The sequence below is a fragment of the Manacus candei genome, unplaced genomic scaffold (genome assembly GCF_025592945.1).
Source record: "Manacus candei isolate 608988 ecotype Guabito, Panama unplaced genomic scaffold, ASM2559294v1 h1tg000019l, whole genome shotgun sequence".
NCBI lineage: Eukaryota > Metazoa > Chordata > Aves > Passeriformes > Pipridae > Manacus > Manacus candei.
Genome location: NW_026138067.1, coordinates 207,055 through 351,233, shown reverse-complemented (window position 1 = coordinate 351,233; position 144,179 = coordinate 207,055). Strand labels below are relative to the sequence as shown.

General features: G+C 38.0%; 4 protein-coding genes across 10 annotated transcripts; 2 read left to right on the top strand and 2 right to left on the bottom strand.

The window, feature by feature from the left end:
- The first annotated feature begins 28,250 nt into the window (after positions 1 to 28,250).
- CALB1 (calbindin 1) lies at positions 28,251 to 45,951 on the top strand. The gene is made up of 11 exons (XM_051785405.1): positions 28,251 to 28,456; positions 28,725 to 28,801; positions 33,336 to 33,410; positions 37,488 to 37,571; positions 37,660 to 37,716; positions 40,615 to 40,692; positions 43,022 to 43,077; positions 43,173 to 43,212; positions 43,300 to 43,353; positions 43,486 to 43,557; positions 43,968 to 45,951. Exons 1-11 carry the CDS (start codon positions 28,375 to 28,377, stop codon positions 44,079 to 44,081), a joined length of 789 nt encoding a protein of 262 aa, XP_051641365.1. The 5' UTR covers positions 28,251 to 28,374; the 3' UTR covers positions 44,082 to 45,951.
- Positions 45,952 to 51,198: 5,247 nt separating this feature from the next.
- On the bottom strand, positions 51,199 to 66,199 carry DECR1 (2,4-dienoyl-CoA reductase 1). The gene is made up of 10 exons (XM_051785404.1): positions 66,044 to 66,199; positions 63,154 to 63,356; positions 62,196 to 62,253; positions 61,969 to 62,055; positions 59,389 to 59,536; positions 56,171 to 56,270; positions 54,459 to 54,531; positions 52,170 to 52,316; positions 51,792 to 51,854; positions 51,199 to 51,697 (listed from the first exon to the last, which is right to left on the bottom strand). The coding sequence occupies exons 1-10, from the start codon at positions 66,113 to 66,115 to the stop codon at positions 51,638 to 51,640; spliced, it is 1,011 nt and encodes a 336-aa protein (XP_051641364.1). The 5' UTR covers positions 66,116 to 66,199; the 3' UTR covers positions 51,199 to 51,637.
- Positions 66,200 to 70,502: 4,303 nt separating this feature from the next.
- NBN (nibrin) lies at positions 70,503 to 93,429 on the top strand. 3 transcript variants are annotated; one of them, XM_051785396.1, is made up of 16 exons: positions 70,503 to 70,642; positions 72,087 to 72,196; positions 73,497 to 73,642; positions 74,949 to 75,108; positions 75,506 to 75,609; positions 80,087 to 80,204; positions 80,597 to 80,787; positions 81,865 to 81,968; positions 83,529 to 83,664; positions 84,101 to 84,364; positions 84,629 to 85,103; positions 86,914 to 86,985; positions 88,407 to 88,562; positions 89,121 to 89,234; positions 90,007 to 90,056; positions 93,231 to 93,429. In XM_051785396.1, exons 1-16 carry the CDS (start codon positions 70,612 to 70,614, stop codon positions 93,259 to 93,261), a joined length of 2,262 nt encoding a protein of 753 aa, XP_051641356.1. In that variant the 5' UTR covers positions 70,503 to 70,611; the 3' UTR covers positions 93,262 to 93,429. The 3 variants fall into 3 exon arrangements, with proteins under 3 accessions (XP_051641356.1, XP_051641355.1, XP_051641357.1); XM_051785395.1 differs by having other exon boundaries at positions 72,087 to 72,220; XM_051785397.1 differs by lacking the exon at positions 84,101 to 84,364 and having other exon boundaries at positions 72,087 to 72,220.
- A 2,463-nt stretch (positions 93,430 to 95,892) lies between these two features.
- OSGIN2 (oxidative stress induced growth inhibitor family member 2) lies at positions 95,893 to 115,919 on the bottom strand. Of its 5 annotated transcripts, none has more exons than XM_051785403.1 (7): positions 115,733 to 115,855; positions 115,159 to 115,240; positions 112,737 to 112,891; positions 108,713 to 108,849; positions 106,550 to 106,741; positions 105,781 to 105,872; positions 95,893 to 103,814 (listed from the first exon to the last, which is right to left on the bottom strand). In XM_051785403.1, the coding sequence occupies exons 3-7, from the start codon at positions 112,801 to 112,803 to the stop codon at positions 102,767 to 102,769; spliced, it is 1,536 nt and encodes a 511-aa protein (XP_051641363.1). In that variant the 5' UTR covers positions 112,804 to 112,891; positions 115,159 to 115,240; positions 115,733 to 115,855; the 3' UTR covers positions 95,893 to 102,766. The 5 variants fall into 5 exon arrangements, with proteins under 5 accessions (XP_051641363.1, XP_051641362.1, XP_051641358.1 ...); XM_051785402.1 differs by having other exon boundaries at positions 115,163 to 115,240; XM_051785398.1 differs by lacking the exon at positions 115,159 to 115,240 and having other exon boundaries at positions 115,733 to 115,919.
- Positions 115,920 to 144,179: the final 28,260 nt, after the last annotated feature.

The window sequence follows — 144,179 nt, the reverse complement described above, 5'->3', positions numbered from 1 at the left end:
CATGTACCCTCTGGACAGCTGAGTTTAACACCCATAAAGTGCTCCACAAAACTGTTCCTAGCAACAAACTCAGCAGTTCAACCACTCTTCCCAAAAACCAAACCACTGTTTCTACAGGAACAGGAACATAATTTATTACACCAGGAGCAGAGCGCATGTTATTTAAAGCTTTACCACCCATCTTCTAACAGACTGAGGGATGCATTGCTCTCCAGCCAGCTAGGTTTACACTAGAGTTATACAATTTCTCCATCACCAAACAGCCTGTGGCCGTGATGTTAAACTTCCTTAAGCTCCAAGACAAATTGTGTATGGGCAATAGGTCCTAGTTTGAATTAACCCTCAGATTTCTTGGAAATTGTATGGAAGAGTGATAGCTAGGCTGGGCTGAGCTAGGGACAGCTTAAGAGTCTAGTATAGTATATACCAAAATTCTACTCTGCAGTGACATTTCCTGACAGTTTGACAGCGCAGACACTCCAGTGAGCTCTGTTAGCTGCTGACCAATGGAAGAACAATTCTTTAGAGGTCCATGGGGAGGATGTGTGGCTGCAGTGTGTCTCTTTTCCCGCTGTAAAACTGCAAATTCTTCCTTTCATGTGAAATTCTTCCTATTTTCCTATCTCTGTCCTCCCAAGAGACTGTTTGTGTGGAGAGACAATCCGGATTTAAGCAGCTAGATTTAAAATTTGTTCAACCATATATGTCCATCAGAACAGGAGGAATAATTGTCTTCTCCATTCACCCCTGATGTTGAGGAATCCACCTCCATGGTGTCATGAGGTGTTCATGAATGTATGAATGAAGAAAGAAAGATGACGCTTGCAAGGAAGCCAGCTGCACATTTACCCAGTGAAAATGTGTGTTTCCCTGCTAATGTTCCCATAGAAATGGGCTGTGTCAGATTTACACAATGAATATGAAAAGGTGTGTATTTAAGATCACGAGCTCACTGCCTTGACAGAAGTTTGATAAAACCCCATGAGCTGCTCCCTCCCACCATACACTTGTGGGGAGTCTCATGCCTGTAAAAGTCTGTTTCTATTAACCTGTCATATGGCAGTTCATCACACCATCCCACAACCTGGGAGCAGAAAATTCTGCAGAGCTGAAGATGCAAGACACTCGATCCTCCAAGACACTGTTCATAATTCCAAGTGAATTTAATAATCATAAGTAAATGGTGGAAACAACCGTCATCTTGCACCTATGCTCTGAGAATTCACATCAGGGTCAGCACCCTGTATAGGCAGATCTACCAGTTCTCATCAGCCCTGATGCAGGAAGAGCCACCTCTGAGCTAAGAGATTGGTTACAACTCCGGACTCCAGCTGTCAGATTTGGGGCCAGCTATGGCTGTGGAGTTTGTAATATCAGTCTCCATCCACATGGAAAGGAACACCTCACAGAAGTTAAAATCCAAGCATCATCTTGTGTCAGTTTTAAGTATTTCTAGAAAGAACTGGGTGTGAACCAGTTATTAAGGGACAAAAGTTTGTTATATACACACATATGTGTTTAAACGGCAAGAAACACATAGGTTAATTCTGCTTATCTGATCTCCACCTGTCTCCCTTGAATTTTTCACATGGTGGTGTTGAAGCAGATATTTGCTGTCAGTCCTCATTAGGGGGCTGCACCAGCTAGTACATGGCAGCCATATAGTTGTCTGGAGAAGTACACTTGCTCCTGCTCCTTCTCTGCAACCAAATTGCTCATGAACTCACTCCTTATCCAGTTACAGAGCTCCACACAGAAAGCTGGGAGGTGTTTATGGCTCCAAAGGCTTATAAACGAGAATGGTAAAATTGTTCCTGCTGACTGTGCAGCAGGGAACTGAGGATACGACTAGCTCTAATACTACTGTCCAAACACCTCATGCTTCCAAGTTAAAGAGCAAACCGTGTAATTGCAGCAATACACATGGCCAAGATAAAGCATAATATCCCTTAAAAGGATTTTCCAGTACCTTGTGTACTCAGCAAGAAGCAATTTACATGCACTCATAATTTTACTGTATTGCTTTTATTTTTTAAGAAGATTGCTGCTGTTTCAACAGCTTTTGTTCTGCTTGAAGGCGTCATCTTTACTGTCTCAATTCTCCTTTTTGGGAGGGATGTGTGGAGATCTTTTGCTTTTTAACTTTCTAACTTTTCTGAAATGGGATGCACAATAAATCAAGTTTGAGACATGAATTTCTGAATGCCACTTCTCAGACTGAGGGTTTTGCAGATCCACAGGGATAACTATAGCTTTACTTTAAAATTCAGGGGCCCAGTTCTCATATTGAGCAATGTTTCTTACTTAGACTGTCTAGGATTTCTTAAAGGAAGACAAATACAATAGTAGAGCACAAATGAAAACCACTCCCATTGTACATTTGTAGAGACTGGACACCATTTATTAAAAATCATGCAGAACTGATTAATGTTTCACACCGGTGCAGCTGCTGCAATGTGAAAACAAATTACCATATTTTTCAAGCCTTTCTGGAGCTAAGCAACATCAATTACATCATGAAGCAGCAAAATGTATTTTAAGCTCTGAAGTGCCTTAAACTTATTTGTAACATCTCAAGGTTGGCACTAAACAGAGCAAAACAGGATTAAGTTGGTTGCCCAGAAGTCTTTGAATCATAGAATACTTTGGGTATGACAGGGCTGACCAACTTGATCTTGAATGATTCCAGTGACTGGGCATCTACCACCTGTTTGGGCAACTTCTTTCAGTGGTTCACCATCCTCATCATAAATAATTTCTTCTTTATCCAGCCTAAATATACCCCATTTTAGTTTAGAACCATTACCTCTCATCCTATATCAACAGACCCTACTAAAATTTGTCCCCGTCTTTCTTATAGGCCCCCTTTTAAGTACTTAAAGGTCACAATAAAGTTTCCCCAGAGCCTACCCTTCTCCAGGCTGAACAGTCTGAACTCTCAGCTTTTCCTTACAGGAAAGGTGCTCCATCCTTCTGATCACCTTATGATAACCAGATCTCCTCTGGTCCCACTCCATCAGGTTTAAGTCTTTCCTATGCTGAGGACCCCAGAGCTGGACACAGTAACCCAGGTGGGCACAAGGGCAGAGTAAACAGGCAGTATCATCTCCCTCGACCTGCCACCCACACTTTTTTTGATGCAGCCCAGAACACGGTTGGCTTTCTGGGCTGTGAGTGCACTTTGCTGGCTCGTGTCCAGCATTTAATCCACCAGTATCCCCCAGTCCTCCACAGGTCTGCTTGCAATCCCTTCATCCCCTAGCCGATATTATACCGAGTCGCCCTGACCCAGACGGAGGACCCGGAACCTGAGTTTCCCATGGATCCACTTCTTGAGCTTGTCCAGGTCTCTATGGATGGCATCCCTTCCCTCAGGTGTGTCAACTGCACCACTCAGCTTGGTGTCATCTGCAAACTTGCTAAAGGTGTGTGTGACCTCACTGTCTATGTCATTGTTAAAGATAATAAACAGTATTGGTCCCAATACGGACCCCGAAGGGATGCCACTTGTCACCAACATCCATCTGGACATTGAGCCGTTGACCACTACCCTCTGGTGACCATCTAACCAGTTCCTAATCCACCAAACTGTCCACCTATCAAATCTATATGTCTTCAATTTAGAGAAAAGACTGTTATGGGAACCATGTCAAAGGCCTTACAGAAGTCCAGATGATATCTGTAGTTCTTCCCTTGTCCACTGATATAATCACTCATGATGTAAAACAGTTGAAGGCCTCGATGAAGCCTTGCTTTGACTAGCATTTTGTTCATAATCAGTTCTTTGTAATTAAGAAGACATACTATTGCTATGAAGAAGGAAAAAAAAAATTCTGTCCATCTGTTAGTTGTCTTCAAACTTTGGTCCTTTAAACTGTTTCTCATGGAAGAGGTGACCCTGTACACCATTTTCCCTTCTTTAGTCTACTAATAAACCAGATGGCTGCTAGAAGCATAGAGTACGTCTGCTGGGGAGGGAGTGAACAGAGCTGCTTATCATGTTCATTAAATCCTTTATATCTATCTATCTATCCCCATATACATACCTCCATATATTTATCTCCATATATATATCTCCAGTAATTTATCTCCAGACCCAGTCCACACTGAGGTCTTCCACTTTGATGTTGCATTAATGTTGACAAGGTCATACTGACACTGAGTTTAGTGGCTGCAGAGGATATATATTTGCATGACTACTTCCATTGAAGGAAACTAATTGCAGTGTGACTAATAAACTGTAATGTATTGCACATATATGCATTGTATAGGGTATTGCAGATGTCCCATCTTTGGAAGTATTCAAGGCTAGGTTGGATAAGGCTTTGAGCAACCTGATCTAGCGGGTGGCATCCTTGTCCATGATGGGGAGATTGGAACTAGATGATCTTTAAAGTCTCTTTCAACCAAGCCTTTCTATGATTCTATGTATATATATCTAATAATTTTAAAAGTCACTTCTGCTGTACGTGGCATCTGGAATAGAGCTCAGGGTCTTCATATTCAAAACTCAGCCAGCTGAAGCAATATGTCTTCAACCAGAATAAGGAAGTTACATACATGAAACCTCCCGAAAAGATACATTTACACAGCGTTAGCAATCAAACGAGGAAATTTGAATAAAGGACTTTTGCATTTCTTAGAGTCTTTTTAAGAGCGTTAGAAATTCTGGGTTCAGTTTTCCCAAATAACTTGGACAAAACCTCCAAATCTTACATTCCAATTCATACCACAGCATCTCAAGGACTTCCCTCATTGTGTTTTTTTCTTGTATCAAAGTGTCCCGTTCTTCAGCAATATGCTTCAAAGTTATTGCTTTAGGACATGTATTTTAATGACTTCAGGATGTGTAAAAGATTTGGGTTTTTCTTACATCACAGAAGGATGTTTTAATATGGTAAATTAACTTCTGTCTCTAGTCCTCTGTTGCCCCTCTGTTGGGGTTAAAATATATGATGCACACTGATGGTGCTTGACTGTTGTCACTGATCATTCAATTCTTTTCCTTCTTCACTTCCAGTTACTCGTAAAGGCTGCACCAAACCCAGTGGTTACTGAACTACTTGCAATTATAATAAAATATTGTGAGAGAATGACTGACATAATAGCTGACATATAGGCTGTGATATGTCCTGAAACCTTCTTACCTGTCATTTGTCTGTCATCCTCTGAGATGATCCTCCAAATCCAGCAAAGAATAAGGTAAAAATAACAGGACTGGAAAAGATCTCCTGGTCACTGAGTCCTTCCCTTTTCCATTTAAGGTACAGTGCCACATGAACTCTTTACTGCCCTACTGAGACCTGCACCTGCTCTGTTGCACCACTGTTAGACATCAGGCACTGTCTCACAGAGCCACCATCTCTCCCTTGCAATAAGTAAATGCCAAGTTTAAAGTTCATAGGGACAGAAAGATAATTTCCCAGTGGACTAAGAAATTACAAAGGCATCATGTTGCTTTTGCTACTCAAAAGCCAGAATTTGTCAGACTAATAAAGAAACCTAGTGCATTTATTTCTCCTCAAAATAAAAGTATCAAATACTAGGTCAAACTGCAGGAAGAAATAAGTATATTAATGAGGCCAGCAATAGCTTGATACTCAGAGTAGGAAAAATCCAAGGGAGGCAGTAGTACTGTGGAAGAGGAAATTACATTTCCTCATCTGAATAAGATGGTGAATTCAGTGGGGGTCTGCTTGTTGAAGAACTGCAGAGGACCTCTGTGCTGGATCTGCTGCAACCTGGGATCGCCTTGGGCAGTGAGGACCTAACAGAGCTCTCCCATCTGACTTCTGCCAAATGTCCCACACCAGGAGTGCAATCAAAACACATGGGCTCCAACCACTGCAGGTAGATGATGAAAAATTACTATCCATTCAAATTTGTTTGCAGATCCGCTCAACCAGATGTGCTAAAAGTCTTCTGAGGTTTCTGATAATTAATATTATGCACTGAAAAGTACATGGAAAAATTTGCAGACACACAGTCAAACTGTTTCCAGCAGGTCAGGGTCTGCTCAGGGCTGGAGGATTTGGGGGCTCCCCACAGTGGTGGCAGAATAGGGCCAGGCAGCCCGCACTCACCCCAGTGCCCTATCAGGGAGTAGGGCATCTGGGGCAGCCCCAGATCCAGGCATCAGGTACCTCTCTGGCAAGGGGCATAGGCTGACATGTCCTCCAGCAACATTTGGAAAGTTATCATAAGAACAAAGAGATTTGTGGACTCCACCTTCACCTTCCCCTATCCCTCATTCCTTTCTAAATGGCCAGGTCAAACCCTGACTGCTCCTCCCCAGGATGGGAAATGCTGTGTGTTAGGAAACACTGCAGGAAATCCTTCAGATGAGAGAAGGTGGGGTGGAAAGCATCACTCAGTGGACTCTACTATCAAGTCCTGCTTTCTCAGCCTCTTCATGCAGCTGAATCACTAAAGGATCAGCAACTCACAGCTGGATTGAAAAAGCTTCCTGAGGACCCAAGACAGGCAAAGAGACCTTCACAGAGCTGCTCTTTACCGATCTAAGCTGAGGAGAGGGTGGGGTGGATGTCTGAAGTGGAGTGATAAGAGATACTCTGGTGAAGAGGAAGGATGCTAAATGGCTTATTTACAACATCATTTCCTCTTGATTTGCAGATGCTATCAATATTTGTGCATGTGTGATATGCTTCTCTATTTCCCTCAAATTATGTCCATTTTCTGTGCCTTAATAAACAGATTTCCTACAGTTAGAGAGAGCAGGGGAATGATCTCCTTGCACAGGGCATTGCTATGTGATTTGGGGCCGAACCTTGCTCAGTCACGTGTGAAAAGCAGTCCTAGATACACCGACACTGGCCCTTTTTGCTGCTCTTAATTACCTGGCAGAGAGTTTATAATTGTCCTGGTATGTTTGCTCTGATGAAGTTTGATTCTGGACACACCTATGAACTCTGGTAACTGAGTATTCAAAAGAGCATCAAGGACAATAACTGATTCTGATGTGGAGCTGCCCCAATGTTTTTCTCTGCTCTTAGACCAACAGTAGTAAAACTAAGATTTCTTACAGATATTATAGGAATTTTAACAGGCAATCTTACTGAATCCTTTAAGGAAAGACAAAGTGGCAGAACACGATAATATCATCAATTGGCAATGTAAAAAGCAAATGCTAGAAGTTCCTCATCTAAGATCATTCAATTCTCTACCATGAATACTCACACTTTAGAGATGACCCGAGCTGTGATGTAAATGCCTCTTTTATCATCCCTGCAGTTTAGAAATTAGTTCATTGAGCTTTTTTTTCTAGCAAAATAACAGTGGCAAAAATAATGCAACTTGAAACTAGCCCTTGGTCTAGGAGAACTTCAACTTTTGGATATAAATAGCAGCAACACCTGCCTAACCTAAATGCTCATTTTACTTTAAACTAGTTTAATTTAAGCAAGAGAAGTTACACTTACTTTTAATGGGCAGCAGCTGTTCATTAAATTTATAATGACATTTGGGTACCCTGGTGATAGACATTCAGAAATATCATATACATGGAGACAGAAATTCATTAATAACACTACCAAGATGACTACTTGAAATGAAATTAACTTGAAAAGAGACACTTGTTTCTCCATCTGCGGTTTTAAAACCTAGACTGTTTTCTAAGGCATGTAAGTACATCTGAGAATGGTATTAGCCCAGCCCATAGAAAGTTTGAAGAATTTTCCTTGTGAAGACATACACACGTTTAGGATTTTTCTAATAAATTATCCTGGTACTACTACCACGGAAATCTAGATTGGCTTTGCTTTCAATGATATACTGAGACGTAAATCTAGTATGGAGATGCACATTATTTCCACCAAGGAAGTGGTAAGTGCAGTAGAGTTTATGCACATTAGAGAATATGCCTGTCAGGGAAGTGCTTATTCCTAATGAGCCCCTGCTCTGTCCTTCTGATGCCAGGTGAAATTTTTTTAACAACTTCAGCAGACAAAAGGTTTGACCCACACATTATGGACTAACATAGAAAATAATTACTGAACTCTAGTAAACAAATAGTTTTAGTCTTTTGTCATTATGAATGCAGTCTCATTACACATTAAAAACCATCTCCAGCTTCTTATCTTGGGCCTCTTCTGCCTGTCAACTCCATTTCTACTCTCTAAAAGTAGCATTGCCAGGATCCACCTGTACCATGTTACCTATACAAATAAGGTACATGCTTTACAGTCTGGAGAACTCTGAAGGGGATCAGGACTAAAAATGTTATTCCCACTTGCATGTCATCAGCATTAATAAGGTAATCAAGGTCAAATAAGGTTGCATGTAAGGACCCCAATGCATTTCAAGTAGTCTGCAGTGGCAGTGACACTTTTGCAACCTTTTTACTTCAGAGGGATTACCAAATGTTATCCTTTGTATTTCATTAAGCAAATCTGTTGATTAAACATAGGAATGGACTAGAATATGACTGGATTAGAAGAAAACATGAAGTGGCACACAAAACTAAACAGCACCTTTGCTAGCTTGGTTCAGCAAGGATGGAAGTAACACATTGTCACTCCCTTCTGTAGATATAGCCCTGATGATACAGCTTACATCTCTATTGTCTAATTGTGTGGATCAGTAGGAGCAGATTTATAAAGGGAAAGAGTTTAAGAACCCAACATCCACACAGCACCTGACACAGGGTTTTGTTTTGCCTTTTTCTTCAGAGCAGCTCTAGTCCAATCCCACAGACTAAAGACCTGTTTGTAGCTTCAATGCATTAGCTACACTACTAGAGAGCATTTTCCCCTCTGGTTTCATGCAAAAATAATCCTGCTCATGTCTTCAAAAACTGTTTCACGATAGGAACCAAAGCATGGTAATTGTGAGCAGAGACATTTGTTTAAAAACACGCTTCTGAACAAAAATAGTGCATTAAAGTAAATGAAAAACATATAAAGTAGACTTTTTATGTATAGAAGAGACAGCTCATACCAGAGGTGCTCTGAGAAGGACTGCATTTGAATAGCTCTGGTGAATTAGAAGCATTAAACCCTCATAACAGTTCTCTCTGTGCATTTCTCATTTTTTCTGTTGAATAAGTCCTAGTGTGGCAGGAAACTCATTAGCAAATTCTTTGCTAAAAGTAATGCTTATGTAAGTAGAAGACAAGCACATTAACAGAAGAATGCTTTGATTAATTTACTGTTCATTAATGGTACATCTCTGTGATTGTATAGTAAGTTCTCTTTTGAAGACAACTACAAAAATTATACACAGCTGCATTTTTTGAGAATCTAGTGTTCTGAGAACATTTAATCACCTCATCAAACGTGTGGTATTGTTTACATCAGGTCCCCATTTAAACTCTGTAGCATACACTTGCAGGAGGACTGGCAATCTGAGGTCCCAGAGGGTTTCTTCCAAGAAAACTATAATTGCAGAGCCATAAAAAGTCTTCCTGGTGTTAAAAGGTGACCAGGTTTGTATGTCCTGTCACCCATGAATCAGAGGTAGAGAACATATATCAGCTTTTCCACAGAAAACTTACAGGAATGAATTTTTCCAGCAGGTCAACTGGGACACTTACTGTGATGAACCTTAATCTGGATCATGCTTCCTTAGCATTCAATGTCATTGCAAATCCAAAACTTTGACTCTGTTTCCTTTAATAATATGCATCTTTTGATGACCTTTGTCAGAACACCTAGCTAGAGTGACTGCTGAACTGGAGACATCTTTCTTCCTATCAGAATAACAGATGGGGTTTATTGTAAGGAAAAAAAAACCACAATTGAGTAGCTTTGCAATTTTTTTTCCAAGGAAAGAAAGAGTTTAAATGAGGGATTTATTTTTGTACTGCATCTGTGCACTTCTCCATTTTAAGGGGTATCGTGGTGATGAAGACATCATCAGTGTTTTGACAACATATACTATCTACAGGTGCTATATCACTCTCAGTAAAAATAGCTGCACTAGTAACAACACTGTGCCAAGTTGGTACTAGGTAGTTATATGTGGCCAACATATTCTGCTACTATATGAGGTATTCTTCACTGCAGTGCTACCATGTGCTGTAATAGAAAGGCCTCTTTCATTCACTTATTGTTTCTGGGAGTAAAATAAAAGAGTCCCCATGCACTGCATGCATTTCTAGGTTTCTAAAGAGCTTTATGATACTTAGGACAAGAGCATTTCTATAAATATAAGTAAGTATATTCTCATTTTCTCCACAGTTTGTCATCTGCTTATTTTTTTCGATAGGTTTGCTCAGAATATGATTTTCCTTTCACTCAGTTTTGGCTAAGCCTGGTCTGCTCAAAAAACTGCTCCGAAGTTTCACTCAACTGCTGAGCGAAGATTGGCTGGAGTAACTTACCAGTTCATAATTGACTAAAAGAAAATGGCTCTTCCTCCCAGACATCCTCTCACTTTGCCAGTCTCTAACACCAGGTAAGTGGGAGTTGCAGTGGTCTTCTGTCACTGCTTCTATTCCTGCTTGTGCTGGAACAAAGGGGGCAGAGAGTACTGACCAGCAAAAAGACACCAGAAACACAGCATGGTATTAACAGTTCTTGCTTATTAAGGAGAACAAAGAGCCATATTTCAGTGTAACAGCAAATCTGCCAAAAATCTGCACAGCACAGTTACAAACACAAATGGGTACTTTGTGATCACGCTCAAGTAATGGCAAACTTCAACCAAACAACTTGAGTGAGTAGGTAGCTTTCCAAACACCTTCCTGGTTTTCATCCCAAGGCACAATAATATGCACAAATCAAGCAGCTCAATAGCATTAGCCTACAGAATGTGTCCCCAGAGTCCAATGTTCCCTCTTCCTTCTCTAGTACCCCCAAAATTACTCCTGTTAAAACCACAACTTGTTACAGAGATAAAAACAGCTTGAGGAGTTTCGTCCTTAAATTTTCACCAAAAAAAGAGGGAAGAAATTTAAAGGTGTGGCACATGGAGAAAGTTAATAGCAACATCATGGAGCTCTGTGAAACATTCCTTCCTGCCCTGCTGTTAAATTAAATTAAGTATTTGTTTCATTTCTTTCTCAATAGACAGAAAAGATCTGGATGCCTTCAGGTTTCAACTATTGTTACAACTAACAGAAGGTTAAACACAGAGGGGATCTTAGACTGCTGCCCTCTAGGCCTCTGATCTGGGGAGGAAGACTGCCTGGCTTACACAGGCTGGAAATAGTGCAGCATTTCTAAAAAGATAGGTCAAAACCAGTAATCCAGAGGAAAGGCATCTAAGTCAGCAAAGCAGAAAAACCCAAAAAAGGTGTCTTAAAATCCTCCCTATTTGAAACTTTTAGCTCAAAATCTTTCCCCATACAGGTAAGCACTGACATAGGGAAATGGAGGTGGCCTTTCAGGCATCAGTGTTGTAGCAGGCAATTTTCTTCTGATGTAGGTGTTACACTGGGTGTCATTAATGATGAGCTGGTGCCACAGTACCCCTGAATGTTGCTCTGAGTTCACTTCTTTTCTGAACTGATCATGACGCAGCCCTTTCATTCAGAGTTTTGAGGGAGATCTGCTTCCTCTGTTGGTGTCAGCAGATATCTGAGATGCAGAGATCCACATTTAGCTTCCGCTTTTGTCCTAAGAGGGTTGAACTCTGATCATGAGAGGGCCCTGTCTGTGCATCCTTTGTGGGCTGCAAAAAAGTCATCTCTTCCCTGCTGTAAAAGCTATTCATTTCTGCATGGAAGATGGGAACAAACATTTTCTCTATTGTGGTTGAGGATGCTTATATGAGAGACAAGACACCTGATTGCTACTATGGGGTTTATATCAAGTAATTTTCAATAAAAGATTACCATAGATAACCTGAGGATATCATTTTTATAACTGTTCAGGAACTAAAACAGGTTGCAGAAAGGGTTTCACATTTAGTAGTTACTGCAAATGAAACCATTTTGTCTCAATGGGGGCATGTCAGTGGAGTACTACACCCTGGCTTCTGTAGCTTACCCATCTTTTTTGGTCCTAGCTGGAGTCACAGAAACAGTTCAGGTTTCTCTGTATAGCATTGGACTGTACAGCACTAACGTGTCCATGGCTTCTGCATAAAGGGGGCTTGCTCAGAAGAGTTTTGTTTCCCACCTGAGCCATCTCACTGACACTAATAAAGTCCTGCCAGCTGACATCCCATGCCTTTGCAATGAAAAACAGGTATGCTTCAGCAGGAGTGGGACCTAAAGTCAGGGTATTTTTTCCTCTGAGCAAATGTTACAGGAATATTCATGAGTCTTTTGACTCTGCAGCCTGCAGTCAGACAAGTTCATTACCTTAAAAACATGTAATAATTTCCAGAAGAATACAGGGCAATTTTCTGGAGGACTCAATAATTATTAGGCACTGCCCAGTTCTGAAATCAGACTGTGCTTTCAAATAAGTTTTCTTGTAGCCTTCCATATTACAGACTGACCTAGCTTAGCATGTCATGGAAAAACAAGGTGGACTTTAACAAAAAAAAGCCTTGTCAGCCCTTCCAGTTTTCCCACTAAATTTCTTTATTCTATTTGAAAGAGACTGACCTTTTTTCTTTTGTATTGGTCTTTTATTCTTACCATATTGCACAACTGAAAGATCTGACATCCTTAGGTTCTCAGGTATTCATTTTCACCAAACTGCTCTAAGAAAGAAAATTCATGAGTGGGAAACAGAAGCACCAGAGATCCAAAGAGCTCCCAGAGACATTCAGGGAGACAGTTCAGGGAGCACTGAGCCCAGATCTCCTCAATCTAACAGCAGGACCTCAGCTATTCAATCACCCTTCCTTTCAATAGCACCATTTACCTGCATGGAGATCACTTTCACACGATAAATCTTTTTAATTTAGAAAATACTTATATTTTCAGTGTGTGTTAATTCATAACAAGAAAACCAGAATATTTTTACTGAATTATTTTCATCCTCCATCAGTTATTTATGAATACCAGAGCTGTCACTTGTTATTTAATAAAACAGGTATGTATTAATTTGAACTAATGCAAATAAGGACCATTGATTCCTCTGACCCCTTTAATTCATTAACCAGGCTGATTAGTTTTTTAGATAAAGTTGAAGAGAAAAAATATACCCAAGGTGAATTTTGAAACAACTGTGTCAAACTGAAACTGATCCTGGAGTGATCCTTATCAGCAAACTACAGGATATTTGTTCCATTGAACGTCAGAAGGATAAAATCAGTCTAAAGTCTCATGTTAGCAATGGACAGCCACTTAAGAGCACTGCACTTGAGAACAGGCTTTACTTTATTGACCATAAAAGTAAACAATGTGTCTTATCATGCTCCTACTTAGGCAGCAAAATACTTTGAGGTGGTAATTTTCTAAGTTTTCCACACTGTAAGTATACATTTCTTAATGGGCCAGTACTTTACTGAAAAAGAGTCCTCAGCATAGACCTTGTAAACTCCAGCCATTGCATCAGTAAATATTCTGGCCATGTATTCTGATCTTTGCTTCCAGAATTGGAAGATGGACAAAGGAAAGAACATGAGACTCTTACAACCCAAGTGGAAATTTTCAAGGTGCTCAGTCTGGTGTGGACCACTCTGGCCCCAAGGGCTTTACTCACAGTCCCCAGATACTGACTGTATTATATGATGATGGGGCACTTTAAAACATTTCTCCTCAGAATATATATGTCTCCTCTTACAATATAAAGAACACTTAAGAACAAGGCAGTCACAGAATTGAGTTTTTCAAATAAACTCAAAAAGTTTGTCGAGGATTGTGGTAACACAAGGCAAGCCAGGCACATGATTTGAGAAAAAAAGGAAACTTCCACACCCTGATCTTGACCTATCAAGCTTGTGCAAAGTGTTCACCGAGTCTGGGAGCTGGGATTACACCCTCCTGCTCTGCCCACGAGGACTCGAAACCATGGTGCCTGACACTTTTCAGGGGAGGAAAGCTATCTCTTTTAGGTTACCACAGGTTGCTGGGGGTGAGGGAAGGAAGAAATCCCATTTTTCCTGTTGGAGCTGCTCATTTTATATAGGATGATTAAATATTAATTGGTCAGAAGATAAGCATCACTCTCTAGACGCTCCCTTAGGCAAGGGGACAACTGTGTTTGTATCCTGCCTCCTGTTAATGCCTGCACAGGGACAGGAATGCAGATGTCTCTTCTGTTCTCTCCTCTAGCTCAGGAGAGTGCCCAGTGGCTGGGACAATAGCCTTTCCCTTCAGCTAAAGGAACATGCAGCTACACAATGCAGTGCCAAACAGCTGCAAGAGGAGGGTGGGGGAGTCCCAGCCTGAGGTACCCCACAGCCTGCTGCTAGGGCACTCACCCCTGCAACTGAGCACACAGGCAGAAGGAAGAGTGCAAACCTGCTCTTCTTACTTTTGGAGATGCAGAGAACCTGTGTGCCCCAGCTTGATAGTTGCCTTTTGGTCCACTCCATACATCAATAAAAGCATTGCTTTTTGTCCTTGGTTATTTAGCTCTGAGTCAGCCATGAAAAAGGGAAAATATTCCTTGAAAAATTTGCCTATGTTCTTTATAATCTTATTTTCAAATGTGAGTCATAGGCCACAGTGCCTTCTAGATTCTTAGGCTATGTGAAAGAAATGAAAGATGAGACATTCCTGTGGATAAAGAGAATTTGTCACATCTATACCATACTTGGCTGTCACCCTGCAAATCCTGGTAACAGGGTTATGAGCAGGCAGAACCAGCATGGCAAGAGGTCTATGTCCTTCCTCAGATGCAGATCACCAGCAAGAACTTCACTTATACAATAAGAATTTAATTCAACCCTGTATTAAGCAAATCTATTGGAACTATTTATATCTACCATGTAAATAATGAACTTTATGTCATGTATCATAGAAGACTGATTAATCCTTTCTTGCATTTCATATTACTCAAGTGTATTAGGTATGAAATAGTGTCTTAGATGGCTTTAAGAGATACCTTTGGAAATGCTGGGACAAATCTGCACACCACTTTTCTTCATACAAATGCATTTCAGGCTTTATTCAAAACCGCCTGGAGGAAACAGTGTTCTTTCCTTCCAGGTCAGACTCTTGCTCTGCAGGCAACATTTGTGCTGACACACTAAAACAAAGTATTTCTAAGCTTTGCCTAGATACAAATGAGGAAACATGGGGTTTGTGGGAAACAGGGTACACACATCAATTTTGGAGACACGTTTACGACAGGTGCCAAAATCTTGTATACTGACCCGACAGGTCTTGAGTCTGTAAATGCCAACAAACTGTAAATAATAGCAACTAACATAAAAGTGATCCCCACTTATCTCTATTTCTGAATTCCCTTCCTTTAGTAGACTATTATCTCTGTTCTGCAGGAATAGTTTTTCCCTCTCAGAACCAATTCTTTTTAGTATAAGTGGGAACAAGAAACTGGCCAAATCATTAACAAGCAGATTAGTCACTAATCCAACAGCAAATGTGGACTAACATGCAATAAACAAATCAGAGTTTCAACCCATTAACACAACTATATATACACAACTTATACCTAACTTATATAGATATGAGTTAGAGACTTCAGGCACTGCTCATCACTTTTTTGAGGGGGAACTTAGGCGCCTATTGTGCACTCTGACCTGGGGATTCACCCTTTTCCTAGCCTCCCCTGCAGCTCTTAGCCTGGTCATAAGAGCTGCTGAAGTATTTCTCTAATTACTCACAGTTCTTTGCTCACCTACTCCAGCCACCTTGGTCCACAGAGGTGCCATGGCAGTTGTCAAAATGATTTTTCCCAGCGCCATGGATCTCCCCAAGCTGGGGATCATCTGGATGCCATTTAAGTGGCATTAGGGCTGCTTTGTGTGGATAATGCAGAACCAAGCTGCAGCAGTGTTAGGGCAACAGTATTTGGGACTCCTTCCAGTGGTGTGAAATTTCCTGGGCATGGTGACCTGGTGCTGGAAATGAGGTGCCTTACTGAGCCAAGGCTGCAGGACCTGATAAAACAAGGGTATTTCCTGCTAAAAGCTTAAAGGACCTCTCTCCTTACCTCCTCCAAATTAAAGCCCTGAGAAGGAAAGAAAAAAAAAAAAAAAGGAGTAATTAATTTTCATGTTTTCCAATGCTACAGAAACTGACGCATCTTAAGGGTTTTGTGGGTTTTGTTGGCTTTTTTTCACAAAATAATAAATAAAATAAAATAAAATAAAATACTCCAAAACATTCTGAATTATACACCAATGCACAAATGTTTGCTTAGAAAAGGACCCAGGTCCAAAGGGAGATATAAACAAACAAACAAACAAAAAAACCAGAAAAGCTGATAATCAAGATTGAAGCCAATGTACATCTCCCAGACAGCTGCCTGAGAGCTAACAGCATTTGCATGAGCAGTGATTTAACTCATATTTTTATGCCTCATGCTTAAAGGCCTTAGAAAGACTTCAGCATCATCAAGGAGAGCTACTAAAACAGTTGCATCAAGTTCTTTTTGATGGCTCCAAATACTTTAATTTGCCGATGTAAAATACTTACAAATGACCACTCTATAACTGCTTTGCCTCTACTTTAAAGCAATTGACTGTATAAAAAGCATATATGTTACCAAGAGAAGGAATGAGAAATTTTACCTAGAAAGGATAACACCTTCTAACAAAAATAGAAACCTATATTTAGGTTCTGTTACTTCATGTCTGGTTCATCTAGAGAGCATGTCCGGGAGAGCAACTGGTGTTAACCAGTCTGATAGTGTGATGCCCACAGCAATACGAACTTGTTAATCTTAAGTTTAAAATAGATCTTCACAAGCAATTCAAGTTAACTATATCTGACCTGACTAGTTTTATCTTAGACTATTCACTTCCATTTCATCTCCTCTCTTTTGGTGCTAGGAAAATTTGATCTCAATTTGATATAATGTCATGATCATTATGTAGCCTGCATTGAATTGTAGAGACAGGAAAATTGTAAACTTTCCAAACTAATAGTTTGAGCTCAGTGGAGTTAAATGAAACAGACACTTAGATATGAAGACCATTCAGGCACAGTTATGCATGTTTCAGTGGCCCTTGCAGCTGAAATCATAAATTAGCTATGGTCCCAATCAAAAAAAAATGTTTTATTCCACTTTGGAGGTTTAGGAAGAAGTTCACCTTCTTCCAGTTTGAGCTACAGTACACCCCACAAAAGGTCCTGAAACTGATGAGGATGATAATCTTTTCTGCCTGCAGGAAAAACCTTCATGAAGTGATGGTGAATATCTGCAGCTTCCACTGCTTTAATAGGATTTTTGTGCATTTGAGTTTTGGAAAGTCATACAGTGTGTCCACAGGTGCCTAGATATAGACTTTGGAGTCAGATAAAAAGCTCTAAACTGTTTTGCCTCTATCAGGCAATCTGACTAAACAATACGTATTATTCTTTTGCCAGCCTTTCTTCTCTTAGGAGAAAGAAAGATCCATTTGAAAAACTGAGCTGCAAAGTGTTACATTTTTACTTGTTTTCTAGCATTTGTTAACAACTTTGATTCAAAGAACAGAAAATCACATTGGGCATTCATTTAGCTTACATTATTAATAAATGTATCCAGCCTCAAGAGATCTTCAAATATTTCTGTATCACAACATCAGGAATCAGAAGCCCAGAACTTTTCCTCCCTAAGAAGTTTCAAACACTGAAGAAATGAGGTTTTTAGTTTGCTGCAATTCAGGTAGAAAATGTTGTTTATCCAGAAGCAATCTTAAGATTTTTTTTTTTTTATTGACTAAAAAAACTTGTCTCCTTTCTTCTTTTAATAAACTTTTAAAAATTAAGCTTCACACTCTAGTTTTTCTCATGATATCAGATATACTTTCAGCAGCAACCTTCCCCACTGGGATGGGAGGAAGTGAACATTACTTGGTCCTTTCAGTCCCTGTACCAGTGGCCCAGTCAGCTCCTCAACAGGACACAAATATGTATAGATTCATGCATACACCAGTGCTGTGGGTTGATTGTGCATAAAACCAGAAAGCAGACCAGTTTGAACAAATAAATCCAACATTCTTCCTCCCAAAAGCATGTTTGTATTTTTTCTGATCATTGTGACAGGGGAGTAATAAAGCCCCAGGAGCTATAGGTCTGGGTATATTACAACCATACTAGTTAATGAAAAAGAGCTTTTCTCAAGGCTTAAAGACTTTCTTATGGCGTTCAAGACTGTCTTCAGACCCCTTCCAGATTGAAGTAGTGCTTTCCTATGGTCTTCACTGAGGATAAGTGCAAAAATCCTGCTTGAACTCAGGCTGCTTTGTGCGGGTCACCTCTGGTGGGAGTTCCTGGATCGTGTCTTCCACATGCAAGTTCCAGATACTTTCTGGTTTCCAACATTTTTAGGAGTACACTGTTGCTGTTTGCTTGTGCCTTACTGTCTTTTGATTATGTGGAGAGGAGATCATGAATCGCAATTACCGGTGATCTCCACATGAAGAAGTCACCACGAAGAAAGCTTCCGCCAACTTTACTGCCTAAAGAATCCAGACTGCCCACTATGCCATCCTGTGAAATTAAAGCCTCCTCCCACTTTCTTGAATTGTATCTGCTTTGTTACATTAGTTTTAGGAACAGATGACCTTGAAGATTTATGTGTAGCAAAAGGGAACAACATGAGTCCTGTGTAAGAAACAGGAGAAGTACTGCGGCTTTTATATCAACGTGCAAAGCATCAAGAAGCCAGACAGACACATGTTCATTGTGGTTGTGAGTTAAAAAAAGTCCCACCCCGGCATCCAGAGAAGAGATGTGGTTTGCATTATTTAATAATACATCTTTAGGTTACTTGAAACATAAATTATAAAAATTAAAGATTAATCCCACTCTATGAACTTGGTTTGTCAATGGAAAGTGTATGATGAAAAAGATTGTTCTAAGTCTCTAGAAACGGTGCTGAAAAGGCTCACCGAAGTTAGCAAACTTTCCTCAAAGACAAAGGCTCTAAGTGTACCAGAAAGTGAAGAGCAGCCATGCAAAACAGTCCTTATTCTTCCACTTATCTGTACCCTAGATAATATCAGAGAAGAGAAGTATCCGCCCAAAAGCCATGTAGGATATTCATGAAATAAAGAGAACAATGCAAATTTGAATGGAAAAACAGAATGAGCCTGCTGTAAAGTATATGAGCTACCCACAGTGCAAGCTTTTGGTCAGTGAAGCATAAGCTCCATAGGGTAAAAGCAGGACTTGAATGGAGCTCAGCACCAGCACAGATATTTACTTTCTGGTATGTCTGTCCTTTAGCATGCAGAATGACTTCAAGAGAAGTTACTAGAGCTCTGTCTGCACCAGAGCAAGAGTAATTTGTCTTCATACATAGGGCTGGAGAAAGTCACCCTCATATGGGTGGAGGGACAAGGATAATCCCTTACTGGGGCCTCCTTCAGGTCTAACACAGGTCTGTCAGGCTGCAGTGATGCTGGTATTAAAGTTCACAAGTTTTACTATTTCTCAGTTGATTTATTCAGTTCTTTGTGGCTTTTCTCTGCCCATTCTGGTCACAGATTCACATATTGTTTCAGGCTGCAGAGTATCTCATTTTGAAGGCACAGCTTTTATCTGCCAGTTTTGCCCTCCATGCTTTTCCATGGACTATTCTTCCTTACCCTCCTCCAGGCTGTGGGAAGAGCATGGATGTGATGAAAAGCAGAGGGACAGACATTTCAGAACAGTCATTTTGAAACAGAGTAACTGATACAGCCAGTGAGACATTGCTGAAAAGTTGTGGGAAATCTCTGGATATTATTCTCATTACCAACAAGTTTGGAATATGTTCACTGCAGACAAACTGGCATCTGGGAGCCAGCCCAGGCACCTGAATTTGTGGGATTCCTATGTTTCAGGTGAAGAGCCCCGCTACAGTTAACGGTGGATCACAAAGAAAATCGGCATAAAAATCTTGCTGACGGGACTGGGGAAGACAGGAGGCTTTCTGAGAGTGTTCTTATGTTTCTTTCACAAGCAGATATGGGACTAGAAACCTGGAGCTGAGGTCAGTCTTGTGTTGCAATTGGTGAGACCAAGAGAAAAACACCTGGGCAAGTAAGTTTGTGCCCTAAAAGGACAGAAGTAATTTCAAGTATTCATGAAACAATTTTCCTGCATGGTTGAGTGCAAAACCTGATCAGTTGGTATGTCCACAACATGTACTTTTGTCATGTAATTTCTTTAGTTTGGAGCCATTTAAATATAGGGTTAACTTTTTCTAATTTACATTGTTTCCACCTGGTCAAACCAGCAGTCCCGCTGATGGCCATGGCTAGTCCTCAGTTGAGAACAGAAAGCAAGCTCCTCAAAATCTTTTCATGACAGACAGTAAATACTCTCATTCACTGATGAAGAATAATGCAGCAGGTTGGTCTGCATAGCCCTGACATTCCTACTTGTTCCCACACCACCGGTATCACATGAGGCACAGTGGGAATTACCTTGCAGTCCAAGTCGACCTCAGTCAGAAGTAACAAAGAACTTTGTGAGTCTGGAAAAGGGCTGTGAGGCTAAAGTTGTAAACTGATAACAGGTTGGACACACTGCACTGTTGTGTTGTGAAAGCCTAACGTTTAGCTTCTGTTTGCTTTAACTTGCTAACATTTTCCATTCTCTGGCTGTTGTAAATGTCATTTCTTTCCATGATCATAAAGCGAGGCCCTGATCTTTGCTCAGAAAAGGGTCCAGCTTTTATATCAAACCTTCTAATCATAATTTTACTGTAAACCTTGGACAATTTTGATAAGTGGTTATGTTATGAATTGTTAGAAGAAAAGCTTCTAATCTTGAACTTGAGTGCAGGCAGGTAGAATGGATCAAATTTTGCAATAAAACAAAATTAATGCTTTTTAATGTATCATTCACAAGCTTACAAGAAACCACTGTGCTTATCAGGTGCTGTAATCATTTCCAGGAGTTACTTAGAAGTAGCTGTCAATCCTCTTCAGAAGTTATATGCCTCAGAGAATTAATAAAGAGATTCCTTACCAAATTTCTCTTTTCTGATCTTGAACTCATCTACAAAGTAAATTATTTAAATTTCTAAAGAACATTAAACTTTTCTTTTAAATAGATCAGAGGGATGGAAAACACTGTTAGCAAGTCTGCTTTCCCAGTGTAACATTCTATATTCTTGATAAAATCACACATATATTTTAATCTGTGGATAAGAAAGGAGATAAGATGGTGAAAATATTAAAAGTAAAAAGAAAAAATATAAATTAATAAAAGAATCCATAAGTCTATGCAAAAAGAGTTCATATAATTTGGGGGAGAAATAGTATATAGCAGACTTATTATCCCTTTTATATGCAAGATTACCAGCCACGGATCTTCAATGAGAGCCATGCATAAGAATGGACCTTACAGCTGAACTACAGTTATGGTAATTGTATGGAAAAAGTAAACAGAGTTACATGCCTGCCTCAATAGATCTCCAGTTGCAGTAATCATTGATCACACAGATTTCTGTCCATACCAAGAACCCACACTGTTGTGCAGCAGCATGCAGTGACCGAGATTTTTATTACAATGGCACTTACGTCATTTTTGCTGAGCTAGTTTTGAGTTCAGCACAGTTAGAAGATGAACCTGTTCACCTTATAATATTGTTTGCTTTATTTATTGTTTTTCCATATTACCCTTTGAGACTCTCACCATGTAATTTTACGGCTTTGAAGTTGTGTGGGTTGACCTATAACTGTAATAAAAGAATTTGGAATGAGATAACACAAGTTTTTCCATTACTTACAAAAGGTTGAGGCTACTTATTAAACACCTTCATATTCTGTAACTTTGTTAAAATGAATACTTTTTCAAGCTACTGTTATGTTGTGGTAGACCCTTGCAGCACACGGATTGGATAGGATAGGTCTGTGCTGTGAACTCAAACAAGAAAAAAACTGAGTTTAAGTTTTTAATTCAACCTTTATGAAGAACACTGCATTTCCTAGTTACAGATTAACAGTAAGTGATCATCCCGCATAGCTACTCTGGGACACAGGTTGTGTTTCTCATGGTTCATGGTCTTCTTAAAGATCATTGAGTTCAGTTAAGAACATGGACAGAGAGCAGAGAGGACGATATTTCTCCCATTCTGTCCACATGAAATTGACCCATAAAACCATTTAATATGGACCCCATCACATCTAATGTACTCCTAAACTGCACCGCCAAGTTTCAATCACACAATCAGCTTCTCCTCCAAGTACAATAACGCCTCATGGATGTGCCTGGACTGCAGAGCAGGTGTGCCCCAGGGTGCACCCCCATAGCCCTGGTCCCTCGCTCACCAGGACTGCAGGACCTGTGGGTGTACTATTTTTCCTTTCAGCTGTCAGCTCAAGTTTCTCTGAAAAAAAAAAAAGTCACATCTCAGGAAGTGAAGACTCTGGGAACAGGGACCACTGACACACATCCAGCTCTCCTCTCATTGTGGAGCTAATGCTTAGCCAAAGCATGCATACTGCCTAGTAAACCAGACACACTCTGAGTTCTCCAGGATGTAAAGTGAAAGTGTCCTAAATACTAAAAAAAGGCACTCTAAAACCCTCCAAACAGACAAGCAAAGCTCCTAAATTAGGATCCTAAATTTCCAGCTGTCTCTCAGTAAGATGTCTCACAAGGTGGGTCTCTGAAATCTTCAGTAACTGCCACGTCTATTAGCACCACTAACATCCCAGATAACAACTTGCTGGACAACTAAACTGTGCTGAATCCACTTGCAATTATATGCAAATATACATGATCCAAATAGTGGAACAGAAAGAAAATCTAATAAAAAATAAAACAAAAATGTGGTCTGTCATACAGCAACATAAGCCACTAAAAATCCCATGGCAACTCATTGAAAATCAAGGATGAACACTGATTTTAACAAACATTGGGTCAGCTCACACAAAGCACTGGGTCCAGTGACCTGCAGCCCATCCCCAGTCAGTCTGTGCCATGCAGAGGCAACAGCTGAAGGTCTCCTCGTGCCAGGAGTATCTTTGGTTGTAGCAGTAACATCACAGCACCTCACATGCCACCAGTGTAAAGGTATTGTGTTATTGTAGCAGGTAAGCAAGAGGAGCTGCTTTTTCTGGCATGAGTGAGGTCATTCCCAAGCTGCTTTCTACTGGTATTGGTTAAGTCATCCCTGGGACTCTTCTATATCTCATAGTAAGGGAGGCATTTACCAGCAAAATACAAGAAAATACAGTTAGGTATTATCTTGGAAAAGGTGGAGCCAAGTACGAGAATGCTGCATGGTTTCACTTGTTTTCTTCTTGGCTTCACAGTTGGTCTGTAGTAATGTACATCATCAAACAGATTCCACCCACCTCAGGTTCTTTTCCTGGTGGCACTGATGCATTGATAACCCAGTACAGCCCTTCATGCATATCTAGCACGAACATGGTAGTGTATTCCTTCAAGATAAATGCTGTTTCCCCATTCCTGTAGCCACGGGTTGTCATGCTCCCAGCCCTTGGGAATGGCTGGGCTAGAGAAAGTTGCCAGGCCAGTGCCACCCATGAGGGCTGTGCTGGGCATCCATGTAGTTCTTGAAGGAAGGAGCTGCAATGTAAAGAATGAAATATTCTGATGGCTCTGAGGATCTTATGGGGTGGAAAGACTTGGTAAAACATGTTGACATGGACTTCGGACGTTCCTAATGTTAAGAAAACTGCTGTTGAGCATTGCCTTGTCATTATGTTGCTCCTTGGAAAGCTACAGTTGAGACTGTAAGGGTATAAAGTAGTTTAAAAAGGGATGAATTAGGCCCTAGTTTCACCTGTCAAGGCCACAGCTGGAATTCACAAGTGACTCACCAATTTGCAGTTTCTATTAAAATACATTTCAAGTCCTCAAAATTATTTCTGACAATTCTGTCTTGTGCATGAAAAATATGTTTGTATATAATGCAGTCTGTGAAAAACAGTGAAGGCTCGTGTACATCACTATTTCCATAATATATTTCCTGTACCAATAGTGGTTTACTGTAAGGACTGTATAAGCCAATGGAAGCATAAAGCAGAGTGTGAATTTCAATGCTGTATTTTCCTTTTCATTTTTAAAGAATAAAAATACTAATTGAAATGTAGATAAAGAAAAAGTAACCAATAACTTGTTCTGTAGTATTAGCCAAATATTCTGAAAAGACACATTCCTCCACCCACGGGCACCCATACTTGATGGTAGTTGCACATATCTTCTAGGGCACAACACTACTACTGCAAGTCCTACCACAGCCCAAACCAGGTACCAATACTGTTACAGCTTCTCTGCCTGGTTTATGTGTCAGGAGTAAGTTTGGGGATCTTATTTTAGTACCTGGATCAAAGATATACCCAGAAAAAAAAAGTCTTCTGCAGGTTTTGGGTTCCTAGGATCACTTTATAAAACACCAGCCCATACCTATCATCTGGTCTGTGCATTAGAACTTGCAATAGCAGAATGTACTGTACTACACTCTGTACAGGTACAGGTGTTTGCCCTTGTTCAGAATTAACATAATCTACACACTTTTTTTTTCTTATGGAAGACTTCCAGTTATGATGTTTTTCAGATACGTATTTTTATGTAGGAGCATAGAAGAGTAAGAGAGACCCTCTCTGTATCTGACAATCATGAAAAGGTTATAGTTACAATCTAGGAATTCAATTGCTTCAAAATGCTTCTTACTCCTATGGTTCTCTATAGAAAGGCAGAACTGTAGTGAGTAACTACAGCCAAGGACCAGAATTTCCTTCCACATCTTTCAAGACTGACTGTGGTGCTAATAGTCACTAAGCATCAAGTGGGAAACAAGATATTGATTAGGTAAATCCAGCCACAACTCAGGATCACACAAGAATTTGGCTTTTCAGAAGAGAGGTGACACAATGGTCTCTGTCTTTGACATATCTTCTGATGGTGGACCAAGAATAGCTGAATAAACAACTTCTGTGGAGCTTTTGTGTCCTTCATGTAGAATGTGTTCATTTGAAAGTTCTTGCATTTGGGTCTCTTTTGATTTCTGTTCCACAAAATCAAGTTTGTGATGCTTGACATGATGCTGAAATGTTGGTGTTTTCTGACTGAAAATTACTTGCCCCGTTATTTCTTGTTTTTATTTGGGGGATATTTTAGGTTGGATTGCTATTATAATTGGCATATTTGATTTCCACATGCCTTGAGAAACCCTTGGGGTCTTACTAGGCACTGCAAGGTGCCTTTCTGAGAGTGAAGACAGAAGTCTGGTAGTCAGAGTAAGTCATCTCAGAAAAGCCACATATAAAAAAAAGAAATATTAATGAAAAGCTTTTGAAGAACAGCTATGAACAACAAATGTTTTCAAAGATAGTAATTTTCACTTCAATTCCGGGTCAAATTCCTACCTGGCTTCAGTGTAGCATTTCTGATTTCTGCCAGATATGGATCTGGTTCATGTAGCTTTAGCTAAAATGAATGGCAAGGCTTAGGCTTCTGTATATATGCTTATCACAATACACATAATTTCTGAAAATATGAAGAATTTTGTCCTTGCATAAAGCCCTCTAGAATCACTGGAAAAATTTGCATGGACTTCGTTGGGTTATGGATCACATCCTGTATATATCTACATTTTTAAATCTTTTACAGTGCTTCCTCTTTCAATGGAAATTAATAGCCTCTTGGAATTGAAATGACCAGTTTCTGATTTAGTTTTGCATAAGAAGCAGAGTCCAGTGGGATTAAATATGAATGCTGGCTTGGTAATTTATTAATCATGAAAATATGGTGTGCAGTTAGTTATATAAGTGATTATTTTTGCACGGAAATGTCTGCTACTTTTATGCCTGTGCAGAGGGATCATGTCAAGTGCAGCAGTGAGAACTTACGAACACATTCACCTTGATATACTGTTTTGTAAAGAACACAAAAAAAATATATAAATGCTCTGTAGTCAATACTGATTTTGTAGATGTTAGCATAATGAGAGGTCAACATGTCCAAGCACCTGCACTCAGTTATACAATTACGGAGAGAAGCACCATATTTGCAGAGTTCTGGTGAGACTTCTTTCAAATCCTCCTGGCCACATATGACCTATGTAAAATATTTTATTCTGAGAACTTCTGAAAATGTAAACATTGCAGCTCCTGTTTATTTAAAAGTCTGAACAGTCAGATGAACAAGGCTGAGCTGGCCCCAAACCATTTAAATTTTTTGCCCCCATTCAGCTGCAGTCTTCTGGATCAGAGAAAAGGAACAAGCACAAGATTTGTTGTGCCATTGGAAAATGGTATGCAGCAAGAAGCAAATCAACATAAGATGCAAGTCAGAGGTCTGTTGAAACAGGTTCAGTACTCGGTTTCCTTTCCTGCAGGCTTGCTGGAAGCTGAAATTCTGCACTGGATGGGGTAATTCAATATGTTTGGCGTATAAGAAGTTGCCTCATTGGCACAGACCTCTTCTATCTAAAAATGATGGAAATGCTAGTTCTACCTTTGTCTCCTTCCAGTGTCCTTGCGTCACTGGCACCCCACTGTCTTTTCCAAGCACAATGGATAATGCCAAGCTCAATTCACTATGCTTACAATTCTCAAGGCCAGATCTGTACCTGTAAAAAAAAGCCTCATGAATTCTCTCTTTTTTGATCATCATTGCTACTTTATGGAAATGCGTTGGTTTCAGACTTTTATTTTCAAGGCAAGATGTAGGCAGATTACAGAAGTTTCAGGGTGGGGTTCCCACTGAAGTCTGCTTCTCTGAGAAAGCCATGCCTGAAAAACGGTTCCTAGATCGGAAACTGGACCGGTCATGATTTTTTATTTCTTTTTTTTTTCTACATGGTGAAACAGAGCAGGATTGTAAGGAAATATTTAAAATGTCTTCATTCCTTTTGCAAGTATAAAGGTATTTGTGACTACAAAACTAATCTGAACACTTTTCACTAATACAAGCATTTTGAACTGAAGAGATTAGTGCTCATATTCTTGTATCTTTCCTCTTAGCTGCTGCTTTGTTCATCAGCTAACAAAACACAGGCCAACCCAGGGTATCTCTTGAAGAACTCACAGCCAAACAGCAGCAACAGAAGGAGAGAAAGCTGCATAAAACAGGTGGAGAAATAGGAGAATGGAAAGATGGAGGGAATCAAGTATAAGGTCTCATGATTACTTAATCGCTATGCCCACATCTTGTTCCATAATGCATACAAGATTTCAGCCACCCAATCTACTGAAATCCCTCTCAGGACATGTCAGCCTTTACTAAGCATCCACTTCTCATACTGCTGGGTTATCCACCCCCACTGGCATTTTTCTGTCTTCTGCATTATCCTATTTATTTTTATGTTCACCTTGTACATGAGTCTTAACATACTGTTATCCTACTGTTGCTCATGTTCCTCTCTTAACACATGGAGATTCCTGGTTTTCCCAGCTGTTCTCATCCCTCATCCTTACTATACTGTCTACTGTATTGGCAGTGTCCTGTAAGTTTTGGTCATTTTGACCATCACACGTAACTCAATGTAGCATCTGAGAGATAGTGCTGGAAGGAGAAAGTCAGGTTCAGTGTTTCAGAGCACCCAGTGACGCTAATGGCTAAAATGAGTCATCCCAAAAGGGACTTCATCATCATTACTAGAACAGCAACAGGTTACCCCATTGCAGAAGGAAGACTTTTGTGAGCTGCGCTGTCTCTTCCCACCAACCCACTCCTATAGAAGGACAAGTCTACCAAAAAAAAAGTTCTTACCCACTCAGAGCAGACTGGTAGTGTCCCTCACACCTATGCACTGTATGTATACTCTCTCAATATGAATATCTCAATGCCCCATTATATCTCAGAGGGAGTATCAGGTTTCAGCTCTTCAAAGACCAAGTCTATGCAAAGCTGTCTGCAGGTCTGGGTTGGGGATGGAGCAGTGAAAATCAGGCTCCTTGAACCCTACATGATGTCCCAAGTGGCTTTTTTTTTGTACTGTGACGTCCTGAGGTGCTACCAGCCACATTCTGACATTCAAGGACCCTCTTCCAGCTGGAAACCTCGTGGTTAATCTGGGAGGTTGTCCTCACGTCTCATGGTCACACTTTCTACAGCAAGGGATCCTCAGCAACTCCCTCTGCCCGGGGCTCCCCGCTCGGCACACGCACACCCCTCCTTGCCTCCCTCCCTCCCCGAGGGCTCAGCTCCGGGCCGGCCCCAGCCGCGGTGCCGCCGTCGGGAGACCCGGCCCCCCCCGCGCAGGGCGGGGAGGGCGCGCCGGGGCTCGCGGAGAGGAAGGGAGGGCAGCGCCGGGGGGAGTGGCCCGGCCGGGGCGGCCTCATAAATAGCCCTCGGCGGGGCGGCGGCGGGAGGAGCCGTCGGGTCTGTCGGAGCCGTCGGAGCCGCCGGAGCCGCCGCGCCGGCCGCGGTCACAGCCAAGTCAGGACCGCGGACAGCGCCCCCCCCCCCCGCGCCGCCGCCCCGCGCCCACCATGACGGCGGAGACCCACCTGCAGGGCGTGGAGATCTCGGCCGCCCAGTTCTTCGAGATCTGGCACCACTACGACTCCGACGGTGACTCCTTTCCCCCCGGGGCGGCGGGGGAGCGGGGGGCGAGGGGGGCAGGCCCGCGGGAGGCTGGGGGGACCCCTCCGCTCCCCGCCTGGCGGCCGCCGCCGCAGCCTCGGGGCGCAGCCCCGCAGCCGTGAAGGGGTCCGGGCGAGGGGCGCGGGCGCCGCTCCGCCGGGAGCGAGAGACGGGTCGGAGACGTCCCTGTGCCGGCGCTGGAGAGCGGAGAGTTTGGAGGGAGCGGTGACGGCAACCGTAACTCTTTGTGTTGTAGGCAATGGGTTCATGGATGGGAAGGAGCTACAAAACTTCATCCAGGAGCTGCAGCAGGCACGGAAGAAGGCAGGCTTGGTAGGTTAATGTTTGGCCCCACTTTTCCGTCTTCTCGGGAAAGAAGAGTTTTCTTGAGCAAACTCCAGCGCCCCAGTTCCTTTTGTTCTCTCTTGCCATGACACGGGTCATGCACCTGCCTCACCAGGCAAAGGGAAGTAGCTCGGTTAGAAATGAGCAGGCTGCAAATGAAATAAATCGTCTACTTTGGAAAGGTGAGACCAGGGTCCACCCCCGTGGAGAGCGGGTCCCGCTCATGCCTTGCCAGGCTACAAGCTGATACTTCTGACAGTGCTAAAAAAGAAAAGTCAAGAAATACATGGATGTTGTCTTTTTGTCTTGGATGGGACCTTATCCCATTGCAATTAATATTATCTGATCTAGATACGTACTCTTACTAAAATGGGAAAGAAAAAATAAAAAAGAAAAGATAAAGGGGGTGGGGGAAGAAAAAAGAAAAAGAAAAAAACACTTCAAGGTAGTTGGACTCTGTTTTATTTTCATACCTAACGGGCAGTACAGGCTGAAATGCATTCCTGCCCCTTGGTGGTCACTAAATAGATCTGCAGATGACTCCTAATCACTTCTTGTTCTTCACTAGGAGTATGAGTATGAGTACCAAATCCTGGCTGTTTAAACTGTTCAGAGAGACAACGAAGCTTTTGGCAGTGTTGTCAAAACTCTTCTGGGTATGAGTTATCGAAACATTAATTATTCATTTCCTCCAAACTATGCCCATATGAGAAAAACAACAATAAAAAAAGAGACAAAGAAAGAAATTAAAGATTCCATGTAAAGATTTGAATTAAAAGAGAAGGAAACATTTTTAACAAAGAAATTGCCCTTAAAATAATCAGTTTCTAAATCAGGCCACTTTTAGCACCAAAGTCCAATATATAACCTAAGGGAATTGGTTTAAATTAATCTATGCTGAAAGACTTCTGAAGAAACAGAAAATAAAATTATAATTTAACTGGATGACATGTATGCATGGATAAAATAGATTAATACTTCATAGTAAGAATGCCTCCAAATTGAGCAATAGAATTTCAATAATTAACTTTGCTTTGAAAGTTGCTGTATATTTTAGCAGTAAATGCAAAAAGAAAAAATAATCTTCATTGATTTTGTGGTAAATTGTATCTTCCTATTAATTGTATGAGTGTAAACTTTACATATATGAAAATCTGTCTCCCAGCAGAGCCTCTAATGTTACTGCAGTTTAGGTACTAGTTAATTCTTCTTAGAGCTATTGGTGTAGGCTCTCGGTTTTGTGAATGCAAGTAAGTTTAAACTAAAATTAAAAATAAAATAAAACAAATCTAAAGTAAAAAAAAAACCAAACCAAACAAAACAGCCAATTGGGAGAGGAATGTGGGGGTTTTTTAGAGGGAAGAAGTATATTTTTTTCACTGAAAAGATTAAACTCAACTTCAATACATTTAAAGTATCGCAACAGAACAAGTCTCTCTTCTATACTGAAGTGCAGGAAACTTAAGTATACTCGGTAGAAAGAAGATATTAAAGCCTCTGTATATTTAGTATGAATGGCATTGTTAGTAGAAATGCTAATATATTATTCAGTAGTTAAAAAAATAATTAGAAGCTCAAGGACAAAAGTATTTGTCATTTAAAAATCAGATTCATTTCTCTCTCAAATTAAGCATGCATCTCTTAAAAACAGATCCTATTCAAAGCAACACAGAAAGCTTCATAGGATTATTCTTATCTGCTACAAATGTTATAATTTCTGTGGGTTTTTTAAAATAACTCCTGCCTGTATCTCACGCTATATTTTAAAAATGCTCAGGTGTCTAAGTTTTCCTTTCCCATTTCTCTGATTCAAACCTAACTTTGGAGTGTTCTGCTAAGAGCAATCTACAGTAGCAACACCAAATTCAGCACTTGGTCTGTGGGCTCTGAAGTACAGCTATATATCATCTATGTTTCAGATCTAATCTGATTCTTGGGTTTGAAGGCTCATTTGCCAAACCAGCATCTCATTAGTTCATTTTTTTGTCTCATGGGACACTAATTCAGTAGCATTGAATTTCTATTTTTTTGCCAGAAGGGACACATTGAAAAACTAGTGTAGGTTATATGTAATTTCCTTGTCTGTCCTTCTTTTAACACCCCAAAGCTTCTTTGTCATCATTAACTTCTGCATTTCAGGTCATTCTCCTTCTCACTATTTTTGAAATATTCAATTATGCATTCTTCATAGCTGGATTTTGCATCAGTCATGCCATATGCTTTAAAGAATCACATTGATTCTGTCATCAAATAGGACGGTTTAATATTTCCCAATATTCTTCCCAACCATGGAACTATTCTAATTATGTTCTAATGCTAATCCCTGTATTAATCCACTCAGTAAGCCTGTACTTTCACAGCTGTTTTTTCTCAGATAGAGCATGCAGCTTGATTCAGGCTAGTCCCAATGGGGGGAATGTGTACTCACAAGTTTTAGGGCTTGGGCTTTGGTAACATTAGGCATTATGGTAGACAGTGATTTGATCTGATCTAATTTCAATCATGTTAAAAGAACTGCCTCTTTTTTAAAGATAAAAGCTATATAAGTATATAAGCTTCCATTTATTGTGCTCCACATTTATGTAATACATTCCCTATTTCCCAAAAGAAACTTTGAGATATAAGTGATTAATACAGAAGCTGATAAAGTGTCAATAGGTGGATGTTGGCCGAACTATTCCACATTCATTTCTCACTTTCCCTGCATATATAGATAGTGACAATATTTCTCCACAGAAATACGATTTATAAATACAGTCATGTAAGTGTTTTTATAGTGCCATCTATCCTTATATTTTCAAATTATATAAAAAAAACCTATTTTTTTTTCTACAGTTCCACTTGTTGGACAAATTTCTCTTCTGAGGTGTCTGACTGAGGTGTGAAGGGCTAGTTTCTTAATTTCAAAAATTGAATACTGCATCTGTATCAAGTTTAGAAGTAGACTTGGTTAAATTTAGGCAAGTTTTTTTGACCAAAAATATTTATTTGAATAATACAACTCAAAAAACTCATCAAACAGCTGAAGAGAGGGTGAAGTGAACACAAAAAAAACTACAATAATTTCTGAATAATGAATTAGAGGACAAGCATCCTGTTTTGTTTAACCTGTAATTTACTCTGCCTCCTTCCATGGCTGGACACTGTCTGGCACTGCAGAGCTGCTATTAGAAAGATTAGTAAAATGTTTAACCAAGACTAATTAAAATCCAAGTGTCTAAATTCTCCATTCTACGTGCTAAGCAAACTTGTCCCCACTTTGGGATCATTAGATGAAAGGTGACTTTGAAGTGCATTGTATTAATAACCACATCTCTAATTAAAGCCATGGTAAATTACTAACCTGCCATGGATGACTTTGACCGAAATAGGATACTAGGCCGTGACTGTATCAGCTACAAGGAACTGACATTTTAGTTAGCTTTGGTAGTGAAATTTGGGACAAACTACAATGGCTTTGTACAGCTGAGATTCCCCATGTCTCCAGTCAGAGAATCACTTAGGTCCTATACAGTCAGATTTATTATAGCAACTAAACCTTTAATTTTCAAAGTTTGCTGTATCTTCATCTATAACCATAGAACTGTCCATTGTATTATTATAACTGTAACCCTGATTCATGCTGCATGGCTTCAATAGCTCACACCTATAAGAAATACAATGAAAATTAAAAGTTTGATCAGTATTGAAGGTTGATGGTAGCTCATATCAAAGCAAGACAAGTCAATTGAAGTGTGAAATCAAATATTTAGATATTCATCCCAAGGCTGGCATCTTTTTCACAGCCTAGAATGAGGACAGCCTTAAGAGAGTAGATGTATAGCAGGGACCATAATTTACATGAAGAACAATGATGGTTTTATTCTGTCAGATTTAAGATTTTGCTCGAAGTTTTCTTCCCCCTAAATCTGCCTCTCTACAGTTCAGCAGTGACATTTTGACTCTGTTTCCATGATAACCAAATACTAAACAGTGAAAAATATGATACTGTGATGAGTTCTTTTAGGACTAAAATAGCATCCATTGTTCGGGAAAAATCCACTCAAAGATGTGGAAAGGCTATTTTGGTGTTCAGATGTCTTATACTGAATTTTTTCTTATTTTGAAAGATTTCACACTGCCTTTAAGTTACTAATTTAAGAATGAAAACTGAGGAAACGGACTAATAATTGCCTATGAACTACACTGTCATGCTCCTAAAGAAAGGATCTGTTATACGCATCTTCCAACACACTTGTCTTTATAATTTTTTCATTCTGTAAACTAAAATAGAGTTCTAGGTATTTAAATGACAATCATTCACACTGACTATAATATAATTCCTTAAGAAGTAAAATTTATCACAATGACATTATTCATGATTAAAAAATACTAATTTTCATTTAAACTTGAGGAGTCTAGCCGTGATGAGTGTATTTCATTAAATGTAGCATATTATTTTGCAACTAATAGAATATTCAAGTAAGTTTACATATGTTTCTCTGTATCTTGAAGTAATGATTCTATCATTGTAACTTTGTAGGATTTGACACCTGAAATGAAAGCTTTTGTGGACCAATATGGGAAGACTACTGATGGAAAAATAGGAATAGTGGAGGTAAGACTGTTACTTTGTAACAAAAGACTGACGTTTACTTGAATACATTTAGCACAGAACAACATGAACATAACATGAGATAACCAATCTCTTATCCTTGTGTAGCTGCTCAACAATTGTACCTTTTAGGTAACTTGCTAGGAAAGAGTTTTCTTTCACTTTCACTCTTCAGTGCTGCAAGACAAAAAGGAGAATTCGTGGGGTTACAGTTTAAGAAGTCACTTTTTTGAGCTTAAATTGACAACTCGTTTATGTCACTCTGAGTGCAATGAGACTGCAGTTTTATTATTAAATGATATTATATTTTTTCCCGATAATAAGAAATCTGACCTAGAGAGCTAATTAGGGAACAGCTGGAAACAAGCCAGGCCTGAAAAATTCTACAGTGACCAACTTTGGGTCAGCAGCTAATTTTAAAATAGAGGACTGAATAGAATCTGTAAAAGTCAATAGGAAGTATCACTGCTGATATAATAGATAATGTAAAGATATCTTTTCTGTCATATGTCTCAATTTCATAAACTTGTTTAAATGCATATGTTATTATGACTAAACTACCATAGAAATATGATCAGTTTGTTTCACTTGCAGCTGTAATTGATTTTTAAAAATGCATCTTTTGACGATACTTAGTATTGATCAAATAGCTCTGCATCTAGAAAGAACTACTGTTTATTTGGTCTAACAAAATGTTTGGGTTTGGACTAACAAACACATATTTATTTCGTATCGAGAAATCCTATTTAAATAGTCGTTTTGCATATGTGTAACATCAAGCATTGGACGCAAGAAGAATTTGTGAACAGTGCCTGAAAAAGACTATGCTTCTTCACTTAGGAAAGATAACTGAAACATTTACCTTACAAATTATTTTTCTGATTCTGATATTGACTTAATGGGTAAAGATGAGCAAAGCCAGTAGGGTCTGATATGGCTCACCACCCCCAGTGAAGCACCAAGCATGCTCAGCATCCACGGAAGCCACTGAATAGTGACAGTATTGAGTCCCGTGACTGAAGGGACTTTCTCCCTTAATATAGCAGTTTCAAACCCAATAGCTATATTTTATTTCACTTACATCAGCATGAAGATTGATTTGGAAAGTGCTGATGGAACTCATGAAAAATCTTGTACATGCAGAGCAGTATGAAATTAAAGTTGGTATTTGGATTTGATTCTCCTTCCTTACAAAAAAAAAAATCCAGTTATTCCAGATTGCTCCCATTTACATAGTATATCAAATAGTTTTTCTACAAAATGTGTATGAGTGCTGTTTAAAAAAAAAAGATGTAAAGCATTCAGACTCCCAACCTTCATAATGAATATCCCAGTATGTGAAAAAAAATGTGCGAGCAAATAATGAGTTTTCAGGAAAGGTCTGTTGACTGAGATAAAGAGGAGGCCTGGGTGGCTTCACAAAGGAAGGAGTGGATTTTCAGATCAGATTAAGTGTCAATTCTGTCTTTGAAAGCACAATGCAGTTAGTTCACTGGCTTTAATCCAGTGCTCTCCAGCTAAAGGCAAAGTCTGACCTGTTCACTTTCTTGTCATTGTGTAAGAGACCTTTAATTCACCTTTTGTACTCATTCAGACCAATGCTTTCACTAAAATGTGCTTGTGAAACCCAGGGTTTCAAAACTCGGAACTGCGGCAATTCTACATTCAAATTATTTGAAGATTACTGCTGCCATAAAAATAACTACACATTAGCCTAAAATATTCTTTGTCCTCCCATGTTCTATTATAGGATTTTAAAAAAGAAAATTCACTGTATCAGGTGAAAGGAATTTTAAATAGCATTAAATATAATGGAATTTACTTAGAGAACGATTTCCAGAAAAGAGTTATGATTTAGGCTATGAGAGTATTTTTTCTGCTAGTAACTTATAAAGACACATCTCAGCCTGCAGCTGAGGAGAGAGGAGTCAAACCAGTGTCAGGCTTTGTGGTTGTCCTCTATTATTTGTGATACAGAAATAACCAATGCTCTCCATAAAAGCAGCAAAGTTCACTAAACTACTATTGCTGCCATACACGGACTCGCAGTGGTCTGCACTCTTACTCACACATTCTCATGAAGTCCCCCTATGCTTATCCTCACAAAGAAGTAATGACTTGAAATAGGTTTCCATCTTTCTTCTCAGTAGCGGTATAAAACTGGGAAGTTGAGCCTGTTTCCACATGACCTCTTCATCCCTTAATACTGCAAAGTTTTCCACGAAAAACAATTTAATGCTTTCCCCTGAGACACAGAAAGAGTGAGAGGTATAGCTTAAAATAAGGTCATATATTCTGTACCTCAAATACAGTTTGGTACTGCTAATAAGCTGTTAATGATTCTTTGGACAGTTACTATTTTACATTCACCCTTGCACCTTGTACTATTTTACAGTGTCCTTGCAAAACTCACAGGAGTTACCTATGTCACTGAACGACATCTTATTTATAATTTCCACACATGCAAACCCTTTCCCACTGTCCTAATCAGTCCCTTCCCCCAAACTCAGCTTTTTGTTCTAAGCAGTTCTTCCATTCCATTTGCTATTAAATAGGAATGTACTCTAAAAATCAAGCTTGTCTGTCATAGGAGAAATAAAAACATTTTTCCATAAATCAAGACACATTTAGCTACTGTGTCTGTATGAATATGTACTTACCCACATGTGTATATGCTATTTATAATGGAGTAGATTTTGAAAGCTGCTGACAAAAATGCATTGTTCAAGTTGCTTTTGGTTTGGTGTTCAGCCATTTAGCAAAAGTACTCAGAAGGCTCTGATGGGTCTGACAGCCTGTCATCAGCTGCGCCATTTCTGTAAGGAGAGTGCTCTGATGTGTCTTTTCAGTTGTACCAACAATCAAAGAATATAACTGATTCCTTGCATAGATAATTGTAGAGAAACAAGAGATATGTCTCCATAGCCTCCTTGTGCCTGTGGGGGGAGAGCTGAACTCACTTATGGCTCTGCTGGATCCCAATAAAAAAGCCTCAGCAATTAGGTAATAGCACTGAAATAGGCAGAACAAGGGATTTGAGGATGTGAAAGAAAGGCAGAAAAACAAAAATTTGATTAGAAATTTTAAGATAGGACTCCAGGAATTCTGCAGATGTCATTTTTCATTAAAGAATTCAGCTAAGAAATCTTTCTCCATTTTCTCTTCCTAGTAAGCACAGCTGCTCTATTCTCCAAGTAAAAAGTTTTCTTTAATCAAAACACATTTCATACATTTTGAGGACAGAAAAAAAATATTGTGTTTTTGTTAAAAACAAATCGTGATTTTACATTAAATTATACAGCAATGCTTTCCATCTTCTACATTTGTCACTTGCCAAAATTGAGTTATAGTAAATGAACATTTGCAATAATCAGTACAATAATGTGTCTGATTTTAAAAAAGCCTTTTGTAGAGGAGAGGCATTGGAAGAACCACCCCTGGTTTTGCAGGGCTAAAAACCCTTTTGATTTCTTTCTGGTATTTATAGCTCTTCTTGAACGCATCTCCAAGTCCGACAATTGAGCACTGGTTGCCAACCCTCACCCTCCCTGTTTTCTTTTTTTTCTCCTGGCTTTTCCTTATATTTAACCATTTGCCTTACACGTGTGTTCTTCATGTCAGCGTTCATCTCTCTTCTTGCTCTTCCTTGCCATTGTGAGTAGTCTGTTTTCCTCACTTTCTTCATTCATAGTCCTTCACACCTGTCATCGATGCATTCTCTCATTATGCTTTCCCTTCATGCCAATTCAATGGTTTTCAGTACAGATCCTAGCTCTACATGGGTGAATTAATTTTTTCCCCTTTCCCCAGCTACCCTTTTTGTAAAGTGCCGCCTCACTCCCTCCTCTCAGACCTCAGTTAAGTTTGACCTTGAGGAATATGGCAAAGCTGCAAGCCAGAAGCCTTTCAGAGCCTTCTTCCAAACATTTCAGCTAGCAGGATGAAGCTTCCTATGGGGCCACTATAGGGCAGTATGAGCACAAAGAATTTCATATGCTTTTAAAAAGCTTCATGCTCTATTACAGGCTCAGCTGGCCTAGTGAAGAATCAAAATTTAATCTTGCATAAATTGTGTTACAGCTTGCTCAGATATTGCCAACGGAAGAGAATTTCCTGTTGTTCTTCAGATGCCAGCAGCTAAAGTCAAGCGAAGACTTCATGCAGGTACAGTATGAAAAGTTGCCTGTTGTAAAACCATCCAAGACTTGCTTGCCATAAATATATCATTAAAGCATCCATATTCTGATTGCAGACATGGAGGAAATATGACAGCGACCACAGTGGCTTCATTGATTCTGAGGAACTTAAGGTAAATCAATATCTCTGAGTATGTATGACATGAGAACAGGTGTTGGATTACAGCCCTGTTGCTATCTCTTTCTTCAGATGCATGTTTTTGCATTTCAAACACAACAAAAAAGGAATATAATTAGCTGATGTTTTTATCACCAGTAAATTATTTAAAGCGAAACCCTAATCTTATCGATGTGGTTTAAAACGTTTTAATTCAGATCAAGTTTGTCTCGAGTGACTCAGGACAGCAGGTAGCTTAGAAGTAAGAAAGATTAAGAAAGTAAGATGGGCCTCTGGAAGCTATGTTGCTTATTTTTTTGGGTATATTAGGGAGGAGGTCTCTTTTGTTGGGTTTTTCCTAAGGGCATTTCTACCATTAATCACTATGCTGCTGGACAGATCATGCTCTCTCAAGTACCATGTAACCCTACAGTTTCCTCTGTCATACTGTTAGACTAATACAAATGGAATTGGACTGCCCTTGCTTGGTTAGCCTAGTAGGATTTTGGTATCAGCTTTAATATGCACAAAAAAGAGCAGAATTGAGATTATTCCATTGGTCAACTCAGACTTGCAGAAGCATTAAAACTAAAGTGATTTTACTTCTCTAGTCATACAACCAACAGTAATTTGTAGATGCTGTGATTCTCTGTCACAGAATCACAGAGTGGTTGTTAGGGACCTCTGGATGTCACCTGGTCCAACCCCCCTATTCAAGTAGAGCCACTTAAACCCAGTTGCTCAGTCACCTTCATAGTGAAAACATGTTTCCTGATGCTCCTCTTGTGTTTCACTTTGTGACCATTGCCTCTGGTCCTGTCACTAGCCTGGCTCCATACTCTTTGCACCCTCCCTTGAAGTATTTATATACTTTCACAATGTCACCCTGAAACTCCTCCAAGCTGAAGATCCCAGTTCTCTCAGCCTTTCCTCATAGGACAGATGGTCATATTCAATAGCATCTGAGTAGAAAGGTGCCATTTTCCACAGTTAATTGTACTTGATTCATTACTGTAGCTTTACATTCAAAGGAATCAAAGCAATTCATAGCAAGAGAAAGGCCTAGCAGTGCTTATCCATCTAATTTGGACTATTCTCCCCATATGTCATATAAAACAGAGTTATGTAAATTTTATTAACTAAAGGACCAGGAGATCAAACTTTCCAAAATCATTACAGATCTTCTGTTCAGAAAAGGAATCCACATCAGAAAATTCACATCTTTTTTCGTTTTTCCTTCCTCTTTTGAGTTTGGTATCTGTGTGATATTTGCTGAGGATTTAACCTTAAGGTAACCCTCAGGCAGATGAGCCCATTCTCCTGATGACTGGTTGCAGGAGGTTGGTATGTCTAAAGTTGGTAGGATCAGGAGGAGGTAGCCCTTGAGAACTCTCCAGCTGTTAGATAATGCCTTAAGGACTGCTGCTGACTGCTATAATTTAAAATAGACTTTAAAAGGCAGGGCTGATTGAGGACCGGCTGAAGAATGAACACTTTAACTGAATCCCTAATGGTCCCATCTCTCTTGTGTTGTGAGATTTTGTCTGCCTCAGAGAAAAAGGTCATTTTAACATGTTGAAAATGAGACATAAATACACAGTTTTATTTTTAGATCAGCATTTCTTGACAAGCACAAGCATTTTAAGTATTTGCTATGTGAGGAGTACACCCACGGACGACTTTGTAAGTGAAATTCAAGCTGGAAATCAGGAAAACTTTCTAACAATAGTAATGGCAGTAGAATATGTTGTCTAAGATGGAGGCAAACTCATCATCACTGTGTTTTGGAAAGGTTTGGCAATAGCTCAGATCAGACAGTAATTTAGGAAGTTTAGATAAATAGAATCCTTTCTTGAACATGGAGATGGACTAGATAGCCTTTCAATGTCCTTTCCAGTTCTATTTTCCATCATAGCACACAAGATTAAACGTGTCTCCACAACATCCATTTACTGCATTTCAATCATGTTCTTCCTATACAAACTACCAGGAAGGGCCTCCAGCACGGAGGGGGCCAAACTCAAACAACTACAGCGGGTATTAGGTGTATGACTATCGACATGGTTGCATTCCAGTTGAGGACAACAAGTATGTTTTCTTATATGCTTCAAGTATGTTTTCTTATATGCTTTCCCATTTTCTATCTCGAAATGTGGCCCAAAATTCCACAAAGATAATGACACTCCAATTGACGAAAGGAATTAGGTGCTTCATTGAGCACTGACAGGCATACAGACATAACAGGTCTTGTAATGCCCTTGCTAAACAATTTGGTATCTTTCTTTTTTTAATGTCACAGATCTAGTGCAGAAATTTAAAACACTGAATAGGTGAAAAGCATCTTATTTTTTAAAGTAAAAATGGTTGGTGTTTCAAGTAATGTGACATCAAATTCTCATTCTAAAATGCAACGAAATTGGCTGCACACATTTAAAGTACAAGGTAGGAAGGAGCAATGTTCATATCTAGCAGTGGGTACTGCCATAGGCAAGGACAAAACTTGATTAATCATTGATCCTTTCTGGAAAATTGTTCCTATGTTGCAAGAAGTGAATAGGCATCCAAGTTTAAAAGGAGACCCAAGGTTAATTAGCTTAGTTTACTGATAGAGCTGATTAGGAAGTAGTATTCTTGAAAGACAAACTTTTTTCCAAATTCACAATACAACAAATGGCATACAATGCAGAAAGTTTTAGGAGTCACTTTTTCCAAATAAAATGCAGTGTCCTTGAACTTATCAAAAGAAACTTATATTCTTAGCTGTAACTATTTTTTTTCATACTTATTTGGAACTTCAACAGTAAATACTACAGTGGAAGTAAAATAGCATTTTCCATTACCTTAATCCAAAGTTAGCAAGTCAAATATTTTATACTGTAGATAACAATTCACCTATTATTCTTCTATTTAACAGAGCTTCTTGAAAGATTTATTACAGAAAGCAAATAAGCAGATTGAAGACTCAAAGCTAACGGAATACACAGAAATAATGGTAAGATTATTCAAAGGAATAATGGGTTAATCTAAACTCCGTTTAGCCACTAGAAGGCTCCAAATGACTTGGGGACCAACTAAGTCCCAATCAGGCTAGCTATGTCATTGCAACAGAGAGACAACTGTGGCACTGCAAGTACTTCTGCAGCTACGGAGTTTCGATGGGCAGTTTTCAGTGCTGCTTAAAAAACAAAAGCCCAGGAATTTCTAAGCTTCTTGGTATATATATCTGGCACATCGTGCTATTTTCCTGTTTTGTTTCCTTGTGCCATTAGTTGTAAAACTGAAATCTTCGCAGTTAGGAGAAAAACTGTTGCTACTGTCATAATTACATTATTATGTTTAGATCAAATTAATTTGGAGTTTCTGTCTATATTTTGCCTTCTTACAGTGCTGTGATGTCTGTCTCTTGTCTTAGAAGCCATTACTGCATGGTGGTTTCTTACCAGACTTACAAACATCTCATACTTTCCTTCTCCACCTGCTTCAAGGAGAAATTGATGTTTTAGAGAGACGCTATAACAAAACTGTTGCTTCCCTGACCTTAAATCAGCCCATCCTGGGAACACTCCTTCCATCCCACTGCTATGGTATTCCACAGTGAGGACTAGTACTGGCTTCTGTGTGGGCTTTTCAAGAAAAAAAAAAGACAGAATTCCGGTCTTCAGGAAATGTATATCACTACATTTATTGTTTTATCAGCTTGTTTTCATCCTAAAATATTTTTAGCAATTTAAAACATGCTAGGTAAACACTCTAACCCTCACACTGGCTTAAGAATGGTTGAACAAAACTTGTGTTTCTCCTGGAAGAAGTCTGCTGATTCGTTGTACCAGTATGAACCATTTATTTAGAATTGTCACTGTTTATTTGCTGGTGAAGATAAAATGTATCCTGTTCATTCAGGGAGCTTTTTAACCATCATCATAAAGTGTTTTATAAGTTCTGGCCTCTGCAGAGATACACAATCACAAATAATTTTGTTATAAGAAAAAAAATATAAGCCCAGCTCTCCCATAATCTCCACAGAAAACAAAAGACTAATAGAAAACGTACAGTCCTGAGCAGCTGCTGGCAGGTACAGCCAGCCACTAAAAACCCATCAAAATACAAAATACATTGACTTCACAGCTGCCACTGCTTACCTTGCCCAAATACAAATCTGCTTTCATGGGAAACACATGCAAGGCAGATGCTTTTATACAAAAGGAAGAAAGTATTAAAAGGAACCAGGGCGTTACGTAGAAATAAATGCTTGTAGAATTAGTAACTTTTTCTGGTATATTTTGCCATTTATTGTCTAAAGTAAAATTAGGTCTTTTTCCATTGCATTACATTAATTTTCTCTTTTAAAGGATATACACTTAGGTAGATATGTCAGTACAGAATGTTGCTTCTCCTCTTATGTATAAATTACATCTAAAATTACTGCGATTGCAAGTGATGGGATGGAGTGTTGGTGGAGGTGCTTTCAGCGTTTTGTAGTCTACTGCTTTTGAGACTCTTTTATACAGCAAATGCAATATAGTGTTTGAAAGTAGAAAAATGGAACCATACAGACATAAATACTGAGAGAGGAAGTCCCACGCAGGAGCAATATCTCCATCTAGTTCTAATAGCTAATATAAGCTGCTAGTGCCTCTCAAGCAGCAGGAGATCATACTTTCAAGGCCTCAAAGTAAAATACTTTAATACAAGAGAGTTATTAAAAATTATTATTCACTTATTTGGTCAAATTACATTAATATATTTATTCCTGTAATTTAATTATGTATAGTTGGAGAAATTTATTTTCCCATTTTAATACCATCAACAAAATCTCATCATCTGATCACCCTTTTTTTTTTTTTAATATATCACAGTAACAGAACATTATCATTACTTAAATATTTAGACCTAGCAGTCAATTAGATGAAATGTCTATTATTTTCTGTCTAAGTAGAGCTGAATGCCTGGGATTCTATTGAACTTTATCTGATGTTTTTTTCATCTTTATGAATAGAGAATAATAATTCTATTATCAAATCATGACATGAAGTTAAAAGTAAAGTGTTATCACATCAACACTCCCCTCATTTATAAACAATTACACGTGCGTTTCTCATACAGGACATTCATCACTGTCTTAAGACTTACCTTACAGTAGGTTAATCAGAATTACTATAAATTACTTAGGCAGTACTTAAAATAAATGTATTACACAGCAAATGTGACAGATTAAAACCCAGGGCCATCATTTCAGGATAAAGATAATTGATTTTAAGTTTTCTAAGTAAGAGTTTTCTTCATTATGTTGATTAGCAATGTAAAATTATATATTTTTTCAGCTCAGGATGTTTGATGCAAACAATGATGGAAAGCTGGAGCTTACTGAACTGGCCAGGTATGTCTTCTGTTTCTTTTCATAACAAATACCATGTACCAAATGCTGTAATGGAAACAATTAAATATTTTGACCTTTGTTCTTTCTCTCCAAAGACTACTCCCTGTACAGGAAAATTTTCTTATTAAATTTCAGGTATGAATATTGACATTCTTCAGTTAACTTGTCACCATCACATATAACTGGTATCATTAATGGATTTGTTTTCCTTTCGGCATTTAGGGTGTCAAAATGTGTGCAAAAGAATTCAACAAAGCCTTTGAGATGTATGATCAAGTAAGTCTTCAAAACACCTTTTTAATAATAGTGTAGTTTAATGGCACTTATTTTCTGAATCTGTGGAAAACTAGCCATAACCTCAGAAATGAAAAATAAATTTTTAAAATTATCTTTAATGGTATTTTTCAGGATGGCAATGGCTATATAGATGAAAATGAACTTGATGCCCTACTGAAGGATCTCTGTGAAAAGAACAAAAAGGTAATCCTAGAGGACTTTTTCCCCTTAGAGATTAGATTTAATTTGGATTTTAAGGACACTTTAATCCATCCTAATAAGATAAATATAGAGCTTCTAAGTCATAATTCCTGAAGTCAAAGTACAACTAAAAATTGTGGTGGAAATAATAGCAGTGTAAATCCTGAACTAGGGAAGTTGTGATTACACAATGACACTGTCAAAATCTTGCTTGCTTCTGAGACACCAGCTATCAGCAAGCTAACATATGGCAATAACATGGATAACGTACAAATAAATAACATTTCCAATGTGTTACGTTTGGACAGGCTGAGAATACCCTTTTTTTTCTTCTCATTTCCTGCCATTGGAAGTAAACTTGTTCATGCTGATAACTAAACAGGATTATAAAGTATTATCTGTTCTTTAAATAGGAATTAGACATTACCAACCTTGCAACATACAAGAAAAGCATCATGGCCTTGTCGGATGGAGGAAAGCTTTACCGAGCAGAATTGGCTCTTATTCTTTGTGCTGAGGAAAACTAGAGCTCTTCTATCATGTCCACTTAACTAGTGATGTACTCTACACAATAACTGTGCACTGTAAGGGAGTAGGCTGTATTTTTAAACTGCATATAGAAAATTAGCCAGGATGTGTGGCACATTCCTTTCAGTTTGTTTCTATACTGTTTGTAATGTACAGTTTTTGTAACAATAAGACTGATAAAGAGAATGTCTATGTTTGGGCCAGTCTGTATATTCAAAAAGAAACTAAAATACGCCAGGGTTGGTTTCGGTTGGGTTTTTTGCTTTCATAAACATGGCTGGATAAAAAATAAACCTGCTGACATTGCTGTGGTCATCATATCCTTTGACACTTGCAACACTTCTTGTTGAACTACATAACAAAAAGATCTACAGGCATCTTTCCCATTTCAACTAAAGGTAAGGTTTTTAAACTTAACACGAATTCAGATTAAACATGATCTAGGTCTGAAAGAGGAAAGAGACATTGACATGTCTAATTTCCAAAACTTAATAAGGCACTAAGAAATATTTTCAGTTGTCAAGGCGCCCACTTTCAGGTCTGTGCTCTCTGCAGTTTTACAATTACTCTTCTCATTATGAATTCATAGCATATAGACAAAGCATTTATCTGGAATAGATTTCCATGCAGTAGTTGATAAAAATATAGTGTTTCCAATCTAGTTGTTTTACTGAATTTAAACATAGGCACTTCATAAATAAATGCCTTTAATCCATCTTGGAATCCTGGCTAAATGACAGGTAGTATAGTTAATACACAGATTAACATATGATATTATAAGTGTACCTTTCATGACTATTGCTGTGTCAGAGAATATGACAATCCATTTTCTAAACTATTTTCACATTTTGCAGGTTATAATTATTCTAGTCAATTGCTGTTTTTACATCATATTCTGTGTAATCTATAATTAAATTTAATATCCTAAGATTGTTGGTGTCTAGTTTGTGTATCTCCTGAATTCTTCCTTCTGTACCATGTAAAGGACAAATTGACTATTCTAAAAAAATGTGCCTCCTTGGATCTTACACTGAATCACTAGTCTACAATAGTAGTATTAAAATTTGACACTAAATGAAAAAAATAGTAAAGATTTTGTAACAATATGGTAATTTAGTTTACATGGTGGGCTCTGCTTTTTATTATGTTAGAGATGTATTTTCTAATGGGAACTATACTACGAAGCATCCCTCTCTTCTTGCATCTTTTTTTTTTTTGGCCTGGCTCCCTTTTTACTTTACACCAATTTTATGCCAGACAGCTTCATGAATGTCCAGGCCATTGCTCTCAGTAAGTACTGGAGAAGGAAGGAAATTGGGCTGTCTTAAGGCCAAGAAACCTGTGCTGCCTCCACGTACAACTGTTTTGGAAGCAATTCCAGGTTAGCAGATTAGCTATGTGCAACTTCTCAGATGCCTCTCTGCATCTTACTTAACAAATGGAAGCAAATGCATTTTATTTGAAATGTGTCTCAAACAATGAGACTCAGATCCTTTGGTATTACAGTCAATGAACTCCCACTGAAATGAATCCTTGAATTCCTCAGGTGAACTCAGGCAACTAAATACCATTTCAGGAAAGGCTTAATAGCCTTAGGCTCTCTCCAGGCTGAGCCTTGGAAAGTTAAGGAGTAGGTGGTGCTGGATGGGGTCTTGCTGGCAAAAAAACACACAAAACATTAAAATAAGGTAAAGCTAGCTCATACTCACTGCTTTACTCCCACTCCACGCACAGTGATTTAACTTCTCATCTGCTTGTCTCTTTTCTCTATGCAATGTGAAATACAACCGTGTACGTTAAGTGAAGGAACAGTGAATTTGCCTATCAGTACAATAAATGATTGATCTTGTTCATATTGTGCACTTGAAACCCTGGATTTTGCTTTATTTTAAGAGCGTAAAGAAAAAACCCTAAACCTTGTGTGTCAAAATATGATGTTTGCTAAGTGGAAGATAAAGCATTTAAAGTGTTTTGACAAAGAGTTACCACAGAAACTGAAATCTGTCTTCCTGAACATGAGTAAAGTTAAGTGTCACATATCTGTTCTGAAGACACCCTTCTGCTACTGCTGCTGCCCACGAGCTGGTTCTGCTGTGGAGCACAGCACCAAAACCAGGTCTCAGTCACCCACAGACACTGTTTCCTGCAGTTATTTCTCATAAATAAAACTTGGACTAGAAGGCAGCAATTAAAAACCCCAGTTCTAGCAAAGGTGCCTACTATGTCAGTGCAAAGTAAAGCCTGACTAGTATGGCTAAGTCAAAACTGCTGTAAAAACTCCAGGTTTTAAATTCTCTAAATCACTCCTGGGCAGAGCTTTTAAAAATGTCATGGCTGGGGCAGAATGAGGCTTAGAATAAAAAGAAGGGTGGTGAAAGGGAAGACTGCAAGCTTTTTAATTCTGGTAGATATCTGGTGACCAAAGAAAAGTAAAATTGTAGCATGCAAAAAGATGTGCAAATATTCCATATTCCAGCTAAACAGAGAATCTGACTAACACAAAGCTACCTGGGTTCCACTTTATTGAAGCTATTAACCATTTCTGCTGTCTAAAAATACGTATTTTATTAAAATAAACATTCAAATAAGCATTCAAGCTAACAAATGCTCAAACTGTCCTACAAATTACACATATGCTGTAAAAAATTTTAGCCCATTCTAGTTTAAATGTGTACAGATTAAAATTTAACACAGTGCTAGGTATTCAAATCAAAGAAGGTGATTTTCAAATAATTTTAAAGCACAAGCCAGCAAATTTTCAGTAATACTGAAAGAAAAAACAAGAACAGTAACTATTAGGACCTTCATAAACCTTTGGCATTATAAATGCAGTGTTTGCTGACAGAAGTAAACCTTAACAGTACCAGGTCAGGCAAAGTGAGTGCCTGCTTCTAGCTGTGCCCACACCACTGTCCATCAGCCCACCTCAGGGGTCACTAACACTGCCCAGCTGACCATTATGGAGAATATCATGTGAATGTTCACCAATGACTTAAATGGGATTGAACACAGACCTCGAAGTAATTTGGTTTTTGTTCGTTCACTGCTGCACTGTTCTATCCTCAACAGTTCATGTACAGTACACAGCACTGATCTAATCCTCCCTGTTTACAATTTAGTTATGCATCTTTAAAAAGATTACCCACACAAGCTTACAAAATTCTGGAACAGGACATTCCATGGTAAAATGTCAAATACAGATCAGGCTACTGACAGTCAGCAGCGCTTTTACACAAAATGAACCTTGCCAATGAACAAGATACATACATGCTGCTGCTGAACTCCACTTAAACTTGGATTAAGTCTTTTTTTCGTTACACAAGGTTTGCTTTTTCTGATTTATACTAAGCCCTCATCGTAATCATGGTTATAATCCCTGGTTATGGAGGCAAGCTGAAATCCACATCGACTTGCAGTGTCTATGAGGAAGCACAGAATCCCTATTCAGGCACCCAAATATGCCTGGCCTGAATTTCTGAAATGTCGAGCACATCCAAATCCCTCTGAAATCAACTGAAGTTGTTCTGCACCATGTGTGCACCAGTGCACTGAAATCCCAAAGACTATTTTACTGCATATTAAACAATCACATAAAAGACTGTGGGGTTACCCTGGTTGAAGTGGGATTACACGCTTAGCAGTTACAACACAAGACGCTCCATGGAGTCAGATAAAGGCACAAACTTCCTTACAATTCAGTGTCTTTACTTACATGTTATCAATATGTGAAAAAAAGTAAATATAAATGAGCAGTTCATGTGACAATGAACATGGAAGCCAGTATGGACAGGTAGGAACACCACTCAAATAGTCATCTTCTGCTTATAAAGCAAATTCTTGAATTGGAAACCATTAGCAATATTCTCAACAGTAACTGAAATATTTAAGAGGAGAGAATTGCCAGAAACAGGAGAACCAAAGACTGACGGCAGTTCTAGTATCACAGGGAAGAGGTAATACAACTGGTCTCTTTCATTTGCAATCTTAAATGATTTTTATAACCTGTTTATAAGCCTCTACTGCCCTTACAGCATTGAATTAATCTAAGAAATTGTAACAGACAGGTTCAAAGACAGTAAATCATCAGCAGAAATAAAAAGGGTAATTTCAGGATTTAATCAAGCAGACAAGATGTACTTTTCAGTTGAAAACAGACAATGAATCTCCTTTGTGGGCATCACCAAGTTTAATTCATGGAAGTGATAACACCTTTGACTGATGGGTCATGCAAAAATCATTTTAAAAAAAGGTATTTGGAATCCAGGAAAGTTTTCCTTAAGATTCATGAAAATTAAACTGCTTCTGCAACCCTACTGACTCCTGTTGCAATCTCCAACGCATACCATCACCTTTTCTGACTCATTCCTCCACCTTCCTGCCCCTCCAACCTCATCTCCATAGAACGATTATGCCACAAATAAATACTTTTCTTCACACTTCCCTTTACATTGTAGCTCACTGGCAATCTCAGATAGGATGAGGAATGTAACAATCTCAGGCAAATATGCCAGTCTAAGACAGCATGTTTAATGTGGACACTATCTCCTGCCAGCTTTGCTACCTTTGGAATAAAGCAGCTGTGATGACTGTGAGTTATGTCAGTCACTGCGCAATACCCAGCTGTGGAGGATGCTTATGGATTGGGCACCTCTTGGGTTTTTGGGATATTTTATGCCTTTTCAGGACAGTCTAATTCTCATTAGCATTAGGAACAGATTCTTATGGAATTTTCAAGCCAAACCAGTTGCTATAAAGGCACTTGCTTTTGTTCTTTTCCTGAGCTCAGATGTCATGTTGCTCCTTTATTTATACATTAAATTGTATTTAGGTAAAACAAAAACTTGAGATGTTTAAGAGATGTTTAAGATTCATGTCATCATTGTAATGTTCCTTTCCTGTCTCTACCAAGTCTTAATGAAAGAAATGCATCCCAGTCAGACTATTCCATTGTCCTGCAGACGTGGATGACAAGACCAGAGTTAAGTCTTTTCACTTAACCAGGTCTATGTATTAGGCAATATTTTGTAAACTATCCAGTAACATATAACTCTTAAAATATTATATGCCAATTCTAAAATCAGCATCAAAACATTGTATATATCTTGACAGAATGTTCAGAAACTAAAAGCAACTAACTTGTGCAGTTTGAAATGGATGTCACTGGTATAGGCAAGATAAAAGAAAGTCTATTCTTATTACAGATGCTCATTAAAATTTAAAATGTGCTTTCTGGTTCCATCACTGAATAACACATGCTTTAAAAATGTTTTGTTGTCACATTACAATTAATAATTCATTTAGCTATGAACAGTAAACAGGTAGAAGATGATACTTCAGAAGAAATTCCCATTTCTGCAAATGACAAATGTTCTGTTATTGAATAAATCTCCAGTATCTATTTACAAGACAAGCTTTAAGAGGTCTCCTTCAATATTTTGACCTTATCAGATAAAGCAACTCCTGCCATCTTTTAGGGATATGTTGCAGTAACTCTGATGGTTTGCTGAGGAGCTTCACTCCCTTAAAGGTTCACTATAAATTGAGTTTCTTCCAGATGCAAAGCTGGTCTTAATCTCTCGGATGAGTAAAAAATGAAAGAAAAGATATTTTCATTTTTTAATTTTTAGATCAAAAAGCAGTCTTCATTTTAAACTGCAAAAGCCCTTGACATTCTTTAAGTACTTTCGCATAGGAACCCACTGCTTTTGCTGCGGAAGAGAAACATTTCCAAAATGAGTTCTGCCAAGTTTGATTTCTAAACAAAGGACAGACCATGCACAGCCCAACTCCAGAGGATAACCTACTAAATACTGCAGAGAAATACTTGATGTTACCACAGCTCACAAACATATATTTGAATTTTTTTTCTGAAACACTTGTTTTTCAAGTGTCAAAGTCTTACCATGCAACTGTGCCAAACAAAGAGAAAATATAAGTATATGCAAAGCATGATGAGCAAAAAACAGTATATAAGGGCCTAACTTCTGAATTAAATCACTTTTCTGGGGAAAAGACACGGATATCATGTCAGAACTCAATCTTGACAGTAGGCCTAACAAACCCAAGATACTACAAAAAAGCTTGGCATTATGCTCAATAGACACCTTGAAGGCTACTATGATGAACACGCTTGCTTGTTTTTATTATCAGTGCCAGAGACGCGATTCAATCCCCCACAGGACCATCACTCGTGGGAGAAAGCTGGCACATGGAAGCCTGCACTAGTGTAGCCAACACTTCAGGCAGAACACATAGTACCTTGCTTCAGATTTGTAATAAGGCAATCAAGTGACTTCAAAGTCAGATGTTGGTATATGTAAGTATGTCCTGAATTGTGAGGAAAAATACACGACCACTGCCAGCACCTGGAGAAAGACATCCTTGAATTGCTTCTATGGTCTGGACTCTTAAATCACTGTGTCAGTCTCAAAGCACACAAAGCTAAGTTCACACCTGTGTGTGTAGACAGGCTGGAGCTCTGGTTAAACACAAAAAAAGAAAAAAGGCATTGATTTCAGGCTGTAAAGGCCAGAGCCTGACAATTTCTTTGAAGAATTCCAACCACTGTCTGAAGCAGGAGGGAAAACAACTGGCAACTCTCTAATCTGGAAAACGTAACACTAAAAGAGGGACAGCAACTTTTTTATCACCTGCTTATTTGGGATGGACAAACTGACTAGATTCAGAGGTAATGTCATCTTAAAATTTCTTTAGTACCAGCCTGTGAATGCAAATGAAACCTAGGGATTTTTTCTAAATCTCAACAAACGAGTAGCAACACTTTCAGTCCCAATTTACCAATGTCCATTACTACTCTTATACAAACCACTTTTTATGGACAGACTCCCCTAGTCACACATATGTTAATAGCAAATGATTTTTAGTTTCTCATTTTCAAGAACACTGTTAATCATGACAAAGAATGAGCTCCTCAGAAAGGCATTTCAGGTCCTTAAATGCCATTTTTAAAGTTCAGCATAAGCTAATTAACAGACTGAAAATGTCACAAAAGATGAGACCAAGACAGTTAGACATTTCAAGATTTTGTAAGGAACCACAGGAGTTACATCCTGTCTCAGTGTATTTAGTCCCGCTAATAACTTGAAACTTTACTGGTAAGTTTACGACTTTTTATTGAAGTGTGAAGATTAAGACTTAATTCTGGGTTTTTTTTTTTCTTCAGATTAATAATCACATTCTGTTATGACAGTGCTGAAACACTATTAAAATTACAATATTAAGAGACACTTGCATATATCTGAGGAAAAAATCCTCTGAAAGATAAAAAAAAAGCTAACTGTAGACCATGGCTGTGTAAGACAATCTAAAGAACAGTAAAATTTCAGGTACCAACTATTGTTCACTATTGGCAACAGATTAGATTTTAGATGGGGAAAAACACATAAGCTATATTCAAAATACAACAATTTCAAAAAATTTTATTAAAATTAGCATACAAAAGATTTTGAAGGCTATTTCTCAAGTGGTTATTTATAAATATTAATGAAAAAGCAGTGGTTCATTTCCAAGAATCTCCACCATACAGTTATGTACTTTAAGAGCCTTTTGTTTTTCTAATCATTGCTTCCATCATATCCCATTGCTCTTTGGTAACCTAATAAAAGAAAAAGAGCATTTTATTGGAATTCCATATAATAATTACACATTCGAGTATTTGAATGTAAAATAGCAAGAAAGGAAATGAATACCCTTTTCAAATCATTGAATTCTCCTGCCATAGAAACATATTCTCCACCATCCATCCTAATAACCTAGAAAAAACATAAACAGTGTATTTAGTAATAGTGGGTTTTCTGTAGTCTTCCCCTGTTATGAACTGTGAAAGTAATTTTTCTTGATTTGGGTGAGAAAACTCCATGCTGAAAATAATGCAATTCAATCACTTTTAAAAGTTCTTTTTAAAAGTACTGACTACCACGCACTACAATCAAAAGGAGAATAATACTTGTAAAGGATTTCAAAGTAAGATGTTTTGCTTCATTTCTGAAACCAGTGCTTTAAAAAATATCAGCAAAACTCACACCATCATGGGATTAATTGTATAAACGAGATCAACCAAAACTCACTGCTCCATTAACCCAGCTTGCATAGTCGCTGCAGAAATAGGCGGCAAGATTTGCAATTTCTTCTACAGTTCCCAGACGACCACAGGGAATCCTCTCAATCATCTTCTTCTCAAATGTGCCTGTTGGGTCAAGGCGGCTAAAAGCACCCTGAGAATTAAGAGAAACATTAAAGTTATAACTACATCAGAAAATAAAATCCAACGGAGATTTGACTCCGCAGACACAATATGGAAGATAACATCTGTGAGTAAGCTGTCTACACCCTCTTTGTCAGTAGCATGAATAAGTAGGGAGTAGGAAAGAGAAAACAATTTATCCCTGTTGCAACTACTGAGGATGATAAGCTGGAATTTGACACTTTTGGGATACTCACCCATCATCTATCTGTGAAACACATATAGGATTAATGATCTTTATTTCTCAAACACCCTTGGTAAACATTTGAAGAAATAAGCAAGACTCAAAATTGCTGCAGGGACAGGGGAGAGGAATCAGGGGAGAAGAGAGCAGGAAAGTGGCCAGAAATAAATTACATATGACAGAGTAAATAAAATGAAAAAGAAAAAAAAAAAAGATCAAGTTCAGTTAAATTGCAGCAATTGCCAGAACTAAAGTAAGCCACTGGAAGTTTTAGTATTTGAATAGCTTAAAATGGCATGCAAAATAGAAAGGTTTTTTTGTTCTTCCTAGCTCCTCCACAAGGAAAAACCTCCTAATGTGAAAAATGTAAGAGTAATATTTACATTGTTACTGAAGTTATGAGTTAAAGTACACTGTAATTTATGTAAATATGGTTATAGTCATGCCATTTAAGTTGTCTGTTGCCATGTTTTTAAAAGCCAGTTTATAACCTTAATGCTATTGAGTTTGTATGCCTTTTTCTTTTCCCATCATGACTTACAACAGTATTTTTTAAATAAATGGATACAGTCCCTAAGGCAGAAAACCTTGATTTTGCAATATGCTGTCTTAAGTAAAGCCTTTTTATGTTTTGAGGGAAATTGAACTTGGAACCAGTACAACAAATATAGTACTTTATTAAGAACACACAGTATTTCAAGTGTGTTTTACACTATTCATTTAAATAAGAAACATTAACAGGAGGTAGTAATATTGACATTTAAAGCACTTAACTTGCCAAAAATTACGAGAATTTATAAATCGAAAAGATCTCATGATGTGATATAGTGGATGCCAAACATTTATATGGATTCAAAAAGGAACAGGACAAGTAATGGAAGAATAAAATCTACAAAGATAATTGCAATATGAAGAGACACCAACTGTATCAAAATCCCCAGAATGCTAGAGGCTGATGACACAAAGAAATGTTATTAAATGTTTTTCTTCTACTCTTGTCTAAAAATCCACAAGATACAAGGTCTGGTGGACTTTTGGTCTGATCGTATAATGCTATTTTAACATTCTTATAACCCTGCTGATTCTGCCATTTGCTTATCTTTACAGTCAAATGAGTTTTAACTAAGTCGTACAGCGGATCTAAAACTGACAAGAGGAGAAAAGGAAAAAAAAAGAAAAAAAAAGAAAAAGTAAAAAGAAAAGCAACTCTGCACCCCTACCCCCAAAACAACAGTAAAACCAACTGTGAAACATTTTACAGATAGTAGTAATACCATTATTAGCTGTTACTGCTCATAATTGTAATAATTTGATTCAATGGGAAACGGATCCTCCTCTCTCCTCCTGCAGGACTGCTCTCTTTATTCTTCCTGTTCCAGCTGGTCTGGATTACTTCCTTCAAACCCTCCAGTCCTCCTTTTCACTCACATCAAAGGTTCTCGTTTCCTTGCCAACTTAAGTTTTTCTAGTTTTGAGATTTTCAAGAAAACTAGTGAGATTCTGTTCTCATACACCTAAAAGAGATTCTGAGATTTTGGAATTAATATTTTGTCTAATAATTAGGAGTTCAGGCAGAAACAGGCACTTTACTCCACCAACTGTCCAAATTCACTTTACTTGACAAACCAGGTACGAACAGTTGATAAGAATCAACATTAAGTATTTTGATATACAAATTCTCTGAAATACTAAAAAGGGTTCAGTTTAAATCAGCTGTAGTAGAAAGGGCAGTGGCACATTTCTGAAGTTCAAGAAATCCTATCTTACAAAAACATCTGAGTGAGAAGCGTGTTCAATATTCCAGCAGAGTCTTGACTACCAAGGAAATCATACTTGAATTTAACAGCTATAGAAAAGGTTAGACTATGTTAAAGTTAAGTCTGTACTACAAAGCATATTCAAGGCTGTGTTTTACTTCATGCTATGTACCTTTGTTTTTATTGGACCTGGTTGAATCACATTGAATCTCATGCCATATTTACCCCATTCAGCCGCAAGAGACCTAAAAATTCATTAACAGAACGCATCAATATTTTAAACACAATATTTTAATAATCCTATTCAGAAAAAAAAACATTAGAACTTTCCTGAAACAAGCATTTCTATTAAGGTTCTATTCTTGTTCTTAACAAAAACATTTCAGAGAAGAAAAAAAAACCAAAACAAAAACGCATTCACAAATAGGAATATTGATTTAATAGATGTATCATAGATAAAGCAGCATTAAGGAACAAGTCTTACTCCCCTGAAAATCACAGATGATTTCAGCACCTAAATTCCTTGACAAACAACTGTTAGGCCACCATCTTTCTCTGGCTACTTGGACTATCCCACAGGTATACTTTTCTAACATTTTCAACATAGCTCTCACATTGAGTGTTTTGAAATAACACAAAACAGAGGACACATTCTAATATGGGACCACTAAAATAATTTTGCTTTATGACATTTTGTCTGCATAACAAGTACTTTGGATAGATGATTGACTATGGTGAATTAATTAGCTGAGTCATAAAGTCTCTGAAAAGTACACACTTCAGTTACAGCTCTATAGAACAGAAATCAAAATTATTATTCAGTCCTTCATTTTTTTCTGGATAAAGATTTCTAGCAGTAACTTTTCTAGCAGAAAGCTGCCAAACTATTCAATTCCTTCTGCTGAAGTGCAGAGGAAGGTCTATGTGCTATGGACTAGCGTGAAGTTAATAATGAGAGAAATCCTTTTGTTTGCCCAGTAACATGAATACCTTACACAATACTGTTCTGAATTAAGTATAACTGCAGACCTTAATTTAAAATAGTGACAGGAAACAAATTTCTTGATGAAACTAAACAGAGGTAACGCCACAGTATAGTGTACCCAAATGCAAGCACATCTTTTCCTAAGACAAAAGAACATGCAAGGTACTATAGACCTTGAACAGTTCCCTTAATAACTATCTTAAAGTGCTGGTTCACCTATGAGAACGCAAGAGAATCTGAATATCAAAACTCTTTAAAACTGAAACTTTGGAACTTGCTATTGCCAAAAGTAGTACTCCTACTTGTCTGTAGATGGATGGCCTTACAGGGCTGACGAGCTCCATCTGCCTGGGGGAGTTTTTCCCTGACCGGCAATCGAACCCAGGTTGCAGTGGTGAGAGTGCTGCAACCTCACCAGGGGCCCCCATCTATCCATGGAGCCCTGTAAGGCCATCCATCTAAGAGAAGGTCACTCTAAACAAACCTACGTCCTGAGGACCTCACTGCCACTGTCCAAGCTTGCTCAGCCCTGGCAGATGAACCTCAGGATTAAAGGGTGGGCTCAGTTCAGCACACACTGTGTCTCACCTAAGAAATCCACTGCGCAGGCTCGAAGGGTTAATGACCTTTCCCAAATCTTCGCTCGCGAAGACTGGCCATACACACTTGTCTGTATCTTTGCCTTGTGATAGAAACTATCACAACAATAACAGTTAATATTTTTTCTGTAAGAAGCTGTCAGTATACTAAGATATTGCTAAGACAAGACTGGAGCCTGAAAGGATCTTTTATGGTACAATGGAATAGGAGGATTACACCAACTAGCTCCACTTCTATGCACCAACTACTCGACCTAAAGGACGTGAAAACCAGAGTACACATTTTGCTATATTACTTACTTGCTCATCGCTTCTACGCCAGCTTTGGCAGAGGCACTTGGCAACACAAATCCTGAACCACTCTCTGCATAAATTGTTGTAATAGCCAAGAATGCTGCTCCTAGAAGTTGCAAACACATTTTAAAAAAATCCCACACTAAACAAACAAAAATACACGAAGATCAAACTCTGAACTTAAGGTAAAAGTAATATCAGTGGTGTAGAAGTTAGCAGTTCAAGTGTTAGGGATACCATTTCACTCTGGGTTGTGAAAAGGCATTTTAGAAATATAGTCTTGGAAACTTTATTTTCAAGCCTTTTTATTTCAGTTCCCTCTTTTGCAAGACTTTTAAGAGTTGCTTCAGGTAAGTGTAAATAGCTATTGATAAGGTTCCAAAGGTCTAAAGCCTCACACTTCTACTGATTAACGAATTTAATGCACAAATCAGTCTAACTGGAGTGAAGGCCTAAGATCTTACATTATTTTTTTCAGAAGCTGCACTAGTCTAGTTATCAGTAATCAGGTATTTTGCCCTAATTTCATCAATTCCTGGGGGGGGGGGGAAATCAGCATTTATGATTAGGTTTGGCATAATCTTAAAATGACACAGTTGAGGCCTTGAGTAAAAGTTTATGCAGGAAAAAAGTAATTTTTTAAAGACATTTTCAAAAGCTTTTTCTGCAGTAGAGCCTATTATGAAGTTAACCTGCATAACTTTCTCCATTATTATCACAACAAACTCTGTTATAAAAAGACTACTTTCTTTTATATGCTGTATTTTGTAACAGGTTCAGCAAAAAACATTCTGGAAAATAATGGAAACTGCAACTGTTTATTTAATCTTTCTTTTATAGAATCCTGCAAATTCCAACTGTCTGGTCAATGACTAGTATGAGTTTACTGTAACTGGGAAATGGAGGACAAGGGATGACAGTTCACTACTTATGCCACAGTAACTAAAATAACTGTTCTACTTTCTATATTTTAAAAATAATTTAATTAGAAAAGCTACCCAGGGGATATTTCTAAAACAATATACATCACTGATAGACTGTATGTGAAGTAGAAACTCAGGTAAAAAATTACAGTGTTACGCAAAAGAAACTAAAAAGAACCATAAGTAAGCATGATTGAAATGCCAGCAGATATCCAGAAACCATGGATCCTGCTTATAAAAATGTAATCTACATTGAGAGACTCTGAAAAGAAAAATCAACACAAGGAAAAAAAAACACAGAACAACCCTGAAGCTATCTAGAGATGATTGCTAATTATACATTTCACAGAATTAAACCACAGATTTTTTTTAAATACAAGTTAAGTAGAGGTGAGTTAGGTGAATCTAATACAGAAGCAAGAATAACTGATAAATTTACAGCTCTGAAGTTTAAAGTACACTTCAGTTCATACACAACTTTTATTTGTAAAGCCTATATTCATAAAATGGACAACTCAGCAATTAACTTCTCCCTCGTTGTAAAAATACGTAACACACTAGCAGAATAAAAATTCCTTTTAAATACCAGCAAAAACTTGGGAGTCTAAAAGCAGAAAAGTTTTATTATTTACATTAGATTTAATGTAGGTCATGCTGCAGACCTAAAGGATGTGCCAATGTTTTAGAAACTGTCAGATTCATAGAATCCTCACAGACTGCTCTAAAATATCTGCATTAGTTAGCATCACCATCACATCAGAAACTAAGGTAGCTGCTCAAAATTAGAAAAGCATGCAAGAAGAAAATGAAGGTGGAGAATGAGGAGACAAAGAGGTACACTTGATTTACTTGCAAAAATATGTCTTAAAGAAAGCCTTAAATAAAAAGTCTTACTTACAGATGGAATCCCCTAGAAAGAAGGCATGCGAGTAATAGCAAAAGAAATTCACATGTTTTATAAGCTTAGAAGCGAAAGCAAGAGAGATGACATGAAGGTGAATAACTTCTGAATTTTACCAAATCTGAGGATGGAAGAAAGGAAAGTAGTTTTTCATTCCACAACAGCAAAGCCAAAAGCACGTTTGAAGCCATATTTCACATTACTATACAGAGACACTGCATGAACCTGGAAGGCCATAAGGCAAACTATTAAAATGGTCTGCTATAATTATATAGTAAGTCAGAACTGGGGATGGGTTTCTAATGTGGGAATATCAACATTTTTTAGAATGGTGGAATGATTTTTTCATGTGCTGCTAAAATATAGGAGGGACATACCTATATACTAACAAAAACTGTTACAGACCTACCAAAATAACATTAACTTTAGATTGTTATAATTAAATAGTATAAACTCAATGAGTACTTTTCGGAGAGAAGTTTTGAAGAAATTCAACTAATTCAGAAGTTAGAGAAATACAGTGCAAACACCAAAGTAGTACTGCAACACAGTGACTGTACCAAGAAAACAAGATTCAGAAGTGAGGGCACATGGAAAACCATAATACAGCTACTGCTTTTAAATGAATTTGAGATTATATAATTCTGATCAAAAAAAACCACCCTCATTGTTTTTCAATTTGTAACTGGAAGATAATATAAAATGAAAGCAGTTCTTTGTGTATAATCTATGAAATAACATAGAAGGGCATACATTATCTTTCTCTTAAAGACAATAATCTGGTTAAGCAAATCTTTGGTTAAATAGTATAAGAAAGAACTGTTATATTTTTAAGGTAAAGGTATGATATTGGATTAAATTCCTAGGTAGTCTAGAACTAGGGTTCTGGGAAAATAAACTCTAACACTGATTTCAATTTTGAAATTATCTTTCAAGTTATCTCAAAGGTAATATTCTCTACTACTATTAGTCAAATAGTACAGCTGTAAATTTTACTTATTTAAGTGTAGGAGGAAATTTCAAGGGGATATCCTGACTTGCTGTTCATGTAAATAAATATCTCACGTTCAGTTGCTCAATGAAACCAACACAGACTTAAAAGAAATAACAGCACTTGTTTTACACAAAGCCTTATTTTTTTAGTTTTAAAAATGTTTTACAACTAGAACTCCCATTTTTATATTCAACCTCGTGACCTCTGGATCCAGTTGTAAGGCCTGATGCTACAATGAAATAATTGTTAGCCAGATCTACTGTGTGATACCTACGTACAGCTTTCACTGATAGTGAAGTTCCTTTCTGGAAGAATGTTAAAAATTGTATTTCTTTTCCAACCACTATAATAATAGCAAGGCAAGGAAAGCAAGTAATAACATGTCACAGTGCTTATCTTAAGATACCTTTTTGGGCTTTAATGAGCTCCTTTCCGATTTCCAGAGTTACAAAAGCAGTACCATTAAGCACAATATCTGTTATTGTTCTCCATGCGTTAGCAGAAAGTCGTTCAGAAGGGGAAATAAAGTTTCCAGCTGCATTGTTTATCACAACCTGAAAAAAGGAAAATTTGAGAGTTAACTAAAAAGAACTATTCCCGAGACAAAACCAAAGAACTTACAAGGAACTTCCTAGTGTTTCCAGGTACAAAAGCAAAAATATCCTCATCAAATGAGGCACAGGGGGTGGGGAGAGAGAGAAAATAATCCACCAGAATTTTAACATCTGCAGCACAGACATGTGTCAGTAACAGAAAATGAGTCATATTTCCAAACTACTGTAATTACTAGTCTAGTACTGAGGAACCATAAATGTAGAGGGTGACTTAAGTCACTGTTTTCCACAGTATCTCAAGTGCATCCTAACAGAAAAGTTTGTCCCCACCAAGTTCCAATATCCCATATATTTAATATAATGGATGCATGGCAATAAAAGCAAAAGAAGTTCAGGCAACCTGGTAACTAAAGTCTGGATTGGCTGACTGCTGCATAACAGGAAGTCAAATCAGTCATGACGAGGAGATTCTGCTACAGTGTGCCACAAGCAACTGCTATGAAACTTTCACTGAATAGATGTACATCCCTCACTTGCTGCTTTTCTATCAACAATAATTAGGCAGAGAATACTTTCACTTTATCATTTGCTTAGCCCTTCAAGCCAGTAGAGTAGATAACGTTTTAAGCACCACATAAGCAGTTTTTAAACCAAAACCTACGTGGTCGGATCCTGTATATTTAGTCATATAATGTGCTGAAGCAATAAAATGGTGTATTAGTTAAAGAATGGCACCTCGATTCATGAAGGTTTGCATGTAAAACAAAGTCCTGAAGAACTTCCAGGTTAAATGAAGACATCAGAATTTTCAGTAACAAAGCAGAGCACAGCACATATAACATGAATATAAGACTAGTAACATACAGCAGTCATAAATTATACATATGGATAGCAAATATGATTTAAAGGCCCCCTGGAGTTATGAAGAAAAAAAAATCCAAACACCTCAAGATACTGAGGTGGTTACTTGAATCACTGAATAAATACAGCAAAGACATAATAATAAAACTAGTGAACTGAGGACTGCACAATACAATCTTTGAGATATACAGGACTGAAAAATAATCCATGACAAAAAAATGATTGCTTTCTAATTGGGAGTAATGGTCTTAGGAGCAGAATGAATAAAGCAAAGCTAGAAGGACTATCATACTGCCATTAACTTCTATTTTTGAGATCTCACCTCACATGCACAGTGGCAGGGAGTGATACCCAGGCTTGCAGTATTCATAAATTTACATCTCTTGTCTGTCACTAAAAGAAAAACTGGACAAAAAGAACTGAATATTCAATTTACTCTGCAGTCTATCTTAAATACATAGAATATGGGAAATTAAAGAGAAAGTAAATGCTAGTAAAGAACAAGTCATGGGAAGTACTTATTCAGAGAACTACTCGTGTACTAAAAACATAAAATACAGGAAAAAGTCTCCTCTCTCTGCACACACTTAAAATCTGGAGATCATAATGTGTTTCGGCTAAAAATGGCATTTAGCAGTAGTTAAAAAAAATCCCAGAGTATCTTGCCTACACATCAGGACAGTGAGCTGCCTTATTTCTAGCACTGTTATAGCAAACAGCTGCAAGAAACAGTTTCTCCCCTTCTTAATATATTTAAAATTCAGTAGTTTCTCTACCACATCTATAGGAAGCTCCTGGTGAGTGCAAATTGTCTACAATACACATACAAAAATTCTAAATCTACAGTAAACAGTTTTAAATCTGACTATCCTTTACAACAACGTTAACAGCCTCATCATACTTTCTATCAACTAGTAGGATCAAAGTTGTTATCTCACAATCAAATCAAAATTTGGCGCCTATCATGCTTTGGACTCCACCAGACCACCCTTCTCAGAGTCTGATGTAAAGAGCCCTGTGTTTTGTGCCAAACTATTAAAGAACAGATGCTTAGCTTGGCTGAATACTTTTTTCTTGATTTTATGAGAAATTAGTCTTCAAGTTTGAACTTTCTTTGTGTATAATAAAAAGTCTAAGCAAGGATCAAAGAAGATGTTTATGATAACTTCCATTTCTAATTTGAGAGACATTCTGTTAATAAGCAACAGCTACAATTCAGTAAACACAGGTAAGTCACCTTTTCAGGAGGATTTAAGGGCAATATTCTATTCACTTAATTAATTCAAAGAATCCCATCAGAACTGTCCTACTGTTTAAAAGAAAATGTTAATCCTCAGAGTAAAGATAAGGATGTTTTGTCTACCTGGCCTCTAAGTATTTTAAGAACCACAGGAATAGAGTAACCAGTCTAACTATTAATGTTTGCTTTACCTTGAAGTACTGCCACTGTTCGGTCTAGTGTCTCTTTAGATTCCACTAACTTTCTAGCATAGTAATCTTCTTCATACCTACCATGTAAAGTATTTTCAGTAATGAAAAATGAAGTTCTTTCCTTTCTGTAAAACACTTACATCAGGATGTCCTGCCAGTTGGATTGTTTCAGCAACAGCATTCTTAACTGAAACTGGATCTCTCACATCACACTGGATGGCATGAACCTGCATAATAATCGAAAGGCAGTTGTTAGACTTGAAAACTATGTCACTCATAGGCTAAACAAGTTCACAGAAGCACATCAATGCAAAAAAATTCTAAAAAGTACAATAAGTAACATATTCACAATTCCTTAAAAATGTACCTTATTCCCTGTTTTAGAAGAAATTTCTTCTGCTGTTCCTTTCAAAACATCAAGCTTCCTAGAAATAAATAGACAACATCCCTTATTTCAGTTAAATGCAATTACCATTCAGATTAATAAACTCATGATTTGCTGAGCAGGGATGAGTTACTACTTAAAAAAGGTGTTTGTGCACATGCATGTTGCTGATTTTCACAAAAACTGAGCTTTAAGATTAAGACTATGTTTAGACACTAACTTGCTGAATGAAAACTTCAAAGCTAAGTAATTTCTGGTTAGTGCTACTTCAAAGCAACTCAGAAGTGACTACAGTAAGAGACTATCTAAAGCTAATTGCAGGTCACAAGCTAGAAAAAGTATTTTCTTTCAGAATATACAATCATCATACGTAGTTTAGTTACTACTCTACTAGCACTAATTAGAGATGCATATTGAGATTTAAAACTAACTTAACCACTGTTTGGATGAATGTCACAATGCTTCTGTTTAATTTGATTAAAAATTAGATTGTTTTTCTAGACTTTACTGCAGTGCTACTTAAAAGAGCTGCAGAAAGATCATCTTCATCAAGGGAAAACCAGGACTCTTGTTAAAGTCAGAAGAGGAATGGCTTTAATTCTTTATTGCGATTCAAATCTGTATCAAGAACACCTGTAATAATATATTATTTTTTGTTCTCCTTAAGGCTTTAGTTGAATTTATGTTTAATATTCAGGGTTGTTTGCTGCCACATTTCACAGAAAAGCATTTGGTTTATTTCTTCCTATTGTTTTTTACCCAATTAGACATCTGTAGATGGATCTGCAAGTTTATAGAATCCAGAACATGACATTATAATTTGAAAGTGCACCGAAGTAGAACAAATAGAATAATTTTTTCCAGTTTATGAAGAAGAAAACAGATCTATTCAGTATTTGGTACTAAATGACAGCTCTAAAACATCTTCATTAATATTTACCGGCTTGCTATAACACACTTGGCACCTAAACTGGACAAAGCTGTTGTCATCCCTTTGCCAAGCCCAGTACCTCCACCAGTTATAAAGGCCACTTTCCCTTGGAAGGTATTTGGTGGCAACATCACTTTTTGAAGAGGTGAAAAGAATGCAGCTTGTGGTGCACTGCTGTCTTGATGCAGCACATTTGGCCCACGGCTGAAAAACTGAAAGAAATTAAGAGAAAAGTTAGTTTTTTTCTCCTTTCTGTATTCAGGACTGTAACGCAAGATCAGATTTTCTTATGCCAGTGGAAGTAACAACCATAACTGCCTTAATTATAAACTGAATGTAAGAATGACCAGATTGTATTATAGCAACACACACGGACCTTCAGTTTGACGCTAACACTAGACTAGGAAAGCACTTGAGCTATTTTTAGATATTCCATTGCAACTAGAGAACTACTGAAAAATATTTTAACCATGATTCTTGCTATTTTGTGCATTTTTGTGTCTATAGCTTTTACTAAAGAATGCAGAAAACCATTACCAACTAATTATTGACTCCCAGTAGGATTTGGGCTTCAGATTCATATCTGCACTGAACTTCATGCATAAACAAATCCTTGTGACTTGGAGGCTCCATCTGTACATATTTACAAATTCAAAAGCTTTTGATCCTTTACTACTGCAAAAGATTTCGATCCTCTACTACTGCAGGCAACAAAACCACCTTCTTTACTGGAGGGAAAGAAGGGGACAGAATCAAACTCCACAAGACCTGTCCCAATTGGTACTGGTGCTGCTAAGGAAACCAATGTCATCTCCCCGACAAAACTGAGTGTGGTTAGGTTACCAGTATCACACTCTGTCCCCGCAGAAATACCATTTACAGTAAATTAGCCTCTCAAGAATTGGTCCCTGCAAAAAGACATATTTGGAATGTGTTTAAAAACACACATGAAAAGAGAAGAAAATTCAATATTACATCTAGCAAACTATATCAGTAAGAAAACATCCCACTAATGCAATGAGCAATTTTGATGTCACCAAGAAAGTCACAACAAAAACAGCTAAGAGGATATTTCTAGCATCCCAATACATTAAACTAACTCAAGCCCTAATCTAATGACTGAATTAAATGCTTTGGGACAGCAGCATTACAGTAATAATTCAGAAATTCCCTTATTATTTAGAATACAAAAATTACCTTAACCTGAAGCTGCAAACACTTTCAAGTACGACAAAACTAGACTTGATTTGCAAAAAATTAGAAGACTGTAAAGTATATTTATTTTCTCTAATAATAATCCGTACTAACATTTTCAGTACTAAAATTAAAAATTTGCATACTCTGACAGAGTACCACAATATTACTAAGCCTCCAGAAAACGGAAGTATGAAGGTTCTCTCTTGGGACTTTCTTAGTTTCCTACTCATCCCTCTTCAGGAGAAAAGCTCCCACTGGAGAATTTCAGCTGAAGGCAGAGACTGCAAATCAAGACAGCACTTGGACTCCCTCTTCCTTCAGGATATGGACATAACCCCAAGGCAGTACTGAGGCTCCCTGACCAGGTGCTCTGTCAAATGACAGACACAGCCCACTGGTCTTGCTCACCACTACAAAACCATGCAAGCAGCTTTCCTTCTGCTCCAGGGAGGAAGATTAGGAAACAGGCCATAGCAGGGGCTGGCAGAAGACTGCACCAAGACTAATAAAGTACTGTAATGATATCCAGCAGCCAGTGAAGTTGGTATAATTCAGCAATCTTTTCATTAGACAGCTATCGTCTCATTACTAGCTTGCACAAGGGGCTTCTATGACAAGATCCACTCAATTTAATCATTCTACTATTTAAGGTCAAGGTTTTAAATTATGCCTCAGGTGTAAACAGAGATATATAGAAGCCAGGAAACTGTTTCAACAAGGCCAGAACATAAAAACCAAAACACCCAACAAACATCCAAATCATAGACAAGCCAAAAAACAATCCTCACTCAGGAGGTAGAAGTGGCTTGTGAAATTACTGCAGAAAGTCATCTCAGACACACATAAGCAGTCACTGGTAAGAAGCACTGTGCCCTGGGAGAACTCACTAGGAACAGCCTCCAGCATCCCCCAATCACAGAATGCTTTGGATTGGAAAGGACCTTAAAGATCATCTAGTTCCAAAACTCCTGCCATGGGCGGGGACACCTTCAACTAGACCAGGCTGCTCAAATCTCATCCAACCTGGCCTTGAACACTTCCCAGGATGGGGCATCCTCAACTTCCCTGGGCAACCTGTTCATATCCAATACAAACCTACTCTCTTTCAGTTTGAATACATTCCCTCTTGTCCCGTCACCACATACCATTTTAAAAAGCCCTTCTCCAGATTTTTTGTAGGCTCCCCTGAGGTACTGGAATGCTGCAATAAGATCACCACGGTCACAAGTCAGCCACGCCACAGTTTGGACAGCAACATTCAAACCACGTTACCCAAACAGCTTTGGTATTGGGGGCAAAGGGCGACGCCAACGCCCCCGCAGCCCGCACTGAAACGGGAGACACGGGAACTGCCCGGGCAGGGGCAGCCCCCTCTGCGGGGGCTCCGAGACAGAGCCGGGAGCTGAGGAGAACCGAGGAGTGTCCCCATTCTCGGGGGGGTTCCTGACTATCTCCCCAAGACCGGCGGCCGGAGACCTCCTCCGGCCTGAGCCGCCCCTCGACACAGCTCCGACGACAGCAAGAGCGCTTTCTCCGCGGCTGCGGGCGGAGCCCGGCGGGCAGCACCGTCCGCAGGGTCCCGCCGTGCCTGAGAGGGGACAAGGGCGCCCCGGCAAACCGGGGCAGGGGGGCAGGAGGTGGCGAAGCACCCCCGAGGCGCCGCCGTGCCCGCTGAGCGCCAGCAGCGCAGGGACCGCCTTACCCTCCCGGTGCCACGGAAACAGGAGCCGCGCACCGCGCGCCGCCACAGCCCCGCCGCCGCCACGGCCGCCATCTTGCCCCGCGGGGGCGGCGCTGCGGGCGGCACCGGGCGGGCACCGCGGCCACGCCCGTCGGAGCGCTGAGGGCACGGAGCCGGCGAGGCCGCCAACGCCTCAGGTGTTGCGAAATGTGGAATGTGTAAAAATTTTCTTAAGAAAGGATGTCCTTTGGTGTTTGATCCTTGTACACTTTCAAGCGTAATCCACAAGAAAGGAGATTTAGTCCGTGAAACAGCAGCTAATAAGCAAGCTGTAAGCGACGTCCAGGTGTTAGAATGGCAAATTACTTGTCGGTAGAATTGCCCTGTTAAGGGCTTAAGGCTATGTTTCAGCTGTCTCAGGCGGGAGGTTAACAAAGCTCGGGAAAAAGGATGTGGACACGAAGAATGCAGAATTTACAGACCACAAGGACATTTGGCAGAACTCGAATACAAGAAAAAAAACTAATAAAGACGACTCAGCAACTGTGGTGAAATCAACTCCGACTGGGTAAAAGTTAATTCTGGCAGGGGAAGACGCCCACGGACCCAAAAGAGAAAGACTGAGCCTGCGGACTAATTAGTTTGAGAAGTGACAGAATCATTAACTAGTAGAAAATAGAATACTCTTTAAAAAGAGGACAATGAATGTTAATGTCTTTATTTGCTAAAATGTATACGCAGTGAAAAGTTTTGGTAGTCGTTGTGCTGGCTTTGTGGATTTATCACCCAGCACCCCTTTCTTCACAGAACTGTAAATCAATCAAATACATTGACTCTGCGAGGATTTGGCCTCTTGCACACTGGGAGAAAGAACCTATTTTGGATAACACAGGGGCACCTTTATGGCCACTGCCACCACCTTGGCACCTCCAGTTCCAGCTGTGAGGGTCAGGGTTCAGGCTTACTGCTTCACTGAGTTGGGGTTTTATTATTGCAAGTGATTTACTCAACACTACTTAAAGGACACTAAATAACTATCTTCTTCCTTTTGTTGTTGTTGGATTTTTTTGGTTGGTTTTTTTTTTTTTTTGGTTGGGATTTTTTTGTTGTTTTGTTTTCTTTGTTTTTTTCCTTGTGATCTAAACCCAGGATTTTCTGTGCCCTCTACCCTTAGCATAGTGGCCAGTTTTTGGTGTGTGTTTTTGGGGGAGGAGAATTGTTTATTTAAGGAATGCGAGAAAAGGGGTGGCACAGCTGTCTGATAAATGGGATTTCAAATGGAGTGGGTAACATGCGGCCTGATTTGGGGTGAGATTGTGCATTCACAGATCACTCCTGGGCAGCAGCACAGAGGCTCTGTGCTGGCTCCACTGCACACACCAACACTGGCTGACTGCCATGAGGCAAAGTTTATCAGAAAGATCAAGATTCCTATTTCAAATTCAGCACTGTCAAGGGAGTTCAGAAAAGGCCTGAGCAGTCTGTGAACATTAAGCCATTCAGTGACAGGGGATTATGTTGGGGTAACAAGACATTCAGTTTATCTATGTTGAGCACATAGACTGGCCAACCAGAAAGGTGATGACTGACTGCTACCTACCCATTTGCACAGCCTGGGTAATAAGGCAGAGAAACCTGCAGAGTCATATCTGCCCATAAGGAATGAGAGGGTAAGGGTGTGGGGAAGATGAATGGTACCTGTAAGAACATAGAGATTTAATAAAGCTGCTGGTTTTGAGGGGAAGAGACAACACTGGATGAATCTGTGCAGTTACAAAACTTGCCATGAAAGACAAAAAAACTATCACTAGGTCTATGCTATCAATTTTTGAATTCAGGGCAAACTGAACACACGCTGCTATGGGAGTTCAGAGGCATCAGACTTCAAATCTTACTGCTTAGTCATCATTGCCAAAGGGCCAAACAGGCATTTTCTAAATGTTCAACATTTGGAAAAAAACAAAAACAATAATGTTGATGCTCTGTTGGTGCAGTAAGTTCTAGAGTACCTAACATCTAGGTGCTGCACACTATCTGGCAGCCACTGAAGCAATAGTGCCACACCGCTAGGCAGTAGTTTCCACAGTACCATTAAAACTGCATATCTGATAGGTGTCAGAGTCTGACAGTCTAAGATTTACATGGTAACATTTGATTAAAATTAATTAATTCAAAACATACTGAGTCTCAAGAGATATGTAATCACTGAACTAAAAATAATAAAAAAAAATCACCTAACCAACCAAAAAATCTAAAAATATAATTGAAGGAAGAACTACCAGCATTTTACAAGGAAAATAAATTGGCTTAATAAGCTACTACCCCACTTTCTAAAATTCTACTTCATTTTGGGTGATTTACAAGTTTAGAAAGAGTTTAAGAACAGCTTAACTGAAATACTGAAGCATCCAATCTCTGTTTTAAAGCATGCCAGGAGGTTTAAAGCAGAAAGTATCTGTTAGGATTTTTGGTGGTTTTTTTTGTTTTGTTTTTTAATCTTCCAGGGTAACATGAGAAATTATAAGATTAAATCTAACATCTGTAGGGGAAAAAGTAATCAAAAAATGTAATACCCAGAAAAGCATGATCTGAAAGTGTCTGTCTGTCACTAGACTTCTGCAAAGGTAATGATGTCTTAATCACCTCTTACAGAAATACCTAAGAGGTGATGAATATGTAAGAGCTGGCAGGCATAATTTAGACTTTCACAGATTAAGCCAAGTGGCATAACAGAGTTCAGCAGAAACCTCAGTCACCATTGTAAACTTGCATGCCAGTGCTGTTTCTGCCACTCAAACTACCTTGTTGAAAGAAATGCATAGCACCTGATGATAAAGTTTAAAAATAAAAAAGAGACTTTTGACACAAAAGACTACTAAGGAAAAAAAAAATCCTAGGTCAGAAATAAAATATGGACATAATGCTGACCTAAATTTCTGTTAAGAGCGAATGTTTAATGAAAGATTGCCTTAATATTCTGTTTAGATACAGTTTCACAGGTGTCAGCTGTGGTACTATTTCAAAAGATAGATACAAGTTAAGCCTGTGGTCCATATGAGTATCTGAAACGCCCCTTTCTGCTCTGATAGTCTCTAACTTTTGAACTCTGCTGAATCATTTATTTGTGAATTGAAAAAAGGAACAAATAGAAAACCAACAAATATTAGAGGACAGACAGCTAGGTCAGTCAGACCGCAAGAACTCACAAAGTCTAGAAGGTAAATGAATGGGAAACCATGATACCAGAAAAATAAAGCAAAATAAAATTGGATAAATGCAGGAAAATTTAAAGAGGTTTATATGATTCATACAGTTTCTTATGATTATGATTTGTCATATGAGTTGGTCACGGAAGTCAAGCCAATAGGTTAAATAAGACATAAAATAATGACAACAATACAAAAAATACTTAAGTACAGTTATATAAAGCTGAGAAATAGTCTCATTCAGGTTATATTGTATATTTCTGGTCACCTTAGCTCAAAACTGAAATGGCAAAATTATGAGAGACTAAAAAGAACAAGCAAATAAGATGGAGAAAACTCAGAAGGAAAGAGATTAAGGAGATTGATCCTTTATCTTGGAAGTGTAGGAAAATATAAAAGGGTATCTAAATGAACATTTAAGAACCAAGGATACTTAAAGTCACATGGAGATTAAACAGATTATGATACTACAGAAACACTTCTGGCAGCTCATATTAACATTTTTGTATGTTTTAGATTAATATTTTCTATTAGAAAAATGTTATCCTGAGTTTCTCCTCCCCATTTCAACTCCACGGTGGGGTTTTTTTTATACTACAACTTCTTAACTGTGGTTGTAACTTCAAAAGATGTCACTATTTTGCAAAGTTAAGGGGCAAACAATTACCATTATTCATTATTTGAGAAGTAAGCTGACTGCCCGGTAGGAAGGAATTTGCTCTCCAGCTGCGGCTGATGTGATGATGGACATGAGGAGTTTGATACCCTTCTCCATGTGAGCTGCCTAGCACAAGGAGAAATTGGTATTTTGAGCCATTCCTCAAATGTGTGTGACTGCGGTCATGCACATGTGGATTCCTCTGCTGTTTCCAGAAAAGTCAGTGTAAGTCAGGTTTTTGGTAATCTGCCGAATGGCCTTCGAGCTCCCAGGTGTTTTTTATTTAAAATTCTATTTTTTTTTCCAAAATTTTCTTTCAGTTAAGAGATGTCCAGAACGTTTCCTGTTCTGCATGCAATGCATTTTATTAGGGATATGAACGCACTGAGAAGGGCAGGACAGAGGGACACAACCCACCCGCGGGGCCTCGGCTGAAGATGTCAGTCCCGGCCCACGCTGACACGGAGCGGAAGGGACCGGCAGCTCCCGGGGGTGCCGCCGTGACAAGGACACGGCCGTGACAAGGACGGGGCCGTGACGGGGACGCGCCGGGCCCGCGGCCGCGCACGCGCGCGGGACGGTGGCTGCAGCAGTTCCACGGCCCCGGTAGGCGGCGCCCTCCCCCCGCCCCGCCCTCGGCCCGGCCCCGCGCGCGGGGTCGCGGCGGCGCGTGGGGTTCTCCTTCCCCGTCCCGGCCTCGTCCCGGCTCGCCGGAGAGCTCCAGGATGTGGAAGCTGGTGCCCGCCTCAGGAAAAGGTGAGGGAGCACCAGGCGCCGCCGCCGCTCCGGCGGGCTGGGCCCGAACACGGCGGGCCCCCTCCCCGCCTGGCCGGCGCCTGCGCGGGTCCCCGGGCGGCGTGAGGCCGGAGCCGCGGGTCCGGGCGCTGCCCTCGGGTGCCGGGAGTCCTCGTTGCCCTGGGCGCTCGTCCACGGCTCAGCCTCCACTTTTCCCTGGAGCACTGCAGACCACAGCTCCTGTTAAATCTAATAGGGCTTCTTTTCGAACCCGTATGGGGTGTCTTCAGGTGCTGCTTTGAAATGCCTGAAGAGTTGAGCTTTGAGGCAGCCACCTCAGGTGTCTTTCAGAAGCGGTGTTTAACTATTGTATTGATGTTTCAAGGACCAAGTGTTGAACTTCAGGGAGTTTCTTGGATGTAGAGTTTTGAAACTAAATTGCCCCTGTACTGTTCCTTGTCCATAGGAGCTTTAATAGTAGGTATCATATAGTATATACTTTTCTTCTTAAGTGTTTGCTGTATAAGGAACAGTTCTATCATAACTGGATGTGCTTTCTATTTCCTAGTTCACTAGGACTGAATTTGGGATGTTTGATGTATCTCCCAGTGGCAACAGTACCTAATCCTATTGAAATGAACTGAGTTATCTCTTACTGCCTGGAAAATCTTAATGAGGTGGCAAAACACTACTATTTTCATTGTATTCAGGATGATTATTTCTGCACAGTTCATATTTGCAAAGTTATTTGCCCAGAGTTGAAAACTAGAATTTAATCTGTAGTTACTCATTTCCATCAAGAAGCATTTCTGGCTCTGTTTACCAGTAGTAGCACACGTTTGGGATGAAGTCAGTCCATTCACTGGGAAGCCACCATGCAGTCCAGGTGACAGGTACTAAAGATATGCTAAAACATTGGTCAGAGGCTGAACTTACTAAGGATCAGTTTGGTTTACACTGCAGATATCCTTAGATTAATTAGGAGGACATTTTTCTCTGAATTTCTTAATCAGTCATGTAAATAAATTATATGCCCTCAAAAAATTATGTACTCTTAAAAAGGTGTTCTTTGGAAAAGGTATCTTACATTGTAATCTTTTTTTCTTCCATATGCAGCACTTAATCGTCAAAAAGTAATACTAGAGAAAAGTTAAAAGGCAGAGTATTAGTAAAAATATATTGTTCTTGAAAAAAATGTGTTCTCCCTTTTGTAACTGCTTTGTGCCCCTTTTGTAACTGCTTTCTTTATCATAAAATGTGTCCTTTTATGATGAACAAATCAAGGGAGAGAGGAAGAAAGATGTTTCATCTATAAACTAAATGTATAATTCTAATCAACCTAATAAATGATTAGTTACAGAGTTGAGTCTCAGATATACTACAGACTTCTGAATGTCTCCTATGTGCTTTGTGTATTTTAGCATTTTTTGTAAACTGATAATTTTCTGTTCTTGTTTCCTTCCAGGAGAGCCATATCGGCTTTTAAGTGGTACAGAATATGTTGTTGGACGCAAAAACTGTGCAATTTTAATTCAAGATGATCAGTCCATCAGTCGAAGTCATGCAGTTCTGACAGTAAGTCGTCCTGAAACAAGCCCTGTAAGTAGTCAGCATTTTACTGCATTATCAGTGGCCTGTGTGACAATTCAGTCTGCCATGACTGTGCATACTCTCATTTTCCTCTTGCCAGCATTTTATGCTCTGAGTAGAACTGTTGATCACCTGCCTTTTTTTAATCTTGAAATTTATCGTTGTTTCCTTAGGTTTGCTTGCCTTTGTCGAGAAATATAGTGGCATAATTCTGGTGGTCCAAGCTCCCTTTTATCCCGGAGTGAAGATTTACTAGCAATTTTTATTAAAATAATCATAGCAGGATATTTATGCAATTAAATTTCATTATATGGACAAGTTTTAAGTCTTGGTTCTGGAAAATGCTTCTGTTGTCTTACTGCAGGCTTAGTTCCTGTTTCATTTCGCATCATTAATTCTGTATTTGCCTGGGGCGTGGAAAATAAAAATGTACTGAGGAGAATTAGCAAACAGCAATTTACTGTTACTTAGGTGTTGCAGCATTTGTGGATGTTTTGAAGCCAGTCAGTAGGAATTTAATTTATTAACCTTATATTGAGTTTAAAATAAAATACATAACATGAATTTGTCCTTTTAATACTGCACATACTAGATGAGTCCAGCGGAGGGCTACAAAGATGATGAGCGGACTGGAGCACCTCACTTATGAGGAAAGGCTGAGTGATCTGGGCCTGTTTAGTTTGGAGAAGAGAAGGTTGAAAGGGGGCCTTATTAATGTCTACATGTATCTGAAGGGAGGGTGTCTAGAGGATGGAGCCAGGTTCTTCCCAGTGGCAGAATGTCATAAAACCAAGCTAACAATGTTCTCATTGGCTTGTGAACCATTCTGGAAATCTGGCAGTGTCTAACGTCTTCTCAAAAGAAGCTGATGTCTCTATCCCCTGCAGCTTGGGGAAGACTAGCAGTCTTTGTGGAAAGAAGTGAGGGAAAGGGCTGAAATATAGGGAAAAATGTCGATAATAAATCTGGGAGCCTTGCTAAATTGCACTATCAGATGCTTTGGGCCAGTGAATGATTGCCTCGCACAGTCTCCAGAAAGACTGAATGTAAGAAGCACAGACAGTCTGAAGCTAAACACATGTGTGTTTTCTCTCATTCTTCCACAGTGAAAACCAGAAGATGAATAATTTAGTCAGCCTCGTTGTCCAAAGTCTTTATTTAAGATGGTATTTTGTAGGCTACTTCTTATTTATCCACTGCTTTGATCCATAATAATAGCAACCTGTTTCTGACAAAACTATCGCATTCTGATAAACTATAATGGTTTGTTTATGTTTATTTTCAGAGTCAATCTCTCTCAGTCCCTATATTAACAGTAAAAGATACATCTAAGTATGGTACCTTTGTTAATGGATCAAAACTCAATGGCACTTCAGTGTCTTTGCAATCTGGTGACAGAATCAACTTTGGAGTATTTGAGAGCAAGTTTAGGTAAGTGCTTTGATTATAAAATATCAAGTAAAAAAGGTTCAGTTTTTGAAAAGAGTATTTTAGCACATCATATGACTCAGCAAGCAATACAGCAGTGATGAATTTTTAGAAAGCAAAGAAGACAAGTAGTATTCTGCCTGTGTTGCACACCTGTTTCTGAAAGTCTTCCATTATATTTTTATAGTATAATTTATTTTGACATTAAGAGATTTAAATTGTTCATAGTGAAGAACTGGCATTTTAGAAGGTGTAGCATGTACAGTGACTGTTTTCAGGCTATCGTAGGCAAAGAAAAACATCCTAAAACATTCTAAGGAAGGTTTAGGGAATGGAGGGAGCTTGTCTGAGCCCTTTTTAGCTGCTGATAATGTAATGAGGAAAGAACAAAGCTGGAGGATGCTTTGTGCAGTGCTAGGCGTTGAATGCTTGTTCCTGTGACGTGTGCCTGCTCTCTTCAGCAAACCCAACTTGTTATTGTTTTCAAATTTACATGGTAGCCAGTGCTATCTGTTTATATATAGGAAGCGTTCCTTGAAGTGAAGTGGCAGGTAAACAGAAAAGGTCTAATGACCATCAAAGTCAATGTTAAAGCAATGAGCAGGTGGCTTTGTGCCTTAAAATTTGATTCAGTTTTATCACTGCTGCTGGTATTATTTGTTAGAAAAAAACCCAGCATTCTCCTCAAGTTACTATGATAAATTATTGTTTGTATTTTAGAGAAACATACCTGAAATGTGGTACAGGATTCATGCCATGAGACCAGATACATCGTGGCTGTTGTACTACATTTCTTTCTACTTTGTAGACTAAAACAAATCAAATAATGGAATTTGATATGCTGAGTTCCATATGGGAGATCTACAAATGTAAATAACCTTATGGTCAAAGGTAATGACAGTGTTAGGAAAAAATTACTTGAACTCGCATTCTATGACACTTGTATTTTTTAAGTACTAATCTGTTGATGAACTGTTGTGTTGAGCATGCTTTTGCTTTTGGAAGCACACACTTTTGCGCTATTCTTGATGCACTAATTCTGCATGGTGTCTGTGAAAGATCCAAAAGTCTGTAGAAATATTTGAGACATCAGGTCAAAATGTCATCAATTTTTCTGAATAAAAATTGGTATTTAATTTCTCTTCAGGAAATTTTATAGCACAGTCTTTTATCTAGGTAAGAGTATGGGTCTTTTTTATTTTTAATTCAGATTTCCCTGAGACACAAACATGACAGTTAAGTCAGCTCTGTCCATCGTAATGATTGGCTGGAATAACTAAAGCAGTTCACTTTTACTTGTTCTTTGCAGAGTGGAGTATGAACCTTTGGTTGTCTGCTCCTCATGTTTAGATGTAGCTCAGAAAACTGCTTTAAATCAAGCCATTCAGCAGCTTGGAGGCCTTGTAGTGAATGAATGGACAAAAGAGTGTACCCACCTTGTCATGGTATCAGTAAAAGTTACTGTTAAGGTATGTTGAACTTTTGCATATCGATAGTGTTGCTTTGCAGTTTTCCTGCAAATGAGATTTAAATTTTAGATCTGCTCAAGGTTTTTCTCCGCAAAACAGTGCACTCAGCTCTTCCAAGTTTAGAGGAGGTATATGTCGATGGGAGACTGGAGGGGAAGAAAACGAAAAAAGCCAAATTTGAAGAGTTACTGATTTTCATCAGTTGCCTTCTACATTTTCATAATTTTTGTCAAAGCACCAGTTAAAAGAGCTAGGCTGCTAGAAGCAAAAATCAGTATTGTTTTATTTGTTTGTGTGACATTTTCCACATCTAAGATCTCAGAAAGCTAATGTTAGTTGAACCATATTCTATGTGAATTTTTTCCATGCAGTAAATATATATTTTCTTGCCTTTCAGACTATATGTGCTTTGATTTGTGCTCGACCAATTATAAAACCAGAGTTTTTTGTTGAATCAATCAGAGCTATTCAGTCCAGGCAGCAGTTGCCAAATCATGAAAGGTAAGTTGCCAAATCATCATTTTTACTATGTCACAGAATTAAATTCATGGGAGTTAGATTATCAAACAGCTACAGTTTATCTGATAGTTTTTGACAGAATATGTGATTAACAGTAACTTTATTTGTGGAAGAATGCTTAACATGACACACATTTTAATAGTCAGGCCATTTTCTTGATCTTGTGCCTAGATTTATAAAATGAGCTCTTGGAATGGACTGTACACTTAGAGGTGTTACCGTGTCTAAGTAAGAACTTGTTTTGTCAGTGAATTTAAATGTTGATTCAAACACTTTTGGGAGTTGATACATAAAAATAAATTACATTTTTATAAAAGAAATTGTGTCAAGCTTATTTCATTATGTAAACATATTTTCCCAGTGTGTGATTAGTTACTGAGTTTACGGTAAACTTTGGTCAAAACAGAGTTGGCCTGACCCTTGAATTCCCTGAAACATCAGAGGTTTTTAATTATCTGTTATGAAATGAAGTGATACTAATGTGCATTGGTCTTCACTAGATGTGAATAAAATACTCATTGTTTTCATGGTTAAATTAATTTGAAAAGGGAATTGTTACTTCGGAAAAGTAAATACCATGGAATATGATGAAATAACTCTCTGGTTATTTTCTCTGTGTAGGAAGGTGTAAAATAGTCCCATTATTGTATTTGACAATTTTATCTGAGCCTGTGTTGCTACTATTTTTACCTTGAAAAGGGTTGTGTTTTGTTTGGGGGTTGCGTTCTTTGTTTGGTTGGTTTTTTTTGTAGGAACACATGATTTATGCAGGTGAGAAATTTTCATTATGTATTTTTAAAGGTAAACTACCTGGGTACATTTTTTTATTGCTTCTGTTCTTCATGTTCTTCATGCTTTGGACAATACTGTGAAGTTAAATAGGTAATGAATGGAAATCGTAAGGTACTTGGCATTTGAAAAATAACGTTGAACTTTTCTTCCTGTTAAGTGATGTTAAAAACTTGTAAAATTACTGTAAATGACATCATGATTTTTCTGCATGTGTTGTTACACCCAGGTGAATGCTGGACACTACTCGTTCAAGTTGGGGGAAATAAGTGGTGAAGAATAATGGGAGTCAATTGGTTTTATAGCTCTATGGATATACATTGATATGTGTATCCATAGGCATATGTGTTTGGACACAGCAATTTAAAGTATTTTCTTTAGTGGGTCTGCTGGTAGAATAGTTGAAGAATAGTTTGAAGAAGGAGGCTTGGGGGGAAGGGCAGCTGAAAAAACCTGGTGCACATGTGGTAATAGACACAAAGGTGCAGAGGTTCACAATAAGCTGTGCTTGGTGTATGGTAAAGTATATTTCACAGAACGTGACAGGACCTGGTTAGAACAATATAGGTGCCAATCTGAAGCAATTGGTAGGAAGTACTCTTTAGTTTCTAGGTGCTGCTTTACATTTGCAGGGGTTTATGTAATATGTCAAATCAGTCATCTGTGAGTGGTTTAAAGCTCATTTGCTCTTCAGTTTCAGAAGAAAGGCAGAATCTCAATGCATTATAACTTTCCCTTCTACTTAAAAGTCTGCATTGTTTTATAAGAATGTGAGAAAACTAAACAAAGTATTTAGTCCTCTCTGAAATACTTTTTCTGGCAGATCTTTTGTGGGGTTTTGTTTTTTTTTTTTTAGTACAGGTTATGCAACCCATCAAAAGCTGTTAATTGGTTGTGCAGTCTGAAGCTTGGTCTAATGTTCCCTGACTGTAAAACTGCTGTTCCTGTCTGTTACAGTAACAAGCAAACAGGTTCTTGAAACTGGGAAATGTGTTGTCCATTCCTTTAATACAGAAGTGACAGTATAATTGAGCTGTTAAGTGCTGCTAAAATAGAAGCAGATGGATATGTTTCACTTTTTTAAATATTTCTGCTAACTCTTAAGACCCTGAGAGGAACTGAGTGACACTAGCAGTATATCCATCGTGTAGCTTTAAAAGAGAGCTCTGCATCAAACTAAGTGAGACAACTGGTGTCATACACAGATCTATGTTTAAAATAATTGCTGTGTTTTAAATAGCTAATATTTTTGAGGTGTAGTTTGTGGGAAGATATCGAAAATTTATGTAGCAGCTATTTTAATTCAATTTCCAAAAATACTTCCAGCTTTGTTGGGGAATCTCTACATTGTGCATTGTAGCTAGAGCTGACCTGAGCTGGTACATCTGCAGGGCACTAAACCACTTGGGGCAATGCTAGTTTGGGTATGAAATAAGAAAGGTATATTGACGTGGTAATACAGGGTGACACTGTTAACTAAATCTTTACTATTACTGGAGATCTGGTCCCCTCAAAAAATCGAGGGAAATATTATGCTAAAGTTCAAAAACAAAACAAAACCAAAAAGAGCTGCTTTTTTGTTTGTACTAAGACTTCACGCAATTGCAAACCTACAGTTCCTGTATGAATGTGAGACTTCTTACTTCAGGTTTTTTTACAGTGAAGTGCATTGCCCCAGTCCTCTGGTACTCTCTGACAACCTGTGCAAGGTAGAACAATAACTGAAAATTTCACTAGTGGCTGCATAAGTGCAGCCCTGTATAAAATAATATATTTTATTCCTGCAGTCCAGCGTTAATAGTGCAGGGCTTTGGAAACGTAGGAAAGTAACTGAATCTTTAACAGAAACTCACCAAGAATCAGAATCTGTTTATTCAGAGATTCAAGATTGTAATGGGTCTTTTCTGGATACTGGTAGTAGTATTAAAAGCCTATGGGGCCTGAGTACAAGGAACACTTTGGAATCCTAAGACGGTAAAAGACTGTTATCTTTTGAACATGGATCAGCTTTGGATAGGAGTTTCTATGGAAAATCAAAGGTTTTTTTGAGGAGGAGATGATCAGTTGAAGTTGTCTGCTGAAATTAAAAAAACATAGATTTGAAATGTATTTATAGAGAAACTACAGTCTGGTTTCAGTGTCATGGAAACTGCTGTTTCTCCTTTTGTATTCATCCTTTTGTCTTTAAAGATGACTTTGTTCCCTGTATTTATCTTAATAACTGTCTCTATGGGACTCAGTGTCAGAAGTCTTCTGGCCTTATAACAAAAGTCTGAGTTGCCCTATTTCTTTCCTTAAATTAGTAGGCTTTTTCATATCTATTTTAATTTCAGTGGAACAGTATTTTTGTAAACCTTGAACAGGCTGCTGAAACTTATCAAATACTCTTGTTTTGAAACCCGATGGATTCAGGCTGATTAATTTTCACTGAGTATATAAAGCTTGAAGAATTGATTGTGAAGAACACAAAAGAAGAGATTATTTAAAAGGAACTGTAATTATATAGTACGATCTAGCCTATCGTAATTGAATTATGTATTTGGATGCAGTAGAAAATTTACATGCGTGTTCTTCAGATAAAAGTATATGAATATTCAGTTCTGAGGAATGGTTTTATGTTTACAGGTGCTCCGTTTTTTCCAAGAACTTCAATATTTCAGCATTTCATGGAATGCATTTCTTGCTTGGAATCTGCTTATCTTTGCTGTTAAAGCAGATTTTGTTAGTGTGTTTCAGCATCTTTTTTTTTTTTCCTGTGTAATAGTGTGAGAAGAATGTGTAATCAGTAGTCAGAATAAAGATAAGTAGTTCTGTCATCAGCCAGACAATGTACATAAACTGCTGTTCAGGTACAGATGTAGTATAATATGGTTATAATTGACCTATAGTTTCCCTTCTTTCTAGCATGTGCCTTCACCTTGCTCTGTCAGGACTGCTGGAGTAGTGAGTGTGTGGCTCAAAGATCCCATAAATACTATCCTGAAATTATGAGTTAGATACTTGTCTTAGATGTGGGCATGCCATCATTACCTGGAGCTGAGATCACAGGCTGTGACAAAAATGAGAGCTTCAGGGTAAAATTTTACTTTTGCCTAATCTGTTCCCCAGCTGAACTCCTGCTGACTTTGCTTGTATTGGACAAAACAGTTGAGAATTTGCAGGGAAATTCTCTATCCCACTAGCGAGAAAAGTGTACTTGCCTTCTGTCACATAAGTAGGCTGTTATCGAGTGTGGTGGTACAGGATTTCTTGACACAGCAGAAGAGAATGAGGGGTGGCTGTCCCCAAGTGAAGGTTAGAGAAAGCAAGATGACTAATTTTGTGTGGAGTTTTATTAATTTCGAGTAGGTTTGGGATGAGGTTGCAGTCTCATTTGTCAGTATTGTTAGTGAGAATGTGAATATGTATGCAGCAGATTGATTGAATACATTCCTAAAAGTGTTGTTGTCTTAGTTACTGAAGTAGAAAGTCTTGGTCTAATCTTAGATGTTGAGAAATTAGGGGCTCTGTTTCTTCCTAACAATCATCTTGAAAAAATATTTATCTAAATAGTTTTAACAGCACAATGCAGTGTTTTAATTTCAGAGCTTTACTCTAAAACAGAAAGGACTGTGAGTCAGTACTGATAAGCAGATCTGAATTTTGTAACTTTAATTTTCTGTTCTTGCAGCTTTTATCCTCCAGTTGATGAGCCTTCCATTGGCACTGAAAAACTGGATTTATCTGAGCATCATGAAAGGAAAACAATATTCAGTGGAAAAACTTTTGTATTTCTATCTGCTAAGCAGGTAATCAGGCTTTACATTGCAAAAATATTGCAAGGGTGGCTAAGCACAGATTTGTTCTCTCTGAATTATACACTCTCAGGCACATGATGTGACTCTTGGGGATGGTCCTGTGCAGGGATAAGAATTGGACTCGATGATCCTTGTGGTTTTGTTCCAACTCAGCCTATTCTGAATTCACACTCATTCTGGGTTTGTTGGGAAAGAAGGATTTCTGTGTATTTATCCTACAATACCGTGGCCTAAGTAAAATGAAATGTAGGGGAGAAACAGAACACACTACATCTGCAGTAATGTATCAGTGAGAAACACTAGGATCACAGTTCAGTATTCTGATGCTTCTAAGCTGACTGTATTTTAAGATTTTATTTTTTTCATTTGCATTCTCTTTTTAGCACAAGAAACTGGGTCCAGCAGTTATTCTTGGAGGAGGAGAAATAAAATTGATGACAGAAGGAAGAAAAGAAACGCCTTTACTGATTTCTCCTGAAGTTTGTGTTGTTGATGTGGGTTTGACAAACTCTCAGATTGCAGGATCTGACTCTGTGAGAAACTGGACTGATTCCATTCTGACTGTCTTGCAAAGGTGCAGCATTGTTTTCTTGTACAGCAGAAGGGTAATTTCAGAATTTCTGCAGAGACTTAGTCATGGTGTTCACATACATATTTGAGCAGGAGGCTGCTTATAAAGGGGGCATTTTTTCATTCCTTTCAGTACTTAGCATAACTAAAATTTCTTGAAGCAGGAAAGAAGAGACTTGGCAGTTCTGTGAGGATTTGATGGGGGTCTTGTTTCTTTTTCTTTTTTGGAGGATCCAGTTCTACAAAAATTCATTGTCATGAAGTTTCTTTGAAATTACAGACAGGAAATAGTTTTTCTTCTACTATTTAAAAGAAGTTAAAATCAATATATTCTAAGGACGGAAAATAGATAATTATGATATTTCAATAAGTGTATGTACTTCATCAAAAAGAAATGAGATGGCACCTTGAGGTCATGTGGCTCATCGTTGTGTAATTATTTACATACGGTTTTTCTGAAGAGCAGCTGCTGTTTCATGAAAATAAGTTTTTTTGTTTTGCTGGTAGATTTTCTTTGAGAGGCCAGACTGCATATTTTATATATGTTAGGATTTTCACTATGCCATTTTATTAAAACAATGAAAGAAAACAAAATCTCAATCCTTTATGCATAAACCTAGTTTCCCTAAATTGTCCTGGTAGATAGAGAAGACTACTCAAACTCTTCTTATGACTGTAGTACAGAAGAAGGAGGGGATATTGGGGGTGTGCACCTGACTTGTAAGAAGTGCTTAGATCTTTCAAGTTACTTTTTCCATTCACACATTTTTGAATCAGAGGGAGAGCACAGTTAGTTAAATGCCCAAAAATCTGGAAGGGAGAGGTGTATTGACCAGATTACTGGGACTAGACAGTGGCTAAAGGAGCAGGAAACATGGGAGTTCATACATGTAGGACATGGCTCTAATAAAGGATAATTATGCTGATTTACTGTATTGTGAAAAATTGTAGTGTAGACTGAAAGGAGGAATGGAACATTTCGTACTTTGCCATACCTGTGCCCATTTGCCTATTCATCTTTGAATATGTATTGAGAAACTTTTTTTTTGTCTTTTTTTTTTTATTATTTGTATATTAACAGCAAGAATCTCAGGGCTATTCCAGAGGCAGAAATTGGATTGGCAGTTATCTTCATGTCTACAGAAAAATACTGCAACCCTCAAAAGCAGGCTGGTACCAACAAAGGTAATTGGAAGAAGGGTAGTAATAAGTTAACAGCCTTAAAGAGGCAGAATTTCTTTTTCTGTAGGGGCATCATGTTCAAGTTCTTTTGTTTTGCAAGACCACTAAAATGAAAAAAGTATGCAGTGCTGAAGAGGTAATTGTTTTTTAGAGGTCTTACAATAAATTACAATGAAAATTATATGGCTTAGATGTAAATAAAAAGTAGATGTAAAATAGCATAAAAAGCAGATATATTGATCTTGAAAAGGAAGGTACTTCAAAAAAATCTTTTGAAGTCCATATTTGTAGTGGCCATTGAATTCATATGTATGTGGTAGTTTGAATTCCATGCTGTTCTATCTTTTCATACAAGACTGGGGTAATAGAGGGGGTAAAAGATCAATGTTAGAAGAGAATAAGAATGGAATTAATTTGTCAAGGTTTGCTTTTTTTTTGTCTTTGCACATAAAGGAATTGCCTTTAGGAAAATTCAAGCACCTGCCACCCAATTCAAAACTAAAAATAATCTTGTTGTAAGAAGTAAAAACAATGAGACATGATTGTCATATTTGCTAAAGTAATAGTTTGGGGGTAGACATTCCAAATTGTGACTTGAGGCTTGTATTTGCTAATGTGGTAGTAATAAAAGTCTGAGAGACAGAAAAGAGGTTTTGTTTGTCTAAGTCTCTTTTCATGTTACTCTGTATTTTGTTTCTGTAAAATTTTCACAGTTATGTTTTACAGGTTCTCTTTTGTTCTATGAAGTGTTGTATCAGGTAGCAAATCCTACAATTATTTTTTAAAAAATCAAAAGAAAAAACCCATAAATTTGTCTTTACATGTGAGAACATTACTTACTCAGAAATGTGTTTTGGAGAAAGACATACATGCAGTACCTTGCAGAGCCATGAAAAATATTTTGGTCAAATGATATTCTTGTATGAATAACTTGTAAATAATGTATTGTCTGAACAGTTAGTTTAGAAAATAATACACAATTAATTCTCAGATTAAATTTCTAAAACTCTTACCCTGCAAACACTGAATGAATCAGAAATACTGACTTATTTCCAGTCTGAATGATTCAGTTGGATAAAAGTTGTCATCTGATTAAATTGTGTAAGTGAACTGTATATCAGGCTTTTAAAGGGAGCTATGTTTACAATTGAAAAAATTGTATCCCACATGCAGTAATCATGTTAGAGAACAACATAAAGAAGTAAATGTAAAGAATTTTGTGCTTTGACAGTTTTGCATAAAATATATATCACATGATTTATTATGTATATCTGTGTTAATGTATGATTTCTCATTATGCTTAATTTTTATTTAAGCAAAATTCCATTACTTAATTTAGTGGAATATTTGACTAAGGCTGAATCCAAGAACATGGTCCTTTGGAACTGTTTTTTTTTTTCATGTTTTTTAAATTAATAAATCTGCTTAATTTTTATATTAAAATTGCTCTAAGATAATTTTACAAAAATCTCACCTGATCAGTTACTAAAGTGTGATAACAGGTGTGAAGAAACACAGATTTGATATTAACCTTCTAATTCTTCTTATGTGCTGATCTTGCAGCTGTAACTGAAAGTACTCCTGCATCAGCTGTTGTGGGCCGAGCCATTTCTCAGAGTTTGGCTGTGGATGAAACCATAATGCCAGCTGCTGCAGATAGCAGCACGTTGTACATAGCTGATACAGAAGAGCAGACATGGTAAAGTATTCATGGAAATAGTTTCTAATATTTGCAAATAAAGCAGTCTGTTGTGGCAGAGGAACTGTATCATTGGCAAGGGCAAAGATACACAGTGTTAGAAATGGCATTTACTAAATTGCTGTCACTTGTCTGCAGTGAGATAATTTCTGCTTTTGAGTGCTAGATAACAAAATTCATCACATAGGACTTGTGTCACTTTTGCAGATGTAAATATAGATACTGTGTATCTGATTTGACTGTCTTAACTATTACAAATTTTCAAGCCATTTCACAATTATAAAAATATATTGATCATAGCAGATTTTACAGTTTGTTTTTAGCACATTGTTTATAAGTATAAAGTACAGGTACAGCTTTTATAAAAAGTGGTTTTCTCAGTGTGTCTCTGGTAACTTCCTGTGTGTCATTTAGTATTTTTTTTTCTCTAATCTAGTATGGAGGTAGAGAATACTCCCCAGATGGATAAACAACGGAAAATGGCTTTCCAGGATACAACCACCATAAAGAAAAACACTAGGACAAGTGGCAGTGTAAATGCAGGAACAGCCATATTTAGAGGGAACAGAACATCTGGGTTGAGTCAAAAAAGTCAGCCTGTCTCACCATCTAAAATTTCAGAAGCTGGTAAGCCCAGCGAGTGTGCTTCACGTCACCAGTCCAACTCAATTACAAATTACTTCCAGGTAGCTAGAAAGAGGTACGTTGAAATGTTCTTGACATTGCTTCCCTTATTGTTATGTTGGTGCTGTTTCTGGAAAATAATTTTACTTCAATCAACGTGCTTTCAGGTTGAAACATACTTAAAAAGGTAATCTTTTAGATCAGATTCCTAGAATGGCAAGCTTTTCCTTAAAAGTACTTTAAATTTCACAATGCAGTCCCTAAAAGCCGAGGAAGTTGTTATGTTGCGGATACAGCTGGTCATACTCAAAAATGCTTTTGTACTTTCTTTCTGGCTAAGGGAAAGAACTGAAGAAGAAGAGGAAACATCTGTACCCAAACTAGCAAAACTGGAGGAAAGGTCATCGCCTCTTTCCAAGTGCACTGAACCCGCAACTTCATTGGTCTGGAACAGTGAAGCGAAACAGCATCAGAAGAAAAATAACATCCTGGACCCAAACCCAAATTTTGCACTAGAAGACATGGGTATAAAGCTTATGAGGGAAAGTGTCAAAGTAACAAGTGATAAAACAGACACTAAAACCACTTCGAGTGAAAGTCGTGCACCACAGAAGAGAAAAGAGTTAGATGATTTATCTGAAGATACAGAAGCGCTGGAAATTGTGTTTGGAAGTGGAGACCTAGACTGGGAAGATCAAGTGGCAGACCATGACCAGGAAGCTCAAGGAAATACACGAAAAAAAAGATGTTTGGAAGCCAAAGGAAGCAGGATTCAAGGAGTAAATGTAAATCAGAGACAGGAGAATAAAATATTGGTAAGTTTTATATTCTCGTGTACCTAATCTTGAAATTTGCAACTCTGCTAGAAGGATGCAGTTAACTCCTTTAAGGATGAGGCTGCCTGCATACAGAAAGTGGCTTTGTAAAGTTTGCTTAAATTTTATACATCAATTTTTAGTTCAGAGTGATTAATCTATTACATGTGAACATTGCAGTTTTCCACCTACCTAAATGTTTTTTCATCTTCAGGGCATTTTTTCTTTGTGAATTGAAAACTGCTTGTATTCTGAAATCTTTCCTCTCTTTTTACCAGAAATACTGTAGGTAGGACAGCAGAATATATCCCTGGTCCAAGAAAAACTTCTCATATTGTTTGTTATTGTGTTAATCATAATGTTGACATTTATACTAAAATAGTACTCAATTACCTTTATGTAATTAATTTTCTGAAGAAACTTTCAGTTGACCTCTTCTGTTGAATACTACAGTAATGTTCAGCAGAACAAGCCAGAATCTTTAGACAATCGTGTGAAAGATTATTAAAGTTCCTGTATGAGAAATTTTAGAACAAAAACCAAACCCAACAAAAACAACAGCAAAACCAAAACACAGCTTGTGTTTTTCTTGAATATTTCTCTGGTTTTCTTTTTGAGACTAAGGGTATTTTCTAAGAGATATGAAGAAGACAGTAGATTTTGAGTGAACAGTGGTCACTTCATTAAAAAAAACAAAAGCAGATCTGTAGAGGAAAACAGTGTTGAGAGCACTAGACTATTAATGATGAAGAAGGGAATAAGAGAAAGAACAGAACAGGTTTAATTTTTGTTCATTTAAAGTGTATATCCTAAAGTGTCCAGTTCTTATATGGTGTAGGCAGTGTTTAAGTGTTTAAAAGTTTGAATATATGATTGAGTAACTGGAATTTGCAAGATACTTTGGATCATGTGAGAATTAGTAATTGTCTGAGCATCCTTAGCTCAGACCAGCTTAACACTCTGTTGATACTTAATTGGAGCTTGCTTCTGGCAAAGTGTGAATTTTGAACTTCATTATAATGCTGATTTTTGTGTGTGTTACTAACAGGCAAATTTTAGAGAAACAAATCATATAATTTTAGAGAATTTTGCTTCTTACTCTTTATACTATCAAATAGTAGGTGCTTTTTATTGGCCCTGACCATACTGAGAGACTAAAATTGCTGCTTGCAATAGTCTATTGAATTTTGTTGTGGCCTGGAAAGATTTTTTTTGTCCAACTTCTTGTCAGGATCGTGAAGGAAAAAAATCCTTATGTCCAACTAAACTGTTACTTTACCTGATGTGTACTTAACGACTTTTGCTGGCAAGAAGTCTTCTAATAGTTTAATTATGCATGTAAAATATAATTTATGTCAGGCAAATCTGGTTTCAAGCTACAGGAGGTAATCAACCTGCAGAATACTTTGTTATCCTAGTAATAAAATGTCCTTTCTGCACACATGTACATTTAAAATATCAAATTGAAAATGCTACTTTTTATAGTCAAAAGCCTTTGCAGTTTTCAGAAACTGTCAGGATTTTGAAGATTATACAGATGGACAAAAATTGCTACTGGTATAAGAAAGAAAAAAAAAAGTGAGAAAATACTAGTGAGTTTTTAATAGAGAAAAAGGCTAATGATTGTTAAATGTACATAAAATCATAAAAATTTTAAAGTACAAGGCAGTTTCTCTTCTGTCTAAACATTTACATTTTTTGAAAATGCTTATTGCACTGTAAAGAGCAGAAAACTATTTTTAACTATTTATTGTAATTAAATTTCTGTTTAATTTCAGTGTTTTATTTAAAATAATTTTTAATCAAATAGGAAGAAGAGGAACTTGGATCAGTTGTAACTTCAGAAATGAAATGTAAGATCAAGCAAGAGTCACCAGTCTTGGTAAGAAACCAGTTAATTTTAAGTTTGAACAGTGAACTTTAAGAAGCATTACAAAAACACATCAAAATTTTGCTTTTAAGAACATAATATTTGTGGATCCTATTTCAGAATAAAGGAGGTTCAGAAGACAGTACTCCTTAACATGATCATACATAAATTTGAATAGTACAGTCCAACTTGTTGACTGTGAAAAACAGAGCACCTGTAGTTCATCTGTGTGCTTCTGTAATGGCATTTGGATGGTGCTTAAAGTGACTGAAACTACAGACACAATGTAATTGTATTAACCCTTCAGTGTTGTTAATGCTTGTACTGATGTTTTTGTTAGGTTGCTGCTTAAAGATCAGAGAAGGACATAATCTCCTTGTCTGCTCTAAGGAGATCACAACTAGAATGGAAAAGATGGACCACTGAGAAAATAGGTGTAATATTGACTGATTAACAGTAGATAGCGTGCTAACTTGTTATAGGGGAGGTGAAGGAAGAAAGGAGAGGAGAATTTCTTGGAATGGCAGTGAGGCAGAGGAAAAGGAGATGAGGCTAAATGAAACTGGAATTGAAAAATTCTGAAGAGAAAAAGTAGAGTGTAACCAGTCAACAAGGGGCAGAATTATACCTTTTTTTTTGCATACATACAGAGAACAGTCCAAGAAGAAGGAATGCTGTGCAGGGTCAGCTCAGATTAAAGGACTTTTATTTTATACTTTGCTGTAGAAGAGCTATACTGCATCTGAGCTGGAACTGTCCATAAAGATAGTTTGTTACTTGTGAACTTATCCTGCACCCACACATCCTTTTTAATCCACAGAAGTGTAGCCTTAGGCAGCAAAGCGTGCATGCAAACTTGCTGGCATAGGAACATTCTCATGTACGAGAAGAAATTGCTTCATTGATCAGATTCAGCTTACAGTGTAGAGTTGGCCAAAAATCTGTAGGCTAGAATTGAGCAGAAGATGTTTAACTTTGTCTTCCATGGAGTTAGCTGGAGTTGCCATTGGAGTAAACATGGTTGATTGAATTAGTCCGGGTAAGAGACAAGGTGGAAAGGAGGAGAGAAGGAACTCTTAGATATAAGCTAAAGTAGGGGAAAAAAAGTCTTACTTTAAGTTTTATTCTGAAGTAAAATCCTAGTGAAATGGAAGTACACTGACTTCAGCATTGTTACTGATCCTGTCTTTTCCATGTATTTAAATATGAGAGAAAATGTACTGACCTCACAGCTCTATCCATAGTTTATAAGGATCTGAGAAGTTCATACATGTTCTTAGCTTCTAACGCTGCTGCTGCTTCCCCTCACCCTTTTGTAATCATAACTTTTGTTAAACTCTGCTCCTGATAATTTCCCTAAAGTTTATACTCTTAGGTATGCTGTACATCTGTTCATACACTTGAATGCTTCTTCCTTTTTCTTGCCCCATAAGAACTGCAGCAAACTGCAAGATGACTCCAGCAGTCTTCCTAGCAGGCTTCTGTTGACTGAGTTTAGATCACTGATTGTCAGCTGTCCAAGACAGAACAGTTGCCTTACTGGAAATACCAGCTATGGGGGAAAGAAAAATTTCAAAACGTTCAAAAAGGTTGGTGCGTATTTGAAATGGTCACAAGATGGCACTATTTAAAAATACTAAAAAGTGTTGCCTTGAGATTGTAGAAATATGTTAAAGATTTTTATTTTTTATCTTATTTTTTATAAATTGCTAGCTACAGAAAGAAACAATTTAAATACCATATTATACTGTTAACTTTCAGGGAGCAAGGTTTCATTTTTAGAAAATATTTTAAATTTCTGATAGTATTTTCTGCTGTTTTGTAATAGATGCCTATGCAGTCTGACAATAAAACATAAAGTGATTTTTACCAATATTTCAAACTCCATTTGATGTACTGTCAGATTTATTTTGTATATTTAACTTCTCATATTTTTGTTGTTTGTTTCTTCTGGTAAAAAGAAGGAGTTACAACTTTCTGTAAATGCTTTTTTCACTTCAGTTGCTTAAAAATATGACCTCTGAATGTTATTGAAGAAAAGGCTGGCTGACTTTCTTCTGTGATATCTGAATAGACTTTCTGAATTTCTCAGATCTTTTGCTTGTACTATGTGTGCCTTGCAGTTGTAATAATTTATTGTCCAACAGGTAGCTTATCCAGGGGCAGGACAACTTCCATACATTATTGGAGGATCAGATTTGATTGCTCACCATGCTAAAAGGAATTCAGAGCTAGAAGAGTGGTTAAGGCAAGAAATGGAGGTAAGGAATTATTTCTTAAAGATGATCAAATGAAACCTTGACTTATGTAAGTGGTCATACCACCCTGTGGTTGTTACTGAAGTACTTCAGGATTTTATTTTTTAAATAAAACCTCAGCCAGTAAGCTGTCCACACATGCTCATAGGAACATGTACTTTAGGAAAGTTACTGAAAGTCAGAGGTCAGTGGTAAGGCTCATCTTTTTGCTGATTATTTGAATTGATCTTACGTGTAACATTCATATAATCAGAAATACTGATGTAAAGAAAATTCGATAACCTAAAAGAGAATGACCTTTTTTTTTAATGACCTGTTTTTGGTGAGCAAAATAAGCATTGTGGAAACTTGTGACTTGTAAAACGTGACAGGGAGATAGAAGGAGCTTCTGTATGGTCAACTGTGTTCAAATAGTTCTGCAGTACAATTGATAGTTTACTCTTGAACAGAAAAGAAAATACCTGAGTAAAATTCTGTTCTAAAAATACTCACCTTTATATGTAAAAGTTCTAAAAAAATATTATTTTATCATAGCAGTTCTATAGCACTGTTTCCCAGTAGTTTCCTTCAAAATACTTGCTGATGAGTCATATACTGTTTTCACAGTCTGATTGGTATCCAGTTACAGCAACACTTCTTGATTATCTCACCCTAGGTATAAATAATGCTAATTAACTTAGAGGAAAAACTGTTAGTGCAAGAATATATTGTGTTGCTATATGGTTCATTAGCTTCATCCTTAACAATCAAATATTGAATAAACTTACTTTCTCAGGAACAAAACCGACATGCAAGAGAAGAAGCACTTGCTGATGATCTCTTTAGGTAAGAATTTTATGTTTGTACTTAAAGAAAGTGTATTTTTTGCATCGCATCTTTTTTTTTATTGGACAAATTTTGATTTTGTAAGAGACTACTTTGACTATTCTTTTCAAAATTCCATGTATTCCCATGTAGGGAATATAGTCAAAGTGATTCAACAACTTAGCTTAAATTTTCTTATGTCTTAAACTTTCAATTTCATTCAGACTTGCTTCAATTTTTTAATAAGAGTATTCTCAAACAGAAATGTTGCTATTTCCTGGCTGATATGCACAAGCTTGATTGTTCACAAAGGCCAGAAGATGTTCCAGGGTGGTTTTAGAGCCTAATGAAGCATTTTGATCTTACCATTGTCAGTCATCTGAATTGTGGAAAACAAAATGATGGGTTCTGCCACTGTTTCATTCTGGCCATGGCACTTGTCTGTCCCTGTGCTGAGTCACTTGAGGGAGCTAAAGCAACAGAGTACTAGTTCTGTGAAAAGCAACTGCTTTTTCCTTTTTGGGTCTTTGAAGTAATGACTCCCAGAATTTAAAGTAAAAACTAAACAAAACCCCAAAAGCTAAGTAAAACCTTCAGTATGCCCCCTCTGTGTCCCTTATCTTCAAGACTTTAAGCTGCTTTCAAACCCTTTCACAATGAAAGAGCTCTTACCTTTTTTTAACAGTTAGAAACTCCTTCAACATTTTACCATCTTTCCAGTGTACAGACAGAGGTGGCATTTTGAAACCGGTCATGCTGTGCTTTTGACAGTGTAGAAGAGTTATTGATTTTGCTTTAATCAGTTCTTATGTCACAGGAGTTTAGAGATTTCTTTGATAGGCCCAGGTTCTCCTTGGCTGTTTACCCTTGCTTTTTGCCATTACACGTTACATTTGCCTCTAAAATTCAGTCTGTTTTAGCAGTTTTCTTTCAATAACTCTCACTTCAGTTGTCTACCACTTTCCCTAATGTCTCTTTTGAAGGAGAGAATTGTCCTGCTCAGTTAATTTCCTATCCAATTTACTTTCAGTTGCAATCCTAATTTAATGATTTTTAATCCCTTTCTAATTAGAAAAAGTTTTAAGCCAAGTTTGCCACTTTATCCAGTTTTTACATCTGCAATGCAGTCTTTATATATATATATATGTCAGTTATCATTTATAAAAACGTGATGCAGCTAGATTGCTGTGCTGGAATATTAACTGGCTTAAAATATCTTGGTTCATTTTTGCCTTTCGAAACGCAGCAGTGAAAACTTAGATAATTTGCATGCATGGAAGTTAATTCTAAGCATGAAGTTTCTACAGTCAAAAATATTAAAACACACAATTTAACATTCAGCAGTTTGCAACCTTCTAATTTTGACCTTAATCTCGAATAAAACTACTTGACATAATGTTAACAGCTGCAATTTCCCATGAAAACTGCATTTGAAGATGCCATTAGAAAGAGTCATGAAGTACTCCAGTGAGAAGATGAGCTAGAAAGAAAAGCTGTGCTGGGTACATACTGAGACAGAGGAGGAAGGGAAAGTATATTATACTATCTACTAACAGTACAGTTAAATGGATTATATTTAGTAACAGCCTTTTGTGTCCTCCACTCCCTGTTCCTAACAAGGTCTTATGTTTCTTTGTGCATTCACTCTCAGTAGTGGATTCTCTGTAGTCCTTTTTCCTTTTCAGGCCATAGGCATTGTACAATTTCAGATAATGTTGTTTGATGTCTTTCCCTCCGGAAAACAAATACCATCCAGGCTTCATTTAACATGGAAAATGGCTGGAGGTGAGGTGGAGGATATAACATGGAAAGACTGTTCATGACTGTCTGTGTCAGCATCTCTTTAGATGGTCACAGACAGGGTTGAAGCTGCTGTTATTCTGATGAGGGGTTTCCATCATATATCATCCCCTTTTCCTATGTGCTTATCTTCCTGTCCCTCCCCCCTCTCCCCTTCCATAGAATTTGGTGCCCAGGACACATTTAGTTAGAACTAATGTTACAGTACTATAGAAATAAAATCAAATAAATGGTTCGAGATTTAATATAAGGATCTCATTTTGTTTAGCAAAGGTTTTGTTACTTTCTGTGTTTTTTATGTGAAGAAACAAGGGACCACTGTTTGACTTCTCACCTGCCATGCATTTGACTGACAAAAAAAATAGTGCATTTAGGTAGAAAAAAATGTATATGGAGAAGAAGGATGTTTTTTCCAAATCACTATCAAAGAAACATGATACTACATATGAACACATTCAGAAAATCTTAACATTAACAATTTGCTCTGTTAATTAACAGTTAATGTAGAGCATTTCTTTCAAAGGGTATCCATATTATTTTTGTCAGAAGTCTGAGTTGTATAGGAACAACAGTGACTTCTAGTAACCTTCCAGCTATGTGGTGATGTAATTTGGCTCACAAGTTGTCGCATTTTCCTGCCTAAGCAAAAAGTCTTGATGAATGAGAGCAGAACTAGTGGAAGTAAAACTGCCTGATCATTCAGTTGTGTCCATAAGTTATTCATGCATGAGTACAAAACACATCAGAATTTCAAAGAGGGGACATAGGATTTTGAGTGATGAAGCACAAATGAAGAGAAAGGGAAGGCCAAGGGATAGCAGTGTCAAGCAGAGGCAAACTCTAAGCAAATTACAGTAAATCAGGTAATTATTTAGTATATCCAGAAAGTAGCTCTAAATTTCTAACAATCAATCTGAAGCTGTATAAAGGGGAAGGTAAGGCAAGGAAATGTTTTATGTAGGAGTAGGAAGCAGCAGAAAGGTTTTGTCTGAATGAGTTGTGGCCAAATGCTGTATATTGGTGTGAATATACAGTAGCGCTTTCCCCTCCTCCTCTTTTGGTTTTTGGTGAGATTTTTTTAGTAAGGAACTTAATGTTGGGTCATTAAAACTTGGAGAAACTTGTTCATGCATCAGATTTAAAGATTATAGGTAGCTGGGAAGTCAGTGAAAATTTTATTAAAGGTTATCTCTAGTTCATGCACAGGTTCTACCTTACACATCCTTCAGTCAAATAGTAGCAACTGTTGGTAATTATAGGAGTGTGGTTAGGGAAAGGATTGAACAGTGGACATTCCCTTGTTGTAAGTACATAACAAAGCTATTTACGTCATGTTGTTAACTTTTTGAATATCATTAACTTATTTGGACAAATTTTCTTTTTTTTTAATTGCAGATATGATCCTAATGTGAAAAGGAGAAGATAAATTGTGACCTGGATTTACAGTGTTTCTCTAGCAAAACCTGCTTTTCTGTTCCTTAGGTTTCTTGTGTTACAGTGTATATGATGTTCCTACATATGACCATTTGAACTATCTATTATTGTAAGACTTGTTTTTTAAGTCTTGCTTTTATTAAAGAAAAAGAAAAATTTCTTTCACTGCTTAATACTTATGGATTGCACATTTTCAAGACTTTAACACTACTTACTTCAGAGTAATGCTCAGTGAAATACTGTAGATACTTAGGATTTCATTTTAGGCTATTTCTAATGTTTGCTAATCAGTACTGTTTTGGGGAAAAAAGGAAGTTACCATCAGGCTGTGTTTTATTTGTTGGTTTGTTTTTTTTTAGAAAGGCTTTGTTAGTTAGGTATTTTCATGGGTATTGTCTTAAGAATTGGAAGTCTGTTGAGAAAGACTGAAATGCAACTGATACTTGATCATAATAGCTTTCTCAGTGGTTCATGATTTACAGCAAACACTGTTGTTACTGTTACAGAAGATCTTGGAACTGGAAAAAACCATTTTTTTCCTCTTGCTTAAACATATTTTCATTTGCAACTTTAAATCAGTGCGTGTGAATGTTCAGTTCTTAAAACCTACTTCCAAGACAGAGAAAGTCTTCAAGAGCTATTGTATTCCAGTTTGGAATTTTAATTATTTGACCCATTTCTTTCTCTTGTGCCTTTACTATTTGCAATCACTGTGTGAAGACATGGCCTTCAAAACATCTACACATTCTTGGGTTACGAGACCTGATTTTAATGATCCAAGAGTTTGCAATTTGAGAAATTCCCCTGGAAGTATGGTGAGGAAACCCTTCCAGACTTCTACTCAGCTGTACGAAGTGATCACATACAGATAAAAATGAACAGGAGCTCCACTGCATCCATTTCAAGAGGCAGGATGGTAGGATCTCCTTCTTCATGTGAGGAAGTAATTTGGTTGATGTAACTGAATTTAAGTACACAGAAACAAAACTACTTCCTTTGCCAAGAGCTCAGAGCGTGCAAGCAAGATGAGCTGAGCTGTTTGAAGGTGCTCTGTTGTGTATCAGATTTGAAAATCTGTGAGATCTGTGTATATCAAGATAGCAGATATGCTGAAGTCAACATGGTTGCAACATGCAGAAAATATTTAGTCTTGAAGAGCCAGTGTTTCCTCAGGTCTGAATTGGCATCTTTTTGATCACCTGGTCAGCGATGTCCAGACTGTTACACAGCACACCAATACTGCTGAGTTATGCAATAACCACAACATTATTTTGGTATTGTAACTTGCATCAGGGCACATCAGATCTTGTCCAAATCTTTAAAAAGACTGTTCTTAAGCAGCTGAAATTCTTGCTGGAGGAGGTGACTGACTGCAGTTTGTTGCACCCTCAGGTGAGTTTTTCTACTGTCACAGTGAGAATCTCCAGGTTTTCTGGTTGAAGACCCACTGGTCCCACAGAGCAGCTCTTGTAGACTGCTAACGTTTTTCATTATTGTGATTAAATATCAATGGACAAGATTCTTCAGAAAGGTTGTGTTTACAGTTGCAAAAAACAGAACTTGAGAATTTCCAAGGTGAAATGACAAAACATACAATGTACAGGGGCCTTCTATGAGAAAGTAAAGGCCAAGTCCTTTGCTCCTCAGACCTGCAGTCTGCTAGGGTTCAAGCAACCCTGATGGCATAGCTGAGAGCACTCTTCTGTTCCCTTTTTATGAGTTAGGACTCTTCAAATCCAGTTCCCCAGACAGCTGAATTTAGGTGTTTTGGTTTTTTTAGTTATTTAAGAGTTGGACTTGATCCTCATGGGGCCCCTCCAATTCAGAATACTCTGTGACTCTGTGTCCCAGGACCGATGGACTCATCCCACAATGTGATGGGGAGCATCCACAAACCGTTGTAGATTTCTTCATAGATGTAGTTTGAGATGTCTTCTGTTACTGAAATTTCTGAGGTAGATGATAAAGGACATGAATACATGATCCAAATCTTGGGAACCTGAGCATCCAATAAATCACATCAGTATTTGCCTTACCCCTGGAGATCTTGCATTAACTTCACGTAATGTTCCCTTTATTTTATAAAACATACTGTTGTGGGCTAACTCCAGTAGGCAGCCAAGCTCCATGCTCCCCCACAGCAGGATGGGAGACTCATAGAAGTAGAAAAGGGAAAGTGGGAAAACTCATGCACTGAGATACAGTTTTATAGGTAAAGCAAAAGCTGTGAGCACAAGCAAGGGCATTCAGCTTTGTATTCTGCAATTCAAAAGTTTTGCCGTATGCTCTGTTTTCACTCTGGAGCTTGTACCCTGTGGTTTCAACAGTCAGTTCAGTTTTCAGAGAGAACTTGTGTGGTGTTTATTTTCTTTAGGTTAAAAAAAGTTCAGTAACTCAGAGATGGTATCTAAGGTTTCTCTCATCTGCCACAAACCACAGTCTGCAAGCATACTCACCATTTTGCCAAAATTATGTTCTTCACCTAAACATACATCTGAGCAGAAACTTCAGTTTCTTGCATTTTTGTGTGTAATGCCATTTGAGGGTTTGTTTGGTTTGGGTTTTTTATAACATTTATTATCTTTGTTGCCACTGCTCACAGGAAGGAGATGCACACAATAAATAAACTAAATATACTTTTTATTAGCAAGGCTCTTAAAATACAGTCTTGCATTCAGCAGCTTAGCTGATGAAAACAGTTTAAAGCAGATTGAATTACTCCATTTACCACTAAAACCAAGGATGGGTGCTGTATCCCTGCAGGAATAACATGCTTAATTTTCAGCTTATTCATAGTAGTTTCAGCTGACTTCCCGTCCTTCCCACATCAGCTGGGGAAGCACTGCCTTTTTATGGCAAGACTACTACAATATTTTCACTGTTGAAGTTTGATTTCTATTTCTGTCCATTCATATCTGTGAGTCTGCCCTTATTTCTCCTACCTGTAGTCCCCACAGTGGGGCTGGTGCAGCAGGGCTGGCCTCTTGTGGATCATTGCACCAGTTCCCATATGTGGAATGTGTTTGCTTCAGTTTCTTCCATCCACTGACCACCCCATCAACTTCCTCTAAAGTGCTAGGCCCCCCTCATTACCTTCACTCCTGATGTGTCTGAGAGGCTTTATTCCACATGTTAATTCCTGAGACAGTAGCTGAAGCTTCTGCTACAGACCTACCTCCAACCCTCTCCCACCTCTCTCTCCAGTCCACATTATACAAGTGATTTCTCAGTCCTTATTTTTCCTGTTTTTCTCCCTCTCTCATAAAACTGGAGGGAGTTTTTCACCTTCTTCACCTGCTCTGTTCCATTTCTTGTATTGATCCTTAGTCACATTTGGCCCCACCTGGTTTTTCATTCACAAATTCCGATTGCGTTCTGGTCGTTCTGGTATCTCCTTAGAACTCAAGCCAAGTGTGGTAAAACATGAACCATATTCCTTACCATTATTCCTCCTCTTCCTCTTAAAATCTTTGACAGCCATCACCACATTCCAGTGAGATAGTTACAAAAAACGCTACACAATATCAGATCTCCCTAACTAGCAACTTTCCCTGCCACTTAGTGCTCTGCCCATACCACTCTGCCACAACCTTGACTGCTGGAATCTCTGTCATTGGCTACAGCAGCAGGTCCATGCAAACCAATGCCTTCTTCCTCTTCCTGAACACTGCAGCTTTCTGAATGCCTCTTCCTCCCCAGTTTGTTCTTTCCTTTGACTTACTAGTTCCCCACTTCTCAAAACCAATATAATTGACTTCTAGGTGAAACTGTTTTAATATTTTGCACGTTCAGTCCACCATCAGTTTTCACACATGAAGATAAAACAAGCTTGGCATGCAAACCTCAGGAATGTTTGTTGTCTACTCAAAGCTCAGATTTTGCTCACAAGTTGCCTGCTGCTGACAGCAAAAGTTCTGTACACATTTACATTGCTCATCTTAGAAAAAAATAAAATAGTATAACCCAAGCATACTCCAGCAAAAGCAGAAAACTGAAGCACTGACACACACAGAAGTGAATTTACGTAGTATTTCCAAGCTCAGATGTGTTGTCTGTGAACATGCATATAGGTAAATGAATATAAGCCTTTATCTAATTTAGAACTGGAATTCCACAACCACTATACCAGGACTAACAGAGAAACAGGCAAGATCAGGGTATTAACTTTGTAAATTGTGCCAGGGAGATGTAAGGTAGCAGGATCAGTTCATGAACAGCAATAACTTGATGTTCACATAGAAGCTGGTCTAGCATCCAGACCGGTGAAAAATGAACCATTTCCCTCTCCTCAGAGTATCCCTTGGAACTGTATCAAACCTCTTTCATCTTGTCTCTAGCTTAGTCTTTGTGGACAACTATTTTTTTTCTTGATATACCTAGTTAAAAAAGAACCTAAAAATGCCAGGATGCTGTAATATTCTGTGAATATATACCAAACCTAGCTTTTAATTTTCTTTATGCTGGCATGTAAGTCTATAGAGGGTGTCCAGAAACATGAAGCTGAATTTTAGTTTATTGAAGCATCCACTGTAGGCAGCATAGGCTGGTACTTACACAGTGCCAGTGATCTCAGAATAAAGAGATGGGAGAGGAAAGTGCAAATTAGAATAATTTAGTCTCCAGAACAAGTAATTTCCTGGTTTTGATGACTACTGAGGACCACTAAGTTTTAAGAGTTGGCTTATTATGCCCTGAAAATACAAAATCATTCATTATTAAATGAGCTAATATGCAGACAGGTATAATGTGAACTCAAGTTCAAGGTTTGCTTGAGATTAAATGTTCCAGTGTCTACAAAGACAAAGCTATCTCTACAACAGTGCTTAGCTTCACTGTGACTAAATTATACTATAAATTATTTTCTCCCCATAATCCTTGTTCCTTACACCAAATTCATCCTTGACTGCACAATTCCCTGTGTAATTCAGGCTTCAGAAATTAAGTGAAACACCTAAGTGTAACATATTCCCCAAAATACACTCTTTTGCAGAAAAAGAGCTGTTTATAATTCAACATTCTCACTTCAAATTTTTACCCCTAATGCCACCAAAACCTTCCTTTCTCTGTCAAAGATGTTTTAATTTCCATTGTTTCTGCTAAACAGAATCAACTATTATGGTTATTTCAAACAAAACGACTTTTTTCAGGTTGGGCAAGGGGAAATGGTGGAAGTACAAAGAGCTCTCACATCAGTTGAATGCTCCCAACTTGCTCTCACCTTAAAATCAGAATGGAAAATGATGACAGAACATTGTTACTGTAAGAATCTAAAATATACTCTAAATCAAAATATAACAGTATAAACCTTTTTTTGTTCCATTTTTTTGTTCCATAACTTACTTAGAATTAATCATTACTACATGGACAATAATGAAATCGAGTTTAAGGCATATGTGTATTACCTCTTGCTGTTTAGAAATGTTTGGGAGCACCGTACAGCCCCAGATCCTGTTATTACATGAAGATACCTGCTTGCTTTCTCAGAGGGTAGAAAATACGGTAGCAGAGCAACAAAGCCTTATCTCTTGGCACACCACCTTACTGATCAGTCCTACAGCTCAGTGAGCAAATACAATTGCTTCTAGTCTGTATGTTGCATTTCAGTGCACTTCAGTTAATAGCCAGTTAAACACATATGGCAACATGTAGGATGACCAGCTGCGGTGCAGAGCTCCGCAGTCACAGTACACAGATCCTGACCCAAATGGATGGGACACCACCAGCCTGTCAAAGCTGTGTGGACACACTTCAGCACCCCTACGTCTGCAGTTCAGATTTCACAGGTTTTTTGCAGCTTTCCTCCCATCATTCCTCACTCGTCATTCTCGTCATCAGTGAATACTCACTGGCAGTTTGCAAATTTTACACCCTTTCATTCTTTCTCAAGAGCAGTTGGCCTAAAAATGGCCTTTTCTTTCAACTGGATATGCAGCTCGGGCTTACCTCTTAAGTTTGGGTCTTAATCCTCCAGCTTTGCGTAAGTACTCTGCATTTCTAGCTCTAACCTTTTCACAGTTCTTGAGCTGCGAGAGAAAGAAGTTACAGCCACCTCCTCCAACAAAAGTGCTGAGGACTAGGGACCGACTAGGGACCCAGAGCTGTGGGATGCACTTTGGATGTACACCCTTACTCGGTGTACAGCCATACACATTCCATGCATTCACTGGCAAGCCCAGGCTGCTAGTCCAAAGCAATGCATTTTCCTGAGAGAAAAATTCTGGTGTTATTGTCACCACTCTCAGGATTACTTGCAAAAAGGATTTCCACCTTTACTCATCCGAGTTAAACTTAGCTTTACTCCTTTCTGGAAAATGTTTTAAGCAGAATTCAATCAAAAGAGGCACCAGAAAGGACGAAGACTGTTAAGGAAATCTACTATGACAAATCTTAGTCCCAGTTCAACAGCTGGATACTACTTAAAATAATCTTAGCAATAATTTAACTCTCGAACACAGTCACAGCATTAAGAACCAAATCCAAATATAAGAGATGATTTTCCACTAACCTACTAGCAAATACACTGTATGGGTTAAGACAGCTTCACAAATTCTCTAAATTCAAATTAAATTATATTCTTCCTGTCTGTATTTTATTAATAAAGCTTAAGTAGGAAGCATCCTTTTAAAATCCAGGATGTTTAAAAGCTTATCTTTCTCACCGAAAGAAGAGCCGAAAGAAGCAATCTCCCTTCTGGGAACTATTAAAACACAGAAGTTCAAATGTTTGTGGTGTTTTTTTTAAATTGGAGAAACAAGGTGTTTCCCCAAAAGACAACAACTCAGTGCCAACATCTAATTCACAATAAATGCAGCGCTTTAGGTAAAATTATCTTAAGGCAAAGCTTGAATTTTTGCATCTCTTAGTCCCTCAAAATACCAAAGAGGAGAGAGACACAAATTTTTCTCAAAATAAGAAATACAAAAGTGAGAAAGTCTGGCTACAATTTTAAATCTAGCAATTCCTAGAAGAAAGAGGATGATCTTTTGGTAAAGCTTTGGTTGAAAAAAGCATCTTTATAACGGCTTAATAAACATTAACACTGAGAAAATTTCTCTGTCCACCTAAGCAGTCTCACATGCAACTTTTTATCTCAAAAATACTAAGATTGATAAAAAGAAAAAGGCAATTAAACCTCAAGGTGCCATAAGACTGCAGTGAAAGATAATAATCTGTAATAATAAGTCACAGGTCACAGATCTCTGCTACAAATTTGCCACTACAACACACACAGCTTGTTCGCAGCTGCAGCTAGAAATCCAGCTGTTTGAAGCTTTCTTCCCCTTTTTGCAAAATTATTCTTTAAGTAAATTCTTCCTTTGTTTTGCTGGCATTTTACACGTCTCACGACAAATGAAAAAGCAGTAATGTCACAGTATGTTGTATATGGGTATTTATATTGACACAAAACTGAAGGAATTTAATCACAGTGCAGGTGTAGTCCCAGTAAGTTCTATAATCAAGTACTTTGCACTTGTAACCAATTCTCAGTTAAAATTATTAGATATCACAGGTTTAGAATAGGTTTCTATATATAGTTTCTGCCAAAGAAGGCAAATTATAGAATCTCAATTGACTTGAGATAAGCCTAGAATTGAGTAATTGATTAAGCCTAGAATTTAGCATAATTAAAACCAGCTCAAATATCAGTAAAAAAAAATTTCATAACTAGCATCGACAATGTATGATTAAAGCCAACCATGTGGGCAATGCAGAAATTGATGGAAATGTTCCTTTGTTTGTGTTTATTTTAATGCTATTAAGTGGCTCTTAAATTATTATTAGTAGTATCATGTCATAAATTGCTTTGGACTTCACTGAAAGTAAGTAATTTTAATCCTTACATACTGTACCTTTGATTTCTATGTCCAAAGTCTGAGTAACTTACTCAGATGCATAAGGGCCTGTAGTAGCCACAGAACCCTGTAATTCAGCAGGCACAGAAAGCAGGCATGAATTGAATACAGGTATATATAACTTATGAAAGTTAAGACAGCTGGGAAACCAGCAAGCACTAGCAGTTTCACAAAGCCTAAGCCTTATTTCCTTTCTTAAATCTGTCTAGGCTCTAATATGAAATCATGCAAACACAATACCTTAAACTAACATGACATTCTTTAACACAAAAAAAGCTCCAAACAAAAAAACATCTATTCCATCGCACTGGACCTGAATTAAAACGTTTAGTAATAAATCAGTTGAACCCAAGCACTTTTGTCTATTGAGAGTTCTGGAAGTTCACTTTTCTAACTAGCTGTTGATTAACCTCACTATGGTTGAGTCTTTAGTTTAGATAAACTAAATACTCTAAAACCCAGCAAATGAAATCTAGGTCTTACATAATGGAGCAGAAGGGTGAAACTTGGATTCAGAGGTAGGTGCAAGTTGCCTTTGTCTTTCATGACAAGCTCTAAGATTTAAAGAAACTATGGCACGTTTGTTTTGAGTTTGGTTTATTTTTTCGCTGGCTGTGAGATAATGACCCTTTTTTAAGTTTCAAAAACTGCAGGATAAAGTATTTTACAATTATGTGCTGCTTTATAAAAAAAGAAAGAGAAAAAAACAATCCTTGGTCAAACAGGAGATGAGAATATCTATCACCCAGCCCACCTTCATCAGCCAAGTGATCCCCTTCGGTCTTCCTGAGCTAGGAAGCAAAAAAATCTTTAGTTTTCTCATGTACTTAACTCTTGATAGTACACTAGATATTCACTATATTGACACTGTAATAAGAGCACTTACATCAGTACTTTATTACTGTTTATGTTAATGTGTATTCTCAGAAATGTACATATCACTGTAGGGGAACATGTCATGGTACTCTTTGTGCACTCACCAACTCTAGGCATAGTGTGAAGAAACATTAATGGATTGTGTCAAATCATTGTTAAAGATTGAATGGGAATGCTTATTCTTTTATTCCAATTATCAGGATAACTTAAAACTATTGAGGAATACTTGCTTACAGAAAGCGTTCTTACAATAGAAACCATTTTACTAAGTGCTCATTCCAAGTATTACTGTAGCAAATAAATAGAATCCTTGTTTCGAGCAGAACGCTCCAGATTTGCTTTGGGACCAAGAATCACCTTGTACTAAGCAAGCTTTCTGCTTTTACAAGTTACTTTAATTTCATGGTAAGAGTGCTTTTGTCACATTGGACACTAAAATATAAAGCCACTCTGGTAGGCATGGCTTTTCCCAAGGAAATCTGCTCTTGTAGCTGAGCAGGAGATGACAGGCAGGTCAATATAAGTTAGTCTAGTCTCATTTTCTGTTTATCTGGAAGTAATTCCAGTTGAAATAAGTTGAAATAGCAGATCAAGTTTTTCTATTTTGAAAGGGTGAAGTATTGTAGTATCAGCATCCTTTTACCAAGCAATACAAGCACAGGTTACTTGTACACGACAGAAATGTGACTGCTATCAACTTTCGCTGCCAGTGACTGTTCTGTTAGACTACACCTGTAATCCTGGATGTGAAAATTTCTAATGTCTCATTTATGGTACCCCATCACCTCCTCCATCCCCACTTTCAATCAATTCATGTTTCTTCTTTTGTCTTATTGCCAGGCATCGTGCAATGCCCAGTGCACCTCCTTTTAAAAACCGTACAAAGTTGTCTCCCACCAGAGGACCTAGAGCAAAGAGGTTGGCTTCTTTAGTGCATTCATAAGTGTATGGATCAATCTCTATAGGATTCCCCTTGCATGTGATGGGCTGATTAGAGTGACGACCTATGCTATGTCCTTGGTCCTTTAGAAAGAAAAGATTTGGGTGAGAACCTATCAGAACTAAGGCTACAGAAAACTTCAAAATTTTCTTCAGTCCAGAGGCACTCTGAAGAACACATTTCATTTCAGGCTTGAAGGAAAGTACGTTGTGTTCAGGGAAACTAGTGTAAGCAGAATGTTGATTAGAGTCCACAGTATGGGACTGAGTACACATCATATGATACACCTTATGGTATTCAGGGTAAAGCTTTTTAGGTAACTGTTTGAAAATTAGGCTTGTATCGGTAACTCTTCTACGAAACACGTGGATTACTGGGATGTTGTTGTTGCAGGCACAGAGTACTGCATCAGCTGCTGTAAGTCCAGCACCCACAATTAACACAGGGTCTGCCTTCCCACGTAACTTTCCTTTGCTGATTGCAGCTCCGAAGTCAGACATGGAATGGAGGACAAAAGGAAAGTCTTCTCCTTCAACTTGTAATCGGCCAGGAGAATCAAAGGTTCCTGTGGCAAGAGCCACATTCTCAGCAAAGAGGCAGAAGGGCACATGAGAACCATCTGTTGCTCGCTGATAACCTCTGACTTCCCAGTTTCTCTTAATAAGTGATTTCTGTCCATCTTCCATTTCCAAATGCTGTGTTGAAATATCTTCATTTTGCTGACTTCTATCTTCATCATCCTTTCCTCGGTAAAGTCTGGACACTGACGTTATGTAAACGTTGTCTCTGAAATTCTTTTGGAGGCCCATGACTTTAACATAGTGTTTATAATAACAAGCTATTTCCTCTGGCATTACTCGATCACTCTTTATATTTCTGAAACAAAATTGAATCGTTCCAGTTAATACACAGACCTTACTGGTAATCTGAATATCATATATGACATGCCACAAGACAAGTCAAATTTACGAGGATTAAATCTGTCAGTGTAACTGACACTGAGTTCAGTATCTTTAAATGCATTTGATTTATTTTTTCTCTTGATTCCTGTTGCACAATATAAGGTAGTGGGTTTTTATATCATTAAAAGTCTTTATACAATGTAAAGTGCTATGGTGATTAACAAATCAGGTATAACAAAGCTCTGCAGCATCATATGGAAATGTTTTATAAATCTGTAGCTCCATATGGAAATGTTTTATAAAGACAGTTTAACATCACAACTATCAACAATACAATACTGGTTAAACCTGTGCTCAGTGAGAATACACTTACTTAGGATGTAATTAGTAAAATATCATAGTTAAGTGCTAATTTTGAAACTTTACGTTCAATACCTTACTGGAGCCAGGTATTTTTCATTATAGTTTGCAAAAGACCTCTCCTTTGCTAAGTTCACTAAGTATCAAATGAAGTAGTTCCATATCACATGAATTCATAAAGCAAGTATGCCTCAGAGTGTTACTGCAACAATACAAACAGGATTGTGATGTTGAAGTGTCCAATTAAAAACATTTTTGCACTGTAACCTCGGTATTACATCTATGCTTTTTTCATGTTTATTGCATTCTCATTTATAAAAAAATAAGCTGACTATAATTATTTGGAACAAGTGCATGAATTTTGATGCTTCTTTAGAAGTAAGCTCTAGGAAGAAGGCAAAATAAACAACAGTGAGCATCAGGATTGACACTGAATTACACTTAAAATCTTATAAATAAGTACTCATTCTCATAGTCTAACAGGATAATAGCATATGTACTTTTAAATGCTCAGGTTACTACTGTGAAAATCCTCATGAGGTATTTATTGAAGAGGATATAATATGACAGTGTGACACCTCCTACAAAGAAACTTAGGAAACTACATGACTAGAAATTTTCACTAGTATCAATTCTTTTAAATATGTTTGTTTAATTGTAGTATAACAGGTCAGCATTTCTGGTTTTAGCACTGTCAAAAACTATAAAATAAACAAATTAGCTTCTGATAATAAGCAGCTTATGGGATTTCAGTTAGTAAGGAAGCAAGATTACTTGGTTATCTAAGAAAACAATTAAAGAACAAAGGTACAGTTTCCTCACTGTAAGTGGTGTCCTGAAATGAGTAACAGTCTGCCCTTAAAGACATATGCCTAAGTAATTCTACTTCTTTTCCCATACACAATACTAGAAAAATTTCTTTTATTTTGATAGAACAAAGTCAGAAAAATTAAAATTTTAGAAAAAGCTTATGTAGAGTGTTCCTAGGTTCATTTGCTGACACAGACATTTATGAACTAATTGTATAACAAGTAAATTTTCTTCTCATTTTTTCAAGAAACTTACTACCAGAAAATAACACTGTGAAATACTGAATTATGCTCTTAAAATTAAAATTCATACATAACAACTTTTCAGATGTTGTTCAGCTTTGTCTGTAAAAGCAAATACTGAAATGTACAACTTCCTGAATTACCAGAAAGCCAGTGTCCATAGCAACTTGTTGCATCTGTGTTGAAAGAGGAACTTGCAACACTTCTGTAGATTTGAAATTCCTTCCTCCATCTTCCCTCAACTCTGATAGAACTGCTTTCAGTAACAGTGCCTCTTTGTGAAATGCTGTATGTATGTATGCTTTCGGTGCACTCACAAGCAATTACTCTGCCTGACCATTGTCCATTTTTTTTCCATCAGAGTACACACCACCAAAAGAATTTCCAGTGCCATCAGGCAATTTAACAAACAAAACAAGAAGCCCTCCTGTGAACAGTGAAGTTTGAATGTTTTCCAGTTCTTCAAATAATGTTATCAGGATTTTTATAGCAACTAGGATTCCCAAACAAATTAAGCAATATCCCTACCTGCGTTTGCTAGCTGCCCACTCCTTAAAGCTGAGGCCAGGCAATTCCATCCAGTCTCCAAAACTGATGGTTAGCATAGAGCCCTCCATGGACTGTAGTGAAAAAATGAAGATGCATGACCAGACACATTTCAAATGCATACATTTATGTAAAAAACAAAAAAGTTCTTCTCACTGTACACTCATTTAGAGTAATAAAATACTAGAACACAACAGAAGACCAGGACATTACATGAAGCATTGATGAACTACTTCTGTGTTACAGTTACATACTGTTTGAATGAGCAACTACATGAGCTAATAGAGAAGAAAGGAAAGAGACAGCATGTGAAAGGGAAACTAAAAGCAAGTTATTTAAAATACAAAAGAGGAAGAAAAACATGAAACCAGAAACATATAAAGACATCAAGATTTTATATAAAATCATCTGGGAACAATGCAGACAAGAGAATAAAGGTTAGAGAAAATATTCTTTATTACAATTTTATAATTCAATAAATTTAAACTAGTAAAAAACCATAATAATATAAGACAGCAGTCATATGCCCAAATAAAGGACAATTTTTTCCTTCCTTTCTTATTTCTGCAACATATTTGGGCTTGGGTAAACAAGCAGTTGAAACTACAACTGGCATTACCATCTAAAACAGAGAGTAAAAGATAGTAAAAAAATAGAAAGTAAAAATAAAAAAATAAAAAAAATTAGACAGTAAAAAAAATCCCAAACCACAAAGTTATCAAGTTACCCCAGAAGTGAAATTTTTACTCACATGCCAAGCCCCACCAGGTGGTCCTTTACCAAGCACTATATGGGGAATATAATTATGTTGTTCCAGCTTCCAGTGCAGAACAGGTGGGTAGTCATACCCAAAGTCAGCATCGGGATGAAGCAACGTATCAAAAAGCACTGCAACCGGGTTGGAAGAGCGCCCTTCGAGGCCTTCTGACAGGTACTCCAGGTCCTGAAGTATGAAAAAAATGTGACATGCTCATGCAACTTCTACTCTTCATCATGCTGTTCTGGCATACAGAAGTTGAATTGAAACAGAAAGCACAATTAATCCAAGTTGCATTTTAAGTAGAGATAAGTATTGAATGTAGAGATTCAATCAAAACACTTTTCAGGAATAACTCCTATTATTCAGTTCTTCTGTAACTCTGAATAATACATTTCACTCATTTAAAAATTACATATTAATAAACCAGTAATACTTGGGCAAGTAAGTGTTTGAAATTCTTTGTAGAACAAGAAGCAATGGACAAACATTAAGAGATCAGAGCAACTTAGTAATATACACATATATATATACACACATATATATATATACCAGACTACTTTTAACAAAGAATTGCTAATATTTTTAGGAGCCCCATTCTGATCAAGCAAAATTGGAATCTAAAACCATTAGGTTTTAAACATCAAGTAGAAAAGCTCCTTTGACAGCTCTTAGCTAGTTCCAACACTAACTTTACTATATCTTAAAATAATTGAGATATTATAATATTATTTTTAAACATTAAAATTAGGATTATTTTACGAAGCAGGCAATATTGAGAAAAAATTCTAGAACTTTATAAAATGTTCACATTTCAGTATCTATTAACAATCCATGTTCTAAAAAATCAATGATGCAATAGCAAATATTTGGAGAGATAATAGAGATTTGAAGGAAGAATTGGCCATAAGGCCAATTTTTGCTGACAAAGATGGGACAGTTTAGCTTCCTAATTAGGCAAAATATCAGGGGGTCAGGGGAGGATGAAGTACATGAAACATCTGTAGCCAAAAGCTTAGACAACTTACTCTCCTGCCAAAAAAAAAGACCTTGAGACTTAATGTAAACATTACATGCAAACAGCACAGCACTGAAACAAAAACACCCTCCAAAACCCAAAGCCAAACAAATCCCTACTTACCCCCTACAAACACAAATCCATGTTTGTATTTCAAATAAATTAGTCTCAAAGGAGTCAATACAGTTAGTGACAGCATTGTCAGTATCCATCAGGAGTAGAGTGAAACGAGTAGAAAACAATGATAACATGACAAGTGGAGTGAAAAACATTGGAGAAGATTTAACTATTATCAAATAAGGCAGAAAAACTGGATGTATACAAGGGTAAAAAATACAGAACAAGAGCAACTATTAGTACAACACAAACACTGAAGGACGCATACTGTTCTTAAAGGAAAAATATATTGTGTTAACAGAGGATATATGTCTCTAATATTACTAAAATTGAAATCTTAATGAGAATTGGAGTATTTGGGAAGATTTTAATTTGAACTATGTATATTTGAAGTGTGTTAGCAGCACGTGTTCTTTGGTGACAGTGCCCAAACATCCTAGGACATGAAAGGTGGAATTCCTGTATGAGCTGCTCACTGACCAAGTGGTAACTTTAGACACTCCTGTCAAGCAGTACAAACACAACAAAGGGCAGACTGTAAAACCAAAAAACACCAAAAAACACCCACACGCCACAGGTTTGGATCTAATAGTCATGAGTTGATTCTATTTCAATTAGCAGAATAACAAAATACCTTACTAATGCATTACAAATGTGACTAGGTAAATAGGCTGATTCTTCATGATGCAATCTGCAGAATGTTTTTGGATAATCCATTCTTTTCATCTGCAGTTCTCTACATGTAATTTGTTCCAAGCCACTGAGGAAGGTATATACAGCTCGTTATTTTACAAGTAGGAAAAAAAGAGGCCAAGAGATAAGTTTTTTGAGGCCACACAGTTACTGAGCTTTACTGTGGTCTAATTCTTTGTGGAGTGAGAATATTAAGCCTTTTCTTGTCTATGGCACTACTTAATAAAGCTGCAAAAGCATTTTAAACAGGGTCATTAAAGAAAGCCCACTGTTTCATAACCCTGCTTGCAGTAGGAAAAGAGCCAGATAAGATGGCAACCAAGGCTTACTTGATCAACAATGGAAAGATGTCGAGCTTCTTCTAATTTCGTATGTAGAATGGGGTTTGGGTGTATAGCTTCAGGAGACAAATATGGCCTGTATCCAGAGAGCAGGTAAGAAAGACAAATTCCTGAAGGTCCATTTCCTATTAAAGAAAGAAGTTATTGCTTTAGTAAAAATTTCAATAATATATAGTTTGTAAGTCACAAAATATACAGCAACAAAATAACACTGAAGTAGTATAAAGCCACACTGTCCTGAGCCAAAGCATCTCATAAACCCTGCAGTAAAATAAAGCCTTACATAGGACTGTCCTCCAAGTAAAGAGAGCAAAATCTTTAACAAAGAACCTTTGTATGACTGTTTACATCACAAAACAAAATGCATATAAAGGAGTTCCATAATTTAGTACATCAAATGCATTATTCTTGTGTTAAAGTGGCCCAATGGATAACGGTCTGCCTGTCAATCACAGTGATATCTGAATATTATTACCATCTTACAACTCTGTATTCCCACAGGCACTGTACAATACAGAGCAGAAAGACAATTCAGAGCATATGCTCTTCAGGTCTGCCCATTAAATGAAAGGAAGAAAGAGATAAGCAGAAAGTTGAAGACTGGAAGTCAGATGAGAAGTTACAGACATGGCAAAACAGCAACATAAATGCTAAGTGAAGACAGATACAGTCACTAAGTGGTAAAGTACAAGAAACTCATGTAAGACCTCATTCATCATTCAGTAATAATATCAAGTCAAACGTTTATCCTCTTTGTAGCATTTTATAATCTGTACATGTGCATTGCTGCAATTTTAATAGACACTTATTTTTAAAATGTTACTAAGGTATAAAACAGATAGGACCAAAACATTACCATAAAGTAAACATCTCTATTTATTTGTCTAGCATTAAACAAAGTAGGAGACCATATTTATCACATGCAAATACAGAAGGAACACTCCTGTTGCAAAGTCAGATATAGAAAGCTATGCAAAACAAAAATCAGGAAAGTACGTGCTATGATAGAGAATTTAAATATTTGACTATGTATTATTAATTCCATAGCTCCTCTTCCTCATTAACTGAATGAAAAGCACAGTGTTCTCCTAATGAGGCACTCATCAGTATTTTGTCTTTGTTTGCCTTCTAGAGTGGCACTCATGGTATGTAGCACACACTATGCAAATTCTGGGCTTAAGTTACTAATTTATTCATGCTTTTTGTACTCATTGTCTGACATTAGCTCTTACTTCCAACCATTTCAGCTCTTGATGTCAAGAGTTCACATGTCATTTCCTGTTCCCCAGCACCTTTGCACACACTATTCTCAGTTCCTAAATCCCCCATGAGTTTGCTGAGACCCTGTTCATTCTCTTCATACCTTGGATCTCTTTTTCCTTCTCCACCAGCCTACACTCATCTGGTCTCAGTGGCAGAATATCCCACAGTTTATTACAGTGCAGTGCACACAGATTGGTCACAGCCATGGCCTACAGGAAAATCAAGCAGGCTCACTACAGATGAGTTCTTCAAAGGCTAAGACTGTTAAGTTACAAGAAATCTTCCGTAAGCAGGTTTTCTGCAAAGGCCTAGAATCCAAGTGAGCATGTGAGAGTGCACAGTGGCTCCTATCAAACAATTTAGTTTTTGTATCCAAACATGGAGCCAAAAATAAAAGCATTAGAGTGCCTGTTTACTACAAAGGCCATAAAGCACTGGAAAAAGACTGTTTAGGAAAGCTGTCGATTTCCATCATTGGATACTATACGATAATTAAATCAAAAGTCTGTAACAGAAGGTTTAAATATTGATGATCCTGCCTATATTATTTCCCAAACCACTTAAATTTCTATTTTGCTATTTACAAAAAAGCCAATAAAGAATCTAAAGACAGTGAAAAAGGTCTTGCTTACTTTCACACTGTTCTGCCCTCCCACAAAAAGATCCGCTGGATATGCTTCAGTTCAGGAATTTAAAGCTTACAGCTGATACAAGCCCCTCCTGTCACCCACTTGCCACATGAGATGGAAGTGAGAGAACCTTAGCAATACAGTGAAACCATCCATAATAAAATCATATGAAATTATGAACACACTGTAATCACACAAATAGTCCAGAAGCATTCCCATGACTGAGTAAATTCTTAACTGTTTTTAGATTTATAAACTTGTGCACAGTAAAGAATTTTCTATATTTTTACAAGTGCATAGCTAGCTTTTTTTTTTTTCATACTGGGGCATAAACAAAGCTAGTCCACAATGGAAAAATGTGTTCCATATCCAAGCATGTCATGCTAAAGATTATTTCTACTGGAGAAGACTAAAAAGAACCAAACAGACAACAAAGGTTGCAAAAACAAAGGCTAGCAAAAGACAAGGAAATTATTGAGGGTGGGATTATGTTAAGGTGAATTACTGTCACTGAGCTCCCTAGCAACTTCCGTGGGACCATCCAGAGAGCTGATCCAAACCCAGTTCCTATTCTTTGAGTAGACTGTGTCCAAGGTAAAGAAATTTCCTGGAGGATACGCTGTCACAAACACAAAAAATAAAGGTTCAGCTGCAGAACTTGCTCCAAACTTACAGCTCCAGCATGAAATTTTTCAACCTCAACTCATTCAAAAGGAATGGACCATTTGTTCCCGAGAGACAGGTACTGCACAGAAGTTATTAAACCACTACACAGTGTGTTTGTATATGGGGGGGCATGACAACTCTATTTTCATTCTCTTCTACTACATTATCAAATCATTTTTATATCCCTATGAAAGCTCTTTGGTGAGACAATGAATTAGTGATAACAGGCTGCCAATGGAGAAGATCAGCTTGTGAAGTGGTTCAAATATATCTGTGAAAAAGCATTGGGGCAATGTATTTGTTTTTCAAGAAGAAATAGGCAGCTGTGTTTGGTGTCAGCACCTTGCAAGGCACTCTAGACAAAACAAATGTTAAGCACAGGTATTTGCATAAAGCAGATTTGCAAACCTAAACAGTGAAAACTGAGTCATTAACCATATGGCAAACCTATACTAGGGCTGACAAAATGCCAGGAAACCGCTGCTCTTCAACTGTGATGCAGAACTTATCAAGTGATTCACGTCTGTCACATCCACTTAAGTCTATTTTAAACTATCATGAAGAGAGCTTTGAGAACAGGCATTGTACAAACATCAGTCTTTCAAAGTTGTGGAAACTTACTGTGAACACGATTATGCTGAAATATCAATCTCCACAATCTCTGATTGTTTGCAGGTCCGGTCCTTGCTCTAGTCCCAACAGCTTTGGACTAGATTACTGAAAACCTTCTTTACTCCAGATCTTTTCTTTATCCCCTCATGAAGTCACGGTGATAAGGAGCTAGTGACCAGCTGTTGCTGAAAAACCTTGGTCCAATACACATCACCCTGGCACCCTGAATTAAGCTATGTACCTATGGAGTCTGCTCCCTCTGCTATCCTGTCATTCAGCAACATTTTACAAGTACTAGCCTTTAAGTGTGTAATCAAGACTACAATTTATTGTTTTAAACTGGCTGAGTTGACTCGGATTCATTTTGGAAAAGATGGGGAAATACTTAGACATTAGTGATTGATAAAACAGAGAAAAAGACAATTAATGAGAAGGTAGCACCTGACCAACACACAGCACACACTTCACATTATGCTTTTCACTGTCCCACGACCCCAAAAATTTCTAGCAGTGTACCACCAACAACCTCCAGGCATCCTGAAGTAGATATATCACATTAATCAAACCCTAGAATCAGTAGAGTTCTTCCATTAAGACTCCCATATGTGCTGCCAAATAACACAGTTCATCTTGTCAAAGCACAATTTGAATTCAAATATACTCCCACAAGTCCCTTAATATAATTTTATGCTATTGTTGTTAATCACAACTGTATTACTCTAACAAACATCTTCACTGTAAGGATGCTCAGCATTACTTATTTAATGATAAATTATTGCATGCAGCAGGTCTAAAGCCAATGGTAGTGACAGAGAATCTTTAAAAAAGTGAAAAAAACTCACCTATTATTACTACAGGCAGAGTAAGGAGGGAGTCTCCAGGCAGAACAGTTTCTTCAATTAAAGGCATTCTTTTAATCTTCCTCCCAAGGCTGTCACCAAAATACTGGACAAAGGAATTCAAAAGCTGTCCCTCGGTTTCAGTGCTGCTGTACGTTCTAATTAAGAAGAACAGATGGGAGAAAACTAAAATGAAACAGTGAATTGTTGTCAGAACAGTCGCTTCAAAAATAAAGTTGCTTTTGATGTTGTACTTTAAGAGCTATGAAACTGGCAAAATCGAGACCAAAACAGATATGTTTCACCCAGTCTACAAAATTTTACTCTTCAGCACAGCTTTTCTAACAGAAGATTTTTTAAAAGTCCACTTTCTCCTACCAAGTCTGCAGAAGGATAACAAAAAGGCACAGATGGCTCTGCAGAAATGCATATTTCTAATTGCAGTTTATACAAAGCCAAAATATAACCACAAGCATTATTTTGATCCCCCCCACAGTAGAACTCATTCCTCATTATCCTTATCAAAGGAGGAGATACACACTGCCTAGCCAATTAACAACATTAAGGCCAGCCAAAGCCTGATGCAGCTGCTAAGGTATTCGTGTCTCTTCCCGCTGGCTGAGCAGCACACAGGACTTTGCCTCAGCAAATTTCCATTCGGGGAGAAGTAATGCTGGTTAATGCTGGCGGTGGTGTGAAGATGGATCCTTGTGAAGCGATCCCTTTAAGGCCTAGACACAACCCATCCTACCACTGTTAAAAGAAAAGCCTTTACAAAAGGAATTGCCATGTAGCCAGGTCAGCTCCTGCACAGCTTTCATCCCTAGCCATTTTCCTAGAGTTCTTTCTCTGAGCAACATCTACTTGGGTTTCCCTCATAACTCTTCACCATCTAAATGTGCTTCTAGACTTCAAAGACTCGTTTTATACTGTTTTCTGTTTAATTATTTAGGAGTCTTTTCTGAATCCTTTCCAGGACATTGAAACAGAACACACTCAGTTTAGGTAGAAAGGCAGAGGCAAACCAAAAACAGTTGTCTTCCAAATAAAGGCAACAAATTTTTAATTAAAAATATCCAAATCAACAGTTCTAAACATTTTTTTCTTTACAAACAGTTGCAACTATTAACAATAAATAAAAGTACTCATCTATTTCCTAAGAATTTGCATATCTTAAAGCTATTTTAGTATTTCGAGAATTATTTTCTACACAGGACCAAAATCATAAGACAATTATCTAATTCCCATGACCTTCAAGAAGCCACATAGACTCCACACTGCCTCAACTCCCACGGCACTGAAGGTTCTGTTTCCTCAACGGGGAAGTCTGAAGTAAACTAGAGACAGAGCTGGACAGTAACAACAGCACTAGTACACTCCACAATACATCTCTCTGATGGCCATGTCTTTGTTAAAAAGAGCGAGGAGCTATTCTAAGGTTGCATTTATTTTGGAAAGTACTTGGTATCTCTATTCCTTGCAGTACAACAAAAAAAGTTTGCAAAGTACGTGCTTACTGTTTTGAGTACAGCTGCACATTAGCTCTTGAAGACTCCTAACACACAAACAGCATGAGTTAGATGAGGATGAGAAGATGGTAGAGAGAGGATGTCTAATTATCATACTGATTTTTTCACTTCCACTTTTAGATAGGCATAGGTAGAATATTTTACTTTCCACCCTTTGTTTAGAGTTAACTCAGGCAAGCATACCTGAAAGACGGGCTTAAAGGAAGCATGCACGTTTTAGTGTGGTTTTATCATACTTGCTGTGCCAGATGGAATATAAAACCAAAAGAAACATGTTAAAACCTCTTTTGTGGTTATATGCACAATGCTGTAGGCTACAAAAGAATCTTTTAACAATAAAAATGTTTCTTCTGTGTAGCTCAGTGCAACACAAACTACCAAACTGGTAATTTTGCACAGAAACATCCTCATACAACGAGCAGTTTCTCAGTTATGGTGCATACAAAGGACTGTTGTCAGGAGCATGTTTCTCCTTTGCAAGAGCATCATATCAGAACCCAGCAAGATCTTAAGTTAGGGGCCACTATCTTCCTAACCTCTGAACAACACCGAAAGCCACCAAGTACCAGAAATTTCAATCTTGATAAACTCACGGTAGACAGCTTTGCAGTGGTGGGGATTGGGTACAATTATCTATAGCTCTAGTCCTGCGGAGATGCAATTGGGCACAAGATGAGTCACTTCCAACGCTAGTGCTCAGTTTATCTTATGCTGGTCACACCAAATAACCTCGAGAATTACATTCTGTCAACTGCCTAGATTCTAAACATGTGCAAACGTGAATCCTTTTTTTTTTTTAATGTGAAAAAACCTTTAAGAGGAAAATCACAGCATATATATATATATAACAGGTTTTCTCCCATCTGAAAAAGGTAATAATAATTATTTAATAATACCTACTAATTAGCTGCAGGTTACTGAAATAAGTGGTGCCATTTTCAGGTAGCAGTTTTGAAGGATCCTAGAATTCCCTACGTACTTTTAAGAAAAAAAAAAAAAAAAGAAAAAAAAAAAGAAAGAAGTGGACTGTGATGGGCGGTTAACAGAAAAACTCGTTATATAAACGGAATTTGAATTTGGTCTCGAGCTGACACTTCGGGAAGCGAATTTCACGCCGTCAGACGGCCGGGTTTTTTCCAGGTGCCCGGGCGGCGCGCTGCCATCAGGGCCGGCATCCCCGGCGGTGCCGCGCTGCCATCCCCGCTGCCATCCCCGCTGCCATCCCCGCTGCCATCCCCGCGGGAGGCGCGGACAGCCCCCGGCCCGGCTGCGCCCGGCGCTGCCCAAGGTCACGGCGCGCCCGCCCGGGCCCCGCCGCCGCCATCCCCTCCCGCGGCGGAGGGGCCGTGCGGGGCCGGGCAGCGCAGCAGCCCCGCGGAGGCCGCGGCATCGCTCCCCGCCCGCCCCTGTGCCCGTTCCGCTCCCCTGCGACCGCCCCGACCCACCGCCCGCTCCGTGCCGCCGCCTCACCTGAAGTGACTGGCCAGGGAGCAGCGGCAGCACCACACGGGCATGGGGAGCGCCGGCGGGGCCCAGCGATGAGGCTGCGGGGGGACAGCGCGCCCCGGATCCCGCTCCTCCGCCTCCTGCAGCCGCCGCCGCCACAGTGGGGCCCGCGCGGCGCCGTCCCCCCGCCCCGCTCACAGGCGGCAGCGGGTCACACGCGGGAGGAGGAGCCGCCGCCAGCACCGGGAGGCAGGGACGGAGGGAGGAGGGACGGGCTGGGTGAGGAGACGAGAGGATGGGAGAGCGGCGCTTCCTCCTCCCGGCCTCGGCGCGGCCCCGCGCGCCCGCTCTCCTCAGCAGGGTGCGGGATGCGCCGCCTCTCCCCGGGAAGGGGGGGAAGGACGGGAGCCCCGGCCTGGCGCGGTGGAAGGGGGAATGGGAAGGCGAAGCAGTGGCGGGAGACACTTCTTGGGCCGGGGAGGGGGCTGCGGTTCCTGAGGCGACTTACACCGACCTGCGGTGGCCAGTTAAAAATTTTTGATGCACCTTTTGACTAACCTGGCCTATTCGGGAACAATGCTTCATATGTGATCAGTTAGTTGCTTTAAATTGTGTCTTCTTATAAATATTTTGCAGGTTTGCTTATTTGCGATAAAGCATTCCCTACCTAGTCTTTCCCCGGTCACAGTGACTGCGGTTGGCTGCAGCTCAGGAGTTCATCCCGTCCAACCCCCTGCCCCGGAGCGTGGCCACTTGGGGTTTGAGTATTTCCAAGGCTGGAGACTTCGTGATCTCCCTGAGCAACCTGCTCAGGGGTTTGACCACCCTCGCAATGAAATCGTGTTTCCTTATGTTCATGTGGAATTTCCTCTATTTCAGTTTGTGCACATTAAGTCTCATCCTGTCCTAGAGAACCACTGAGTTTCCTATCTTCTGATGAACTCTTCTTCATTCTCTCCCGCCAAGTATTTATGCACATGGATTAAGATCCCACTAACCCTTCTCTTCCACTGTCTGAACAGTCCCAGCTTTCTCAGACTTTGCACATAGCAGTCAGCCTGCTATGTGAGAGCCCCATGTCTTACACTGGTTTTCTCTCTCAAAGTCTACCAAGCAATAAGGGTGAATGCCAATAAAATCTATTACTATTTGTTAAACAATTACAGTCTTTCACTCAGGGTTAAACTTGACAATTAGAAATGTCTTCTCTGTGAATCTATTCCATAAATCCACAATAGCAGGATCTTAAAAGGCTCTAGAGTTACTGTGTCTGAGAGTGGCTGTTGGTAGCTGACAGTCCAGTTCACCTCAAGGTTATTCATTGAACAGACTGTCATGTCTGTAGTCAGCAAATAATTACTGCTTAATAGCCCTGCTCTGGATCCTGTAGAAAGGATGGCTTTATATTTATTAGATATGTGCTCTATAAAAACTTAGGGGAAAAGAACACAGGAGCTGAGTTGTACCACTGAGGAAATACAGAATATTGATGTAAAATTTCTATTTTCAAAGGATGAAACAAATTCAGTTAAGCACACTGTTCTTCAAGTATACCCAGCACCAGGTCTAGTATGTCTTTAGACCAGAATTTAGAACCTGAAGCTGCATTTAGCTTGCTCTGTCCCCCAAAATACTACCTTCAATTCAGGAAACTCCATGAAAAATTTGTATCTTGATCAGATAACTCATGCTATTTGAATATTCATACTGTTTTATTAAATTGCATTCTCCTTTACAATGAGTTATGGAAAACTACAAAACAAACTGAAAGGAAATCTATTTTTTTTTCCCCACATAATATCTTGCTCATAGTCAGGACAGCCTCCTGCTGTACACAAACCTCCAGGTCTGTGGACCTCACACTTCAAGGAAACTAACTATAATCAAGCAAAAGTTTTCCAGGTTCCACTAGCTATTTGGTGGCAGTGTCAGATGACACTGACTTAAAAATTAACGTATTAAGGACATATTTGGCTTTAAGTATGACCTTTATTTCCTCCCATAAACAAATCTGGTTATCTGGAATGTAACACAGAACCTCAGCTATACTGGTACTATTATTAGTTTGTGCCCTTATCTTTGTGGACATAAACTTGAGAAGAAAAACAACCATACCTGTGTCCACACCTATGATTGGGACATGTCTTTCCCCAGCATGTTTTTACATTTAAAATTGAAAAAGTTATACTGGACCTTAAGTCTGTGATATAAAAAGGCAGTTTGGAAAAAATACCAACAGGGCTTCTCTGGAAATGATATTCTGTGTAGATGTCCTGATTTACAATTAATTAAATATTTCTCCCAGAAGCAAAATTTTCTGTTCCTTTTAATTCTAGCCTAGGTTTTTCAGATGTCTTAGTTTTTTGGTTAGGATTTATTTCAAATCCATGTCTCATGATAAAATGTATTTTCTTTAGATGTACCTTTGTATTAGTTATTTAACACTAAGGAAGGAACAAATGGGAAGAGACTAAAACACACCAAACGATAGCAAACACTTCCTCCCATATACAAACACTAATCCCATTTTAAAGGGATTTATATTTCCTGTTGGGTTCATTTCTGTTAACAGATTCAGGAGTTTTTGGCTGCTAGGTATATTCAAAATTCTTACATTTTAAATCATGCTAGCCAAATAGCTAATTTAAATCTCCTTTCTTTCACTAACACTCATTATACTAATTTAGGTAATAAAATTGTGCATTTGTTCAAGAATTATCTTTTTCTAAAATTGACTTTAAAAATATTTCTTCCCCAAATGTTCAGTAAGTCATTATCTCAACCAGTGATGTTGGAAAATACATTAAACAGATAGCTTTTTATTAATCACAAATGTATTTTTAACAATATTTATAGCTTCTCGTGATCAACTGACTGATAAATAAATAAGTTTAGTAACAGTATTTGACGCTGCATAGTTCTTATGCATAAGTCCTGCATAAGGTGAGAGCATCAGAGCAGGAGACTGTTGTCTCAAGCCATCATACATAGCATGGAAAAAAAGGGCTTCATCCTCTTGGATAGAAGTGACACAGTCACTGAGTAACTGAAGGATGACACCAGCTGTGTGCTGAATGCAACCTGGACCTTGTAATATAGCATGGGAAACAAGGAAAAACACTGCAGCATTCTGGTAAGATTCCCATGCCTCCACCCACTACAAACTAAGTAGAAAATAGACCTGCAAGGCTTCAGATGTCACCACAGGAATATGATAACTGTCTGGATGAATAATGTAGTATCCCAGTGCTGGGGCTTGCCCAGGACAGATGTCTCTTCAATGACAAACTTGTTCCCTGTAACAGTAAATGACTCTGAAAGATGTATGAACTGCAAGGCCCAGCAAGTGACAATGTAGTGAAACATTTTCTGAGACGAGCAAACAGAAAGTTTGCCACAAGCCTATGGCTCTGAGCCTGAAGCACGAGGCACTGAAGAAAGGCCAGGAGAGATTAGGAAGGCTTGAGTTTATTTGCTCAATACTGTTAAGCAAGATGGCAACTAGGAAATCTAGCTGCAAAACAATTTTCTGCCTGGCCAAGTTAAAAAAAAAAATAAAATTTTAAAGATGGAGGATCTCAACCAAGCAGTTCTGTTGCAGCTATAACGGAGCCTGACAGAAAGTCAAGATAATTGTCAAGAGGGACAAAGAAAAGACAATTATGAAACAAGCTTGAAGGAGCAGGCCTGTCAGGTTCCTGGAATCTTTTCATCATTTGTAAATAACATTATTTTCAGCAGCTTACTTCAGATGTTACTAAGAGCTAATGAAATAATACTTGCTTGGAGAATAAAGATGCAACAATTTCTGTTTCAAAGAATTATCTGAATAGTATAGAAGTATTGACACGAGGGTCTTTATTGGTCTTTTTCACTTCAGAGAACAATTTGCCTGAATATCCCAAAAGATGTCTATGTAGTATTCTGTAATGATGGTGAAGAATGATTTAACCCAGCAGGAAGCTAAACACGACACAGCCACTTTCTCACTGCCCTGCAGTGGAGTGGGGAAGAGAACTGGAAAAGAGGTAAAGCTCATGAGTTAAGAAAAATATAATTTCATTGGAAAGAAAAGGAAAGGAAAATAATAATAATAATATTAATAATAATAATGAACAACATACAAAAATTATGGACAGTGCAATTGCTCACCACCTGCTCTCCAGTGCCAAGCCAGTTCCCAATCAGTGGCCTGCCATCCCTTGGCCAAGTCCCCCAGTTTAAATGCTGAGCATGACACCATATGGTATGGGATATCCCTGTGGTCAGTTGGGGTCAGCTGTCCCAGCTGTGTCCCCCCCAGCTTCTTGTGCAACCCCAACCTCCTTGCTGGCAGGGCAGTGTGAGAAGCTGAAAAATCTTTAATGTAGTGTTACTCCTGAACAACTAAAACATCAGGGTGTTGTCAACATTATTTTCATCCTAAATTCAGAACACAGCACTGTACCAGCTACTATGCAGTAGTATCCCGACCAAAACCAGGACAGTAGGATTTGAGAAGAATTATGCCAATGCTCGGTAAAAATTCACAGCCAGTGGTAAACTACATAGCTGTGATAGCATCATTGTATGTACCACATGCTATCATAGTATGTGGAAGGAATCAGCATTCCCTAGCACCGAACTGCACTGCTTCAACAGATGGATAAAATCAAATTGGAGAAAACCTGAGATAATGGCGTGACAGATAGGTAGAGGCATAAATGATCTCTGGAAAACAGTTCACATGGAAGGGTTTAACCACCTGAAGTTTGCTGATGGTGTCAGTCTTCTAGACGTAGATCTAACCTTCCATGGGAGCAGGTAGTGTGTGCTTCTGATTCAGTCATGATTGTCATTTGCAAGGTAGAGGAATAGAATTCTAAATAGACATTAGATGATGGTGAGGTAATTGGGAGTTGGTGTTACCTGACTCTAGAAGAAATAGGAGTGATGCCAAAACTTCTTGGAGTTTCTTGATGGTTGTGGAGTGTCAGGACATCAATTTCCAGAAGCAATTGAATATAAATGCTAACGTGCTAGTATAGACACTTGTAAAAATCTCTCAAATGATAAAAAATTTCCAATTACAAATACCTAGAGAGAAGGATGGACAAAAATGCAGCGAGAGCACTTCATTGTTAATATAATTCCAATTACAGACAGTACAGCTTAGTCTCCTTTTGTGCTTACTGGAATGGCAGCTATTACCTTATTCTCAGACTACTGCTGAAATGCACAGGAGAAGCTGCCTGCCCTTGTACTGAGTGGGACCACTCCAGCCTGTCAAATCACCCACATTCAGACCCTGCTCTAGTTATCACAGAAAGCTGGATATTCTTTGTCATTGTTGAGCATTCAAAGGTTTTTGTTGTTTTGACACAATGGGAAATACGCTTCAAGTATGTTTGCAAGATAGTACTGCTGGGAGAGAGAATAGTTATATAGTTACTGTTAAGAGAGACTGGGAAGGGGCTATGTGCCAGGAAAGAGGGTGTAAAGGAGCAAACAGCTTCCCATGCTTGAAAGACTCGTGAGAAGTGGTAGGGTCAGAAGGTACAGCCTTGGGCAACCGGTGAATTTGATAGTTTCAACAAATGTGTGAAGTCAACATGTTGTAAGGTAGGAAAAAAAACTTTTTAACATATTTCTGAGTAAGGCAAATTATTCAAAATTGCCACAGATTTGTTTGCTAGAGTACATATGTGTGTAGAAAACAGCTGGTGAGGATGTAGTCTATGCGTACACTAGACCTGTTCTGTAAACTTAATCAGTTTAATCCCTGAAGCAACTGTTTCAGCAGCAGAACAAGTGAATCTTTTGTACAGTTTGTATTTAGCTTTGGATTTGTGACTTTTTACTCTGGAGTTCGTGTACAAAACTATCTGTGGTAAGTAACATGAATAAATATCCAAGGAAGTAAAGATTGTGTTCTGACATGTCTTTAATGGTGCATACATTTAGCTAGCTACAGCCTGTAATAAATTTTTGTTTTTAAGAGTTCTAACATAAACCTAGGCCTAGTAATTATTAGAAAATATTAAATATATGGATTATTCTACTAATACAAGCACACAGTTTCTGGTAGGCAGTAAGACAGCTCTGAATCTTTCCTAAATGGAGTTGCAACTTCAGTTGCCTTTGGTAATGAGCACAAGATACTGTTTTCAAGAAAAACATCAGTCATACCACTGCTTATATACCCAAATGAACATCTGCTCTTCCAATTCTGTGGGGTATTTTTGTCTTATATTAAGGAAAAATAAAACAAAGACAAAATATTCTGAACCGAGACATGAGTTATTAAAAACCATTCTGTATCTGATCTGAAATACAAAATGCTGCAGTTCAGGAGCAGGTTCAAAAACAACAGAGCAGAGTGAAAGTGGTTGTGGATTCGTGTTATTTGAAATGTGGACTGATGACTTGCTTTTAAACAATTTGCTGTCAAACAGTCCTTACCACTTTCCTAACCCAGTACTGCCAGATTTTTGTCTGTGCTCACTCGTTTACCAAAGTTCAGCTCCTAGAGATAAATTATTATATGGACTGAATCTAACCCTCTATCTCCCCAAAATCTGGAAAAATGTCTCAATCATACTTCTGATTGTGCAGAAACTTTGTCAAAAGTCGCTCCTTAAATATACATTAATTTCAATCCTATATAAGTCTGATTCATAATTTCTTCAATAGGTGGGACTAGCTCTATTGTGTTGCTTTACTTTCTTTTAGATGTAACACTGTGATATTAAGAGCATTTTTATATAAATATGAGAATGTACAGCTTGTTCTGGACAGCATCCAGTGGATGTTTTGTGCTGCCTTCTGAGAGTCAGTGGGACACACTGTAGAGGCTGAGAATTGTCATAGGAGATGTGCGTAAAAGAGTAACATAATTCCAAAGATGTCAAAATTGCAACTGACTTCATGTGAATTTCATGTTTCTCAGTTCTTCTGTTTTGAAACACAGATTGTTCCCAGCCACTGCCAAACCTGCCTGTTCTGAAAGTCACGTTGCATCTCTTAGGGATAGTGCCAGATCCATGGGGAAGCTTTCTGTACTCACATTGTGTGCAAAGCAGACTGGTCAAGACTGGCATATATGAAGGTACAAGGGATTTGAAGAATATTATAAAGAATGATTACAATAGTTTTCAGAACAAGGACAAAACCCCAGGGGTCAAAAGAGCTGAAATTGTTCACTTACAATAGGTTGCAGCTTATTGCACTCCAACCTACTGGGGTTTTTTGTTGTGGCTTCTTGCTACAACCCGCCCCAGGAAAAGGGGAAGGGGGGGGTAACTCAGGTTTTTATCAATAATTCCCTTGGGGTGGATTAAAGTGAAACGACACTAAATAATTGGTGTCTGAAAACAAACTTTATTTTAACAATTTTGTATCAACAAGTATGCTAGCGTTTTGGGTGTTGTCATACAACAATGCAACATAGGGATAACTTTTGGGGGGGGAGAAACTGCTTAGGGGAGAGGAAAAACAGGATGAGAGTAAGGGAAAAGAGAAGCTGAGAGTGCAAAAGAAATGGACATAGTCACCGCCCACTGGATCCAGCGATGCTTGAGAGCGATGGTCTTGATTCACAGGCGGTGGGGGAGAAGGAGAACCTCAAAATCCCAAAGTCACCAGTCAGTTTATATACCCTCAGCATGCTTTTGCACCTCCCTGGAATGAGGAGTTGTTTGCCTTTTTAGGACTTAGCACTGGAGGGAGGGATGGGCCCAATTGCCCACCTGAGGTATCTTCTTGCCTTTTTAGGGCTTAGCACTGGAGGGATGGGCCCAACTACCCATCTGAGGTATCTCCTTGCCTTTTTAGGGCAAAAGTCAAAGCCTGCAAACTGCTGGAATGCATAAATCATTAACCATTTCAGTCTCTGACACTTCTGCATTCCTCCCTCCTTTAATCTATTCGAAATCCAGCTGTCATAAGCATCCTATTGCGTTTGCTACTTCACACATTTCTTTAAATCACACTTTTGTTGTATTGCCCAAGCAGGGAGTGAAGGAGAGTTCAGGAGAGAAACATCAAAACAAGGGTATCAAGTAGTGAAAGACAGAGCATTCAAAAATAGCTCTTAAAAGTATTTAATTAAAAAGGAAAAGAGAAGCTTTCATTCACTGAACTAGGCATTGTAAATACTTGTTGGGTCATAGAATAACAGCTGTTTCTTCTGCCACATCTATTTGTAGCCTTTTATTTTTTGTCCCGTTCTTAGGAGAGTGATGTGTGTTTGGTTGGGCCCTGCTCTTCTGGAACCTTGTTTCTGATTAGGCCTTTTGACTTGTGTTGCAAACTAAACTCAGTAAGTGAGAATGAAAATAAAAGGAAAAAACTAGATGAACAAAATATTTTGGTGAAAAGCACAGTTATTGCTGATTTGGCACTTCACTAAACTTTATAACCACTTGTGTCACAGTTAATTTCACTTTTAGTGTAGTTGAGACCATCAGTACTTTTTTGATTCTGCTGCAAGATGATCAAAATGCTAGTCTGTTTTTATTCTGACACTCTCATTTCCTAAAGTTGAACTGATAATAGTTAAAAGTGACAAATACTGGATTTTTTTTTCCTTTCTTGTCAGTGACTTGCAACTTTGTCACAGAATGGGAGATGCAGTTGCTGAAAAGTAAGGGAAGTCACTTTTCACAGTACCCAACACTTATCATATGCTTATTTCAAACCTTCTGCCTTTCCTTCCATTAGCACCAAAAGAAACAAAACAACTGCCCCCCAAAACATTTTATCTCTTTAAATGTTAGATTTCTATATTTTAAGAGCCCAGTACCCACTGACAGCTTGGTTATAGCTGCACCTCCGTAGCAACAACACTTTAACCACACTTTGCAGTTGATATGAACGTGCCTCATTATTTCAAGTCAAACTATTTTAATTGTCACATCTGTTAACTCCTTCAGGTCTGTAAAAGGCATAAGACTGCACAAACCCTGGAATTTAAAGAGTGAAATAAGGTGTGACCAGCTGGTAATGGGATAAGTGGGTAGAAAGCAGAGGCTGCAAGTTACAGGAGGGGGAACCAAAAGGGTGTTCACATGATCTATGTGCCTCTGTGTGTGCTTTAACTATACACAGGTGACCTAAAAGAACTACAAAATCCAGTTCAAAAAACAAACCAGCCAGTTAACAAGTATTTCAGAAACCTTTAGAAACAAAAACAGAATTTTCTTTTCTGTACCAAATATATTATCAAACCTCTTACTAGCCTGCCTAACCATAACTTTCCTCACTCTTTTGTAACCCAGTGTTTTGGTTTCCATCATGTCTTGTTTTTCAGACCACAGGAGTGTTACACAGCTTGCACTTGGTTTTACATGTGTTGGAGGATAGAATGGGATTTGACTTGGGTGGTGACTTGGCAAAATTTTTTGAATCATTTGCCAGTAATAACTGTTCTTATGGCTTCTTTGTTTTTCTAAAGAAAATACGTAGTGTACTAGATGGGCATTTTTAAGGACCAGTTTGAGAAAATGTGTAGCTAAAGACACATAAATAAATAAGTACTGACTATATGTTTTTCTGTCTGAGTAAATAGATTATTCAAAAATCTTTCTTTTTTTTTTTAAGTCTCTCTGATTTCCTTGTACATGGACTAAAGGATTATTTGCCTGTATATATGATTATTCCTCTCTTGTTGCTATAAATGTAGTAGCAGTTTGCATAAAATGTTCTGTATTTAATGAATTGCAATGCACTTGTTCCTCTTTACCTCATGTTAGAGAAATGCAGAATGTACTACAACTTCAAGGATATATCTTAAGAGTAAAGATAGACCTTTTGGTGTGAAATGCTAAGGGCCACAATTTCTTTCATGCAGTTTTGCTCCTTGGGAGATATCAAAATTTGGATCTAAATATTGCCAGGTTCTCTTCTTAGATTTATATAGTAAAATTTTCCATCAGAATTTCTAAAAAAGTCATATATATATGTATTTTATATATTTTATATATATATATATATGCGCTTAAATAATTAATACATCTGATGTGTTTTGGTATAGATATATTTTGGAACTATTTTTATTTGGGTTTTTATAATTCAATTTAAAAATTTTATTCTAAAGCTTTCACATTTCAAAACAGCTGTTAAAATCCAAGCAAATTACGTGACCCAATGTTGTTATAATTTTTTTTTACCAAAAGGCTTTTAATATCAGAGGTGAGGAGTGGCAAATGAATTTAAACTAGAGAACCCATAAGACAAATGCAAAATCATAGAATATACTGAGTTGGAAGGGACCCATCAGGATCATTGAGTCCAACTCCTGGACTATAATAGCATAGTAGGAAATATTTGCTAAGCTCATGTTTCTGAAACAGAAGACTGACCATGTCATAGACCACCTGTAATATCTGTGATTAATTTCATAAAGAAAGCTTAGTAAAACCTACTTATTAGATACTTTAAGGTCATTATTATATAAGGACATTCATTCCTCCAAGAGCATTTCAGTGTGTCAAAATCAGCAGCTTCATCACTGAAAATCTTAATTTTTTTTTCCCAGCAAGCTGTAGAGCAAAGTTAAACATTTGGCTACCTCCTACTCATGTTTTGGGGCTGGAACCTGTTATTTCAATGGTGTACTTTTTATGGCTTTAGGGAGTGTTCAACTGTGGAAGTGCAGATCGCTTTTGAAGAAGTGGAAGAGAAATAACCAACCCCACCCTGAACAGACTATCTGATTTTTGCGTTAAATCTGCATGACTAACACAGAGAAGATGAAATTAGATAAGAAAGTCAAAACCATCAAATTGAACCATGACGCATTACCTGTACCCAGCAGTAAGATTTGCTTCACCTTGGCTACGTCTGAAGGAAAAAAATAGCAATTAGTTTGATGGAAAAAGTAGGGAAATAATATCTAAGGGATATTTAATAATAATGCTTTAAAATGCTTATGACATATGTTTTTATTTTCCTAATGCTTACAGGATGATCTTCTCTGTCCTTTGTTTTGTCACTTCAGTGCTGAGCTCTACAGAATTTGAGGGAAAAGTCATGTTCTCTTCTTTGTTTCTACAGCATGTATACTGTAGTCTGGATTGTAATTGTTGGGAATACTACAATATAAAGGCATATTTATAATTATATTTTAAATGAATAAGCAGCGTTCAGTACCAGATAAAAGCAGATGTTGTTACATCCCCAAAGTATTATTCCAGTAGTCAAATATACTTTCCTGGTGACCAGATATACTGATTTGTATCTTCGAAGAGTATTTTTGAATGACTGCATGTTGGAAGTAAAGTCATGTAGCTACTCAGCAGTATTGCATGAAACTCTATGGGGACAAGTTACTGTGAACAATTGACACAGAAGCAGACAAGGCTCTTAATTTTGCATGTTCTTAAGTGGCTTAATGTTTCGGTCTGACTTTGTTTTGGGCTCAGCCTCAGTAATGTGCATAGATCTCAGCATTTGCTTAAAAAGCCCCATCCTATATTACTGAAACAACAGACGAGAGTCTCAATGATAATAGCTTTTTTCAACCTTGCTTAAAATGTTAAGTCTAGTAACAATAAAGGCTTAACTGTTCTACATGCTGGCCAACTGGCCTTTGCATATTACAGCAAACAATTGCAAGCATTTAGCATTTCAGTTCACATAAAGCTGAACTGCTTGGGAATGTGGGATCTGAATACATACCCTGATGCACCCACACTGCCAAATGGCAGAGATACACATTGTTGTAATCAATATTGGTGACCTCATCTTTGGAAAACTGCATGTTGTATACTGTTCAATTTTGTTGTCACATATTCAGATGAAGATATCGTTTTAAATTTTCTGGAACTCCAGGGGCCCTTAGAGAGAATTTAGGCTTGCTCGTTTTACACTGACTGGCAGAGTAAGGAATGTATGAGATTCTGCAGCTCCTATAACCCACCTGGTTCTGCAATCAGGAGCAATTTCTAGCTGCTGCCTGCAGAGTCCAGTTAGGTGCAGCCTGCATCAGTGGAGCTGGAGCCAGTCAGGTCTGCTTGCCACTTGATTTAGTGAAAATCATCATCTTTCCTGCTGAGTGTTGCCTTATGGAGTTCTTCTGGGTGCAAAGCCATTGGTGAATGAGCAAAGAATTTTTAGCGAATTGTGATGTAAATGGTCCTTGACCTGCTCATGCTTGTAAATGCTACATTTAAAAGCTGGTGTAAAGTAAATTAGAGACAGGTGAAGGAGAAAAGCAACTCTTTGTTTTGAATTTCATTTTTGTGATTTTAATTTTCGAGTTGCTACAATTAAAATTATTCCTCTTGGTAATTTTTAGTATGAAAACCAGATTCTTCGTTGCATTTAGTTTCTTGATTCCATGGTTATTGTATGGTTATTATACGATTTTTATTTTCCTAAAGTTACCTGTTCTAATATGGACTAGTTTATTTTCACTCTTATGTTCTTTATATAAAAAAAATTCCACTCAGCCTCAGCTGTTCATGCCTTTGGTTTAAATACTTGAAGATGCTTATGACACTGTTTTCATTTTAGATGTCAGATATACTTTCCTCCTCTTGCTTTAGAACAATTTTAATTTTTCCAATCCCTTTCTCCTACCCTTCTTCCCTCAGGCCACCAGCACATGAATGTCTGTGTTTGGGTTGCTTCTATTGAACTGTTACTTTTCCTACAGGACTCCTTTGTGCTAATATCTTTTCTTTATTTGCTTTATTGATTTGTCTAACAGAGTTTAGAAATGCTTCAACTGAGAACAATGAAATTCCATCACCTTAAGAAATTGTCTATCTTAGCAGAATATATATAACTGCACATCATTTCAACTACAATAAAAACCTACAGGACTCTTTTGTGTTTGGACTCTTCTTGGGAAATTTATAATCAATCCTTGGAGATGCACTAGCCAAAATTTTACCTTTTCTAGTGCAGTATTACTGATGGCAGCAGTCAGTTAGTGCTCTCAGTATGAAACAACAGAAAGGTCTCACCTCAGGAGTTGGCAGATCACGACAGAGCTTTTTGAATGAAAAATCACCATAGCCTTTAATACATTAAAAGCAATGTATTTTCATAATCTCTCAGAAATTGCCGAGCTATGGTCTGTGTGTCTTGTTCTGGCATTCACTTACAAAATCAACTGACTTACTAGTTACAGACTAAGGCCCTGTATCCTTGGCCATCTATTTTTTCCACAGTGCCTGATACCAAGCCCCCTGAAAGTCAGAGCACTGTGCTCATAGTTCTCCTGGTATGTTCAGACTAGCAATTCTGAAGTTATTTTAACAAGCTTTCGGTTGTAATGCAAGGATAATGTTATGCCAGCAAGTAGCTTGCATGGTTGCCTTTAGAATAATTTTTAAATTTGCAGTAACAATCTCCTTTTGGAACATGTGTATTTTTGTTTTTTTTCCAAATTATAAGTGTTCTCTGCTGCATATTTAGGATACTAGTTTAAGGTCATTGTAGGTTTTTATTTGGCTTGATTTCTTTGCTTTTGCTTTAAAAAATAAAACCAAGAGGGCTGCTGTTACTGGCTTGTGTTGCTTTTCTGATTAAAAGCTTTCCATTATGTGAGAGAAAAAAGTATTGCAGATGCCCGGGCTAGATTCATCTAATCTCCTAGGAAAAACCACTCCATAGCTGTATCCTGAAGAGAAAGAATGCTTTGCTGAGGCTGGGATCACATGCTCTGTACTGCCAGTGTCCTAATCCAAGGCAAACTGAAATGTTTCATAGCATCTATAAAAGACATCACAGTGCTTGGGGCAATGGGGCATCCAGCCAATGCCTCTAGAATCACTTTTTCTACCGCAATCTCTTTGTGTTAGAATAAAAGCATTTCCATTTTTTAGAGGGATATGGCAATATTTTCAGAGATGTCCTTGTTAACTTTACTTTTGAAAAATAAGCTTCAAGCAGAAGCAGTAAGCCCACCAACACTATTCCCTTAAATGCTGCCACATATTTGTAGTGTTCGGGACACATCCTGAACAGCTCAGCTGCCTTGTCACATCAAATGATTGGAAGGCATTTTGACATCATTTAGCCTCTGACCTTAAATTTCACTCTCAATAAGCAGAAACCAAAACATACCCTGCAAAACACTGAGAAAATAGAAACTGCGACTGTGTCATTCCAAAATGAATCCCTATCACTACAGATGAGACATTTCCCTGCTTTCACACAATAGATGCTTTTATTTATTACTATCAAGACTGGAGCCAAATCGAACAATCTCTCTTTGTGTACAGATACTTCTTTTAATTTGTTAGTGAGTTGATCCTTTTAAAATTGCTAATTAGCTGAGCTGTTACTAATGTGACTCAAATAACTGGAAAATCTCATAGTCTTATGATCACAGGGCTATTCAACTGACTGGTCCACAAGTACCACTCATTCACCTTGTAAGCAAAGCAGTGTTTAGCCCTGAAAGAGAAAAACAAAGTAATGCATAATGTTAAAATTGGCAATAAGAGGAGTGTTCTTAGTATAGCATTTTAACACTTCCCACACTTGATTAAATGTTCAATTAATTTCTTTAGCAAAAAACACCCCAAACTTGCAAAAGTAATAGATAAATTTTAAGCAGAGGAGACTTTTTTAACTTCCAGGGTTCTTGGGATATATTGAAACATCTTACTTGCAGTGGAGTTGCAACTGTAGAACATACATTCTCATTCATGTTTTGTGTACCTTTTATTACACTTTAAAGCCCTTCAGTTCCCTGGTGTCATCAGCACACCTATGTTTTCAACATGTAGACATTGTTATTAAATCTAGGTTCACATTATGTATCATCTGTGGTAATTTACAAATAAATCATGGCATACTTTGCTCAAACCACTTCTCCTGTATATGTTAAATCTCAAGCATTTTTTGGAAGGCTTATGTGAAAAAAATGATATAATTCCTTCTTCTTTTACTTCCCTTTCCCTCCTCTGGAGAAACAGACCAAACCGTTCATCCTACTTTAGTTGCCAGCTGGGGAGAAGGGATTTGCAGGAATTCTTTCTTGCCCATAAGTCAATTTGTTCTTTCATCCAAGTCAGCTGAGTTCAGCTTAAATTACCACATCTGGAGTTGGTAGTAACTGGCATTTAGCAAACACTTTTTATTTTTCCTTGAATCCAGACCTTCTTTTTGTAGCAACAGTTGGAATTTGATTGTTTTCTGAAGATGCCATCTGCTCAGAAGAGCTATCGAACTGGAAGAAAGAGCAATGGGAAAAAAAATGACATTCAAGTTCAGCTTAGTGGAAAATTATAGCTTCATACGTACTACCACTAGTATATAACTTAAATGGTTTATTCAATCAGACAATAAGTGTACATGATACAAAGTGTGTGCTGAAAGTGAAAAAAGTCACTCTTGGTTAGGTGAAAAATATTGCCAGAATTTCTTTTATTTGTGCAAACCTGAGGTATGTTGTAAAAACTGTGTCCATATCAGATTTGCTAGTCCAAGCAATACATCTTTATAATGATTCTCAGTCTTCTCAGCCTTATCAGCCTCTTGAGTCTTACTTTTTATTATGCTTGCAAAAGATGTCCTTATTGAAGTTACTACAATATTACTTTACTGATTCTCAGTTTTATACTTTGCCAAATACCTGGAAAAGAAACCCCCAAGCATGCATTTTACGTAAGGCATCTCCTGTCTCTGTAGAACAATAAAATGGTATATCCAGAAAGGCAGCTGGTAACCTGTAGTCTATGGTGGTCAGATTTTAATTCTGCTCTGGTCTGGAAGCAGGACAGCTTTATAAATTAAATGCTGTGTTTAAGCACTGCTCTCCAGAAGACATTTTTAGCAGAAACATAACAGTCCTTAAGTAAAAAAGTTACACACAGCCAAGTAGGAACAAGCCTGTATCCATCAACACAGTTTAATCATAAGTTATGTTTCAAATAAGAAATATAATTGGTGGATGCATCATTGCAGAGTTTGCCTATGGTTAGAAACAGGAATGAAATGGCAACTGTGCAAACATTAATACTTAAATGTGCTGTTGGTGCAAATGTTTTCAGACTTTAGTCCACAAATCTTATTTTTGTAAGACTCCATACCAACAGATTCATCAAAATGAAAGTAGAAAAAGCTCTAACTTAGAAGTCTCTTCTGCAAATATTACTAATAATTTATTTTACAACAGAAAGTGATGAATTTTGATGTCAGGGTCATATTCCACTGCTGGCTATTTTTTTTCTTTTTTTTTTTTTTTTTGTATTTGCAGTAGGTTTCCACTGCAAATCACAGAATTAGTTGAACAGTCTTTTCATCAGGTCCCACATTATGACTGTTTGAACAGACACTACTTGCAAAAAACCTCAAAAACTTTCATCTGTTTTTTTGGTAAAGACAGGGAATTCATTATTGTGGCTTGGTTACCTGAGCATAGTAGTCTTACTACAAGCATGCATTTCAATAATTGCTTAAATGTGAGTCAGTCAAGAAAGAGCTCATACCTAAACAGATTTTAGCTAATAAAAGAGTTTAAAGGATCACATGTCACAGTTTAGAGATAAAAATGATCATAAAAATAAATGTTGCACAGTACAAAGTTTATTATATTGGCAGAACTATTAAGATATTACTTTTATTTCCATAAATATTAAATTACAGAACTGTTCAACATGTAGATAGATGTTCAGTATTAACATAGAAACACTAGAAATCAAAAATATTGATATTTTATTTGCTTTTTTTCTTTTTTGAGAGAACCTGCAATGAAATCTTTATAAAAAATTGTCTGAATTGGAATAAAAAATTTCCCAAAATAGTTTTGTTCTAAATTGACATCATACATTTGCAGTCAGACTTCCTATTTCTGTAGTAAGCTGATACGATTGCTGAATTCTGGAAGTAATTTTGAATACAAGGTTTTGGAATTTTAATAAAGCATTTTTAAGCTTGGTTGCTAAGTGGACATACTTCAGATTACAAATGAACTCAGCTGACACCTCATTCTTGAGAAGGAAAGCTGTTGCCCAAGTAATTCATTAATATGATTACATGAACTGAAAATGAAAAGCATGACCAGAAAATCCAACAGGAATTCCTGTGAGAATACTCACGTAAGATATATCAGTAGATAAATAGGCCACAAAGCAAGAAATAGCAGCATTATTTTAGGAAATTAGAGATCTTTCTGCAACATAGTATCTTTAGCAATTGTTGAGCCTCTTGAGAAAAAACCTGAGGGATTTGTATTAACCCACTGGTGTAGTTAGCTCAGTTCTCTGTGTGGATGTGTGAGACTTACTAATAAGCACAGAAAAAATGAATGTACGTACAGTATGGTTTCAGCAGGCCCTCTCCTGATGTTATCGATGCCCCAGGGCAATAAAACTCAGGATTAGTAGTCATAGAGGCTGCTGAGGCTTCACAAGGTGAGACCTTGGTTTTATAAGACTTTGTGGTTTTATATTAACACAGTACTTGACACGTTTCAAATCCACAAAGTTTAGGTTTTGGGGGACTCGTCTATGGTTGTAGAGTGAGGTAGGCATTGCAGTGGTTTGCAGGTGGTGTGAAATTGGAGAGGTGAAACAAAAGGAATTGGACATGTGACATGAAGGCTGAGGTATTTTTATGCTTTTAATGTGGTGGGGTTTTATTTTTAACGGGAGAACTGTAAACTTTAAAAAAGTAAATGGGATACAAGAGAGTTAGCAAGTATGGTTTGTATTTTAAAATATAAATGAGAAATGAAAATGAATTCCTGGTAGTTCAAAGACAAAGGTACCTGAAGCAGAGAAAAGAAACAGATCAGCTGAGGAGCATTACCTTGCAGAGGAAAACTAATGCAGAAATTTTTGTGACCGTACTATGTTCCCACTGGTCATTTCAGTGCCTTTTTGAAAACCTGCCACCTTCCTGCTGCTCAGACAGGACTGATGTCTCAGATATCCTCAGGAAGAGCACAAATTGGTATATCAAATACAATAGATAATGCATATCTCAAAGCTTTTGTTTAGAGTTCCATGTCTTTATGGAGTGGAGCACTGTAACAGGCATTCTTGATTAATTGTTTTGACTAATCCTCTTTTTATAACACTGACCATTGAGTACAATTGCACCTGGGTGGAAGATGATGCTCAGTAGGGATACATGCTTTTGCTGGAATTCAGGTGTCTAGTTGTTATGACTGTCCTTTAGAGAAGGCAGAAGAATGAATGTGCATCTAAAACTCTGATGGATGCAAGCTGGAAGTCTGAAAATACATGTGAAGATCACCCCACGCCTTTCTTTAAATAGTCATCTTATTCAAGGAAATAGACACTTGGGAAACAGGTTGCTGTTACTAACTGAAAGAAATACAGTAGTCAATGAAAGAAGTTTGATGTGCCAGTGTTTGCTTTACCTTTAGCAGATCAGGCATTTAATAAAGTAAACTAATCTGAATATGTGAAACACTTATCAGGTCTAGAAACAAATGAGATTCATAATATCTGCTGTAAGTTTGAGATTAAATTTTAACATTTTTTTAAACAGAATTTATGTGAAAACAGTGGATAAAAATCAGTTTCTTAAATTTCTGCATGGTTAGTAAAACTATTATTTCTGTTTCTTTTTGCTGTGTGGTCTTGTATGGAGGTTACAATGCTGCCACAGGAATTGTCTTCCTCTCTTGTTGTGTGTCATTCCCCTCTGTCTCCTTTACTAGGTCCTTTTGATCTACATCATGTTTCTAAGAGTCGGTATTTTTTTTTTTGCCTTTTTGTATGTCTAGTAAAAATATTTGCATGCCTTTGTTTCCTCCCTTTTCCATTTCCCTAGTGTGTACTTATGCAAACACTCCTGACAGGCTGCCTCTCTTGGCAGCCTTATTTTGCTTATGTCCTTTTTCACTCTGTGCTTGTATTCTCTCCTGTATTTGTTTGACAAATTATATCCTTCTCTTGTTACAGCTTTGTTTTCTCTTCTGTTTCTCCTCAAAAAGACATTCATGATAGATGTGAGCCTTTAAAAGTAGCAAAAAGAAACCTGGAAGCAAAAGTATTCAACCTCAATGTTTGATGAAGAATAGTGTTCAGTTTAATTCAAATTTCCCACAAATAACAGTGATCTAATTAATGAGTTTATTTGTCATTCAGATGTCATTGGTTGAACATATCTCTCTGTTCTCACCTTACTTTGTATCTGAAATTAAATTTTTAATTCAGGAGTTTATATATGTCTCCTTAAACCACAAGTTCCCCCATCCCTGCCCCTTCACTTCCCACACACACTTTCTGTCTCAATTATGGCTCTGCTGGTTGGAGTACTATTTGTAGTGCTCTCTCCTTCTCTCTCCATCAGTCTAAAGAAAAAAATCCAGTGCCTGGTTTATTTTAGCTTTATGGATCACTTATGGAAAGACAAAAAATAAAATATCTACTGATTGACTGTGTCACGTGAAGAATAACGGTGGTGGTGCACTTGTTATGACAGCCTAAAGACATGAGCAAGACATATTTTGTTGGTGGAAGCAGTATCTTTTATTAGACTAGCTTGTATCACTGGCAAAATTAGACAAGTTTTTGAGCATGTGAGTCCTTCTTCAGGTCTGAAATAGAAGCAGAAGCCTTCAAAGCTAAGTACAAGTTGAGCACAGTCTTATAGTTATCACATTAGCTGTGCCTCAGACCATCTCAAAGGGAAAGTAGCTGAGGTTTTTAAAGGAAGGAGAATGTTAGAGGAAAGAACAGAGAGAGGAAGAGGAGTCTGAGGAAGAGTGACATCAAGGGCGTGGGGGGGAGATTTTAATCTCACAAAAGCACTGTCTGTGAATTCATGGGTTTTGTTATCCAGCAAATTTGTGAAAGCAGCCAAGTTTTTGTTTGGAAAGTGTTACAGGATTCCTTGAGGCTCCAGCCTAAGATATTCAAAATGCAATGATTATTTTCTGAGAAATACTCTTTCCCTGATAACTGGGAAACTTCTGTCCTTTACAGCTTGTGTAAAGTTCATTCCTTTTGGTGCCCAACATTTGCTTAGTTTTACCTGCATACTTACCCTAAGAGCACTCAATGCACCTGATGAAAGGTATTATATCCCCAGAAGCACAGGCACAGGAGTTGATTGTTCTGTGTAAAGGCATATTTATTGTGCTGGTTGTGGAGAGATGCTGGTTAAGTTTCGTACTTGTGAAGGGCCTAAATACGTGTAGTTTGTTTTGGCCACAGGCAACTTGCCTCTCATAGTGGGTTTAGTGAGGCTGCGGACAGCATAATTAGAAGGGTGGTTCTGGATAATCCGATTTCAAAACAGGATTGTCTTCTGGTAAATCTTTCAATGCTTGTATGTGTTTTGCAGTACATGAAATTGCAAGTGGGAATAATGTGCAAGGACTTGATGATCTGATACCTCTACAGTATTTCGACATTGTGCATATCCAACAGTTTGTCTTGTTTTTCTACTTGTAGCAGTCAGTCGGATAAAATACATTAATACATAGAAACAAAAAGAATATGTCCTTGCCTTTTAAAAAAACAGGTCCTAACAGCAAGAAAATAGAATAAATGATGCTAAGATTAGCTTTTATACAGTGTGCGTCACCATGTGTCAAGTATGTTGATTGCACTGTGGTTAAAACAACATTTATGCAACCATCTGAATCACTGTGTGGGGGAGGATTTGCTACTAGTAGTATTACATTTAACCTTCTCCCTAAATCTTTCTGTTCAGTTAGGAGCCCAGCATGATGATCAGTGTATGAGCATTGTTGATATTTGTTAACCTCATCTTCATCGACCTTTTTCACTTCTGCTACCAATGGTCCTCCTTGGTGACTTCTGACAATGCTGAAATATAGTGTCAATACTAAGTGAACAGCCTACACTGTCCTCTTCACTGTAGGCCACCCAATCTGTGTCTAAATAACCAGACAACTGTATATACTACTTTGGCCTTTTCCAAGAAATGCCTCCTCTATTTGGGTAATGATCTGTAATCCACTTCTCTCTGGTTTCTCGTAAAGTTGTCGCATGATATCTTCTCTTTCAGCCAAATGTTTTCCTCAAATTCTTGTTCCCTGACGCTCCAGATGTGTATTCTGCCCTTACATGACCAAGTTTTACACAAAAGTGATGTGTTTAGAGTTTCATCAAGTACATAGTAGAGGTGGGTAATTTGCCTTTGTGATGCTTGTAACATCACTATTACAGTGATTAATATTAGGAATATTGTTTAGTGTTAAAACTTGGAAGATGTACTGAAGTGGTGCTATGAGCACTCGTAATTCTTCAGAATTTGGAGAACACAGTGATTTGTAGGAGAACTTCCACAAAGTGGTCATATTCCTTAGTGGAACACAAGAGAAAATAGCTAGTAGTTATTTTGAAAATTGCAGAGAAACTGATCTCACCATGTTACATTTGAGAAAATGATCTCAGCAGCCTCTGGTTACTGATCCTGAAAGTTTCCAGTTTGGGCAGCACTTTTTCTGAGGCTTGTTTGGTTAAAAAGAGTGGTAACATCTAGGCAAACTGTGGATTTTGAGAGGATAAAGATAACACTTCTCCATGGGAAAATAAAATAATAGTAAAAAGTAGCATGGCGAGTTGCAGCAGTTCTTGATCTCTATAGTGCTTCCTGGCCTTGAAGTTGTTTCACTTTCTACTTCTCACGATAAGCCAGACACATCCAAAGCAATTCAAACTGTGGAATTTTTTTATCTCCAGCTAGAAAACGATATGTTCCCAAAATATCTTTCCTTTTTTTTTTTTTTTCATCCTATAAAAACATAAGGAACGTGGAAAAGCCTCCAGTATTTAGTAATGGCATTGTAGTGTACTGGTATTCTCAGCATTTAGAGAATACTCATTTAAGAATAGAAGCTCTTGTGACCTGTACTTTATAGTCTGATTTCAAAATATTGAGCAGATATGTTTTATTTTAAAACTATACCTTCCTTTGTGACAAAAATTCTCACAGTATTTTCTCTAATTTTCATCTGGCTCTACCAGAATCATTCCATTCTTTCCAAGTAGAGACATATAAATTGTGGAAATCCATTTGTAAAGCTAATGACATATGTTTAATACAACATATAACATGAGATAAATTCTTAGTGCTTTTTGGAAGACAAATTCTCTGGAAACAAGCAGCAACCAAGAATATACCTGAAGAGGCTCTCCCAGGGTGACACCTTTGAGGGTCCTCTCCTTCTCCTCACGCAGGACTCCGAGCTCAGAACCTGGGCTGATGCTGTGGGGGATTGCTCATACCCCAGTCTCGACAGAGATCTCAAGGAATTTGCAGTGTTGTGTGGTTACACTCATGGAATTTGTGGTGTTATGTGGTTACACTCTGTGCAGAACACAGGCCTGACCTCTCCTGCCCAGCACTCCCAGGCACAGCCATTTGGTTGGGTGGGATGTGCAGCTGCCCCACACGGTTTGTCTGTCTCAGACTACACTAGACCTCGGTAACCACCATGCCCAAAAGCTTGGAGGTGGCCCTTCCCAGGGCAACACGGGGCTGTTTCTGCCAAGGGTTTGGCTGAGAGTGGAGGAACAGCTTCCCCTACAAGACGTGGCACGCTGTAGTCACTGGCTTCAGAGCACTGGTGAGGCTTCACCTCTTGTGGGTATGATGAAATGTCTGGTATGGCTGCATTGCCCAGTGACTCAGCCTCTCTGACAACCCTGGGCTGATTGATGCAGCTGTATTGATGTTTTTTATCTGGGCTTATGGGTAGAAAATACTCAATAGGGAAAATAAAACGGAATATAGACATTTTTAATGCTACCATACAGCTTGTAAAAGCTAATGTTGTCACTTAGAACTCTTGAAATATACAAATACAAATATTTGACTGAAGAAACATTTTAGTTGTTATTTTGAAAATAATTTATCTAATATATCATTTAAATTAGCAAAAAATGACATACTCTATTTGCTCAGGGTTTTTTTCTTCCAGGCTCTGAGACCATGATTCAGAATATGTCTGTGTGATTATATCCTACCTGAGATATAAAAAGATGGTTTAATTCTGGATGACCCATGTACGGTTATAGGTGTTCAGATTTGTCATCTGGAAAAGAACTTTTTTCCCATGTTTAGAAAACAACAGAAAACATGTAGTTTTGTTATTAGCTGAGAGTACTATGCAATTCTTCTCCAATAAAGCAACACCTAAAAAGTTATTTTCCATTAAAGTACAATTTACATTAGCACTTCCCCTTTTTTACAAGAGGGAACTGATAATAAGTCTTAATTAGAAAATGAAGTACTAATCAGCAATGTTTAAAGATATGTTGTACATTATAGATAAATAATGTACAACATAAAAAAACAAGGGAAGATTTATTCACTATTTCATTTTTTTGTGTTTGCAACTGTGGACTGCACATATTCAAATATGTTTGAAACAAACCATAAAACATCATTGGTGACAACATAACAGGGTAAGGTTTCCACCACAGAAGCAATTTTTTTAAATATTCTTAGACCCAGTTAAACTTTTTTTCATGGAAGAATGAGGACATAGATGGCATAAAACTCTAATGTACCATTTCTGGTTTATGTAGCTATGTTCAGTTTATTTAGCAGAGGTTCATTTATTTCAAAAGAGTATGAATCTTAGCAGTTGCATTTAGTATACGTGGCTCAGAATAATTTCTTTAAAGGCAGAAATCCTGAAGCATCAACCCAACATTGTGAACTGATTACCTGAAGAACACAAGGCTTTCAGGCCTTTAAAGACATAGTGAGCCAAGGAAAACTAATTTGATCAGTGTGCTTTAGGGGAAACTGATGACTCAGTACTTGACTCACAGCAGTGTTCATGTACCATCCTGTACACCTCTGTGCAAGTCCTCCACTCTGCCTTTTTAATCAAGCAAGTCTCTATTGCCTGCACAAAACAGTATTACTGCTAGGTACCTCAGTCATGGTGTTTTGAGGTGCTTTAACAACTTCTGTGTGCACAGCTTAAAGTCTGTTGCAACACAAAGTCTTCTAGGTACTCACCCAGTCACCCTGTTTATGCTCTCAAATGTCTCAGACATATGACTGAATAAATACAACCAATAACTTTTTATCTGACATCTGATTTTCCAAAGACTAGAAAATCGGTTTCTGCGTGTCTGACAAGTGGGAAATTCTTGCCTTCACATTTACAACCTGGCAAAGAAAGTCAAACAGATTAACTCTCTTGTCAAGGACGCACCAGAAGACAGTGAGGTAGCTGGGAAAAGCTATTTTCTGCTATTGAGTCCCTGCTCCTTAACCCCTGGATCAGACAAATGAACGCAGACAGAAGCCTGACCTGAAAATAGCAAATTTTCAGTTAAGATCGTTAATGAGGATTTTAATTAGTTGAGTAAGCCAGCATCAATACAATCAGTAAACCAAGCTCCATGACCTAGCAGCCTACTTCTTTCTGAAGGAAACTGTACTGTAGACAAGTGGATATCAGGCCTTTCTCAGCCATTTTTTACCATTTATTGGCACAAGTCTAGTTTTATTAAGTTGTATTTGAATTAATTTTAAATTACATGTTGGTTACAACAACAGTCAGGAATGTTTTTTAGCTTAAAGTTTGTAAATATGCAACAATATAGTGAACTTCAGAACTTGCAAATAGCTTAGGATGATTGTGTGCATTGTAAACAATAGACTTGCAAAAATCACCAATAATCACAAGTGCAATACCTTGTGCAAAAGCTTCCACATCCTGCAGGGCTTATAAACAAAACTGGGTGAAAGGACAGACGAAGGCTTTAATACGGCTGCACAGAGAATAATGTGACAGCTTGCAATCAACAGGGCAACAGTAAGGAGGAATTAGCAAACCAAGAAGGGAATGGAAGGAGAAACAGGTAAAGAAGTTCCCTTGCAAGCTCCATAGGAAGGGAGGGGAATAGCTGGATAGAAAAGGAAACATGGAAGGGAGAAAAGAGTACTGCTTTGCTGGGCTCTGCTGGATGAGTTGCAAAATGTCCCTGTTATGTCTGCACTGAGAAAACTGTACTAGCCTGAGAACGCACTCCGTAAAATGGCCATAGGGCAGATCTAGTGCTGGTACCAACTGTTTCACAAGCAGGATTAATTGCCTTTCTCAATAACAGTGTCTGAATTTTTTTCTACATCTTATTTAAATCTCCCTTTTGAAAAGAGAGTCAGTACTATATTTGTAGTAGTGTAGTTCTTATTTATATTTTTTTATAATTTTATATATTTTACATTGTGTTTTAATTTGATTAAACTAGAACAGGCTGCCCAGGGAAGTGGTTGAGTCTCCCTCCCTGGAAGTATTTAAAAGACAGTAGACATGGTGCTTAGGGACATGGTTTAATGGTGGACTTGACAGTGCTGGATCTTAAAGCTCTTTTCCAACCTAAATGGTTCTATCATTCTAATCATTCTATCATTCCTTCCTAAAGAGGAGAATCCCCATATGAATCAATCCTGCACAGAATTAAGCAAGGGAAACCTGCTTCTGGTGATGATGTATTAGTGAGGGCTGCAGGAGACCTTTGCAGCTCTCCATTCCACTGGCAAATCTGGATGTCATTAGAGTGAATACAGACAGAAATATAGAACATCCTCAGGAATGAGAACGTAGAGCAAAATTGGATTAGGGTCTGATAAATCTAAAGGTCTGATAAATCTAAAGGTCTGGAATTAAATCAGAGCAAAAAGTCTATGGACTATTGACTTAGGTCAATAAAGATACAGATACCTTTTAAAAACTTTAAGCTGGTTTCTAGGTGCTGTTGGGAATGAGATGGTAATGAACAAGAGATACTACAAGCAATCAAAGACAAAAAAAATAAATCCTCATGTCTTGGTTGGACTATTAAGTGGCAATAGAGCAATGTCAATTTGTATAAACTACTCCCATTTATAGCAGATGAAAATGTGATTTTATTTTTACCTGGCATCAGTGATACCTGGCTGATAATTAAAATATATCACAACTTAAAATAATTTTCTAATTCAGTAACTTTTCTTCTATCCTTTTACCCCAGTTTAGAGTGAATGAAGGAAAAAAAAATCTTAAATGCTCACCAATTAAAACTTTAGCCAAGTTCTGTGAAGGTTAATGTGAAGATTTTCATGTCTGAAACTTTTTACAGAAGCATGACTTTTCTGAAAAAGAAGTGACAGTTTTAATGGTGTTTGTCAACTAACCTATTTTGATGGTTCCACAGCCTTTCACTTTTCTGGTCATCCTTTCTTCCTAGAGCAAACTCAAATCTATTGGGTTTGATTTTTTTCAGCTTTGCAGGGCATTCCTATGAAATCACTAGCTCATGTTTCAAATGGCTCTCTTCATTATATGGAACACTATAAGGAACAATATAAGGAAGTTAAGCTACAGAAAGGAGGCCTGTACCATCCATCACTCATCTTTTCAGTGAAAAAGACTAGATTTACCAATGTAATGGCAAGGCAGAGCTACCTCTTGAAAATATATTGGATCAAATTTTCAGCTTCAGTAACTTCGTTGGTTTGATTTTTGGTCCATTTCTAGTGTGCTCAGAAGTAGTTTTTCAAACTGTGGTCTAATTCTTACCACACCCAGATAGCACTCAGCAGATTCTCTTTTTAAAATTTAAAGACATTATATGAGAGCATTTGCATTTGAAAGACAATTATATTTTTTTTTAGGACAGTGCATCCTGTTTATTCCTAAAATTGAACTGTCTTAAATTCCTTGAGTGTAAAGCTATAATGAAAGCTAAAAGGGGGGTAGCAGGTGCCAATTAAAATAATCAGTCTGCATGGATACCAAATCTGCAATTATAATTTACAGGTTAAATAATCACACCACAGAAAATCTGAGAGCATAATAAAGAATTTGTTCAAACTTAATTAGGACAAGTTATTAAAGCAAATCTTGAGGAGGAGAAGGAGGGGAAAAAGGAGGCAATGAGAAGAAATCACTGTCCTGTTTTACAAAGTAAAGTCACTCTCAAGTGAATCTAGTTATGACAGTGAAATAGTAAAGAAAGAGAGAATAGGGGGAAAAAAGCAAGGGAAAGAAATTGAAAAGAAGTAAACTCTTGGCATGTGAAGGGAGAAAGGAAACACACCCCAGGTATATGGCATTATAAAATCTTTGTGTGTTTTCTGCTAGCATGGCTGTTGCAGAAAGGTTGGTATTGTTCTTCCACACCAGTTGCTGATTTCTTCCCTGGTTCTGCACTCTGAAATCTGTTAATTGCATTTCTCACTTTAAACTGTTCCATGTTTTTGGTTAAACCCTAACTTGAACCTTTTGATTCTGTAGTACTTTCAACTTGAGAAAAACCAAGAAGTAACTAATAAAAGAACAAACCTACCCAAACAAATACCCTTTTCATGCCTCATTATTGCAGTGAAAGGTTTGAAATGCAAGTAAAGAATAAACAGAGAAACTAAAAGCCCTGACAGCAAATAATTCAACACTGCTATTTTAGATCTCATGGGAGTTTTCCAGGTTTATTAATTTGAGAACCTGAGTACCTACAGCTGTCCTCACTTGTCCTCCACGGGCACTGCTCAGCCACGCTGGCTCTGTCAGAGCTGAAGAGCACAAGAACACGGCTCACACCGCTTAAGGACCATCAGCCTCCGGTCTACCAATGAGAGAGCTACTTAATTAGGATTATTTATATTCTGGTAGATGTCAGAATGTGAATATTCCTTTTCTGGCTGTAGGATGCTGAGTGTCTATCCCATTTTGCAGAAAGTTACTTGTGCCCACCTTCATATCCTCAGCACGACTATTGCCTGGTCTACCCAGCTCTCTTCTTCAGCTGTGCTCAAGTCACTGTCATTTATCCTGAGATGTCCCTGCACCACAGGACTGCTCTGGTGCCTGTGATCAGCCAGGGTGTTTCTCTGACAGTGCCTTGTAGTGCATTTGGGGTGAGAAATATATATTCTGGCCTTACTTCCCACAAAGAAGTAATTCCCAACTGATTATTTTCTGGTGATCATGTTTGTGCTACAGCCTAGTTCATTCTGCTAAAGCAACGTAGTAGAGCCATAGAACAAGTGAAAAACAGTGTGGCTTGACCTTATGGTATTGAAGCCACAAAGGTGACTCACTGTCACAAACCTTTGCCCTGAGTTCTGTTTCTAGGGACCTTATTTTGCAAAAGCACCCTGCCCTGAGCCATTAGCAGAAATGGATTGCCTGCACTGTACTCAGGAGGCCGCGTTACCCCTACCTTGGCCTGTGCTGATACATCTTCCCAGTCACACGAGAGACTGAGCTGCTGTCAGTTCACATCCTTTCTCTAACCTGGAATTTAATATTACAGTGCCATGGCTGTCAACAGGCTGAAAAACATACAGTGCACAGTGCCCTGTGCTCCCGTCTGCGTGTCCCCCACATCCCATCTTGCTGCTGCATCCTGTGCTCTCCTTCATGGTCCCAGCTCCACCATTGCCAGCACAGCGCTGTGCCTTGGAGAAGCATCCCCACATCTTGTCCTACATTGCCCAGGCAATTGCTGTCAGAATGTCCTCAAAAGCATAAAGGTTTGGGACTGGTTTTTTTCAATGCTGTGTCTGTGTTGTACTAGAA

Bases quoted from the DNA above. Each gene is read 5' to 3' on its own strand.
- CALB1 (XM_051785405.1), top strand. From the start codon at position 28,375: ATGACGGCGGAGACCCACCTGCAGGGCGTGGAGATCTCGGCCGCCCAG. The intron at 43,078-43,172 runs GTATGTCTTCTG...TTCTCTCCAAAG, and splicing joins GAGCTTACTGAACTGGCCAG to ACTACTCCCTGTACAGGAAA. The intron at 43,213-43,299 runs GTATGAATATTG...TTCGGCATTTAG, and splicing joins ATTTTCTTATTAAATTTCAG to GGTGTCAAAATGTGTGCAAA.
- DECR1 (XM_051785404.1), bottom strand. From the start codon at position 66,115: ATGGCGGCCGTGGCGGCGGCGGGGCTGTGGCGGCGCGCGGTGCGCGGC. The intron at 56,271-59,388 runs GTATCTTAAGAT...TGCAACTTCTAG, and splicing joins GCTCATTAAAGCCCAAAAAG to GAGCAGCATTCTTGGCTATT. The intron at 51,698-51,791 runs GTATTCATTTCC...TTCTTTTATTAG, and splicing joins AATTCAATGATTTGAAAAGG to GTTACCAAAGAGCAATGGGA.
- OSGIN2 (XM_051785398.1), bottom strand. From the start codon at position 115,776: ATGCCCGTGTGGTGCTGCCGCTGCTCCCTGGCCAGTCACTTCAG. The intron at 112,892-115,732 runs GTGAGGCGGCGG...CTTCTTAATTAG, and splicing joins TCCCTGGCCAGTCACTTCAG to AACGTACAGCAGCACTGAAA. The intron at 105,873-106,549 runs GTGAGTAAAAAT...TTTTCACTACAG, and splicing joins CACCTGGTGGGGCTTGGCAT to TCCATGGAGGGCTCTATGCT.
- NBN (XM_051785395.1), top strand. From the start codon at position 70,612: ATGTGGAAGCTGGTGCCCGCCTCAGGAAAAG. The intron at 73,643-74,948 runs GTAAGTGCTTTG...TGTTCTTTGCAG, and splicing joins GTATTTGAGAGCAAGTTTAG to AGTGGAGTATGAACCTTTGG. The intron at 80,788-81,864 runs GTGCAGCATTGT...GTATATTAACAG, and splicing joins ATTCTGACTGTCTTGCAAAG to CAAGAATCTCAGGGCTATTC.